This window comes from Phaseolus vulgaris, chromosome 10 (assembly GCF_000499845.2).
Source record: "Phaseolus vulgaris cultivar G19833 chromosome 10, P. vulgaris v2.0, whole genome shotgun sequence".
NCBI lineage: Eukaryota > Viridiplantae > Streptophyta > Magnoliopsida > Fabales > Fabaceae > Phaseolus > Phaseolus vulgaris.
This window is the reverse complement of record NC_023750.2, coordinates 7,748,691-7,892,869: the sequence shown is the minus strand read 5'-3', so window position 1 is coordinate 7,892,869 and position 144,179 is coordinate 7,748,691. Positions and strand designations below refer to the sequence as shown.

At 33.6% G+C, this 144,179-nt stretch overlaps 8 protein-coding genes, 1 long non-coding RNA gene and 1 pseudogene across 11 annotated transcripts; 4 read left to right on the top strand and 6 right to left on the bottom strand.

The window, feature by feature from the left end:
* Positions 1–27,600: 27,600 nt before the first annotated feature.
* LOC137813679 (uncharacterized) lies at positions 27,601–38,568 on the top strand. The gene is made up of 3 exons (XM_068616060.1): positions 27,601–28,537; positions 28,648–30,330; positions 38,432–38,568. The coding sequence occupies exons 1-3, from the start codon at positions 27,601–27,603 to the stop codon at positions 38,566–38,568; spliced, it is 2,757 nt and encodes a 918-aa protein (XP_068472161.1).
* A 6,536-nt stretch (positions 38,569–45,104) lies between these two features.
* Positions 45,105–46,011, top strand: LOC137818668 (ethylene-responsive transcription factor 1-like). The gene has a single exon (XM_068622223.1). It carries the CDS (start codon positions 45,175–45,177, stop codon positions 45,826–45,828), a length of 654 nt encoding a protein of 217 aa, XP_068478324.1. The 5' UTR covers positions 45,105–45,174; the 3' UTR covers positions 45,829–46,011.
* Positions 46,012–55,773: 9,762 nt separating this feature from the next.
* Positions 55,774–56,591, top strand: LOC137813663 (GDSL esterase/lipase At5g33370-like; annotated as a pseudogene).
* Positions 56,592–74,434: 17,843 nt separating this feature from the next.
* On the bottom strand, positions 74,435–75,550 carry LOC137813659 (protein FAR1-RELATED SEQUENCE 2-like). Its single transcript, XM_068616029.1, has 3 exons — positions 74,975–75,550; positions 74,719–74,829; positions 74,435–74,446 (listed from the first exon to the last, which is right to left on the bottom strand). Exons 1-3 carry the CDS (start codon positions 75,548–75,550, stop codon positions 74,435–74,437), a joined length of 699 nt encoding a protein of 232 aa, XP_068472130.1.
* Positions 75,551–75,559: 9 nt separating this feature from the next.
* LOC137813649 (protein FAR1-RELATED SEQUENCE 5-like) lies at positions 75,560–76,357 on the bottom strand. The gene has a single exon (XM_068616016.1). It carries the CDS (start codon positions 76,355–76,357, stop codon positions 75,560–75,562), a length of 798 nt encoding a protein of 265 aa, XP_068472117.1.
* A 222-nt stretch (positions 76,358–76,579) lies between these two features.
* On the bottom strand, positions 76,580–77,161 carry LOC137813642 (protein FAR1-RELATED SEQUENCE 5-like). Its single transcript, XM_068616005.1, has one exon. It carries the CDS (start codon positions 77,159–77,161, stop codon positions 76,580–76,582), a length of 582 nt encoding a protein of 193 aa, XP_068472106.1.
* A 9,429-nt stretch (positions 77,162–86,590) lies between these two features.
* LOC137813636 (uncharacterized) lies at positions 86,591–89,559 on the bottom strand. Its single transcript, XM_068615993.1, has 9 exons — positions 89,378–89,559; positions 88,661–89,253; positions 88,055–88,342; positions 87,528–87,946; positions 87,177–87,376; positions 87,048–87,095; positions 86,951–87,002; positions 86,797–86,862; positions 86,591–86,656 (listed from the first exon to the last, which is right to left on the bottom strand). Exons 1-9 carry the CDS (start codon positions 89,557–89,559, stop codon positions 86,591–86,593), a joined length of 1,914 nt encoding a protein of 637 aa, XP_068472094.1.
* A 35,929-nt stretch (positions 89,560–125,488) lies between these two features.
* LOC137819078 (uncharacterized) lies at positions 125,489–131,585 on the bottom strand. Its single transcript, XR_011082230.1, has 3 exons — positions 131,397–131,585; positions 130,697–131,078; positions 125,489–127,774 (listed from the first exon to the last, which is right to left on the bottom strand). It is a non-coding gene; the product is annotated as an uncharacterized lncRNA (long non-coding RNA).
* On the top strand, positions 129,438–136,249 carry LOC137819077 (nitrate regulatory gene2 protein-like). The gene is made up of 4 exons (XM_068622818.1): positions 129,438–131,038; positions 131,386–131,570; positions 132,769–132,992; positions 135,045–136,249. The coding sequence occupies exons 1-4, from the start codon at positions 129,814–129,816 to the stop codon at positions 135,841–135,843; spliced, it is 2,433 nt and encodes an 810-aa protein (XP_068478919.1). The 5' UTR covers positions 129,438–129,813; the 3' UTR covers positions 135,844–136,249.
* Positions 136,250–139,379: 3,130 nt separating this feature from the next.
* Positions 139,380–143,929, bottom strand: LOC137818469 (serine/threonine-protein kinase D6PK-like). 3 transcript variants are annotated; one of them, XM_068621918.1, is made up of 3 exons: positions 143,670–143,929; positions 141,412–142,865; positions 139,380–140,540 (listed from the first exon to the last, which is right to left on the bottom strand). In XM_068621918.1, the coding sequence occupies exons 2-3, from the start codon at positions 142,815–142,817 to the stop codon at positions 139,652–139,654; spliced, it is 2,295 nt and encodes a 764-aa protein (XP_068478019.1). In that variant the 5' UTR covers positions 142,818–142,865; positions 143,670–143,929; the 3' UTR covers positions 139,380–139,651. The 3 variants fall into 3 exon arrangements, with proteins under 3 accessions (XP_068478019.1, XP_068478020.1, XP_068478022.1); XM_068621919.1 differs by having other exon boundaries at positions 143,774–143,899; XM_068621921.1 differs by having other exon boundaries at positions 143,516–143,677.
* Positions 143,930–144,179: the final 250 nt, after the last annotated feature.

Sequence of the window (144,179 nt, the reverse complement as noted above, 5' to 3'; positions counted from 1 at the left end):
CACATGTGGTGGTGGCAAGGGCTCTATACTCGGCTTCAGAGGAGTTGCGAGAGATAGTTGGCTGCTTCTTTGATTTCCATGATATTAGGGAGTCTCCTAAGTAGATGGAATATCCAATGACAAATTTGTGCTTCTTTGATTTCCATGATATTAGGGAGTCTCCTAAGTAGATGGAATATCCAATGACAAATTTGTGTGTGGTAGGACATGTTGCCCAGTCAGAGTCACTAAAACCACAGAGGTGAAGTGAGCTAGTATGAGAAAAATATAATCCTTCACCAGGGGTGCCCTTGAAGTAATGCAAAAGACATGAGACAGCTTGTTGATGATGAGTTGTGGGTGCAGATATGAATTGCCTTAAATTGTGGGCAGCGAAGGAGATGTCAGTTCACGTGTTGGTTAAGTAGATTAGACCTCCAAGGAGTCTTCTGTATTGGAAAGTTGCATCAGCATCAAGAGGGGAGCCTTGATCGGGAGAGAGATGGGAGGTATGAGTCATAGGAGTGGCCACAGGTGCAGAGTCAAGCATGCCAGTTTCGTGAAGAAGATCAAAAGTATACTTGTGTTGACTTAAATGAAGACCAGAATTGTTGCGAGCAATTTCCAGTCCCAAAAAGTAAGTGAGAGTACCTAATCTTTTTTATCTTGAAGTGATGGTGAATGAATGCAATAATTGTATTGATTTCCTCTGTGTCATCGCCAGTTAAGACCAAATCATCAACATAAACAAGAATAACATGAGTTTATCGTTATTATATTTAAGAAAAAGAGAGTGATCAGCAACAAAAATATAGTAATTATTTGATAAAAGAAAAGTAGAAAGCTTGGTGTACCATTGGCGACCAACTTGACGAAGGCCATACAAAGACCGTTGAAGCTTGCGGACATGCTGGGGAGAAGGAAGAGAGAGGCTAGGTGGGGGGGTCATGTATACCTCTTCATGGAGATCACCATGAAGGAAGACATTATTAACATCAAGTTGTTTTAAAATCCAATTTTTGGTAGTGGCAACAACAAGATAAGGCGGAGGGTAGTGAGTTTAACAACATGTGCAAAAGTGTCTAAGAAATCAAGTCCTTCAAGTTGGGTGAACCCTTTGGCAACAACTCTAGCTTTGTGGCGCTCAACAGTGCCATCAAAATGGTATTTTATTTTATATACCCATTTACAACCAATAGTTTTCTTTCCTGGAGGGAGAGGGGTAAGTTGCCAAGTATTGTTAGCAGCAAGAGCTTGAAGCTCATCTTGCATGGCAAATTGCTAAGAAGCATGTTTGGAAGCTTCGTTATATTTCTGAGGTTCAGGATGAGAATTGATAGAGGAAATAATATTTCTAAAATTGGAAGATAAAGAATTGTAAGACAAGTAATTATGAATAGGATATCTACTACTTACAATGTTGGTTGCAATGTGGAAATCCGCAAGATAGGCAGGTTGTCGATGAGGACGAGCTGGTCTTCTTGGAAATTGGGATGAGGTGCTTCCTCGAGATGCAGGAGAGGAGGCACTATTTCTTGGAGGATCAGAGGATAATGAGACTGGTGGAGGGACAGTATTGGGTGCAAGAGTAGAGGCACATGGCTCGACAGGAGGTGCAGTATCAGAAAAAAAAATCAAAAGGAGAATTATATGCATTAGAAATAGGGAGAGATAAAATGTTAAGGTCCTTAGACAAGTCACTGTCTAATTTATATGGAAAGTGGTTTTCATGAAAGATTACATGTCTTGATATCCCTATGCTATGAAACTTTAAACTTAAGATAATATAATCTTTTGTATTTTACGGGAAGCCAAGAAAAATACCTTTGATAGATCTATTGTCTAATTTTTTCCTATGTGCCCTTTACATCCCGTTCTTTAGGAAAAAGAACAGAAAAAGTGTCATTAGTAATCATATTATTGGATTGGGATGTCCAATTGGTGAATTTGTAGCCAGGAGGGAACCCATGCTTTTTATAACAAGTGTCGACAGTGTGACCAAGACGATTACAAAAAGTGCAGACTTTTCTAGTAGAAGAAAACTTTGAGGTTTTAACATTACTAGAAGGAAAACCCACTTTGCGAAAACAAACTGCCTCAATATGACCGTATTTACCACATAAATTGCATGTAATAGTGTGACTACTATTAAGACTATGAAAACTAGGATTTTCATTAAACATTGCCTGAGAGATTTTGAAACCCAATCAAGATTTTGAAAGAGAACATAAAAGATAACCAAGAACAACAAAGGGGGAAATAAAGATTAGAGAGAAGCGTAGCAGAACTCTTCATTTGAAGAGCTCTGATACCATATTACGAAGTGAACTTTAAGCCTAACTTAACCCCATAAAACCGAATCATAGAGTGAGGTTTGCATCCATTTATATACAATGAAATATTCTCATCTCTAGTCGATATGGAACCTCCAACACACCCACTCACGCCGAAAGTGACAACTCGTGCGTGAGACAACATATTATGGGTGGTCCGATAACGACCCGATAGCGAGTGGCACGATAGGTCCAACAAACACTCGCTAGGATAGGCTCGAAATGGCTCTGATGTGGTGCATCAAATGGAGCGCACGTAATCGAACGAAATCGCAATGGAGAAAGGAAGATTATGATGAACCCTAATTGCAAATGAAAAATAGATAATAACTTAAGCATAAAAGAGAGAAAAGCGGATTAAAAAAAATACAAACGAAATTGTTATTTACTTGTATAAGAGAGAGTAAAATACATGGTGTATATATAAGAAAAAGACTAAGTCCTAACTGAAACAGAAAAGGAAAGTTAGGCCAAACAAACAAAGTCCAATAACTTAAAACAGAAAAACTAAATATGTTAACAACAAAGTTTTTTAATATTTAAAAATATTATATTTTTATTTATATAAGATGTAATTTATCTTCCGATTTTACAATATATGTTTAACATTTTAAAAAATTATTTAAAGTTCTGTTTTTATTTAATTTGTTGTTGTGTTTATATTAATATATTGTTTTGTGTATAATTATTATGTTTATGAGTTATATTTGAATATAATTTTTATAAAATTCTTTTCTATTGTTAATTATGTTAATTTTTTTAGTATTTTTTATTTTTCATTACTATAGAGTTTTTAATATTAAAAAATAATATTTTTTTTTTATTTATATAAGATTTTATTTATTTTCCAATTTTATAATACATGTTTAATATTTTAAGAAGTTACTTGAAATTTTGTTTTTATTTAATTTGTTGAATACATATATTTAATTATAATTTTTAAATTTACTATGTAAAAGTTGTTTATTTATAAAAAAAATAACTCAATTTTATTATTAAATTTTTTAATAGGCAAGTGCAAATTTGTAAAGTAACATTTTACATCTTTAAAAATTTTTCAAAATCTTCTTAGAGTCATAACATTACTCACAAACTCTCATAAACTTTGCTCATAAATCCACTTTAACATACCTCAATTCAAACATCACTTTCTTCACACTTTCCTCTCACATCCTCAAACATCCACTCTCTTAAATACTCACACATTCCCTTCCAATCCAAACACATCTAAATCTCCAAATTTTGATATTTTATTTTAAAGACAAGCATGTACGTACTACAGTAAAATTGTTACTTATTTATTAATTTGCTATCTATAATTTAATATCATGAAGTATAATATATAATATGAAGTAATAAAAGTGTAATTAAAATTATTTCTTATTATTATGAATATATAACAACACGTACGCGTAATTAAGATTACTCTAATTAATACAACCACTTTATCTTTCAGTGCTATTATTCCTCGAAATTTCAAAGAACCAACGCAATGAAATATACTTGAAATCGCGTATTTCTTATAATTCAGTTTCATAAAGTAAATATTAATAATTATCAATTTTAGTGTATTAAATAATTTTTTTAATTAATATAATAATTAATTATTTTTTATTTTTAAAATTATTTTTTATTTAATAATTTTTTATAATTATAAAATAAAATAAATAAATCTCAAACCCAGTGGTATAAATATGCAAGGCATTAACAGGTTAAAGTTATTAAAAATCCAAAAAAAAAAAACATCATCATACATCATCATCATCATCCAAGACAATGACTTGTGTTTTTTCTTCATTGCAATCTCTTCAATACTATCTGCTTGAGCTTGAACATGATTCCACACACTTGGAATCTAGTGGCATGGAGAGTATCAATGATGCGAAGAAACTGTGAAAGAGAACTCTAGGACAGGGCGTGAAGTTCACGCGCCTCCCAGATGGAAGCGATATAGGGGTGTGAGACGACGGCCGTGGGCTAAGTTCCCGGCGGAGATAAGAGATCCATAGAAAAATGGAACTAGGGTTTGGCTTGGAACTTTTTGTAACTGAAGAAGAAGCAGATTTAGCTGCTATCAAAATTCATGGAAGTAAAGCTAGGTTAAATTTTCCTATTCTTATTTTAACATCAAAGCCAATGAAAAAATAGCAATAAACTCATTAGAGTCCAAAGATAAAAGAAAAAGGAAACTCTAGTTGATTTGTTAATTTTTTTTTTAACAAGAAAGAATATATATATAGGAACCACTTCAGGAGTGAATTAATCTTTATAAAAAAAATCAGAACTACCAGACAACACAAAACCTTCCAAACTACTACAAACCATACCATATTCCATCAAACTAACTCTAACACAAACAAGTTAAATCGAGAATAGACAAACCAAAGAATCAAGACACCAATTGAGATAGGAGAAGCAGACCAAAGGAAATTTAGAATATTCAAGACTAAACATTTAACTAAGCCAAAGAGAAAATATGAGTGATACACCACTCCACCTTTAAAAATAATCTTATTCCTATGGCACTAAATCTCACTTACCACCGTGATCTAAATGTTTCCAAAAACTAAGTTGAGTTTCAGGTGCATTACACAAATTGAACTGCAAAAACATGTGAATAAGAGTTAATGGGATCAACCGACAACATCCCTAACCACACATAAGAAAGGTTCCACACTAACGAGGTGATTATGCAACCAAAAAATAAATGATTTAAATTCTCCTCTTGTACCCCATAGAAGCAGCAGAGATTACTTTCGACTGCGACCCCATGTCTAATTAAATTATCCTTAGTGGTAATATTATTTTCCAACACCCTCCAGGCGGTAACGTGAACTGAAGACAAAGCCTTAATCCTCCAAAAGACCTTAACCAACTTGAATGTCCCCTCTCAGAATCTCCTCTTAGAATACCGTAAGTAGATTTAGCTTAAAACACTTGAAACTCGTCGTCTTTCCAAACCCACATATCAACTTTTTCCAAGATAGGGCACGAGTCGTGCACTACCTCGAGAAGCTGATTAACCTGATTCATTAACCGATCGAACTCCTTCTCCAAACCAAATTCAACACCCAAACACAGTTTACCCAAGCCCCGCAAAGCTCCAACAACACATCTTTTTTAACGCTAAGAGAGAAAAACCTTGGAAATATATTCTTTAAAATAATGTTACCCACCCACATGTCCTCCCAAATTTAATAGACTTCTCATTACCAACTTCCCACTTAAAGCAGTCATCGAAGTTCCTACCCCAGTTCTCCAACTTCCAAATCGCCTTCAAATCTCTCCACCAAAGGGAATCATTGTCGTTCCTCTTTTAGCTTTCTCCAACCTAAGTATTTAGACTCTAAAACCTCCTTCCACAAACTTCCCTTGTTAGACCTCAACCGCCAAATCCATTTACCCAACAAGGCCAAATTGAAAATCTTAATATTTACTACACCAAGCCCGTCGCCTTCCCGAGACTCGCAAACTTTTTCCCAAGAAGCCCAAGCGATCTTCCTCCCTTCAGATCCCCACCCCCACAGGAAGTTCCTCTGAAGATTCAAAATCTTTTTCAACACAACTACATGCAACTTAAATATGGATAGATAGAACAACGAGATAGACGCAAGAACTGACTTGATTAGACAAATCCTTCCAGCCATCGAGATACATCTACCTTTCCATCTCCCCAAAAAGCTTCCCTCTTGTGACACCCCCTACCAGCAACCCCAGATATATGAAAGGGGTTTTCATCACATCAAAATTAAGAATAACAGTGAAACCCTGAATTATAAACGAATCAACCCCCACCCCTCCAATACTGCTCTTCAAGAAGTTCACCTTTAATTCTGAAGACAATTCAAAGCAATTCAAAATAGCCTTAATGTTGAACACGCTTTTAGAATTCACATGGCAAAAGAACAGACTATCATTTGCATATTAAAGCATATTAACTTTAACCTTCTTACTCTCGATCTTCATACTCTCTACCTCATCAAGCTCGTCATCTTTTCTAGAGACTCCTGTCAAACCTTCTACCGCTATAAGAGACAAAAAAGGAGAAAGAGGGTAGCCTAGGCTCAAATCCTTCAACGGAGAAAATTTCTTAATCTGACTCCCGTTAACAAGGACAGAGACCGAAACAGATTTCAGACAAAATTTAATCCATAGAATCTACTTATCATATGCTATGAATTTGTGTGCTTTCCTAAGCATGAACAAGAACCGTCTTATAACAACATAAATAAAAATAAAAACTAAAAATTAATAAAATTAGTGTCGGTTACACCAACACTAACTTTATTTATTTTAGTTAGTGTCAGCTTAACCGATGTTAGTCTAACACTGATATAAATAATTTTACTTACTAATAAAATTATAAATATTTAACGTCATTATAGAGTTGGCGAAGTCGAATCTGTTAGCCTTTCAATATTAAGCAGACTTTAGTAACAACGAAAAAATGATGCTAATCCAAAGCTAACACTAATATTTATTTAATAGAGTCAAAAATTAGATTTTTTTATTTTATTTTTAAGTCTTTTTTCAAAAAATATTTTTTGTATTGCGTTAGAATCGGCTTAATTGACACTAATAACATCACAATTTGATCGACACTAATATTTAGAAGCTAATTTAATATTTCTTGTGGTGCCAACTTGTTGCTATTACTCATCAACAACAATCCTTAATATGATTCCACCACGTACATAGCCTTTCCAACAAACCCTAAAGTAAAAAGTCTAACCTCTAACATGAAAATGTTGGAAATAATCCACAAGATATGTGGCAATACCCCTAACAGAGAACCATCTTGTAACAAGATATTGATTTAAAGATATGATCCACAAGTTCCTTAATCACCCTGGATATATCTTGTAGTAATGAATCAACACACCATTATTTCAAACCTAATCTATCTTTAGATGAAAAAATATCCAATCTTTCAATTGAACCTTCTCGAAAAATGTCCCCATCATCACATTTTCCATTTCTAGATTAGATAAAATTTCCTTGTTCCCATATGCAAGAGATTATAACCATCCACATTGCCTTCCTAATATTATTACCTTAGTTATCCAATTCAAATAAGCAAAATTGAAACAAATGTTGTATGGTGATGTTCATAACTGATATTAATAATGTCCATTTATTACACAGATTCCACACTTGATTTGATATTTTACTCAATTGATTCCTTTCCATTTGCCCACGGGACACATAAACTGTTAGTTATTTGTATTTTATGCCTAATAAGGTTATCTTTTGTTGGCCCACAATTCAATCTCATTCTCCAAGCAAAATGTACAACACTTGGGATTGCCTTAATTTTCCAAATGAAGTTCAAAAAGAGTTATGTTCCCCATAAGAATTACATTGCAAAATTCTATAAGTAGAACTGACAGAATAATTTACGAAAACCTCTCCATTGAACACCTGTCATAATTGTATCCATTTGAGGTAATTCGCATAAGAACCACTCTCGTCTCCACACCATATTCCATTCCCATGTATTATTACTCCACAAATCCATATTTGAAACCATGACATTGTTTATTACAAGAATTTCTGTAAATCCTAGGGTATTTTCATGAAATGTAATATCTCCATTCCATCTATCTTTCCAAAACCTACATTTAGTTCCCCTACCTATTTGCCATCCTATACTTTTACCAAATCACCCTTCATGATTCCTAGATCCAATTAACTTCTTGTGGTCTTTGCACCAAGTTGACTCATAATTACTCTATGTTTGCAGATTTAACTTTCTCTAATCCCCATATTTGGATTTTAAAATGTCTCATAATCCATGGTCTTTGGTCACAAATCTCCATTTCCACTTAGCTACTATTGTATAATGAGACAATTGTATTCATAATTAAACATTTGACTCATAATTTCTTTGACTTATATTTTCTATCACTTTAACCCATGTAAATTTCTTTCCTTAACACCCCAACCCCCAAAAGTCGCCTTTGCATTTTTCAAATTTCCTTTAACACTAATTTTTGACCTATGAAGAAAGAAAAAAAGAATTAAGAGAGTTAAATGAAAAATTTAAGTAAACCCACTTTTTTCGAGAAAATGACATTTGTTTGTATTTCCATTGGATAGTATTTTTCTAATTTTCACAACCATATTATCCCACAACCTCAAATTTCTCGAATTTCCCCCAATCGGTATTTGATACAATCCAATTAGACAAGGAGATAACCAAGGACACAACAAACACTTCACAATTAAGTCAGTCATCTCAACATCCAAGACAAGGCCCCACCAAACTTCAAAAGGACCTCAGCTGAAGAAGAACTAGACATAGGTCAAAACATGAAATGTTCTTTCTTATGGTCTTTTTTAAAAGACAAGTTTATGTAATTAAGTTGGGCTCACTTTGGGGGTCCAAATAGAAGAATAAGCTAGAGTAGGGTTCACTTAGCATAAATTGGGGTGTACTTAGCATAAATTGGGTTTGTGACAATCCCACCTTTCATGACAAGTGCACCTAGGTTTAAGGTTTCTTTGACCTACCTTCTAGAAGGTTTCTCACAAATGACACCCCTACCCCTCTATCTTGTTCTCCAAGACACTCTCTCCTATAAATAGAGTGTCTTCCCTCATGTATTTCACACATTGAATTTTGAAAGTAAGGAAACTTTGTCAGAGTGTTTAGTGAGCTGAGTCTCCTATTATTCTCGGGTCTTATCTTGAGTGAACTACACTTCAAGTGACGGCTCTACACCACTCATCTTGGAGTCTCCTCGCTCTCCAAGTGACGTGACACACCTTCATTATCCTAAGCTTCTCTTTCCTTTCATCTTTTTATTTTCCATTCCCTTATGTTCTTGTGTTCATCTTTTTCTATTTGGTTTCCATCTTCTTTCTTTCCCTTATATGCTTTTTAGTTCTGTACCTCTTCATCATCAAAACCATATAATTGTGTTTTGTCTTTGCCGTCTAGAAGTGAACCTTCACACTTACTTAACCACTTGGTTAAGTTCGTGTCCAGTGGGAATCTTCTTTGGGTTTTTCACCATATTTTGCTTAAAATAAAAAACCATAAACAAAGTGCAACCCATAAAAATGTGCAATTCTAAAATTAACTCACATTAGTATCCTACGTATGTGAATGGAAACTCCATCAATGAGAAATTTAATATAGCAACATACATATCCAATTTATTATTTTGAATCCTTATACTCCCCAATTTTCTCTTACAAAAGTTTACTTTTAGTTATAATGCCCCTTGAAAACACCTTAATATGCATTTGATAGTCATAACATTTTGTATTTTATCTTGACATATAAAAAGTGTGTCATCTGCAAATTGCATATGTTTATTTATATTTCCTTTTTAGCCACACTTTGACCCCATCTAGCATTTGTAATCTTGTTGCTTATCTAATTAACCCTGCCAATCCCTCTACTACAACTAAGAAAAGGAACAGTGTTAGTGAGTCGTCTTGTCTAAGTCTTTTAAAAGGGATACATTATTGTGTTGGGCCCCCACTGACCAAAATACATGTTGTTGTTGATATAAGACATCATTTTATCCCTTTGTCACAAAAACCTAGTATCTCCATATTGTAATATAAAAAATCTCATCTTACTAAATCATAAAATTTTTCAAAAATCCACCCTCATAATCAAACAAAATTTCTTCCTACATTTTGCCTCATCTATAACTTCATTTGCAAAAGGACATTCTCTAGTAGATTTCTTCCTGCCAAGAACGCTGATTGGGTTTTATCTACGACTTTGGTGACTACTTTCTTAATCCTATTTGCCAATAGTTTGGAAATTATTGACCCTACCAAGGAAATAGGTCTATATCCCTTCAAATCTTGTGGGTTGTCCATTTTAGGAATAATTGTTATGGATGAAACATTAAAACCGCTAGGCCACTTACCTTGCCAATGAAATTCATGTATTGCTCTCATAATGTTCTGTTTAAGTATGTCCCAATGATTTATAATGAAAGTAAAATTAAACTCATATGGACCTACGCTTTTACTCCCTTCAATCTCTCACAATGTATCATAAATATCTCCTAACTCTTTGCTCTTTGTTTCTTTTTTTTTCTTTTGCTGGTTGGAGAGAACTGAAACCCAAACCATTTCTATCTCTCTCTTCACGTTGCTCTTATTATTATTTTTAGCATGGGCCAAGCCTACTCAAAGCCATTTGTTTTTTTACCGCTAAGGTTAACATCTACCTAACCCACTCAAAATAATAACATTATTTTCTTTTTATTAGCATAAGCCAAGCCCAAAGTTATGTCTTTTTTTTCGCCCAGATTAACATTTGCCTAACCCTCTCAAATATATTTATATGTTTATTTTTCCAACTTTAGCATGCTTGACCCACACAAATATTTTATTTTATTTTTCAAAACAATAGTATCCACTAAACCACTCTAAAACTTTATAATTAAATATTATTCCTATGCTTTTGTCTGTTTGACGAACACTATTGACATCCCAATGTATGGCCGACACTAAATTACACCTTATGGGTCTTACTACCAAACAAAATATTGCTTAGAAAGTAATATGGTTAGCAATAGTGTAGGGAGTATGGAAAGAAAGGAATACGATCATATTTAGGGAAGAGAGAAGTAGAGGAAATATGGTGCCTGACACAATTGAACACTTGGTTTTGGTTGATACATAAACACTTAAGAGTTTCCTTCTATATTCATATTGGTGTTTATGCCTAAGTACAACAGGAAAAAGTTGGAAGAAATGGCAAAGAGGATGAAGGCAACTGCTAATGCGCCCAAGGATTCCTTAAGACTGAAAGCTTCTGTCACCACTCAAGTCCCTACTGATGACGAAGAAACCACTTCGGGACTGGTTTTTACAAGGAAAAGGAAGGCACTCGTCACCCCTACCGAGGACTCTCATTCGAATGGGCGTGCTCCCTCACACCATGTTGCTTCCTCACACCATGCTGCTCCCTCACACCACGCTGCTCCCTTTGAAGGTCAAACTCTTCCTCGGGATGTGGTGGTCATCCAAGAGGGCAAGGCAGAAAGCTCAAGGAGACCAAACTTATGGGACCCAAACCTCGACACTCCCTCCTACATCGAAAAAGTTCTGCTCTATCCAGAGGAAAGGCAAAAACTCGTGACCCACGACGAAGGCCACTTGATTCGTTAGGCCATAAGGAGGTTTGGCTAAGCTCTTGCTACAAGCTGCTTGGTCGCTACCAAGATAAAAGAACGGGCGACAACAAAAAACATGAAAGTCCAAAAGACCTTCAAACTCCGCAAAGAGGTAGAAAAACTGCAAAGCGAGCTCCAACATACCAAGAATTTCTAACAAGAAGCTGAGCAAATCTTGGCCGAGAAGACCAAAGAGGCTGCAAACCAAGCCCTAGAAGTTACGATGGAAAGGGGAAGAATCTTGGATGAGGTCGAAAAACATAAGGGGGGGCTGACTCGCAAAAATGAAGAATTTACTAAGGAAAACTAAGCATGAAAACAAGATGCCGCCTAAGACTTCCTTGTGGGATTTGCGGCGGCCATTGAACAAGCTTCAAGACTCCACCCCAACATTGATTACTCCCAACTCGGCCCGGGTAAAACCGTGGTCGATGGTCAATTAATGGAGGAGTAGTCTTATTTTTCCCTTATTTGTAAAACTTTGAATATTTTGAACAATATCATGCTTTTCATTCATAAGTACTTTACCTATTGCATGTTAGCTGCGTCTTTCTTCACTAATCTCACTATTTAACTTGTTAAACTTCGAGTAGCGTAAGTCAATGCATGCCTTGTTATTTAACTTAGTGAACTATGATCAACCTATGTATAACAACTATTTAACACTTAGTATTTAAACTTAAAGTAATGAAAATAACAAGAACTCAATGCACAAAACTGAGCATGCAAAATCACGGGGTTCTCAAGGAACTAACCTTTTGACGAACTATACCCCCTAGCCATAAAGAGACGATGCCCATTCTTGACGTACATAGGTGTACTTCATATACTTGGGTAGGGGTTATATACCTTGACCTTGCCAGGCATTGCTCCACATACTCTGATAGTTGCACCTTTCTGTGCTCAGTTTTCTCATCCTGCGCTAAGAATGATTCATCTATCTTATTGGAGTATCTAACCCGGGTGCTAACTTACACACCAAGTCAACCCCATTTTAGCACAAGCATAAGCGGACACCTTCGCCGCGCATTACTTAATCATTGCACGGAGCACTTGAACTCGGGTAATCGTCCTCTCAACAAACTAACCTGACTTATCATACACTTACACACCTTAGTTATCAAACGCCTCTTACCGAGACAGGTCGTCTTACTTGACAACAAAAAATCAATTTGCACACAGGGCGCTTCTCATATCATCTTACCAAGGAAGGTCGTCTTACCTGACAACAAATAACCAATTTGCACATAGGGTGCCTTCTTGAATCATCTTATCGAGGAAGGTCGTCTTACCTGACAACAAATAATCAATTTGCACGCAGAGCGCCTTCTCAGATAATCTTACCGAGGAAGGTCGTCTTACCTAACAACATATACCAATTTTCTCGCAGGGTGGCTTCTCGGATCATCTTACCGAGGGAGGTCGTCTTACCTAACAATAGATAACCAATTTGCACATAGGGCGTCTTCTCGAATCATCTTACCGACGGAGGTCGTCTTACCTAACAACAGATAACCAATTTGTAGGCAGGGCGCCTTCTCGGATCATCTTACCAAAGGAGGTCGTCTTACCTCACAAGAGATAACCAATTTGCATGCAAGGCGCCTTCTCGGATCATCTTACTGAGGGAGGTCATCTTACTTGACAATAGATAATCAATTTGCACGTAGGGCGCCTTCTCGGATCATCTTACCGAAGAAGGTCGTCTTACCATGTGCTAAAACAATAAACAAAACTATCTTTCAAAAACAATTTTTCATTGGATGGCCTCGTTAAAAAAATCCTTCAAGGGAAAAAGAGCATCAATTTTATCATCACATTGTTCAAAAAGAACACATTAAACCAAAAAAATTAACTGAAATAAAACTTGAGATTTTCCGCATTCCACGTTCGAGGAATGGCTCCCCCTTCTAGGGTTTCTTGCCTATACGCTCCATTCCTGAGCACCTCGACTACGCAAAATGGAACAGTCCAATTCGGAGATAACTTGTTCTCTGGTTGATAGGGGTGAGCCTTTCGTATCACCAAGTCGGCAACCCTGAACTGTCGAGGCTTTGTCTTGGTCTTTTGCCTCAACTTCCACCTTTTCTTTAAGTTCTCTGAGTTAATGTGAGTGTTCTCCCCTTTCCCGAACCTCTCCATCAGGTCCATGTTGTCTTTCATCGACGACTTCTGCCTCCGTAATCCATTTCAACTCTCCTTCCTAAACAATGAATGTGTAAGTTCTCTTATTTTTTAGGCTACTCTTGTAGCACTTCTGAGCCGTCTTTTGGTAGGACTTGATGATAATAACTCCTCCCTCAAAAGAAGGCAACTTCATTTTCATATGGGCCGTTGAGGCCACTGCACCCAACCTGTTTGGGGAAGGTCGCCCCAAAAGCAAGTTATAAGCTGAAAATGCATTAACAATAATGTATCTTACAGTGATTGTCTGAGTTGAGGTGCCATCAGAAAAGTCGTCCTCAACTCGATGTACCCCCGTACTTCCACCTAGTCTCCCATAAAGCCAAACAATCAACCATCGTACGACCTCAACTAGTTGGGAAATAACTGCAAATTGTTGAATGTTGACTAGAACATCACATCTGTCGAACTCCCCTAGTCAATGAGAACTTTGTGTATCTTCCTTCCCACGGTGACAACAGATATCACCATTGGATCATCCTCATGAGGAACCACGTCCTCCAAGTCAGAGATCGGGCTCTGGGGATGGTCAAGTCTCCTCGCCTCTAGGGACATTACTGCTTGCGCGTATCGCTTACTCTTGTAAGCAGTGCTCCCTCCTCTAGAAAATCCTCCCGAGATGGTGTTCAGCTCTCCATGGATTGGTATCTCATACACTTGGTTCCTAAGTGTAACTTCTCCCTTTGGCTCTTCCTGATATGCCTCAAGGTAATCCTTCAGGAACCCTTCCTTCACCAAGCTCGCCAATTGGTGACCCAGAGCTATGCATCGTTTGATGTTGCGCCCAAACCCCTCGTGGGACTCGCACTAGGTGTCCTTTCGTGGCCCCAGATTCCTGTCAGTCTTCTGAAGAAACTTCAGCTTGTCTGTTTCCCCTTAGATGCCTAACAATTCCTTGTAGGATACTCGAAACTTGGGTTGGAATGTTGACTCATCCCTGGACTTTGAATTGGGCTCGTCTCTCTTGGCTACGTATGGTGCGTACCTCAAGTCTGCTATCTTCTCGGTTGAGGTTTCGTTAACCCTCTGAGGTTGGACTCGATCGCTCTCCTTAGGCTTTGGATGCCTTGAGAATGAGTTGTCGTGCTTTGTGGCGACGACCTCCTCTGCACTAATATGGGCAACAACCCGTCGTTGTATTTCGGAGAATGTCTCTTCCGAGTTCCTGATCAATGAGTCGCTAAATGGTCCTGCCATGATTCCTTGTTCGAAGGCATTGACCATCACGACCTCGCCATGGGTCTAGAGCTTCACTGTAAGCGCCCATAATCAATTTAAGTAGTTTTTCAGAGACTCCTCTTCCCTCTGTCTCATGTTGAAGAGGTCATATAAAATTGGAGGTTTGACCTGGTTCATAGAGAACTGTTCCTTTAACAGGTCAGAAAACTGATCGAAAGAGGTGATATGGCCATCAGGAAGCCCACTAAACCACTGCAGGGTTGTGCCTGTGAATGTACCCATGAACATCTTGCAATGGATAGCATCTGTTCCTCTAAAAATAATCATATGGGAATTGAACTCCATGAGATGATTTTCAGGGATCTTCTACCCCCGTGAAAACGATTTTGGGCGTGATGTAGTGTGGTGGCACAAGCTCATCCATGATCGCCTACGAGAATGGCTTGGGATGAGCTCTCAGGGGCACATTCAAACCTCGCTCCTTTGTGGAGCGTTGATCACGTTGTTGTAGATTCTTGTGCAAGTCCTCGTTGGTCTTGTGCAATTCTTCACTGTTTGCTCATGAAGCATCTATCTTCGCCATCAGTTGATCTTGCATAAGCACTTGCTCAGCTTGAGCTTCTGCAATGAGCTTCTCCTGCTCGGCTTTAACTTCTGCCATTAGCTTCTCCTGCTCGGCTTTAGCTTCTTGCTGGATCCGCTCTTGCTCTCGCCTGTACTGCTCGTTGGCTTCCTGGAGAGCTCTTACGGTGTCCATAAGTTGTTGTAAAGTGGGGACCTCACTTCCTTCAGATCCCACGGGTCCTTGCAGTGTTCCTCATGTCATTGAAAAACTTTGACATAAACGTGAGTGGGATCAGATTTTACCGAACCCCATGGTGGGCGGGAAATGTTCTTGCTGGTTGACTTTCTCGCCAGTTGACTCTAGTGAGAAGCTCCACTTCCTATCTTGTCTCCTCTAGATTCTGTTATGCGTCTTCTTGTTGCACTGGAACATAACTTTGTTGGGACAGAGGGGGCTCTACCTGTTGATCATACTCCGACGATCAGGTCATTGAGAGCTTTACAAAAATAAGATAAGTATTCAGTTTTAGTCTCCGAAACAACGTACCATTACCGGGGGGCTCAAACCCCTTTTATAACTATTCTTGTAACAACTTTCTCTCATGGGAATCTTATCTCTACTGAAAGCATAATAACAGAAAGACCACCTGCCAATGGGGCACCACTTCAGGTGCTATTAGCAGGAAAATATTTTGTTTTACGTGGGCACCCTTACTTACGGTGCTTCTCTTATTTAACAACTTTATCTTTTTCAACCAACAACTGTATGCATGTATTTACGTATCTTAACAAGCACACACTTATCTGTTAGGTTAAAAAACATATTCGCTAATAACCTTATTTTAATTTATAACAAAAATATTATCTTAATTAGTCTCTAACTGGCTTACCAACATAACTGGGTCAAACTCGTGACCCACCCTTTAGGCCCAACAATCGAGCTGACCTACTCACGCTCGTGCACAGAACATCCGAGCACTCTGTTCAGTATAAGTATTTTTTCATCTATGGATACCTGGGAGGAGTTAGATTGTTCTGAAGTTTGGGTGTTTTTTGTACATGACTTTATGTGTAGTCATTGCTAGTTTTTGGTGTGAATATGACAACAGTTGAGGAAGGTATGAAATAAGAACAAAGAGGAATTCATGTAATTTTTAGTGGTGTGACGGTCTAGTTTGTCTCTTCCCTTTTTGTATATAGGTTTGGACATTCCTTAATGTCTAATTTATTTATTTTTGATAAAAAGTATAGCTTCCAGCATTTTAGTGTGAACATTTTGATTGACGCTACTCGAATGCAATGCATTAGGGTCCGTTTCTTTCTCATTATCTCTTTTTTACCAACTCTAATATATTGTTTTCTTGTAGTGTTTCACTTTTAAATATATTTATAGTTGATATAAAATCTTGGCATTTTTAGATTTAATATCTTGAAATTTACATCTTAATTTGATACTTAGCTAAATTTTAAAATTGGAATATTTTATTTAAATTATTTTCTACAAAAAACGTGTGGAGGAAAATTATTCATATTCCACGTCCAAGGCAAAATGTCCACTTTAATGACAAATGCATGTAATTTCAAAAAAGTTGAGTTCATAATTGTGTGCGTGATTGAGCTGTTTTAGATTCCTTTCACTTATTGGGTCAAACCAAAAGTATTCGAGAATTGAGCAAGTTAACCCAACAACTTTTGTTCACCAATGATCAAATCAACCATTTTTACTTTTAGAAATCACAGAAATATTCTATTATCAAACTTAACCTATCTTCTTAAATAAATAAAATGTTAACTATGTTTTAGTGTCGTAAAATTTTCAAAATTTAGTTTTTGTCCTTTCAAAAATTCATTCATTTTTTTCCTAATTTTGAATTCGGTTAATTGATGTACTAGAAGTGATGCATCAAAATTAGGATAGAAAAAAAAATAGACAAAAGAATTAAGAAGAAATAAAGCTAAATTTTTTGAAGAATAAATTTCCATAATTCATAAGTAACTATACTAGAGTAAAACTTACCTATGATGATAACCTCTAGGAGGGTATTGAAGGCTTCTTTTATATATGTTTTGTTCTGTTAGATATATTTGAGAGTACTTTTCTATATAATATATTTTGATAAAAATATAATAAATACATATATTATTAAAATAAATACTAAACTGTTATTAGAAATTAATTACTGATAAAAAAAATTAAACTAAATTTTCTCAATCCTTCTGTAATATTTTTCTAAAGAGGTAATTGAAAATGTTTATTTTTTACTTTTAAATTTCAATACTATTTAATTTTTTATTAGAGAATTGATGAAATATATATGTGATAAATTTTTTTCTTATTTCATACTCTCATATACTACAAGAAAATCAGAAAATAGAAACCAAATTTTAGAAACAAAAAATAATTAATTATTATATGACTAAATTAGATATCATTTTTAGAGACTAAAAAAATTTTAGTTTCTAAATTGGTTTATATTATTGTTAAATGGTTTCTAAATCGATATCTAATTAGGTTTTATATCCATAATCTAATTAGATACTAATTTAGAAACCATTTAACAATAATAGAAACTAATTTAGAAAATAAATTTTTTTTAATCTTTAAAATGGTCTCTAATTTAGTCACTATAACAACAAATTATTTTTATCTCTAAAAATTAATTTCTATTTCATAATTTTCTTGTAATAATTCTTTGACTTTTATTCTTAGCTAACCTATTAAGCAAATCAGCTAGGTTTCTCCTCTTCTTTGACCCTTGTGACTCTGAACCATCCTCTGCCGTAGACAAAGGAGGCAAACAAGCCTCCGGCGGGTTCGGCTTTGGAGCCACTGCCGCCGCTATCACTCTCTCCGGCCGCGCGTTGGATCCAATCAAGTGTGGAAAATTCAACTTTGCTTTGCTACCTCTCATCTTGAAAGCAGCCCTATCATAAGCTAAACCTGCTTCTTCTTCAGTCTCATACGTTCCCAGCCAAACCCTTCCGTTTCTCTTTGGATCCCATATCTCCGCCGCAAACTTCCCCCATGACCGCCGCCTCACGCCTCGGAAGTGCTTCCACTTTGGAGGCGCGTGCACCTCACGCGCTGCCACAGGTGCTTCCACCATGCATGCAAATAGTTGAGTGGCATCATGGGCATGGCTAGGGTTTGCAATAGGATTCTCGTACGAGGAAGAATAAAAGGTTTCTTGGTCGGAAACATTTTCAAGCTCGTATGATTCAACACCTGAACACAAATCATTGGCCATGCTTTTGAAGATAATGTTCAATGAAACTGTTTTTTCTTTCTTTAAGGAATTTGCTTCGGTTTGGGATGCAAATGGTTCTGTGTGCTTGAAGAAGAAGAATTAATGTATTTATACCATTTTGGTTTTTGGTGGTATTTATTATACACTGTTAAATATTTTTTAATTATTTAAAAAAAAATTGTTTTTAGATTAAAAGGTTTCTTTCACCTAAATTTACAAAAAATTATATTAATTCAACATTATTTAATGCTCCATTCATATATAAAGTAAAATTGATTTTATATACAGTTTGAGTAAAGTTATTCAATCATTGATTAATCTATTTTAGACATCGTAGATTATTACTTGAAAATTATGATATATTGTTTTTTAATAGGTTTGAACTAGATATTAAACCCGTTTTTAAAATTAGCTATTATCATTTTATATACTTTAAATTAATTTTTTTAAATTATTCTCTAATTAATATAATTAGTAACTATTTTTTTTAAAATTTAGAGATGATTAATTCAAACTTTAGAAGCATTTTTTTTTTGTAATATTAAATGGGTGCCATTTGAACACTTTATTTTTGTAATTTATAACACATTTAAAATTGAATATCTCATAAGAAATGTGGGGTAAAAAGTTAAAAATAAAGTTAGTAGTTGGCTTTTATCTTTCGGAAGAAATTGGCAAAATCTTTTGACACTTTAATCATTTAAAAATATATTTTTTCTTTTAAAAAATATACATACATTAAAAAAATCATTAAATATTAATTAATTTAAAATAAAAAAATAATTAATTATTATATTAACCGATATTATTTTGTAAAATAAAAATTATTAATATCTAAAATAATTTTTATTAACTATTAATAAAAATTATAAATTATTTTTTAAATTGATATCTAACATCAACTATTAAGTATTAAGGTTGTTAATGACTAATTAAAAAATTATAATTTTAATTCTTAAATATTTTAAATTCTAAATTAATTATTAAAATTGAATTTAAAATATAAAATAGTTAATAGTTAAAACTTGATAACTAATATTAGATATTAATTTAAAAAATATTTTGTAATTTTTTTTAATAACATAAAAAATAATTTAGATATTAATTATTTTTTAATTTAAAATAATATTTAACTTAATCAATATAATGATTAATTTTTTAAAACTTAATTTATATTTAATAATTTTATTTATAATAATATTTTCGATAAGACTAATTTACTTTTAATTACTTATTTTTTGATTCGATTTTAGTTAAAAAAAAGTAATTATTGAATGTTTGTAGTCAATCATACGTGTTCAAAGAATTTAACAATTTTCTTATCCTTTAGAAAATGAAACTGTATGCATTATCAAATTTTACTGTTTATTCTGCAGAATATTTTATATTAAAGATTAAACCATATACTGCCTACACTGCCTCTGGTTTTCAAATTGCTTGATTATTATTGGAGGATGAATGAGTGGTTTCTTTCATGCTTTGTGAATATAATTCAAACTTTGAGCTGGCAATAGCTTTTTTTATTATTTTTCTTCATTTTCATTGACTCAAATAAAATTCCATAAACAGTGAACATATATAATCAACTATTTCGTCCCTAAAATAAAAGCTTTGCTCATTAATGAATAGAAAAATTATCTAAAATAAAAACTAATTTTAACGAGACAAAAACAATTAATTGTTATAATAACTAAATTAGAAATCATTTTAAATATAAAAAAAACTTTTGATTAGTTAATTTCTATTATGGTTAAATGATTTTTAAATTGGTATCTAATTAGCTACCAAGGTTTTTTTACCAAATTTAGAATCTAAGTAATTGGTAGTTAAAACCTTGGTAGCTAATTAAATACCAACTTAGAAAATATTTAACAATAATAAAAAGATAATTTAGTCTTTAAAATAGTCTCTAATTTAGTCACTGTAGCAACTAATTATTTTTTGTCTATAAAATTTGTTTTTATTTATGATTTTCTTGTAGTGATACGTAATAACTTTAAAAATTAAGTTAAGTCAAATTATATTTAAAAATATTTATCTTTTTTAATATTAATATTTGGAATTAAATGTTTCTTTCAACCCTTTTCCTTTATCCTTCACATGAGCCTTTACCCTTGCCCCACCGTTAGTGATACTTGAATTCTTTCATTTATATTTTTATTGAGATAAAAGAACACACCATTGTGCACACTATAAATTCTAGGGAAATCAACACATCATTGTTCACACTATAAATAAGGAAGATTTCACTTTCCAATATGAGGTTATTTATTGAATAATATATTTATCTTTTAAAATTTTCTAAAAATTAATATTCGAAACATTTTAGTTTTAAAATAAATATTAGACTTCCTTTATATTTTTAATAACATAATATTACTTGTTGTTTTTAAATAAGCATATACCCTATAATAAATAACACTTAGTTTTTTTATATATTTCTTTAACTAGGTGACATTCTTTCCTTATTTATATATATATATATATATATATATATATATATATATTGAATAAAATTTAAATAAAAATTATGAAAAATATGAAACAAATGTTTTAAAATATAAAAGTTAAAAAATAGTTTACAGACAAAATAGTTAAATTTTTATTCTTTATAAATAAAGTAAGGGAGGTGAATATATATTGTTTATTAAACATATAAGAAAGGTAAATGTATTTTTAAATTATAAGGAACATAAGTGTCATATTGATAAAAAGATAAAAGAAGTAAGTATTTATGTAATTATAATATATATATATATATATATATTAAAGTTATTTCTTTACTTATCTTGATCTACCTTGAATTAGTGTATTTAACTAAACTAATATATTAGTATTTGAAAGTTCAGGTAAAAGCTTTTTTTCACTTCCTTAGGGATCAACGTTTAATGCATATCACATCACAGGGTTAATATGACCACAAGAATTTTAAGAATGAAGTGTAATTCAAATTGATAGACGAAACTGCAGTACAAATTATCAAAGTATAAAGCTTGGATGTTAATATAGAACAATACATAGTAGCTGCTATTCAAATCCTTGTGTCTTATTATTGTATTTTGCAGATATCTGAGTTTGATACAGATTCTATATCTTTGTTCAAAACTATTGTTAATTATGTTTGGAACCTTCAAGGTTAGGAGGATCGAAGTGTTTTCCTAGATGGTTTATTGAGGGTAGAGGATTGTTGAACAATTAATGTAGTTTCAAATGAAGTAGTTGATGAGTTAATAAATACATTTATGAATGGAATCAGGTTAAAAATAATGGCCTAAATTAAAGTGGATGATAATGTTACCTATTTAATTGAAACCTGAAAGAACTTAGGTTGATCTGACCTATTTTTAAAAATTGTAATTATAATTTTTAATAAATAAAAATTTATATTATTAAAATATATGTGCTAAGTTGATTAATTTAAGATTTATTCACAGAGAATATCATTTCATTGTTATAATAAGTTTTCGTTTGTTCTTAGAATTCTTTATGTTGTTAACATATGAATTTTGGTCTAGTCTCCAAATTTATATATATATATATTAATACTGTTTTTATGTGATGACAAATGATTATTATTATTTGAGGTGACCTAGTTAAAATGTCAAATTGCATAGTGATATCTAACATGAAAGCTTTTATAAAAAAAAGTACGTGTTAAAATTAATATATTAAATAATTAAATATAAAAAAAATTAATTTCATTTTTTTTAACTAATTTTTAAAATACCCTCACTTTCCAAAATTTTAAATTATATTAAAATTCTGTTTTTTAAATTAAGTTAAAATAATCTGTTAACTTGATAAAGTGAGCCTAAAAAACCTATTGCCTAAAAAGAATATATAAGGTCAAAGTATGAAATAATTAGCCTGGAAAACATTTATCTATTATTGGTTTTATTTAAAAATATATTATATAAACATAGATTAAGAAATGTAAACAGATTAGTTTTAGTTTGAACCATAGATCAAATTCAAACCAAGTTGAACAGGAGTTTAACTTTTAGATCACATCAATCGATTTACAATGTCTATTGGAATGCTTAAAGAAGTGAAAGATTTGAAAAGTAACTGTATAGAATTTTAGTTTTTTATTTTACATTTTGAAATTTATCTCATTATTAGAGTTGCATGTCTTATTTTTGGGAACAATTTTGCACGTTTGAAGCGATAACTACGATGAGAACACAAATTAATCGACAGATAACTCATCAAACCCTTTGTTTTTCAACGCTAATCTCACTCGTAATTTCCATGAGATGGCAATAATTTCAACTTTTTTCACTGCATAAAAGTTAAAATGATGTAGAAAAAAGGGTCACCCATGATCTGGAAAACGTGTAGAAAATACTTTCATACTTATCATTTTGGTTTGAGATTTTGACCGAGAATAGAAAGTTGGGATGATTTATGTTTAACGCTTTGTCCACATTTCGAAGTCGTGGTGTGTTTTGTGCAGGATTTTTTTTGGCTTCTATATTCTCCTTGTAGGGTCGGTTTGATGGTTTTGACGCTTGGGTTTGGTTTATTTCTGTTTGTTGGCAAATATCTTCTTTAGTTGTTGGACTTTTGTGTCTTGTTTTGAGAATGTGATTCCTTTGGAGAGTTGATGTAATTGTATTTTGTTGTGCTCTTGTATCTTGATCTGGTATATTAATATGACTAATGTGTTGTGATGTTTGTTGGATCCCCAGTTGGTTGGGTGCTAAGAATCTTGGTTTGGGATTCTATGTATAAGGATTAGAACACCCTTGAAGTGTCTCATTTTATTTTATTTATTTATTGCTGATAAAAAAAAGTTGAACGTAATTTTAGAATAAAAATATAAATTAGGGTTTATAATTCGATTATGAACTATTCTCAGTAACTTTAGAATAGAAATATAGGTTAGGTTTCAACGTAATATTGTAACTTTTATGTTAGAAGAAATAAACTGAAGAGCTAAAGTAACTTCAACAATATTCCATTAATTAAGACTTGGAGGGTTATCCTAGGAAATTTGACTACGAGAACAAGCCTAATTAGATGGGAAGTAAAGTTAGACACTCTATTATGCACTTTAAAGCATAATAGGTAACATCTATATTTGGTAAGAAGGGGCATTTGCTTGGTGAGTAATATTTGTAGTATGTGTGGAGAGGAAGAGAAAACTACGTCTCATCTTTTTTGCACGTGTAGAGTTTCCTAGCTTGTGTGGTCTAAGTGATACGAATGGATGAGATTGACATCGACGGATCATTGAGAGCCAAAAAAACATTTTTTAAATTTTAAGATGAAAGGCGTAAATGAAAGTGTTAACCAGATTTGGAGTAGTGTGTGGATAGCAGATGTAGGTGAACTGTGGAAACATAAGAATTATACGATCTTTAAAATATAGAAATTTTCACAATGGTGCAGCTGAAGGAGTCATGGTAATGAACAAAGTCTAATGGGTAAGGTTTTCATATTTTGATTGGTGTCTTGAGCCACTAGTTTGTATGAGGTATGTCAAAAATTACTAGGTGATTTGTTTTGATGAGTAGAGGGGTTTTAATGGGTGTTTTAATGGTTTATATTTACGTATTGTATCACATGTTAGGTTTAGGTTTGTATGTTAGAGTAAGGAGGTTAGATATGATCTTGTATAACGACTGAGTATCTCTAAAATACCTTTTATTTATTTATTCGTTTTTTTTATAGTAAACAAATTATACGCTTTATGTCTAAAATAGTACAAAATTGTTGAACATCTCTTTTTTACATGTAATGTTACATTTATAATCTAGAACTTGTGTAATGGTTGGATGAGAATCCAATCTATTTTACACCACTCTTCTTTGAATATTTTTTTGTAGTTTTCTTATTTTAAGCTAAACCAGAAACAAAACCAAGTATGCAGATATTGAAAACAAAATCTGCATGGCACAATTGAAAGTTTGGATATACATAAAATATAATATATCTTCTTCTAATTACCAGCAATGATATTTTTTTTTATCAATAAAAATAAATAAATGATAAAAATATTTAAAGGATACCTCATTCCATATATAAAATCATTAAGAACATTCAACTTCTAACATTACAAGCAACACTCATCTAAGCTGCATAATAAAAAATAAATTGTCATTTTGAGGATATTTCACAAAAATGGTCAGTTTTTTTTCATATTTACGTAAATGGGCAAATGTAGAAAAAATTACAGAAATGAATATTTTTTGGTCAAAGTTGCTAATGGTGTAAACAATATCAGTTAAATTTATTAAATTACCCACTTCTTATTTTTTAATTAAAGTTTCTAACGGGATTGACAACTTTAGTTTAAATAAAATTGGACATTGGATTAATAATTTCTCTCAATTAAAGTTGTCAATTCGGTTGACAAGTTCAGTTGATTTTTTTTAAAATAATTGATTTTTTTTTAAAATTAAAAATTTATATAATAATAATTTTTTAAATTAAAACTAAAAAAAAATTAAAACTGAATTTTGTTTTCACAAGAAACAAAGTTACCCAAAATTAAGTTGGATTAAAAATAGGTTGTGTAATAAATGTAAAATATTTAGCATTTTTAAATAATGTTAAAATTAAAAAATACTTTTGTTGTTTTTAAGAAATTGAAATTATGTTCGTGAAGTAGCATTTATAGTTGATATAGTTATAAATAAATAGGGTAGCGTTTAAAAAATATTTATAAAATGATAAATAAGTACAATTTATACATGATTATAAAATAGAGATGTAGGAAAAGTTGTCATCTATCCGAAGCAGTGCCACATGGTGGTCTTCTTCATTGTCTTCGTGGTCGTTGTTGTGGTTGTTGTTCGGATGGAAGGGTAGGAGGGGGTGGAGGTGAAATGTCATCGTCAGTGCCTTCGACTTCATTATCATCATTCTGATTTTCGGACACTTGTGAAGGCATTGTTGGTCGATAATACTTCATGGATAACATTGGATTGTAGGCAGATGGGGGGGAAGGGGGGTCATGGTAGAGAGGATGCAAAGGGATTTGATGGACCAACAAAAAGTTGTTGTTGAGATGGAGATGTTGAGTAGTTGAAAGGTGGTTGATGGAATGACGATTGGAATGACATTTGATGTTGATCCCTATATCCGAACAACTGGGTTGGTTGAACACCTGGCGAACGAAAAGATTGTTATTGAAACGATTGAACTTGAGAATTGGATAGGAGATAGGACTCTATTAAATAGAATTCCTGAAAGTTTAAATTCACCCAACCAATTAACATAAGTTTGAATTGAAACTTCATTGTCAAAAGAATCTCTATGACATTGTCATTATTGTACCCAAAAGGAATCTATGTAGCCATGTGAACATAAAGTTCTCAGCAAAGTGTATGTTTGACATGTGTTTTGAGGAAGAAAAACCTTGCTTGATATTATAATTAAAATAAAATTTTTAACTATATATTTTTATTTTCAAAAATATTAATTGCATTTCTTTTGAAAAAAAAAAAATCAACTGAACTTGACAACCGAATTGACAACTTTAATTGAGAGAAATTGTCAATCCAATGTCCAATTTTATTTAAATTGAAGTTGTCAATCCAGTTAGAAACTTTAATTAAAAAATAAAAAGTGGGTAGATTAATAAATTTAATTAATGTTACCTACATCATTAGCAACTTTGACCAAGAATTACTTAGTGTAATTTTTCTGCATTTGCTCAATTACATAAATATAAAAAAAAAACTACACCATTTTGGTGAAATGCGTTTTTCACGTGATCTACCTAGGGAAGGGAAAGGCTTGTGAGAAGTTTTTCATCTAATGAAGTCCTCTATTTTTAGATGTAGTTATGCCTGAAATAATCTATTTTGTTGGAAACATGTTATCTTATATTTTTTTAACAATAAAAAAATAATTAATAAAACAAATTTTGCTCATATACATTGGTGGTAGTTGTGATGGATGTATATTTTTGTTGGTTCATGGGTAGCAGTCTTAACTTTTAACTGATGATGGCTCTTTATACAAAAGCTTTCGAACATTTCTAAAATATTTTTTATTATTTTATTTTTTATTAATTTAGAAATCCAATATTATTAATAAAATTCTAGAAAGAAGTATTCGATATATAGCGACTTAAATATTTGAAACCAAAATAATTTTACATTTTCCTATTTTTTAAAATACATAATGTTATTGTAAAAGAAAATGTTTTATTCCGTTAAAGTTTAGTATACCTTTTGTCACATTATTGGTCACAAGTATAATTAAATATATTAGTGGCATAATATCACTAGAAATTTTTAAAAAATTATTAAACTAAATGAGTCCAAATTTAGTTTTTTAACATTTTTTTAGACTAAATCTACTTGTACTGGTAGGCACCGGACGAACGCACGTGGCCGACCGGTCTTATACACAATAAATGGAAACGAACGCACGTTCCGACCGGCCGTATACACAATAAATATAAGGGCATTTATGTGACAAGCTAAGGTGGTTAAGATACACCTCCGAAGAATAAGGAATATGCGTTTAGAGAAGATATGTTCCCCGGGTATTCCGGAGCACGACTGACAAGACATATCCATAACCACCCTGAGCCCAAGGGATAGAAAGCCCATTAGGCAATCCTATAAATACTGTGCTCAAGCCAGAGAAAGGTACGTTTTCATTCACTTACGAAACTGCGCTTAGAATCTCATACTTACTTGAGCGTCGGAGTGCCTTCGCAGGTACCCTCCCCCGCCCGACCGAAGTGGATAGCACGAAGGGACGACCGACCAAAGGAGACAGCAAGAAAGGACAATCGACCAGAGGAGAAGAAGATCAACACGTCAGCAATTACACCACGTCAACCGACCGTGCCTGGGCCCCATCTCTTCACTCAGGTACAATTGGCGCCCACCGTGGGGCCGAGGCAAATCTTCAATTTTTGAAGCTATAATGGTTGCGACAAGAAACAACAACGACGCTATGGCAGAACAGATGACTATGATCCAAATCCTCTAAGCTCAGATGGAGGAACTGCGACAAAAGGGGATGGAAGACCATCGTCAACATGAAGAAGATAGACGCCTCCAAGAAGAAGATAGACGCCGCCAAGAAGAAGAAATCGCCTTATTAAGAGAGCAGAATGCACGACTCCAACAACAGGTCGATAATCCCGAACGAGAAGGCCAATCCCATATGGCCGACCGAACCGCCTCTCGCATACCTACACCTGCCAATACCAATCCTGCTTCCAGAGCTGAAACAGTCGAAAGAAAGTCAAATAAAAGGGGTCATCCTTTTACAGACGAAATTATCACCACTCCACTTCCTGACAAATGGAGAGGCCTCGTCATTAAACTCTATGACGGCTCGACCGACCCGGACGAACACTTAAATGTCTACAAGACGCAAATGACTTTGTATACCACAGATAACAATGTGTGGTGTAAAGTATTTCCCACGTCGCTCCAGGGAGAACCTCTTACCTGGTTCACAGAGCTGCCTCCAAACTCCATTAACGATTTTGACATCCTAGCCGCAAAATTCTCCACTCAATATGCCACTAGCCGACCGCATCACATGTCCTCCATGTCTCTCCTAGCGGTACAACAAGAAAAAGGTGAATCTCTTAGAACCTTTCTAGATAGGTTCAACAAAGCATGCATGAACATCCGAGGGCTCAAACAAGAGGTTGCATTGCACCATTTGGTCTCGGCCATCCGACCGAGCCGTTTCACTAAAAGTCTCATCAAGAAACCACCTCAAGACATGGAGGACCTCCGAACTCGAGCAACCAAATTCATGCAAATCGAAGAACACATTGATTATCATCAACGGTTCAAAGCTATCGGCTTCGGAGCCCTTAAAGACCAAACTCAAAGTAAGGAAAGAGAAGTCGAAACCGAACGAACCGTCCGAACCACTCTGAGGTCCGACCGAATAGGGGAGGCCGAATCCCCAGGTTTAACAGTTACACCCCTTTAACTGTGCCGAGGGGACGAGCCCTAGATGAAGCACTACAAACGGACCTAATCCCGACATTGAAGCAGTATCAAACACCACCGAATGCAGATACTGCTAAGCGTTGTCAATACCATCAGAATTTCGGTCACACGACCGAAGGATGTCAAGCTTTGAAGGATAAAATTGAAGAACTCATCCAAGCTGGCCATTTACGGCAGTTCGTCAAGAGGACAAGGAGTTCAAGATCCCCACCACGGAATACTGACCGTCCTTCCCGTGGTGTCGACCGGTCGTACCGTAACGATTACAAACGCCACACTGACCGTAGCCAGACTTCGCGAAAACGCAGCGAAAGCCCCGTTCGGCGTACACGCGCCCGTAGCAAAAGTCCCGACCGAAACGCCCGACCTCGCCAACGAGTCCGCGAAGTCATCAACATAATTGCTGGACCCGTTAACTTGGGCGAACCGAACCACGAAGTTAATTATATAGCTGGAGGCTTTGCCGGTGGCGGGTGCTCAAATTCCGCCCGAAAGAAACATCTCCGAGACATCCAATCCGCTCATGCTACCATAAGGAGGCGTCCACACATACCTCCGATCACCTTCACTGACGACGACTTTACAGCTATAGATCCAGCCCAGGACGACCCTATGGTAATCACTGTCGAAATTGACAAGTTCGCAATTGCCAAGACCTTGGTCGACCAAGGTAGCTCAGTCGACATATTATACTGGGAAATCTTCAAAAAAATGCGCAGTCCAGAATCAGAAATTCAACCCTATAACGAACAAATTGTAGGGTTCTCAGGTGAACGGGTCGACACTAAGGGGTATATAGACTTGTATACAACCTTCGGTGAGGAAGATGGTCTCCACAAAACAATAAACGTACGATATCTGCTGGTTAATGCCCAGACTTCTTACAACATCCTGCTCGGCCGGCCGTCTATCAACAGATTAAAAGCCATTGTCTCCACCCCACACTTAGCCATGAAATTCCCTTCGGCCACTAACGACATTGCAACCATCCATGTCGATCAAAAAACCGCTAGGGAATGCTATGTAGCAAGTTTGAAAAGTGAGCCAACTCGACGACTCTATACAACCAATACGGACGACCGAGTCCCGCAAAAACGAGGACGTTCCCCCACACGGCGTTTCGGACGACACATGTCTCGTCGTCAAATGATAGCCCTTGTTGACCTCGACCCTCGCATGGACGATCCCCGTATGGAAGCAGGAGAAGACTTGCATCCATTCCCGCTTCGCGATGATCGCCACACTACGCACATCGGTACTTCGCTGAAACCGGACGACCGAATAGCCATCGGGACGACACTTGTTAAAAATGCCGATCTTTTCGCCTGGACGGCCGTTGATATGCCTGGCGTAGACCCACAGGTTATCACTCACCGATTATCACTGTATAGAGAAGCTAAGCCAATAGCTCAAAAGAAAAGACATATAGGCGAGGAACGACGTCAAGCCGCACGTGAGGAAGCCGACAAATTGTTACAGGCTGGATTCATTCGGAAGGCCCATTACACCACATGGCTAGCCAACGTGGTTATGGTGAAGAAAGCGAACGGAAAATGGCGTATGTGTGTTGACTACACAGACCTCAATAAAGCTTGCCCAAAAGACTCGTATCCTCTGCCTACCATTGATCGTCTCGTCGACGGTGCAGCCGGGCATCACATCCTCAGCTTCCTTGATGCCTACTCTGGCTATAATCAAATCCAAATGCACCCGGCCGACCGGAAGAAGACGGCCTTCATGACTGATTCCGGCAATTTCTACTATGAAGTGATGCCCTTCGGACTCAAAAATGCCGGAGCCACTTATCAAAGACTAATGGACCACGTATTCCACGACATGATTGGTAGGAATGTTGAAGTCTATGTCGATGACATCGTCGTCAAGTCCGACTCATGCAAACAACATATTGCCGACCTAAAAGAAGTTTTTCAGGCCCTCCGTCAACACCAGATGCGACTCAATCCGGACAAGTGTGCGTTCGGCGTCGAGGGGGGGAAGTTCTTAGGTTTTATGCTAACTCATAGAGGCATAGAAGCTAACCCCGAGAAGTGCAGAGCTATCTCCGAAATGCGAAGTCCCAACTCCATTCAGGAAATTCAGAGACTTATCGGCCGACTCACCGCACTATCCAGATTTGTTCCTAAACTCGCCGAACGAACGAGGCCAATCGTCCGACTACTGAAAAAAGCATCCCGCTTCGAGTGGTCGACCGAATGTGAGGAAATTTTCCTCGATTTGAAAACTTTTTTATCAACCCCGCCGGTAATCCAGAAACCGGACGCACGAGAACCCATCATAGTCTACCTCGCCGTTTCACACGAAGCCGTCAGCTCAGTCTTAGTGCAAGAAATTAATTTTGAAGAACGGCCGGTTTACTTCGTCAGCCGCGCCCTTCATGGCGCCGAAATCCGATACCAGACGATCGAAAAGGTAGCCATGGCCCTCATCATTACCGCCCGACGAATGCGTATGTATTTTCAGAATCATCGGATTATTGTTCGGACAAATTACCCTATTGTAAAGATCCTCACTAAGCCAGATTTAGCCGGACGAATGATCGGTTGGACGATCGAACTATCCGAATTATTACTTTAACGTAATAATAATTATTTATGCCTCGTTCGGCATCAGAATTTATCGGATTTATATATGCCTCGCTCGGCATCAGAATTATTACTTTTAACGTAGTCAGAATTATATATGCCTCGTTCGGCATCCGAATTATTACTTTAACGTAATAATAATCATTTATGCCTCGTTCGGCATCAGAATTTATCGGATTTATATATGCCTCGCTCGGCATCAGAATTATTACTTTTAACGTAGTCAGAATTATATATGCCTCGTTCGGCATCAGAATTATTACTTTTAACGTAGTCAGAATTATATATGCCTCGTTCGGCATCTGAATTATTACCTTAACGTAATCAGAATTATTTATGCCACGTTCGGCATCAGAATTATTTACTCAATCTTATGCCTCGTTCGGCATCTGAATTATTACCTTAACGTAATCAGAATTATTTATGCCACGTTCGGCATCAGAATTATTTACTCAATCTGATGCCTCGTTCGGTATCTGAATTATTACCTCAACGTAATCAGAATTATTTATGCCACGTTCGGCATCAGAATTATTTACTCAATCTGATGCCTCGTTTGGTATCTGAATTATTACCTCAACGTAATCAGAATTATTTATGCCACGTTCGGCATCAGAATTATTTACTCAATCTTATGCCTCGTTCGGCATCTGAATTATTACCTTAACGTAATCAGAATTATTTATGCCACGTTCGGCATCAGAATTATTTACTCAATCTGAGGCCTCGTTCGGCATCTGAATTATTACCTTAACGTAATCAGAATTATTTATGCCACGTTCGGCATCAGAATTATTTACTCAATCTTATGCCTTGTTCGGCATCTGAATTATTACCTTAACGTAATCAGAATTATTATGCCACGTTCGGCATCAGAATTATTTACTCAATCTTATGCCTCGTTCGGCATCTGAATTATTACCTTAACGTAATCAGACTTTTTTATGCCACGTTCGGCATCAGAATTATTCACTTATTTATGCCTCGTTCGGCATCAGAATTATGTTATTACTTTAATGTAATCAGAATTATTTATGCCTCGTTCGGCATCAGAATTATCTTATTACTTTAATGTAATCAGAATTATTTATGCCTCGTCCGGCATCAGAATTATCTTATTACTTTAATGTAATCAGAATTATTTATGCAAGTGTGCATTGCCCACATGTCGGGTCCAGCAATTTTCTATGCCACATTGTTCATTAACTCTTCAAAAGAGGCGTCAGGCTGTGGGCCAGGGGTCTCCCCCTCGGCCTCCTCATTTAAATTATCATCGGGGTTGACCGACACCAGCTTTCCATCAACTATTATTTTCTGTCGTACTGGTCGTCCTCCAGGGGTGCTCCATGCAGGCAGTCCGCTTGTCCGATGCCTAAACCGAAAATATTCTTCGCTAATGCGAACGTCCCGTCATTCCGTTAAATTTAATGTCTGACAACTCGAAAGGCACAACAATTATTACGACTCTTCGGCTTTTATTCACCTCGAGCCTGGGGGGCAAGTGTACTGGTAGGCACCGGACGAACGCACGTGGCCGACCGGCCTTATACACAATAAATGGAAACGAACGCACGTTCCGACCGGCCGTATACACAATAAATATAAGGGCATTTATGTGACAAGCTAAGGTGGTTAAGATACACCTCCGAAGAATAAGGAATATGCGTTTAGAGAAGATATGTTCCCCGGGTATTCCGGAGCACGACTGACAAGACATATCCATAACCACCCTGAGCCCAAGGGATAGAAAGCCCATTAGGCAATCCTATAAATACTGTGCTCAAGCCAGAGAAAGGTACGTTTTCATTCACTTACGAAACTGCGCTTAGAATCTCATACTTACTTGAGCGTCGGAGTGCCTTCGCAGGTACCCTCCCCCGCCCGACCGAAGTGGATAGCACGAAGGGACGACCGACCAAAGGAGACAGCAAGAAAGGACAATCGACCAGAGGAGAAGAAGATCAACACGTCAGCAATTACACCACGTCAACCGACCGTGCCTGGGCCCCATCTCTTCACTCAGGTACACTACTTTTTCATAGATAACTACACAAAACCAAATTGGTTTAAATATTATAAAGACTAAATTACTTCTTTGGTTTATATATTTATTTAATTTTATCACAAGAAATAATTTTAGTGTAAACTAAACACGAAACAAATAAAAAAAAATTGACACTAATATCATTCAAACCTACCTATATCAATTACAACTCCAAACCCGATATCATTCAAATCCCAACGTAAATTGTAATTTCATATCCAAATCCAATATCAATTTCAATTCTAATTTCCATATTCAAACCTAATATGAATTGTAATTTCAAGTTCAAATACAACACTAACAAATCAATTGTGTAGTTTACAATTTCATTTCTAAAGAAAATATTTTAAAGAGTTAGCAACACAAACAATAGTGAGGTAAAATGTATCATAGATATGTCATGAAAAAATTATAAAGTAAGATTGTTTAAGAAAAATATGTCAAATAGGAACAAAGAATGGTTGATAACTCAAAGTAGGACTAAAGAATGTTTGAAAACTAGAGATGAAACAATTACAGGATTAAGAATTTATTTTTGTCCCATTTAACATAATGATTAGAGTTAACAATCAATTGAAAGTACTTGTGAAAAATAATGAAAACAATTAAAATTAATACAACACACCTGGTACATGAAAAGAAATATGAAATAATTAAACTTACATTGTGGGTGAACTTCAAATAAGTGGTTGGTCATCAAAGTGGGTGGACCTAACTTGTACCGGTTGAAGTGTAACCAAGTTTTTGGTACATTAGGCAAATAATTTGAGGAAAAATTTAGGCAACATTTTTATTCATAATGCTTAGGCAACACATTTTAAGTGTTTCCCCATTATTTAGACAACATTTTGTGAAGACAACACTTCTTTACATGTTGTCTATCTTTTAGACATCACCTTCTGGATGAGGTAAAATAATTCAATATTAGGAAACATATTTTAAGTGTTGCCCATTATTTAGACAACATTTTGTAAAATGTTATAAAGACAACACTTGTTTACATGTTGTCTATCTTTTAGACAACAATATTCTAATGTGGCAAAATATTAAATATCAGACAACATTTTATGTATTACGAACATACATCTTAATTTATAAAATTATGTGTTAGACAACATTTTCAAATTGGTTTAAAATGTACTTGTACATTTATACCACATGTATAATATTTTTTAAATTTTGGTTATTAACTTATTCAATTCCTATAATATTTTTAAATCTTGTTATACATTTATATCACATAACATAACTTTAAAATCTAATCCTTTTAACTAAGCAGAATGTATAAAATATTTATATTCAAATGATGAAGTTAAATACTCTAATGTATACTAAAATACAAGTTCCAATCATTGAAATTAATTAGAGTTAGAAATTAACAAAAATAATTTTCTCAATATTTTCTACATTTCTTCAATCAATTATGATTCAAGTTCCTCTCCAATATGATCTTGAGATCCAACTCGAAACAAGTAAAAAAAATATACAAGTTTTTAAAAATATGATCAATTTTGTAAATAAAAATTAGATAAATGTTAGGTACCCAAACTATAACATCGAATGCAAATGACATGTATATACTTGATCCAAATAAGGAACATGATTGTAAGTAGATGAATGTGTACATTGTTTTCTTTCCCTAAAATCCATGACACCATATATTAAGAAGTGGACTTTAAGCCTAACTCAACCCCATAAAACCAGCTCATAGGGTTGAGGTTTGCACCCACTTATATACTATGAAAGGCTCTCATCTCTAGTCGATGTGGGATCTCCAACACACCCCCCCTCACGCCGAGAGTGATAGATAGAAGCTCGTGCGTGGGACTATATATTATGGGTGGTCCTATAGCGGCCCGATAGCGGGACTATATATTATGGGTGGTCCTATAGCGGCCCGATAGCGGGTGGCACGATAGGCCTAACACAAACACTCACTAGGATAGACTCGAAATGGCTCTGATACCATATTACGAAGTGGACTTTAAGCCTAACTCAACCCCATAAAACCGGCTCATAGGGTTGAGGTTTGCACCCACTTATATACAATGAAAGGCTCTAATCTCTAGTCGATGTGGGATCTCCAACACCATATGTTCTATATCCACTAAAAAAAACCTCTTTTAGCGACCACCAAAATCACTTGCGAAAATCATAAAATAGTATGCATGAACCTCTTGATAAGTTTAGATAAAGTATTGTTTAGTTATAGAAAGTTATCAATGTAAATAGTTAACAAGTACAAATAAGTTACATATGATTAGTCCTTTCAAATACTGATTACAACTTAATAGCTTCCTTAAAAATGTAATTTTTAGACAATAATACATTATATATATATATACATTATAATTAGTTATATTACTTACAACATTTGAATTCCACAATATTATAGTACACAAGATAAAATATGATATGAGAATTGTCGTAATGAGTTAAACTTAACAAACTTGTATGCATGAAATTAACGATTGTAGAAGTATCAACAAGTTTTCTAAGCACCAAAAGCAACAACAACCATAGAAAATGGAAGCATTAAGAAAAATGGAGAGTCGACTACTATAAAAACAAGTTTATTAAACATACAAAAAGAAGGAAGAAAATCAACTACGTGAAAATCACATGAGAGCATAACCACTAATCAAGGTTTTCTTTTCCTACATTCCAACCCAAAGTTTCTTTTTTCGCAAACACTTATATGTAACCAGGTTCTATTCTGTTTTTTTTAAATGGTAAAAATTATGAGATAAAATAACAACCGCTGAAACATTTTGCAGAGAAAGTAGCGATGCCACTACCATTGAAGTTTGTTTCTGAATTTGTAGGAAGCTTTTATAAAGGAGGTTGTTTTCCAAAATTTGGATAATTTGATAAAGGTTTAGGGTTTTATTGTTTGTTGATGAAATGAGATGTATGAGCACTCAAATGTAAGGGTCATCTAAAGTTGATTTAAATTTTAACAAATATTTTGTGTAACCTAATTTTTGGGTTTGGACTTGGATAACATTCTTTTTGTAAAAGGATTGAAAAACTCCAAGTATTGCACTTTAATTATTAATTACTTAATACCGATAAAAGAAAGTCTTTGACAAGTCAAAAGTGGGAACCTAAACTCTCTAAATCCTCTATTCTCTTTTCTTTGTGAGGATTTTCCTCTCTTCCTCAAGCTCAAACTCTTTATCTTTCTTGATGGTAACAACAACTTACATTAATAACATAAAAACTAAATAAAATTTATTGTTTTAGTAATTGAAACTTCTTTTACCGAATATTTGATCATTAATTTAGTCACTCATTTAAAATAATGATTACTGATTTAGTTACTCATAGTGAGTACAATTTTCAATCATTATAAAGAAAAAAAGATACTCTATCCACTACAAGAAAAAAACTATACTTACATCGACAATAAAGTGTTAGTCATGTGTGGGCCAAACAGTGGACGAAAAAGTCATGAAAGCAACGTGAATTTTTTGTTTGCTAATTAGAGGGTGCAATTTGTGAGGGCTAAGTCCACGTACAACTAACGCAATATGAGTGGGCCAAGCCAACGTATAACTGACACAATTTGCATGGATCAAGCCGATGCAAAAGTAATGAGGAAAAACTTTGCGTGGGCTAGGCCGACACATATTTGGGGAAAAAAATTGCGGTGGTCACATGACACTCTTCCAGCGAGTGAGAATAAATTTATGAATTAGATAACCTTATATAATTAATTAATTGTACAATTAAAATAAAATGGGTTAAATAAAAATATTAAAAATGGGAATTCCAGAGGGTGAGGTCTTAGCAATGAGGAAGGAGAATCTCGAATGATACAATTTTTTTTTGGGTGTTTTGACAATTCTTAATTATCCATTATTCTTGCTTCTTGGCTTAGAAAGAAGGAAATGTGGACGCAATTGTAGGAAGAAGACGAACACCAAAAGTACTACTACGAGCAACCATAAAAAAGTTCAACCAACCTCCAACCATAAACCAACATAGATCATTCAACAATCCAAACTGGAACTTCAATTTAAATTTACCTTTCAGTAATCCAAAACCAAAGTACGTGTAAACTTTAGAGGGAGCTTTGTCAAAGCTTTTCCAAAGACAATAAAGGGAGGTGAAATTAAAAATAAATAAATAAATTGTTCATTCATTGTTGTGAGATCATGAGAAGAGAAAGATGGAAGTTGCAAGAGAGGAGAACATGTTGCGAAGAGATGAAGCGGCGAATCGGAGGGAGGGATCGACAAAGATATAAGTGTCATAATTCAGTAATATTTCATACAAAAAAATGGACACTTATGGACTTAAATTAATAATACATTTATAATTCAACCTCTAAATTAGGATTATGAGATGAATAAGAACGATTTATTCTCAATTTTGTGTTATTTTTAAGAATTTAAGGAAACATGAAGCATATGAATATATTATGAACAATGATGTCACTTAGCCCAAGGCCAATTAGGTTAAATAAAGGCATAAAGCAGAGATAACAGGGTGACCCAGAGGAGGAACCAAAGGAAAGAAACCCTAAAGGAGACAGTCGTCAAGGAGAAACGCTCTGGATCTTATTTTCTTGTTTTCAATGCTTGTAATGGCCGCCATGAGTGGCTAATTCTTTCTTTTGGGATTCAGAATAATTTGTTCAAACTCTTATGTATTGAGTTGATATTTATTTATAATATTGTGTTCTTGATTGATGATTTTTTTTTGTCAGGGGTGTCCTAACCCTTATACATAAGCCATCCAAACCATGTTACATAAAACAACATTCCCAAAAACAAATATGAACATGATTTGAACCAGAACGTAGCTTGAGATTGCCTTATCATTTCTAGACCTTCTTCAAATTTGCTATAGTTGTAGAATTAATTCTACACCAGTTGCAGAAATGGTTACTGCAGAATTATGCAGCTAAGTGTTGACCAAAGAAAATCTATAGAAGTAAATTGGTATATCATACAGAACATGATATTAACTTGATTTTCTACATTGCCTTTAAGGTAACTTCCCAACCCAGCTTGTCCAATCATCACAGTAAATTTGTGTAGATTTAGAGCCCATTCAATTCCAATCCAAGCTACCCTTATAATGTAACTGGTAGAGCTATGGATTAGTCCAGATGAAACTTCATGAGACGTACCAACTGGAATATCTTACATAACCCTTTAGATCTACTGCAACTGCATTGCTTTCACCCATGACAGAACACTCTTTAACCCTCTGCATGACCCCACTGCTTGTCCACATGCTTGACAATGTTATGAGCATTACTGCATCCACTACTCAACTGTTCTCTAAGTCCCTGATACAAAATCCTTTTGCACAACATAACCCAAATTAAACCTACACAACGTCAGCTCCACCAAACAAAGCTGCGTTACAACCTCAAGACTCCACTTCAACACCTACAATTCATTGCAGAGGCTGCTTCAAAATCCCTTACACTCAGCTCATCTTCTTCATCCTTCTTATTGGTTCTTCATAACATATTTAGAATTAAACCCACAAAACACCACTTAGGCTGCAATACATGCACATGCATATGCCACAAGTTCCATATACCTATGAATCTGGGTTATTGAATTTAGCTCCTCTAATTCATCCTTCTTACTGGTTCTTGTACAATCATTCCCCTTACATGTAAATTTTATTACATTGAATAGGATTCAGGTTCCTAGTCTGTATTTCAAACAGATTCATAACTTAAGTTGTGCCATTTGAAAGATCTCTTCTGTGTCTACCACCACTTGCCTAAATATAATATGATTCCTCCGCTCCCAAATACACCACAAAACCTCCGTCCACATACATTTCGAGACCATATTCTATTTGGATGAAGCATGTGGCAAGACGAAGTTCTCAAAGTGACACCTTAAATCGTTATGTTGAACGAACTCAATCCCAATCCATCTGAAACACATAGCCCACACCCTTTGGGCAATGATACATTCAATAAAGATATGTTGTGATGATTCATCCAAAGCTTGATTGATGATTGGTATTATGATTTTATTCTCAAATCTTGAAACTTAATTCATGATTTTGATCCTTAGATTTGAATGGAAACTACTTATGAGTATCTAACCTAAATGATAATGCTTAACATATATGAATGTTAGAAATAGATTTGAAATGTTAATTGCTTTATAAAATTTGTTCGTAATGATAAGAAGTTTTTATAAATATGCGAGGAATTGATGTTTAGGAGACAATCTTAAAAACTTTGTACGCAAGGAAAATGATTTTTATATATGCATCAATGTCAATAAAGATAGAATGTTTTCTTTTTTACCGACAAATAAAGAATAAATAATGGAGGTATTTCAAGGATACCTCAACCCTTATACAAAAACTCAAACCACACATAGATCCTCAAGAACATCAACAAACACTTAACTAACCTGAATTTTTAATAACAAACCTCACGCAAACTAGTGGTTCGAGACACCAATCAGAATAAGAAAAATAAGCTAGTCTAACCTTTGCAGTTACCCACGGCCAAATCTTCAGCTAAACCACCGTGAAGATTTCACTATGATCTATTATTCCATTCCTAAAAATCTTCTTGTTCCTTTGTTTCCACAATTCTCCAGCGACTGCTATCCATATGCATAACCATATGTTATTAACGACTTCACTTTCCTTGGATAACCTGAACTGGATGAAGTGCTTTTTAGGTTCGTAATGAGCGATCGATGACACCCCCACCCATTCATAGCATTTTGCCCACACAAGCCAATCTACCCTATAGGTACAAAAAATATGAGACATTGTTTCCTCTTCCTCCCAAGACATACTATAGATGCTATTCTCCACTGATATCCCTTTCTTCACCGAATTTGCTTTAGTTGCTATTTTTTCCTCCAACACCCACCATGCAATCAAGTGGGTTGATGGTTGAGCCTTTAACCTCCAAAACCCCTCATACATAGGTCCTCTTTCCCCCTACTCTTCGTCTTTTAGGATATTGTATGTTGATTTGACTGTATACTCTGTGTTTCACTAACCTTCCACACCCACCGATCCTTATTTTTCTCGTTGATACTCTTGCTTCCCATCAGCCTTCCCATCTCTAGCTCTTGGTACTTTTCCCAATCATACAAACTCCTCCTCTATCCTATCTTTCATACCCAATGCAGATTACTATTCCACTCCCATCCTTGCCACAACTTATCGCCCTTGCCAGTACAAATAGAGAAGAGTCTCGGAAACTTATCTTTTAGCGCCTCGCCACCCAACCATTTATCCTCCCACAACATAATTTCTCTCCCATTCCCAACCTCCCAAAAGCAGTTATCCTCAAAGCTTCCTTTCCAACCCTCCAACCTCCTTCAAAGCTCTCCATCATAAGGATTCTGGCCTGTTAATCCTTTGATTCCTCAATCTTCTCCATCCTCTGTACTTCAATTTCAACACCTTTTTCCACAACCCTCTTTCATCACTGCCCAACCGCCATCTCTACTTTCCTAAAAGAGCCACATTGAACTTTCTTAGCTCTAACATTCCTAACCCTCACATCTCATTTGTTTCGCAAAATGTTTTCCACGAAACCCACGCTACCTTCCTTCCTTCTGAGCCCCACCCCCATAAGAAATTCCTCTGTAGTCTCTCCACCTCCTCAACCACCGTAACTGATATTTTGTATAAAGACGAATAAAATAGGAGTAATGAAGATAACACTGATTTAATCAAACATAAGTGGCCTAACATTGAGATAATCTTGCCTTTCCATCTTCCTAGTATTTTCCTCACACTCTCCACCACCCCCTCCCAGAAACTTCTCCTTTTATGGTTTCCCCCAATGGGCATCCCCAAATACTTAAATGGAGTTTTCATCACCTCACAATTCAAGATAGATGCACAACTCTGAATAAAGTACTGATTGCATCCCACCCCTCCTATACGACTCTTCATATAATTAACCGTTAGTCTTGATACCAATTCAAAGCAATTAAGCATGACTTTGATCACGAACGCATTTTGTGGACTCGTTTTGCAAAAGAACAGAGTATCATCCGCATACTGAAGCATATTCACCTTTACTTGCTTATCTCCTACAGTCATAATCTGAAGTAATTCCTTCTCCACCTCTTTCCTTACCACGCCAGCTAAACCCTTTGCCACTATCAAGAAAAGAAAGGGTGCTAAAGAATCCCCTTGTCTCAACCCCTTCCTAGGTTTGAACTCCTGAGTAGCACTACCATTCACCAGGACGGAGATCAAGGATGATTCTAAGCAAGCTTTTACCCATTCAATCCACTTTCCACAAACACCAAGTCTATGTAACATATAATAAATGAAGTCTCAATCAACTGAGTCATATGCCTTCTCATAATCTACCTTGAAGAAGATGCAACTACTTTTTCTACTCTTCACTTCTTCTAAGACTTCATTTGCCACTAAAACACTGTCCAATAACCCCCTACCTGTCAGAAATGCAGACTGTCTGACATCGATGACCTTGTGCAAAACCCTCTTCAACCTCAAGGACAAGATCTTAGCAACAATTTTGTACAAGCAGCCGACCAAAGAGATTGGTATGAAATCGTTTAATAGTTGGGATTATCCGCTTTAGGTATAAGTGAGATAAAAGAAGCATTTGTTCCCCTTGGCCACCTGCCATTCTCCTCAAAATTGTTCACCGCTCTTATAACATCCACTTTGATCTCTTCCCAGTAAAACTTGATGAACCCGAAGTTAAAGTCGTCAGGTCACGGGCTTTTCGAACTATCACAATTCCACACCGCATTCTTTACTTCCTCTTCAGTAATTCTTTCCACCAACATACCATTATCCTCGTTTGAAATTATGTTAAAGAATGCATTATCAAGCTTGACTTGTGGCCTATCACCTATGCTGAACCTGGCCTTGAAGAAGTCCCTTACCTTCCTTTTTACCTTCGTTTGATCTTCGAGCCAACACCCATTTTCTCTCAACTCACTAATTTCGTTTCTTACCCTTCTCCACTTGATTACTAAGTGAAAATACCTAGTGTTCAAATCCCCCTGCTTCAACCATCTTTGACGGGCCTTCTACTGTAAAAGAAGTTCCTGACTATGCTTGGTTCTTCTTTGTTCTGCCAACAAAATCCTTTCCTCCTCCCTCCCTTCCTCATCTAACTCGCTCTCATCGTCCCTGACATCTAGATCTTGAATACGTCGCTGGATATCCTCCCCTGCCTGATTTAAGTTTCTAAAGGTATCTCTGTTCCACACCTTTAGATCTGCTTTCAACTTCTTAAACTTTTCCTTGAGGACATAAATCCCACTACCCTGTACCTCATAGCTTTGCCACTTGCTTCTGAAGAAATCCTTAAACCTCCCATCTTTTTTGCCAAACATTTATACTCCTAAAAGGTTTGGGGGCCCAATCTGTAGAACTAGTATTTAACACAAAAGCACAATGATCGGACACCACTCTTCCAAGAACATTTTGTACACTATATAGCCATCTTTCCAGCCACTCCCTTAAGACTAAAATTCGGTCAATTCTGCACTTTGTTGCTCCATTCGGTCTATACCACGTAAACTTTCGCCCCACCATCGGAATATCTAACAATTCCATCTTTTCTATGAAATTGTTAAACCTTCTCATCTCCGTGCTATAGCTCGTATTGATGTTCACGCTTCTCCTCTCACCTAACCTCCTGATAGAATTGAAGTCACCTACCACGCACCAGGGCGTAGATATTTGCATCCTTCTTGTTTCCTAGACTTCCTCCCAAATAACTTTCTTTTCTCTACACGATCCAACGCTGTAAATATTCGCAATAGTAATCTGAGTTGCCCCCCCGACTCCACTTGAATAATACATAAATTCTCCCCAGCAAAGGCAGTAGTCACTTGTAAGCATCTTCTCCTCCACATCATAATCACCCTACCTGCATTATTTACAACACCCATCTTGACCGAATCAATTTCATTAGAACCCCACATCTTAAAGATAATTTCTTTCCCTATCTCCTTTCATTTGGTCTCTTGTAAGCACACCACTTCTGCTTGTTCTTTCTTAATAAGCTCATCCATATATTTGTTTTTAGCATATCCCCCTATTCCCCTAATATTCATGCTAATTATCTTCATCATCAGAAATTATGTTCTCCACCCTACTAGTAGTCACCTTTCTAATAGGTCCCTTGTCGCTCATCTCCATTTCCTAAAGATGTCCTATAACCGCATCCTCCTCTCCTGTAAATGAAAACGCTATTTCCTTTCCCATCCTCCATATTCGTATGGCTTTGACATGCTCATTTTTCAACCAGTATATCCTGTTACAATTTCTGACCTCATTATCAATGGGACGATCATTGAGATTATGTGTTCCTAACCTTATCTTCTGGCACAATTTTTTTTTTCTTTGAAGCTTCTCCCTCCGTTTCTGCCATCTCCGCAACGCACTCCGCACCTGCTTCTCTCCCAAAAAATCCCTGTCTCGGCTTACAAAAGTTGCCGCTACCAATAAAGATGGAATGTTATACCTTTTTATTCATTGAAAATACAAACGAGTGAGAAGGATTAACCTCATTCACAATTTTCTCAATTGAATTATTTTACTCTTTTATTTTGTTTTCATTTAATTTTCATGCAAACTTGTGTCAATATCTTTCAAATCAAATTATTGTACATATTCTTATACTTAATGAAAAATACTATTAAGATTTTAATAATTATTCCTTGTGGGCTCAACATCCGTCTTTTGAGAAAAAATTATTACTTTGGACTTGGTATCGAGGGTGGTGACGATGAAGAGAGGAAGCGATGGAGGGAGGGAGTTGCGCAGAGAGAAAAAGTTATGTTGTTGAATTTGGGGTTTTTTTATTTTATTTTGGGGGAAACTGGGCGTGAGAGGATGAATCTGACATTTATTAATTATTTTGCATTGACTCAAACCGATGTAAAACGACACTAAAATCTGACACAGAACTTGCGTTAGTCAAGCCGACGCATGCCTAGCGGTGTCCATAGTGTCGACTAGGTAACATTTCTCTACTTTTATTTAATTTATTAACTAAAATTACATGATAAATATAATTTATTAACAAAAATTAGTCGATGCAATTTTTTTTTTCTCTTCCACTTTCTCTTAACGTGTGATACATGTCGGACCAATCCACACAACTTTTCTTTTGCGTCCGTCTATCATGAGTTTAACCAATGCAATTCATGTCCTTCTCTTAACCAAAGAAACTCTTAGGTAACTATTTTTTTTTATCAGCAATTTTAGGTTTTTTTGTAGTGATCCTAATAGTAAATCTTGCCTCAAATGAAGATTAACTAGTTCTTAGTGTTTTTTTTTTTAACTACTCGACTCATGCCCATGGAGGGTAGTTAACAGTTTTGAGGGCTTATAAAATATCTTAAGGTGCATTCATATGTTTTCTAATTTTTTTTAATACAAATTAGAGATGCTTATAAAAAAGTTTAGAAAGCAAAAGAGAATTTCTTTCAGAAAAATAAGCAAAAGTCGAACTACGATATAGTGTCTCAACAGAACAAGTTGAATAGCAGACACGTACACCTTTAGAGACATTAATTCTTTACTTTAAAAACTAGCAAAATGATTTGACGTTCGTCACTTCCAAGTCTCAAATCTGACCAATCTTATAAGGGAAATGTGAAAACAGAATAAAAATTAAAAGTGGGGACAAACACCAACTAATCACCAACTTTTCTGTGTTTTGAAATTGAAAAAAAGTGAATATTTTAGCACGTGGGGAAAACCCTATTCCACATGCGAAATTAAGAACCTTCAAGGAACCACTCGTGAACATTAATTAATTCCACAATTTGAATATTAATCACACTTAGTGCTTTTCTCAATCGTCACTATCCAACCTTTTCATATATAAAGCAAACACAAAAACCTATACTCAACACTCACAGAGCACAAAGCACAAACCTCAAACAACAACCTACGAAACTATCGAAACGTCAAACTTGTATGAACGATGAACCCTCATGCTTCAAACACCAACGAGAATGTCCTTGATCTCTCTGAGCTACCTGCAACGACGCTGTTCAGCCGTAGCTCCAGCTTCCGGAGCATTTTCTTCGCGGAGAACTGGGCGGAGCTACCGCTGAAGGAGAACGACGCCGACGACATGGTTATCTTCGGCGCTTTGCGTGAGGCCGCAGCCACCACCGGATGGTTCCCGGCAAATGGCAATGGGGTGAGCAATGCAGCAGTTAAAATTGAAAACGAGGGTCAAAGCAGTGACACTAATGCCGCGAGTGGAATTCAGCCGCCTCCGGTGAAAGGGTTGAGCTACCGCGGCGTGCGGAGGAGGCCATGGGGGAAGTACGCGGCGGAGATAAGAGATGCTAAGAGGAATGGTGGGAGAGTGTGGCTTGGAACCTATGAAAGTGCTGAGGACGCAGCTTTGGCTTATGATCGAGCTGCATTTAAAATGCATGGCTCCAAAGCAAAGCTCAATTTTCCTCATTTGATTGGTTCGGATGATGCAGAACTAATTAGGGTTACATCAAAGAAACGTTCATTGGAGGTTTTATCATCTAATTTATCGTCGTCGTTGGTGACTGCAAAACGGAGTAAAGATAATTCTTTCGTTGATTCGGAGATGAATGACTTAGATATGTGGTAGTTTTCCATAAACATTAGATCAAAATAATATTAGGGTTTGAGTAAGTGTGATGACAACTTATGATAGTTTGAGCTTTTATCTAAAGATGGAACTCGAATTACATGTATGTTTAGAGAAGGTTATATGCAAATGCTCTTACAAATTATGGTTTGATAGAGAAAAATTTATTTGTTGGTAAGATAATAATTTTTTGAATAATATTTCTTTGCCACTTGTGTGTACTCGGTGTTCCCCAATTGTGTGTAGTCGGTGGTCGTCAACGTGATCGCCGGTCGATGAAACGGCGATCTCTAGGTGAGCGTAGTCGGAGATCGTCGAAGGTATGCAAAGGTCAACTTGATCGCCGGTTGTTGAAGCGGTGCTCTCCTTTGGTCAATATGATCGCTGATCGGTGAAATGTGTAGTCGGTGGTCGTCCAAGTTATACAAGGGCAACATGATAGCCGGTTGATGAAACGGCGATCTCCAAGCGTGCATAGTCGGTGGTCGGCGAAGCTAGGCAAGGGGTCAACATGATCGCCGGTTGATGAAGCGGCGATCTCCATGCGAGTGTAGTCGATGGTCGACGAAGCTATGCAAGGGGTCAACATGATCGCTGGTCCAGGATCAGGCGTTCTCCTTACGTGCGAAGTCGGTGGTCGCCTAGTTATGCAAAGGTCAACGTGATCGCCGGTCCAGGAAGCGGTGCTCTCCTTACGTGCGAAGTCGGTGGTTGCCTACGTTTTCCAACGCGCATGGGTAACTCGTCGCGTGGCGAGGTGAATGGAGGTGAATGTAGGTGGCCTCGGTTCTGGGTGTCTTGGTATAGTTGAATGTTGCTTTGAGGCTGTTGGTTATTTTTTTTATTTTTTTTATTTCTTTTTGGTATAGTTTTCTTACTTTAAGGTTGTTATGCTCTAACCATAAATGAGGGTTTCTTTTGTGATTTGTGGATGATATAGGAAGTCCACCTCTGGTTTCTGTATATGGGTTGGGATACCCCTGAAGTATCCCTTTTATTTTATTTATTCATTGATGATAAAAAAAAAATTTCTTTCACACTTTTTTTTTTCTTTTACTTCTACTTTATAACCCTTTTTAATAACAAAATATTACATTTAACTAATAAAAAATATTATTATTTGTTGTCAAGTGAAAGTGTGAAAAAAAAGTCAATTTCATTGTTCGTAAGAAAATGTTTTTTTACACTGATTTGAAAAAAAGAACCCTACCAGTTGATATTTATTTTATGAAAAATATAGTTGTCAAAGTTGATGTGACATAGAATAATTTAGTAAATGTTATATAAATCTTGAAAAATGGATGGTTGTTAAATGAGAGTGTGTTGGCATAGACTTGTCAACTTATTACTATCTTCTTCTTTTTTTATCTCAATTAGGTCTTTGATTTTAAAGATTATTTTATAAACTTTGATTTTTTTAATTGATCAAAAGCCTAATTCTTAGTCTGAGATTTTAGTAAAGTTATAGATTATTATTATGTGCTATGAAGATATCACTAAAATTGTTTTCTTCAAATTCAAGGTGTAAGTTACAATCATTGTCTTCCTTTTTTATGGTTTTTTGTGAGATATAAACAATATAAAAGTTATTGATGGAGATAATTAATATTGAATCACAATTGATAAGCGCGTATTTTGATTTCGTTATTCATATCAGTCCACAATTTGCTGACGTTGGTTCATGAGTTGAAGAAAGTCAGAAGAAAATATTAAAGTAATTAATAGGATTAGGTGATTCACAATCATAAATTAAATATTTATTTGGGTTTGTCCTGATAATTACTCTTTGTCAGATGGTCTAATGAGGGTTGCTTACTCTTCTTCATGAAATTAATCAAAACCACGTGTTAAAAGAAATCATTATTATACTCAACAAGCGAAGCGAAGAGGTTTTGATTTTTCTATAATAGGAAAATAGGCATTGCAAGTACTAAACACCATTATGTTTTATTAATAAAAAAAATATAAACCGGTGTTCTAATACTTATACATAATAAAATAGAAACTAACAATTTTATCAGGAAAGAATAAATAAATAAAATGAGACTCTTCGAGAATGTTACAACCCTTAAACAAACATCCCAAATCAATCTTCTTGATACCCAACCAACTAGGGATCCAACAGACACTACAAAACTCCAACATTAAACATACCTCTCCACGACGTTGGACCTCCACACGTAAGTTTGAAGTCTTTTTTAATTAAATACTTGCAGGTATGTGTTGATTACTTAGTAGTTTAGGATTTGGGGAAACTTCTTTTAGTGGATATTTGAAGAGAATAGTCATAGATTTGGAGTTGCCAAAAATTACGTCGAAAAAACTTCAAATGACCATAACTTTTGAGAGAGAAGTCAGATGAAAACGCGCAAAAAATGAAAGTTGCTCGAAACGAGGTAACGAATCCATTGTTTACTCTTTTTTTTTTAAGTATTATTTAGGTATTTTAAGGTTTTAGTTCTCATACTTTCATTTGTAAAAAAATTCTGAAATTTTGTATGATGTTTCCTAGTATAAATTAGAGATTTATCAAACCATTATCATTATATTACATTCACAAATTTATTACTCATACATTACATTACATAATGTTATGTGTTATAACATTTTAATCTTATTATTTCAATGCTTATTCTGGATATAACATGTTGAGTCGGATGGGAAGTGCAAATGCAAAGAAGCTCACTTGGATGCACCTTAAGGTAACGATGTATTACACTTTAGGATATATGAATTATTACAATGACATAGAACTTTTTCATATATTTGTAAAACATTTTGTAGAATGTTATATGTACTAATGTATTGTATGTAGACTTTCATATTGTATTATTGTTATGGAAATTAGGTATTTTATGCAGGATAGAGTATATATATATATATATAATAATAAATATTCTTTTAAAAAAATACGCTTATAACGACGGTTCTAGTTTGAAACTGTCTTTAAAAGCCTATTTTTAGGGTTATAACGACGATTCCAATTTAGAACAGCCGTTATAAATGCATTTTTTTCATTTATTTTGATAGAACAACAACAGTTTTTTCATATGTCGTTAATGTGATTTTATAACGACGATTCCAGAACTGTCGTTATAAAAACCTGATTTATACAATTACTAAGAAAACAAAACCATTAAGACTTATCATAACCTACCAATTAGAAACCAACTCCATTTAACATGTAGTAACTTAAGGCACCCAAGAAAACAAGCAAGCATCTCAGTCCCATCCAACTAAAACTAAAACTAAAGGCCTAAAGAATTAAAGACTCTTTATAAAATACATACAAGTCAGAGAATCAAGACACCAATCAGAAAAAGAAAAATAAATAGAAGTCACTTTAGTAGTTATCCAAGACCAAACATTTAGTTGAATCAAACCATCTCTCTCTTATAGAGTATGAGAAAGAGATTTATGTTTAAGTCAGAACCATGCATTGTATACAGGTTACAAAAGGCCTAAAAAATCTATTGTGCAGGAGAATATTTGTGAGAGTACAAGTGTTTTTTTATCAACAAAGAATAAATAAAATAGAATGAGACACTTTAGGGATGCCCCAACCCTTATACAAAAAATGGCCAAAATCAAATTACTTAACGACTAACCAAAATTGAAAGTACAAGTGTGGAGAGACTAGAGAAAAAAATATACTTAGAAAGTGAATAAAAACCTAAGTCGTTGCTTAAAAAAACTACTTGAAAAAGTTGTTTGGAGAATGATAATTGTAATCCATTGTGATTAATAGAACTCAAAGATTTTCCAAAATTAGAACATTAGTTTATGTGATTTAAATGAATAAATATAAAAATATTTGGTTAATTTTTTCTTTTCTTCAATCTTCAATTTAAAAATGTTTTTAAAACAATTGTTTTATCATAAAACAAACAAGAAAAGGTTTTTAAGAACATTCAACATCCTTTCTTATGTAAATTATGAAACATAGATTGATTTCATTATAGAGATGTATACAATTCTCTAGAGGTTGTTAAAACATAATTTTCCATAATTTTAACCTTGTTTTCTTGTCAAACTAGTTTTGCTTTTGAAAAGAAAAGGTAACTGCTGGCAGCCACGCCAAATGGAATCTTATCATTGCAAGTGAATTTTTTTATTTAAAGTTTTTAAATATATGTAGCATTTGGTAAGATCTAGAGGATTAAAATAATCAACTGATTTTAGGTATTATATAAACTATAAAATAAGAAGCTGATCTTCCGAATGGTTAATGCGTTTTATTAAAAAGACAATATCAAGCCTTATAATATTATTCTTTGCTCACAAAGCAACATAGATGTTGAAACTTTTATAAGGAAATAAAGTATTTATTTCTTTATATGAATCATGATGCATGAAACATATGTTCAATAACATTATAAAATTATTCCTTGCATGCGTGCAAGAATGTTAAATTAACATGCATGGAAGACTAGTCAACGGCAAGAAATTGTAAAATAAACATTCATTTCGTCACAAGACTTAGGGAAATCATAAGGAGGCAATGTTTGACCATTAGTATTTTAATAAACATAATCTGCATAAGAATTTTTTTTTCTTATTTTTTTTTTAAGATTTTTTTTTTGCCTAAATTTACAGTGATTACAAGAAAACCATAAAACAGAAATCAATTTTAAAAACCAAAATTAATTAATTGAAATAGTGACTAAATTAGAGACAATTTTAGAAATTAAAAAATAATTTGGTTTCTAAATTAGTTTCTATTATTGTTAAATAGTTTCTAAATTGGTATCTAATTAACTACCAAGATTTTAACTACCAATTATTTAGATTCTAACTTTGGTAGCAAAAACTTTTGTAACTAATTAGTTACTAATTTAAAAACCATTTGACAATAATATAAACTAATTTGAAAAAAAAATTAATTTCTAAAATGATCTCTAATTTAGTCACTATAACAATTAATTATTTTTTGTCTTAAAAATTAATTTTTATTTTATTATTTTTTAGGAGGTATTATGCTTTTGAATTTGTTTTTATTAAATTTTAATTTTATACGTAGTCAACCAAATACTTGGGTTCTTCATAATTCTTTTAGACGAGAGAGAAAAAGTTTTATACCTTTTCCACAGTTTTGCGGCGTGAAAAATAACAAATTCAGTTATTTAATATAAAAAACATTATACATGATGACTTAGGTTGGATCTTCATTTCTGAATTGTATATTAAAAACATATTTCATTTTATTAGTGAATACAACCTTTAGTTACGTAGAAGAGCAGGATGAGAGCATTTCTCAATATCTCAATTTACTACGAAAAAAATATTGAATTAACTTTTAAATATTAATTTCGAAAAAATTGTAACACTATTAAAATTGATTTAACCGATTTTAAAACCATGTAAATAGTTAATTTAAAAAATAAGTTAAAAGATGTAAAATTATTTTAAATGATTTAATTATTGATAAAGTTGACTTAGTCAACTCTAAGTTGATACTAACTATTTTAAATATTTTTAATAAATAAATATTTTATCAGATTAATGTTGGTTAAGTTGATACTAATAGAGTCGGTCTAGTCAATTTTAAAATGATAGTAACTATTTTAATTTTTTTAATAAATAAAAATATTTATGTTAGTATCATACTAGTGTTAACTACACTAAGGCAGAACAATGCACTACTACTAAGGAGAGTGCAAAATTCTTATGCCTACAAGAGACAAAAACTAATATCTTGTCAGATTTCATATGCTTTTCATTATGGGGAGTTAGTAATGTCGGATGGATACATAATACATCTGCAAATGGTGTTGAAAATATATTGTCTATGTGGCACAAAGAAGCGTTCTACTACGATAATCATGTATATAGAAATTTTTGGCCAGCACCTCAAGTCAAGAATCAGATGTACAGTGATCAACGTTTACGTTTCATGCAACTTGAATGACAAAGTTGTTTTATGAGAGGATTTGACGAAACTTATAAGCGCACATCAAAATTGTGTATGGTGCTTATGTGAGGATTTCAATCTTGTTATAGAAGTGTAAATGAAAGGAAAGGTGTTAGAGATAGGGGCAACCAAAAGAATGAAATAAGCGGCTTTAATAGCTTTATTGAAAGGAACTTTCTGATGGACTTACCTATTGTTGGCAAGAAGTACACTTGGTTTAAAGCAAATGGTTCAGTTAAGAGAAAACTCGATAGAGTGCTTGTATCGAATGAGTGGTTTAAAAAATGGCCAATGTGTAAGCAATATGTTCAACTGAGAGTAGTTTCAGACCACTGCACTATAGTGTTAAAATCTATGGTTAAAGATTAGTGCCCAAAACCCTTCAGGACCATTGACGCTTGGCTTTGGAGCCCAGGTTCAAGGAGGTGGTGAAGAACAAATGGAATTCCTACTCTGTACAGGGAAACAGTATATCCAAACTTAAGGATAAGTTCAAACTTCTTAAGACTGACCTTAAAGAATGGAATCATGATGTGTTTGGGTGCTTGGACATAAAAAAGAAGTGGATTCTGAAAGATATTGAGGCTTTAGATATTCAAGATGATAACAACAATCTCGAGGAAGATGATAAGCTAAAACGAATGGAGCTTATAAGCCAGCTAAGGGTGACTGATAAAAAGCTTGACTCCCTTTTAAAGCAAAAAGCTAGAGTTAATTGGTTTAAGCATGGCGATTCCAATTCCAAATATTATCACTCTGTAATTAGATGTAGAAGACTTCGTAATGAGTTCAAGGGACTTGAGGTAGGAAATCAATGGAGTGAGGATCCTGAAGTGGTACGAAGGGAGGCCAAAAAGTTGTTTGAAGAGAGATTTGTAGCTACACAAGATTTTGGGGTTAATTTCGAAATTGTGGATTCAAGACTCTTTCGATGGAGGACAACTCTAGGTTGGTCACCAAAATTACAGAGGAAGAAGTAAAGGAAGTGGTTTAGCAATGTGAAGGATTTAAAAGCCCAAGCCCAAATGGGTTTAATTTTAATTTCATCAAGAATTTTTGGGAGACTCTTAAAAATGATATTGTGGAGGCTATACATCACTTTGAAGAAACGGGTTGCATTCCGAAGGGCTGTAATGCTTCTTTTATAGCCCTAATTCCTAAAGTGAGTGATCCCATAAAGCTTGACCAATATAGACCTATCTCTCTAGTAGGTGCTATTTATAAAATTATAACCAAGGTTTTATCTGGTCGTATCAAGAATGTTATCCCTGCAGTTATTAATGAAGGTCAATCGACATTCTTGAAAGATAGAGGGATGTTAGATAGCGTCCTTGTGGCCAAGAGGTTGTTGAGGGGCCAAGGAGAGGTGGGAGGAGTGGATTGTGCTTGAAGGTAGACTATGAAAAGGCGTACGACTCGGTAAGATGAGATTTCTTGTTGGATATGCTGCATATATTGGATTTTCACAGTAAATAGATTGGTTGGGTAAGAGGCTGCTTGGAGTCGGCGTCAGTGTCAGTGTTGGTTAATAAACGAAGGAATTCAGACCATCGAGAGGGTTGAGGCAGGGAGATCCCTTAGCATTGTTTCTCTTTCTTATTGTAGTAGAAGGATTACCTGGTCTAGTAAGACAAGAAACCAAGGCTAGCATGCTTAAAGGTGTAAAGGTGGGGATGAAGGAGGTTGAATCTTATGTATTACAGTTTGTTGACGACACAATCTTCATATGTGAGGATTCCTATACTAATTTCATCACAATTAAAGTTATTCTTAGGTGTTACGAGCTTACATATGGGCTGAAAATCAACTTCCATAAGTTAAAGTTGTGAGGCATAAATGTTGAAAGGAATTCCCTTGAAGTCTATGCAAAATCTTTAAACTACTTTATTATGAGTATACCCTTCAAATACTTAGGGTTAGAAGTAGGAGGAAACCCAAGGAACAAGATTTTTTGGGAACCAGTTTTGAGAAAATAAGTGCTAAACTTAGTGCTTGGAAGGGGAGATTCTTGTAATTGGAGGGAATAATTTGCTTAATTAAATCCATATTTACAACCTTACCCCTTTTCTATTTGTCCTTCCTTAAAGCTCTGACATTGGTGTGCCAAAGAATCATCAGTACCAAAGGAGTTTCTTGTGGGACTGGGTAAGAGAGAACAAATCTATAACTTGGGTAAGCTGGGAGAATGTATGCAAACCCTTGGAGGAAGATGGGTGGGGGATTAAAGATATCAGGAAGTTGGATTAAGCTCTTCTGGCCAAATGGAAATGGCAGTTGGTGAGTGATGAACAAAGGAGGTGGAAAGATATACTAATCTCAAAATATGGTTTGGTTCTAGGTTGAAACCAGCCATAATTGAAATCCCAATCTTGGTGGTGGAGAGATTTATCTAAAATGTGGCGAGGGGGGAGGCGAGGGATGGTTCCAAGAAACATTAGGTTGGAAAGTTGGATGTGGGGACAAAGCTAGATTCTGAGAGGATGCTTGGATCGGTAGGATTAAACTCATTAATCTCTTCCCTAGGCTATACTCCTTTTCTATGGATCAAGGGCTAATAGTGGGTGAGGTAAGAGGATGGGAAGAAACAGTCTGGCATTAGCGGCATAGGTGCAGGCGGGTCAGGTTTGAATGAGAATATGTACAAGAAGAAGAAATGCTAAGGTATATTTCTAAGGGTGATCTGAAGAGGGAGGTAAAGGACCTTCAAGTATGGGGAGGGAATGATACAGGGAAGTTCTCTGTAAAATCTACTTGTAGGTGTTTGGCTAATCACGTCACTGGCTCGCCTAATGACATTTTCAAACAGCTTTGGCAGGCTAAAGCATTGCCAAATGTTTTGACTATCGATTGGAAGATCTTGTTGGATGGAATGCCAACACGAACTAGCTTAATCAGGAGAGGAGTGTTACTTAGTTCAATCTCTTGTGTGCATTGCTCAGAGTCGAAAGAATACTCACAACACTTGTTCATAGAGTGTACTATCGCATAACGTGTGTGGTATCTCTGCTTTAGATGGATAAACATCTTGTATGTCCAATATAAGGATGTCAAGAGTAACTTTGAGAGCTTTCATCTAGTACATATGAATAAAAGTCAGGATTTGGTTTGGAAATGCATGTGGGAGACTATTGTGAGGGGTATTTGGGATCAAAGAAATACTATCATCTTTAAAATAGGAGTACCAGATGCGGAAGAAATATTTCATACGACACAACTCAAATCATGGTTATGTATGAAACACAAGTTGCGGTCTTTCAATTAAGCATTCTTTGATTGACACTTGAACCCTGGCCAATGCCTTAAAAGTTATCAGTAATTGGAAGGGGAAGTCTAGATGGATGATTACACGCTTTTTGACAAGGGTGGTTAGGTAGGAGTATAAAGTAGTTGGATGCAATTGATGTGGAGAAGGAGGGCCTGGTATTTAGGAGGGTCTTGTTGATGGTGTCCATGGTACACAACAAGCCAACTGATATGTGGAGGTTCAAAGATTTTATAAAATGAAGTTGTCTTGTATAGGTTGTAGTGGAGGGGTGGCGCTGTCATATTGCTCTGAACTAAGTAGTGTAAGGCACGCGGTCTGCATATTTATGTATTCAGAAAGAGTCATAATTATGCAGGGACTTAAGTTGAAGGTGTTGGACCTTGTTTCAGGGTCTGCATAGTTATACAATTTAATTTGAGCCTTTTATATAGGGATCCTTATGTTGTTATCCACAAAGGGTTGTAGGAAACATGACAAAGGGGCTTTGCTAGGCATTGTAGGAACTTGGTTTGGAGATGTTGTATAAAAACACTGAACTTGTTAGGATGCTACACAAAGGAGGATTGTGGTCTTTGTCAGAAGATCTAAAGGATGTTGGATGGTTAGATGAAGAAGAAAGGGTAGATATATAGCAGAGAATATGCTCTGAGGTCTTGGATGTTGTTATGTTCTGCATAATTATGAAGTAAAGATTGCAATGATGCAACAGATAACAACACACATGCATAATTTTGGAGTGTTAGAATCTTCTTTGTATAGTAGGTAGAGCATGCTACTAGTAAAGTTGTTTATTGCTCGTGCTAATGGCCCTCATTACGGAATTGACTACCCAACTCATAGACCAATTGGGTGCTTCTCTAAGGGATTCAATATTCCTGACTTTATTAGTCAAAAACTTGGTGCTGAGTCTACAATGTCATACTCGAGCCCAAACTTAACAAGAGAGAATCTATTAGTTGGTGCAAATTTTGCTTAATCATACAGGAGATCACTTTATGAACATAATTAAAATGCATAAACAATTGGAGAGTTTAAAAGAGTACCAACAAGGAATGAGTGCTCTAATTGGTATCTGGAAAACCATGATGAATCAAACTTTAATTCTCATCATTGTAGGTGGGAATGACTTTGTAAACAATTACCTACTTATGAATTCTTCTGCAAGGTCTCGTCAATATCCACTCCCAGACTATGTCAACTTTCTCATTTCTCGCTACAGAAGGCACTTACAAAAGCTGTATGATTTAGGAGGTAGACGAGTTCTTGTGACAGGGACAAGACCAATAGTTTGTGCACCTGCAAAATTGGTTATGCGTTGCAAAAATGGAGAATGTTCTCCTGAGCTACAACGTGTTGCAGCATTGTACAACCCTCAGTTGGAACAACGATAGTTGAGCTCAACAACAAAATGGCACTGTCATTTTCACTGCTGCAAATACAACACTGATGCGCAATGACTTCATCACCAATCCCAAAGATTATGGGACCCTTACGTTGTTATCCACAAGGAGTTGCAAGCAACGTGAAAAAGGGGCTTTGTTAGGAATTGTAGGAACTTGGTTTGGAGATGCTAAATGGAAATGCTGAACATGTTGGGATGCTACACAAAGTTGGATTGTGGTCTCTATCATAAGGTTTTAAGGATGTTGGATGGTTGGATGAAGAAGAAAGGGTAGTTGTACAACAGGGGATATGTTTTGAGGTCTTAGAAGAAGGTGTGAGATGTTCTTATGCTCTGCATAATTATGCAGAGCAGATTGCAATGATGGAGCAGATGACAACACGAATGCATAATTTTGGAGTGTTCGAATCTTCTCTGTATAGTAGGCTAAGCATGCTACTAGTCAAGTTGTTTTAGTTACAAACCTAAGCTTTTTCATCTGTTTTTTGTTTGTTAATTAGATAATAGAGTAGCTTTTGGTACTTGTATAAGGGTTGGGACACCCCTAAAGTGTCCCCTATAATTTATTTAATCTTTGTTGATAAAAAAAATTCATCTATATATGGAGTCAAATATATGTTTTTGAGTCATCCATCCATGTTAGTAAGTATTAATTGTTGCATCTACATCTTCATGGTCTTAGACTTTTTAATGGATTGAGACTTAACAAATACATATACTTCTGACTTCTCTTATACTCTATACTCAATTTATCAATAATCCTAAAGGAATGAATTTATTGGTTAAATGTAATTATTAAAATATTAATATTTATAATCAAAATAAAAATATGACTTGTATTTCCCATAATTGTATGACTAGTTAAACATGGATTCCCCCGATTTCCAAGCAAATGGTAAGAACTCATCAACTCCTTTTTCATAGTCTTGATTAATGTGACGTACATTCATCCAAATTTTATCTATAACTATATACACTATAAACTTCATTGTCATTAATCGTGCAATGTAATTTTCACTTTTGTAATTGAAGGTGGAGTCCTACCATTCATAAAAATAATTTTCATAATTCTTTAACATGTATAAATTAATTCTATTATCTTAAACTTGACAAACTTTGACAACATTTTGCATTGGTCTCCAAAATACACAAAATAAAAGCGGTGGACTACAATGCACCACTTCAAGCATGCACCCAAAGAACAACACAAAATACTTTAAACCAAAGTTCCATCAAATGTAAGTTTAGACTTAAAATACGCATAATAATAAATTCTAAAAAAAATCCAAATTTTACAAACTAATAGTGGCTAGCAACAATGCTTACAAGGTACAAAAAATTGCAAATGGAGATGACATACAACGAGTCACAAAGAAAAAGAAATAGTGGTGACAAAGCATGAGAATGAAGGAATATAATGATGGCATGAAATTAAAATGGACAACCAACATAAAAAAGTTTATCAAAATTAGAATATTAAAATTTTAGGTTAAACAACATAATTCAAACTTCATACATTGCCCTAAATAGTGAAAAAGTAATACAAAGGAGAATCTAGGGTTTACATTAAACTCTAATGCAAATAAGAATTTATAAATTTTGGAGATATATGGACTTCAGAGAGTCATTCTTAATAGAAGTGAATATAATCATCTAAGGATTAAAATATGAAATAAAATAGAAATATCTATTATGTTAGTAATGAGTAAGCACTTGAAACTACATTCCAACAATCAAAGAAATAATGTTGTGCATAACTGTTATTTGGAGTTTATGTAATCAAAAAAATAATGTTGTATTTAGAAATAGGAAAACCAATATAAAAAATATGTTTACAAGTGATAGTATGGGCATGGATGTTAAGCATAAAACTATGAAAGCTAGATTCTTTTCCTCTTATTGGTACATATGCCCAATACTGTGCATAAAATCTATGAAGTAATACGATAAAAGAGGATATAACTATATAATAATATTTAGGATATATGTCAAAAGCAGAATTTGATATAGAGAAATCATCTTCATTTCAAACTTCGAAAGAGTGTACTCTTACGAGTGCTTACTTGTAGATTGCAATGTGTAAAAGATACACATAATGAATGGTATAACATATGGATGGTGTAACATTTATTTGTATATATAATTTGGATAGAGAAATAACAATGACAAATACCAATTGGAGGGTAGTAATCTAGTGTAATAGATTAGGCAAATGAGATGTAGGTAGGAGTGGAAGTATAAATGGATTTAGACATGATTAATTTAGATAATTCAAAGAGATAACAAGAAAAAGGAAATAATGGAGACATGCATTTTATGGTGGGTAATAGGAATATGTATGTAATTAGTATACTGGTTTAGGTTAACTTCAGTCACGAGATTATTATTCTCATATGAGATTAAATAGGTTGTGATGTAGGTTCGAGTCTAGAGCATTAACAAGAGAAATAAGGATGTATGAGGAATAAGGATGGAGGAGTAAATGAAAATGTGAATTATGTGTGTTGTGTATTGTGTATTGTGCGTCATACAAGTAAAAAGGACAAGCTAACCAAATCAAAAGAACAATCACTACTGTAAAAATAGCATTTAATGACAATTAAAAATGACATATGAAGACGGTTTTGGAATCGTTGTTAATCCAAGTGTTGTTAGAAATAGGCCTTTTCGACGACGGACATCACCATCGTTGATAAAATCATTTTAACGTATTAAAAAACGTCATTATAAATAATTAACAATGAGTAGTGTCAAATTTGTCGTTGAAATAAATAGAAAAACACTTTTAACGACGATTGGTAGCATAATTAACAGTATATGACGATGATGGTTACAACTATTGTTAAAATGTGACACAAGAGAGACTTTTAACGACAATTGTTATCTGGAAACGTCGTTAAAACTCTTGATTCTTTTTTACAATGGACATTGTCTGGTCATCGTTAGTTTGAAGCTTATATCGACATTTTTGTTTAATATTCATTATTTTTATGGGTTTTCTAAAATTTACGACTATTTATTGTTATTCTCACATCATCTTACATATGTACAAAAATTCGAAATAATGTTACTATATATTGTAACTAAATTTAAATATCAAAAACTCAATTAAACATCATAGTTTAAACAATATATAAAAATATGGAGAGAAGAACTTAAAAGTTATATAAATAAAGCTAGAGACTAGATATGAGGTTGTTAATAGTGAAAAAGAAAACGTTGCTTCAAAGAATTAGGTGATAAGATGAAGTAGTGGTTGAGTATAAAAAATTAATAGAGTATAGTATGTAAATATCCATTTATAATATATTAATTTATTGGTGAATTTTTTTATATAGTTTTTTTATATAGATTGATCTAAATACCTCATATATAATTGATTTATTTTTTGTCAAAAAAAATCAAATCATAAAGGTACTAGTTTTTTATGTGGATTTCACTCATATTTTTTCAACTAATTTATTTATTTTATCCATTTTAGAATTTCACATCCATTATTCCAACACTCTTTCAGAACTTAAAACTTATATAATTAAACAAGTACTTACTTCCTTCGTTTATTTTTTGGTACATTATTTCTTTCATTTTAAGCATGGTCAAAATCATTACTATAAAATTATTACATGCATTCGTGCAAAATTTAAATTAATCTTTAGTCACATGCACGTAAGACTAGTCAATGACAAAACTTTGTAAATAAACATTCTTTTTTTTCATTAGACCATACTTGACTTTTTTTGGATCTTTGAAAAATAATTAGACCATGTTTGACTTATACTGTTTTAACAAACACGATTTTCATAAGAAAATATTTTTTAATATAGTTTATTACATTACATAATTATGGACAAGATAAATAACAGAAATTATATTATGCTTTATTATATATGCTTTAAATATTTTATTGAATTCCTAGTTTTACTAAGATATACCATATTTTATTTTTATTTGTGTGGTTTAATAACATTATTTTTATTCAAAACAAAACAAAAAAGTTCATGTAAGATAACTGTTTGTATGATAATATTATATATATATATATATATATATATATTCTATGCATTATTTTTTAAGCAGTGATATATGAACAACTGACAGGTGGGCTGCGCTTGTATACAACCTGCTTAGGTGGCAAATTTGATGACATGGCAAAGATAATTTTGTCCTTTTGTTAAAAAAAAATCAGCGTTTTTTCGAAAGCTTCTTTTCGTCATTTATCGAGCGGTGTTGGGTTTTGGGAGATTCTTGCGCCTTCAAATCGGTGGGAGATTGAGCCTTCAATCTGGGTTCACATTTGGTGTGCGTGCGATTTGGGGGATTCTTTGGAGGTTAGTTTTCGTTTAGGTTTAGGATTTTATTGAATTATAGTAGCTATGTAGATTCTTATTTGAGTTTTGATTTTATGGGTTATTTAGGGTTCCGTTTTGGGTTTTGATTTTAGGGTATTGTTTTGGGTTTTGATTTTAGGGTTTTGTTTTGGGTTATCCTATTCGATGCATGTAAAGTATGGTAAAAATAGTAATGTGAATGGCAATAGTGATGGTGGTAAAAACGAGGGACATGTGGTTTTCATGTTTAAGTTTGAGAATGACGAGGTGGGATGTGGGAGTGCGAATGGGAAGGAGGTGGATGTTGTGTGGTCTAGTGGGGAGTGGAAGAATGGAAAGAGTTAGTCGTCTTCTTTGTTGTCAGTTTCTTCTTGTGTTGGTCTTTTAGAGGGAGTTCCTCTGTCATGGAATGGTCAAGCATGGAGGAGAATGAATTGGTGGTTCCTTTTGGTGGTCCCTTCAACTGGGTGGGGCCTTCTCTCATTGGCGATGACCGCCCTTGCGATCCCTGACTCGCGAGGAGTGATCGCGCCTCCCTCTTCTTCTTCAACTTGGGCTACCTGGGAGCCCCCCACCGCAGCATCCTCCATCCTCTGAGCGCCATGTATCTCCCTGACCACTGATCGCTCTTCGCGCACGCCTGGTGGTGGTTTCATGGTGACGTGGCACACACTTCTCTTTTGCTTCAAGCTGTTCTCATAACAGCGTCTTGCCTCAGCCTGATCCGACTTGATGGTTATCACGGTCCCCTCCATCGACGGCAGCTTCAACTTCATGTGCCTCGTCGATGGTATTGCGCCCAACCTATTGAGTGTTGGTCTCCCCAACAAGACTTTGTACGCAGAAGGGGCGTTCACCACCAGGTACTTTATCTTTTCAGTGCGGGCTGTCGTTCCGTCAGTGAACGTTTTCCTCAGCTCGATGTATCCCCGCACCTCTACCTGATCTCCTGCAAAACCGTAGAGACACCCGGTATACGGTCTTAGCTGATCAGGGGACAACTGTAACTTGTTGAATGTTGGCCAGAACATGACGTCTGTCGAGCTTCCTTGATCTACGAGTACTCTATGCACTCGTCTTCCCGCTGTGATGAGAGAAATGACCACAGGGTCGTTGTCGTGCGGGACAACGTCCCGTAGATCAGCTTTCCTGAAGATAATGTCCACTTCAGGGTAGTGACTCTCATTTACCACATCTACCGCCATCACCGATCGAGCGTATCTCCTTCTCTGTGAAGCTGTGCATCCCCCACCAGAGAAGCCTCCTGCGATCGTCTGCACTTCCCCATGCACAGGGACTTCATGCTGCTGTTCTCCAGTTTGGGATCCTGACGCACGATCACCCTGCGGCTCACGCAGGTAATCTGCTAGAAAACCAGACTTCACCAACTCTGCCAGTTGGTGTCCCAGTGCCAAACAGGAGTGAAGTGTATGGCCAAAGGCCTGGTGAAACTCGCACCATTCATTCTTCTTCCTTCCAAGTACCTTATCTGTCTTCTCTGGTACTCGTAGTCTTGCTGCTACAGCAGGAAGGGCGATGAGATCCGCCAATCCTACCATGAAGTTGTATCTCGGCGGTGCGTTATTCTCCCTTGCACGACCCCTGCTCTGATCTTTGCCCGGTGCATAGGGACGAGGTTTTTCCCGCACCTTCTTCCCTTCTTTGGCCTCATGCACCCTTGCTTGCTGTGGCTTTCCTTGCCCTCCACGCGGTCTTGGTGGTGCAGCACTTCCCCTCTTCTCAGAAACCTCTGTTTCTGCCACTATGTGCGCCACCGCCCGTCGTCGGATCTCTGCAAAGGTGCTGGGATGGCTCCTGATGAGGGACTCGCTGAAGGGGCCAGGCAGTACTCCCTTCTTAAACGCGTGCACCAGCATATCTTCATCTTTGCTGGGCAATCTAACCACTTGTGCCCCAAAACGGTTGAGGTAGTCCTTCAGCGACTCACCTTGGTATTGACGCACGTCGAATAAGTCGTATAACACCACTGCCGGTGCTTTGTTGATGATATATTGCTCAGTGAAGAGCTTTGAAAACTGAGAGAAAGACATGATATGTCCTTCTGGTAAACTCACGAACCACTCCATGGCGATTCCGCTCAACGTGCTCATGAACATCTTGCAGTACACAGCGTCTGAGCCCCCAGACAACATCATCTGGGTGTGGAACGCCGTCAGATGCGCCTCCGGGTCTTCTACCCCCTTGAACGATGCCTTCACCCCCACCAGGTTGGGAGGCACCATGGTTCCCATGATCTCAGGGGAGAATGGCATGGGGAATGCTCTTGGAGGTGAGGGCTGCCTAGACACCCTTTCGTCAACAATGCGTTCCCTCTGCGCCTGCAGCGTCCTTCTCAACTCTTCGTTGACGCGATTCAGCTCGTCGTTCCTGCTTTGCGACGCAGCCAACTCCATCTGCATCCTTTCTTGTTCAACTTTCGACGCTGCGGCGTTATCCTGCAGCGTGCGCACCATTTCCAGGACCTGCGCCATTGTCACAGCTCCTTCGTCAGCAGATGGCGCAGGTGATGGTTGTCTGTTCCTAGGCATCTTTCTCTATCAAAGAGACTGATAAAACTCTGGTGAGCTTCAAAAACTGTGGTGTATATGGGACAACAATTCACTTGGGCCCCACGGTGGGCGCCAAATGATCCTGCCGGCAACTCGAACGTGGAGGAATCGCTCTGTAGCACACTCTGTCCCATCTACGCGACTGCGTTTTCTACAGAATCACCCTCAGAACCTTCTCTTGGATCTCCAAACGTGACCTGCAAAACACACAGACGGCGCCTCTAGCGGTCGTTTGCACTCCGACGATCAAGTTAGTCCACAGAACCACCAAATGAGAAAACTAGCAGTGTGTGTGAAAAACTCTTGCTTTCTGTTTTTTTCGTATCCCCCTTCTCTCCCTGATTCCTTCTTTTTATCTCTCTCTCTCTGTTTTCTGGGCATAACAGAATTCTGTTATGCTTTTCTGGCATGTGTCAGAACCCTGTTATGCTTTTCGGAGACAGTGTACCTGCAGAATCAGAGAGTGTGGGTGTCTGTGCGTGTCCGCGTGTCTCTGCGCTGGGCTGCGCCTGTCTGTACCCTTAATGGTACGGAGTGCACTTTTGTCTGGACCGCACCCCTCTCAGATGGTGACACGTGGAGGCCTGCAACTCACATCTAACCACACACGTGTCACTTACTGGAAGGGCTCTAGCACTTCTCTTTGTGTGCCTAAGTTACGCCCTTGCAGAGTAACTTAGGATATTTCTCTCATCTGGGTAAGTCGCATACTCTTAGGAGAACGTCGGGTGATGTGATTCCAATAGCCACATAGAACAAGATTCTTGACTTTTTAGGAATCACCTTGAGCTGGAAAATATAGAGGCACTTTTCTTAGAGTTGGATCATTGTTCTAAGACAAGAACTCACCAATAACTAGTACCAAATCCCAAACTCATTTGGATGAACCAAATATTGTCAAATTGAATCAACAAAGAGATTAAAACTGGAATTGACCGAACAGAATTGAACAAATGATCAAATGAACCGAACCAAAACAGAAATGAAAAACAGAAACAGAACATAGTGCTGGAAAAAATAGAAAAACCGAAACTGAAAAACTCAAGAACACAAAGCAACATGAACAATTGAAGAAGAAGAAAGGAAGGAGAAGAGAATGCTCATGAAGATGGAAGGAGGATGGATGATCTCGCCACTAGAAGTGTGGAATGCTCCTAGATGAGAGTGATGCCGCCACTTGAGGACTCCATTGATCCATCAAGATAAGACTAGAGAAGAAGGCTCCAAAAGCTCTCCAAAGGTCACTCAAAATTTGAGTAGAGTTTTCTTAGATTAATTCCAATCTGAAAAATACAAAGGGAGCACCTCTATTTATAGCCTAAGGTGCTGAAATATAAGCTACACAAATTCAAAAAACTCCCTCCCAAAAAGCTTCTAGAATTTGCGCCTAAAACAAAGCATGAGGAAGGTGTGACCTCTTCCTTCACTTTGGCACCTCCTTTTCTACTCCTACACCTATCTACTAACACCCCCCCTAAGACTTCTAACTAAAGACTAAAAGATGCTTTAACAATAGAGGTTTCTAATGTTTCCCTCTAAGCACCTTTCTAAACAATATTTATTTAATACTTGGCCTTGCCCTTCATGGGATGGACTTTGGGCTTTTGTGGGCTTTGGCCTTCTTGGGCTTGGGCTTGGGCTTTATCTTTTGCAAAGATTAACAAGTAAAACTTTAAATATGAAGGCGAATGATCTTGTTCTTCATTATAAAAAGCCACCTTTAGTTGATTCTCATCATACTCCCCGAGTTGGAGAGAATTCGCCCACGAATTCTGAATCCCTGCATATAACAAAGTCAGTTTACTTTTACAATCAAAAGTGTAAGAATAAGGAATACATGACTTAGCAGATGGAACCAAAGGGATTGCAGAAAAGGAGGTCCTACAATTCGACCAAGTTGGAAAAATGTGTTTGGGAATGATGATATTTTTGGGAAAAAGACCTCTTAAATGGTGAAACCCATTAGGAGGTATGAAAAAATCATCCCTAACATATTTTAACTAATGTGGTGTTGAAATAGGAACCTTGGGTAATGAAAAAGATAAAGAAGAAGAAGACCTTGGAGGGTCCATTTGAGGTATAGCACGAGTCAACATGATGGATTTAGAGGAGAAAATGGTGTGACTCGGTGTAGTACTTACTTCTTTTTCTTTCTCATTTTCTCTTTTAGTTTTCATTTTTATTTGGTCCTCATGAACCTCTTTGGGAGAGAGGGGTTTTAATATAACTTTGCGCCCTAGGAAGGAAAAAGACATTGTATTGGATAGGCCATCATGTAAAACATGTCTATCATATTGCCAAGGCCTTCCTAAAAGAAGATGAGAAGCTTCCATGGGCACAACATCACATAAAACCTCATCTTTATACTTTCCTATTTCAAAGTTAATGAGGACTTGTTTATTCACCATGATTTCACCTACTTCACTAAGCCATTGTAATTTGTAGGGCTTGGTATGAGAGATAGTGGGTAAGGCTAACTTCTCCACAACTCTTGTACTAGCCACATTAGTGCAACTTCCCCCATCAATAATCAAGGAACATAACTTGTTGTTGATAAGACATCGGGTGTGAAAAATATTTTCTCTTTGAGTATCATTCAAAGATTTTGGAATTGTGCCCAACATACGTCTTACCATCAATAAGTCACCTTCACAAGGACTTTCACTCTCATTTTCACTTGATGGTCTAGAAGGTGAAGAATGCCTAGGTGAATTGGAATCATGCTCACTAACTACAATGCCTGCATGCATGTACATACTTCGTTTAGAAGGGCAATTAGCAGCAATGTGACCATATCCCAAACATTTAAAACACTTTTGACTAGACGATTTAATTGGGGATTTAGGCCTAGAAGTAGATGGCGTAGGATCCTTGGGTTTGAAAGAAGAATCTTTGGAAGGATGTTTAGAAAAAGAATTTTTGTTTCTCCAAGACTTGGAGTAGTATCCATCATTGGAAGCATTTTTGAAAGAGTTTTTCTTAGCAAGTTGGGCTTCCACCTTCATTGCAAGATGAACTAAAGAGCCCAATGATGAATACTCTTGTAACTCAACAATGTCTTGAATATCCTTCCTAAGACCACTCACAAACCTAGCAATCATAGCTTCCTCACTTTCCTCTAATTCAATTTTAAGCACAAGCGTTTCTAGCTCTTTATAATATTCATCCACATTTAGCGTGCCTTGTGGAAACCGTTGGAGTCTCAACATGAGGTCTTTCCTAAAATGTGGGGGCACAAATCTAGCGCGCATTTGATCCTTTAAAGAGTTCCAAGAGTCCACGGGAGGACCCTTGTGATAGATAATGTCCTTTACAATTCCATGCCACCATTTCATGGCATAATCACTAAACTCTAGGGTGGCTAGCTTAAGCTTATGCTCATCTTGGATCTCATGGATCTCAAATATTTGTTCACACTTAGCCTCCCAATCTAAATATACATTAGGATCACTTGAGCCATTGAAACAAGGAAGCTTGACCGAAGGTAGCCTAGCCTTTGCATCTTGGTAGTAGCCATTGCCATAGTGAGGTCTCTCCCCTTGGTTGTGATGTCTATGTCCAAGGAATTGGGGTGGAGTTCTCCTTCTCCTATGGTCCTCTTCACGGCCTATGTCATTGGAAGAACCTCTTGTTGAAGGTCTATGTGAATGATGCCCATCATGGATAGAAGGAGATGGTCTAGCTTGTTGGACCTCCATCTTTTGCATTTTCTCTTCCAAGCGTCTAATAGTTCTTTGTGCTTCATGTAATTCACCAAGGATTGAAGCTTTGGAAGGAGAATTCTGCTTGTATGATGCATCACTTGAAAATCCAGCCATTTGTAATTAAAAACAGCAAACACATAAAAACAGCAAACAAGTTAAAAATTAGCAAAAACAGTGAGCTTTTGGCAATGAAACTGCCGAAGTGAACTAAGGCTGAAAAAGATATCACTCTCAAAGAAATAATGTTCTTGCACCAATCTGATCTTGAGGCCTTGGAATCCTCAAATGAAATATGTCAAAGCAAGCACACCAATCTTAAGAGCAAACCACCACAAAACCAAAGAAACAATAAAGACAAACAAGAAAAGGTATAAGCAAGGAAAGGTAATTGCAAAAGGAATACTATATGTAAGACAAACTCAAAGATTAAAGAATGAAAGACAATCAAGAAAATAAAGAACTCAATGAGAAAAGTAGGCACACAAAAGAATACCTAAGGAAAAGCACTAGAGTAGATGAAGAAAACAAAAAATTTAGCTACTGGAAAATTATTATTATTTTTTTTAAAATGCAAACTGTGCTTGATATTCACTGATTTAACTGGAACGTTGTAGAGCGAACTGGATTATGAAATTTATACCACAGAAACTTCAAGATGTTAACTCAAAAATGGCACTGGAATCAATTAAAAACAGTAAGCCAATTGAGAGAAATAAATTTTTTAAAATCACTGCCAGATTACCGTATTTTTTTCGGCAGGAATGTACACTTTTTTATTTTATTTATCATTTTTTTTGTACTTCATATTTTTGAATGATTCTTTTTTCTATTCTTTTCGAACACTTTGAATATCTCAAATCCAGAATTTCAGAATTTTAAAGTACGTAAATCAATTGCAATAAGGAAAAACAGTAAGCATTTTTTTCAGAAACAGAGGAATCCTAATAGGAATAAAAAAACAGGATGATGAACTAGCAAAGACATAATAGAAAATGATGTATTGGAACTTGTATAGGTCTAGAATACAAGTATGAACTCAATTCTTAAAAAAAAAATGCACAAAGGATCAACATCAATTCAGAAAATTATATGACACCAAAGCAAGAAACAATCAAAACAATAAAAGTACTACTAGAAGTAATGACATATATGGAATAACATGACTAAGACAAAACTTGACATGATTACAAAATTAAAAGACACATCACAAATTTTAACAACAAGTGAAAGGAAGCTTAAGGTAAACTCTAGGAAGGATAATGCCATTCCAAAAGAGCAACCATACTCATAAGAATTATGAGTGCCATAAACCTTTTCACAAGCACTTGGTGTAAAAGAAAAACAGCAAGAAAACTCAATTAAAATTCTAAAACAGAAACTTAAATTGCAAGAAATTAAAAAGAGCTCTTGAAATAAAGTGCACACAACTCAACAATTAAACAAGAAGAACCTAAGACTCATGATACCACATGATGTGATTCCAATAGCCACATAGAACAAGATTCTTGACATTTTTAGGAATCACCTTGAGCTGGAAAATATAGAGGCACTTTTCTTAGAGTTAGATCATTGTTCTAAGACAAGAACTCACCAATAACTAGTACCAAATCCCAAACTCATTTGGATTAACCAAATATTGTCAAATTGAATCAACAAAGAGATTAAAACTGGAATTGACCGAACAGAATTGAACAAATGATCAAATGAACCGAACCAAAACAGAAATTAAAAACAGAAAGAGAACATAGTGCTGGAAAAAATAGAAAAACCGAAACTGAAAAACTCAAGAACACAAAGCAACATGAACAATTGAAGAAGAAGAAAGGAAGGAGAAGAGAATGCTCATGAAGATGGAAGGAGGATGGATGATCTCGCCACTAGAAGTGTGGAATGCTTCTAGATGAGAGTGATGCCGCCACTTGAGGACTCCATTGATCCATCAAGATAAGACTAGATGATGTGATTCCAATAGCCACATATAACAAGATTCTTGACATTTTTAGGAATCACCTTGAGCTGGAAAATATAGAGGCACTTTTCTTAGAGTTGGATCATGGTTCTAAGACAAGAACTCACCAATTACTAGTACCAAATCCCAAACTCATTTGGATGAACCAAATATTGTCAAATTGAATCAACAAAGGAATTAAAATTGAAAAGACCGAACATAAATAAACCAATACTCAATTGAACCGAACAGAATTAAGAAACAAAACAGAATATAGGTGCTGGAAAATGGAAGAACCGAAACTAAAACAACTCAAAACACAAGGCAACATGAACAATTGAAGAAGAAGAAAGGAAGGAGAAGAGAATGCTCATGAAGATGGAAGGAGGATGGATGATCTCGCCACTAGAAGTGTGGAATGCTCCTAGATGAGAGTGATGCCGCCACTTGAGGACTCCATGGATCCATCAAGATAAGACTAGGGAAGAAGGCTCCAAAAGCTCTCCAAAGGTCACTCAAAATTTGAGTATAGTTTTCTTAGATTAATTCCAATCTGAATTTTACAAAGAGAGCACCTCTATATATAGCCTAAGGTGCTGAAAATGCAAGCTAAAACAATTCAAATTTCCCTCCCAAAGCTAGCTAAAACCGGCGCCTATTTCAAGCCATGAGGAAGGTGTGACTCCTTCCTTCACTTTGGCACCTCCTATTCTACTTCTACACCTATCTACTAACACACCCCCTAAAGCTCCTAACTAAAGCCTAAAAGATGCTATAACAAAAGAGGTTTCTAAAGTTTCCCTCTAAGCACCTTCAACTAAAGAAACTACAAAAAGAGAAAATAAATGTCCTCTAGCTCCCAAAGCTTTGAACATGCTTCTTGTAATCCTTTGAGGTGGACTTTGACCTCCATGGGCGTCCTCTATTTGTGCCTCCACCTCTTCTTGAGCTTGATGAGTGGCCTTCATGTTCTCTTGAGCTTGATCTCCATCACTAGAGAAGAAGGCTCCAAAAGCTCTCCAAAGGTCACTCAAAATTTGAGTAGAGTTTTCTTAGATTAATTCCAATCTGAAAAATACAAAGAGAGCACCTCTATTTATAGCCTAAGGTGCTGAAATATAAGCTACACAAATTCAAAAAACTCCCTCCCAAAAAGCTTCTAGAATTTGCGCCTAAAACAAAGCATGAGGAAGGTGTGACCTCTTCCTTCACTTTGGCACCTCCTTTTCTACTCCTACACCTATCTACTAACACCCCCCCCCCCCCCCTCCCTAAGACTCCTAACTAAAGACTAAAAGATGCTTTAACAATAGAGGTTTCTAATGTTTCCCTCTAAGCACCTTTCTAAACAATATTTATTTAATACTTGGCCTTGCCCTTCATGGGATGGACTTTGGGCTTTTGTGGGCTTTGGCCTTCTTGGGCTTGGGCTTGGGCTTTATCTTTTGCAAAGATTAACAAGTAAAACTTTAAATATGAAGGCGAATGATCTTGTTCTTCATTATAAAAAGCCACCTTTAGTTGATTCTCATCATCGGGTGTGGCTGGTCTAGGCACACTCACCAGACGTTGCTCTCTGCGTATACAGCTTACCCTTCACGATGTCACGCACGTAATGGGTTGAGGGGATCACGAATCACTGACTGGTTTACTAGTTCCCTCAGGCCACCCTCGTGCATGATTCCCTGAGGTGTGCTCATGCGAGATCCATGCGTAACGCTCTCGCTGGGAACCTCAGTCCCAATTTAACTGCGTGTAACACGAGACCCCGATGACAATACACCCGATGACTGATCAGTGTTTATTTGCTTCTCGCGTTCTGCCTTCAGGCGTTAGTCTGAGAACTGATATGTTGGTGGCCACTTGGCTACTGACCACCGATCACCATTCTGGATGATCTGTCCCCCGACCTCTCTGCCGCCTGATCTGTCGGTGGTCACTTGGTTACTGACCACCGATCACCGCTCTTGGCGATCGTCTCCCTGACCTCTCTGCCACCTGGTCCACGTGTCACCCTACGAGTGGTCCACGTGGTTCTCTGCTGCTGACGTCATCGACTACCGATGACCGATCGGATCAAATGCAAAGTCAATTATTACTATTTTATTCTCTGAACAATATATAGATATAGGAACCTTTAAAAAAATGTTTGTCCCATGATCCCATCCAAATTGTCTTATGCTTAACTTTTTATATCAGAATACCATTAAGATTAAGGCCTTTACAATTTGTAATGGTAAAATTTAACATGCATTAGGCACATGCAAGTGCATGGATTTCCTAAATATCATCCAAAACTGAAGGCTTGTTATATTACCTTGAACTCGTCAAATTCGATAACACCATTTCCATCAACATGTACTTCATTCCATACATCTTGTAATTGTTGAAAACATAGTCCATAAGGCACACCAATCAACTTAAAAAAGGTCGAAGAAAAAAGAAGAACGGAATTGGATATTATGAGAGTGTATAGAAGAACATAAATGTTGTTTAAATTGATCTCGAGCTTTTGAGTTTTTGGAAATCTATGATATTTGAACTACTATATAAATCTCTGCATTAGTAGAAAAGTTTGAGATCTTATACACATGAAAAAAAGAGATAAGCTCTTTAGTGAAGAGTTTGATCCTCAAGTTTTGAAAGGTATGCTGGTGGAGATCAACTCTTTATTTGAAAGCATTTTTTTGTTATATAAAGCTCTTTACTATATAAAGCATTTTTTTTTGTTATAGGAATCTGTTTGAAAATGTTATCATCATGATTGTTGAAATCACTTTATGAACTAAGCCAAATATACTATTCTGCTGACTTGGGGATTAAAAGGTTGTATTTTGTAAGATTACTATACTATGAAAAAAAAAGATGAATATGATTAGATTAAGATCTGTTTCTTCATTTTCTTTTGGTTATTCATGTTCAATAGGGAACTCATTTGTTAATATTTTGAGTCCATAAAACCTAAAAGTGACTAGTAAATGACATGAAAGAAAATGTTAGGAAATATACCAGCTAGACAAACTGAGATGACATGAACAAAATGTACTAGTGTTATCAAAGTTTCAATTCCTACAGAACAAGAAATACATTGCCCAAAACTGGATTGCAGCTTTACATTGTATAATGATGGTACATAAAGTCAACTTACTAAGATAAAGGCATTCCAAATAATAATCTCAGCTTCAGCTTCATTTGTTATCTAAAACACTAAGAATTAGTAGTGATTGAAAATCCATAAAAGTAGGCGCACCCAATACACAAAACATTGGGAAGAAAAAATGTAGGTATATCAAGACTCCAAAAAAAATTAATGATTCGTGTTGTTAGAATATGAAAATAAGAATAAATATATCAACACTTCCTTTTGTTTTTAGCTGAGGCACATTGAATGTATGTTGTGTATGCTTGATCTTATTTAATATATGTGTTTTAGTGTACAAGTATAATATAATGTTTGGAGGGTGTAATGTAATACTAAAATAGATCATTGGAAGTGGTTCAATACTTTAATGTGATGAAATTTTTTGTAGAATTACCAGTTTCGTATTGTTTGCAACATGACTTCAAGTTCAAGACAAAGTGATGGTGAAGAAAAGGACTTCAATGTAAGATTGGTTATATTGTAAGGTTGTTAATAGTTTTGTTATTTTTGAAATGCATTAAACATTAATTATAGTGTGCTTTGAATTTCTAGGTTAGAGTGAGACACACAGTGCAAACGGAGTACATTGTTAAAGTGAACCGTAGGTTGACTTCTTTTCAACGAGAAAGGATACAACAAACTCCTTTTAAGTGGATTGCTGAAGTAGAAGACATAATGCAAATATCAACTACCGTTCTAAGATAACTCTTAAGTAAATGGAATGGGAGTAAGCAAAGTTTTATGTTTAGGGAAAAATTAGTTCCTTTATCACTTATGGATATATGTGTGGGACTAGGATAGCGTGTTGGGGGGGAAGTTGTAAATTTAGAGGATGATACAGAAGGGTTGGTGAATCTGTTGTTTGACGGAGAGGACATTAATGTACGTAATATTATGAAGAAAATGATTGATGAAAAATTTAGGCTGAAACAAAATGTTGATGATTTTTGTAGGTTATACATTTTGCTTTCATTTATTGTTTTTTATTTTCCTAGGAGTTATAAGAATTTTTGTAGCTTTCCTTTTAGACTTTTATACAATTTAGATGCACTCCACATGTACAATTGGGGGGATGCAGTTCATGAATCAGTTGTTTTCAGTATAACTCGAGCTTCCAAAGTATATTACCAACAAAAGAATCCGTGTGAGATATACTCAGTTGGTTGTGTTGATGTATTACAGGTATGTTCAAAATTCAAAACAATGGGCGATATAATGTAATGTTCATAATTTTAAAACGAAGGTTTTTATTCACTAATGTTTTTGTGCAACAACTGTGGGCAGTTGAACATGTTGGGCTTGACAAAGTAAGAAATAATTCTCGTTTTCCTCGATTTTTGCAATGGTCGTGCGTAAACCTTCGATCAAGAAAGATACATGATGTTTTTTTATTAGCTGAGGTAGATTATATTGTTAACTTTGTGGTTGATAGTTTTGCCTTAATTTGTTTATCATAATAAATAATTTTGTATTTCAGATTTCATGGGAATGGCCCTTGACTAAAGAAGAACGAAGGCTGGATATTGTTATTGAAGCCGTACGTGTTAGTTCACATGAAAAACATGAATGTACTGGCCCTTCTTTTAGTGAATGGGAAACAATTCTTCAACAACATGAAGTTTCCCAATAGCAAATTATGGCCAATGACAAGAGGTTATGTGATCTGCAGAAGGAAATTAGAATTCTACAAGAACAAGTGCACAAAGTAAATAATTGGTCAGTAGTAATTCCTTGTGCTGAAGACCAACCTAGTGCTCGTGTTGAAGACAAAGTCAGTGCTGCTGAAGACATACCCCTTAATGGAATGAAGATATATACAATAATGTGTTCATTGCAGGGACTGTACTTAAACCAGTAAGTGAATATATAGTGAACTGATGATAGTTACCATTACTTAATTAACTTATTTAAGTCAGTTACTTTGAGCTTTTATTTTTTGTCCTGTTGCAGTGTTGTTGTTGACATCAAAAACCTGATATTGACTGGGCTGACTTGCATTCATTAAGTCCCAGGTCAAGAGTTAATGACATGGTACATTTCTTTCTATAACCTTTGATTTGTACTGAATTATAGTTTGTAAATTGAAATACTTACAATGTATTTTTAGGTTATGTTATTTGCAACTGGTTTCTTCATGCTTGATGAATATCATAGAACTGGAGGGATTGACCGCTTTTGCTTTAATTCTTTCTTTGCAGTAAGTCAACTGTGTGTACGTACACAATAAGACACCACAATTGCAAACTAAATAAAAATGCATGACGGATTGGTCACAATGTCAAATCCTTTGTTAATATCATTTCAAAAGTTCGAACTTGTAACGTTGTGATGTCACTTTAAACTATGGCCTGCAAGGAAATCAACATGCTTAAAGGTGTAAGTTAAGTGTAAAATAATTGTACTGGGTTCAACATAACACAAGAACAATTTTTAATGTACAAACCTATTCAATTCTGCTGCACTTGAATGCTGTCAATTATTTACACTATTATCTAATGATGTCAAAAGCGAAAGGAATCCTATTGAAGCTCCGATTGGAACCTACAATTGCAAACAATTTAATGAAGGAAGCGAAAACATTAAACAAACTTTCACACTTATAACAACAACAATAACTTACAAAAAGCCCTTCACTTGCATGTGTTATCCCAATGCATGTGTTCACATTCACTTCACTTTCAACACACACCCGAGAAGGAACATCTACAAAATTTCTTTGTTCATGCCTCTCCTATAAGAGAAACGAATAAATTTAATTCCAAAATAGTTGGCCTATAATATGTTTCACATATGTGATATTCCATTGCATTCAAAAATGTGATACATCAACTCGAAATTTAGATTGGAATGTGGACAAAGTTTGGCATTGCACTAACCGAATTACGCATAATGGCAACTTGGTGTGTACTAGATGAAGTTTTTACTCGAGGACCTCTCTCAGTCCATGACTTCTTTCGTGTAGATCGTGGACGTCCCTTTCTTTTAACAGCAATAGGGCTACGAACTTCCTTGTTCATGTTCAAAGTGATATGATTAGGTGATATCGGTGATGGAGGAATGCCAGACAACACTGGTTGGGTCACAATTGTAGAAGTTTGTTGATTATCCATGTGTTTGGCCAGAAAATCATCAAGAAGCTTATGTAATTGTTCTGTTCCACTTGTTGAGGCACTTGCAAGTTCAACTATATCATAAAATTTCTTGCACAACCCGTCATATCTATGACTTTGTGAATAATTATCTTTCATCCCTGATGAAGCTCTTATGTAGGTGTGTTTTCGACGAAGATTTTTACTCCATCTGCTCAACACATATTTCATTGGTACTTGTGCCACTTTTTCCTGTGCAAGAACAACCAAGCAGTGTCGACACAAAATTCCCCTAAACTCAAATAACAAGCATATGCAGGAAATATCAAGGTTCTCCCGGTTAAAAGACACTTCAAAGTTCATGTGTTTAGTTCATTCATTACAAAAGGGCTCTTCAACAACATCGAATCGACAACTTTGTCCCTCAGCAAGCACATTATGAGCAACACAATTCATTTTCAATCTAAATTCTACTTGCACTTCATTGAATTTGGCATATGTGTACTCCATTTGGAATTGTCTTTCGATGCTAGACTGGGACGTGCAAGGAATAACGGTATTCAACGAAGCAAAGTCTGCTTGACATTCTAATTGTGCTTTTTTTTGTAGTGCATTGTCATATTGATGTACAAATTGTTGGAGTGTGGTCATTGAATTGATATAGCCATCAAAAAAGGCGTTCATGCTCTCGCTCCTTTGTGTTGTTGACATCCCTGTCCAAAAGAAATTCTTAAGAAAACATGGCACCCAGTGTTGTCGTTCTTCGAATAGGGTAGTCAACCAAACATTGTTACTCAAATCATATGCAGTAATGAAATTTTCCCAGGACGAAAAAAATTCATCAACATTAGTGGACTCATACACTACGGTCTTCATTACATGTTTGATTTGTTTATATTGACCATAGCCTTGTAGCTTCTCAGGTATTTTCTTCATGATGTGCCATAAGCACCATCTGTGACTTGCATTAGGAAACACAAATTCAATTGCATTCTGCATTGCCCTACATTGGTCAGTCACAATGCCTTTAGGTGGCCTATTTGACATACATCGCAACCAAGTTTGAAAGAGCCAAACAAAAACATTTGTGTCTTCTGAAGATAGTAGTCCACAACCCAACAAAATAGATTGGTCGTGATGATTAACACCCACAAATGGTGCAAATGGCATGTCATATTTATTAGTCAATTATGTAGTATCAAAACATAGAACATCCCCAAAGCTTTCCCACGATGACCGACTTCGTGCATCGGCCCAAAAAATGTGACGGATGCGGTTATCAATGTCAAAGAAAAAGTGATGATTAAGCTCCCTCATACGAGAGAAATGAGTTAACAGTGCTTTCCCATCTCCTTCCTTTGCCAAAGCCCTCCTTTGTTTCCCGACATAGTTTCACACATCTCGTTTAACAAATTCTAGATTATCATAACCACCAGCTGCTGAAACAAACGACTGGAAACTCTTATTAATTTGTACCCCAGCATCGTCATTCATATCAAGCACCTTCTTTGTGTGTAAATTGATTCTTCTATTACCCCTAAACAACCGTGACTTTGTTGGACTAAGGTCATGTGAATGTTCTTCGTGCACAGACATAATATACCACTTTCCATTTTTTATCCCAACAGTTATTCGAGCTGGACATTCAATTCTTTGAGTTGGTTGGGTATTAACATCCTTCAGAATAGGCGAGACATATTTTCCGGCTCTTGCACACACCAACATGAAGTACCTTAGCTCTTTGTCCGGTCCTTTCTTAGAACTTCGTGTTCTGATGCCAAAACCCTTTGAAATGGCATATTGTTGATAAACTTTTTTAACACTATCAGCACTATCAAAACACATGCCCACTATAGGAACCAAATCATCATCATTATTAATTCCTTTGCAATTAACTGTGTTGGAAGTCTCACATTCTTCAAACAAGGATATCTCATCAAGGCAAATATTCTCCACTTCGTTAATGTTCTGCATTGTTAAAAACATTATTGGATGCAAGTATTAATATAGTACATTGTAAAATAAATTAAAGAATAATTTTCCACCTTGTATGTTATTCAAAGGATTCTCCATTTTGTTCAAAAGTCTACAATCTTTAAAACATTATTCTATGTAAGTATTAATATACTACATTCTTTACTAAATAAAACAACATTATCCCACATTGTATGATATTCAAAGTAAAATAAAACAAGGATGAGCTATTACTGAGATATCAAAACTGTAATAAATGGAAAAAAAATGACAAACCATGACTTTGGGTGGAGGTATTGAATGTGTAGGTGAAGAAGTATCCAAATCCATTGAATGCAACGTTTGAAAATGACGTTCACATTGAATGCAAAGGTTGAAAAGCACCTTCTTGTAGGTGTGTATTGAAAGAAAGTGTTAATGTAGTAAATGGAAGCATTCCACCACCGTCCTTGTTGTGGATATGTTATAAAGGAAGCACCTTCAACGAATTAATGGAGTCAAAGCAACGTAGTTATTGTACAGTAGTGATTTCAAAGAAACCCTTTTCCTTACTTCTCTTTGCCTTTTCAATCAATCAAATCATAGTAGTTCAAATGCATTAATGTGAGTTAATGCCAACACCTACCAACCTCGTCACACGTGCCTTTCAAAAAATAAGTACAAAAGTGCACATAACTAATGGTAATACCTTCACTAGAAAAGATTATTCGGCTACAAATAAAATAATAAAAATTTAATAGTAATTATACTTGAAAAGAAATCATACATTATTAATAAAATAATAATAATTTAATTCAATTTAATAAACACTTCACGAAAAACTTCACTGATAATGAAAGAATAATAAAATAATAATGTAATATGAATTCAAAAGTACTTTACGTAAAAATTTCATTTTCCATATTAATAAAATAATAATAATTTAATATAAACTTATGACAATATATACTAATGACCATGTGCCAAGTTCATAGATTTTAAGCAATTCCTAATTTTCTATCTTCTAACATCAACTTCATACAACATTCATTCTTCGAGAAAAAAATTTCTAATGGAAGAATGGGAGGATCTTGATACTGATACAACTGATATTGCATCATTTATACGACAATGCAATTCCAACACAAATGTAATACCTGGACCTGCAGGTAATGTGCAAGTTGTTATTCTAAACCGCAACTCTGAAGGCCCTGTGAACACACAAGAATTTATAAATCACATAGGTGACGAAAGTCATCTGTGTGATTTTACCTCCAATCCATGGAGGTGGGCAGAACAATTTCTTCAATTTCATGGTAATGTTCATCTTCTTTGCAAATTTTGTGTTACACTTATAACCAAACTTATATTTTGACGTGATTACCTTGAAGGAGTAATTGATGGACATGATTGTGGCCAAATCTCATACTTGAGTGACATCAAACAATGAACTGTATTGCCATTGTTGACTTGTGTCATCAAATCTTGCCACCAGAACATAATAGGAGGCATGTCTATAAGTTTAAAGGTATGTTATGTACTATTGTTCTTCATGTAAAACTGATGCATTTCAAACTAAAATTGTGTTCAAAACATATGCATTACAGGATCCAAAAGGGATAGCAAGCGCAGGTGTTCACCAAAAAGTGTTAATTGATGGCAGAATTTGGAGCTAACATCGTTGTAGGATCAGTATTAGTCTTGAAAAAAGTACGTCATCTGAATCATATGTTGTTTAACACAATTTTATTTTATTTGAATTTATTATCATTTCTGCTTTTAGGTAAAGATATTTTCTTCGAATCCAAGAGTCTTCTATCTTCAAATAACAGTCAATAACATTGTTAAGGTATTTCACTTAAATGACATAAATTTACAATTTCTTACATTGTTGCAGTAACATATTGACAATAATTAGGTTTTCAAATTTGACATATGTCCACCAACTGAAGAACTAATTCGTGCTTCCAAGCCAGTCATACGCGTTCCACCCATTCTAGGTACATGTAGACCATCATAAGTTTACATAAGTGCAATTATGTATATAATGTCACAATTGTTATTTATATTTTCTTTGCCCTGTGTATTATCAGATGCAAAGTATTTAAGATTTTTGAATGAGGAAGAAAATCGCGAAAACAAAAGCTAAAGAGGTTGTTTATGACCATGCCTGCTTTCCATTGTATGACATGAAAATGCATTAGTAACTTTTAAAGTCATTGTATGAACATGATGCTTATTAATTATGTGAGTTAAAGTTTGAATTTCCACGTTTGCTATTTTATTAACTCCTACGACAACTTCCCTTAAACACTATCATAGATAAACATTTATCATAGGTTAACCATCCACCCACCTCCAACATGTCCATCAATTCATCCTGGTTCTCCAAAATACCCAATTAAAAAATTCCACAATTCGTGCATGGGGCAGAAAGTTATATTGGGATCACCACATACTGTGAGCACTATGACAGTTAAAAAGTAAAGCCTGGACCAATTTAAGTGAAATTCAGAAACAGTAAGTGTTGTGTGCAAAAATTATTACTCAAATCATCACTTATTGGTGCCCTCATCCCCACTTATTATGGATGAAAACCCAATGACCACCACATCACCAGTGACCAACTGGGAATGCAAAAATAACCTTGGGACCATCCACCCACCTCCAACATGTCCAACAATTCATCCTGGTTTTCCAAAATATACCCACTTAAAAAATTCCACAATTCGTGCATGGGGCAGAAAGTTATACTGTGATCACCACTTATGTACACAGGGATCACCACATACTGTGACCACTGTGACAGTTAAAAAAGTAAAGCCAGGACCAAATTAAGTGAAATTCAGAAACAGTAGGTGTTGTGTGCATAAACTATTACTCATATCACCACTTATTGGTGCCCTCATCCCCATTTATTATGGATGAAAACCCAATGACCACCACATCACCCGTGACCAACTGGGAATGCAAAAATAACCTTGGGACCATCCACCCATCTCCAACATATCCAACAACTCATCCTAGTTTTCCAAAATATACCAAGTTAAAAAATTCCACAATTCATGCATGGGGCAAAAACTTATACTGTGATCACCACTTATGTACACAGGGATCACCACATACTGCGAGCACTGTGACAGTTAAAAAAGTAAAGTCTGGACCAATTTATGTGAAATTCAGAAACAGTAGGTGTTGCGTGCAGAAACTATACTCATATCACCACTTATTGGTGCTCTCATCCCCACTTATTATGGATGAAAACCCAATGACCACCACATCACCCGTGATCAACTGGGAATGCAAAAATAACCTTGGGACCATCCACCCACCTTCAACATGTCCAACAATTCATCCTGGTTTTCCTAAATATACCCACTTAAAAAATTTTATAATTCGTGCATGGGGCGGAAAATTATACTGTGATCACCACTTATGTACACTTGGATCACCACATACGGTGAGCACTGCGATAGTTAAAAATGATGCATACAATTCCTTTGTCATAGCCAATAAAACAACATAAACATAAGACATGTAAATAAATATACAATTTTACTTTAACATCAAAATAAATATTAATAGACAATCAATCTGTAATGAGTAATATAGTAATGTTGCTAAATATTGTACTTGTTCAAATTATGAATATCATTTAAAACATAAAATATTTAATGGGTAATAGTACAATGTCCCGAAAGCATACTAAAATTAACAATAACACAATTAGTCATATACAACTACGAATGTTTCCTTCTTTTCCTAGAATACGTCATCCAAGGTGTTTTCAAAATAGGAGCCTTGACCCGAATTCTGGGTTCACGTTTCATGCGTGATATCATGTTACTTTCTTCATTTGGCACCTTTTCTTCATCTTTTTTATTTCCCCCATCTTGTTCATGTTGTCTTGCATCAATATCATTCAAGTCATTCATTTCCTTATATGTATAATCCACTGATAGCGGTTCAAGTACAGGTGAAGGACAATCTTCTAGAACAGACTTCTGCATTTCACTTATGCATAGCTTTAACTGCTTCACAACATTCTCAACATTGGTAATCAAATAATCATGTTCCTTAGCTCGATTAACCATTTCTGCGGTTTCTTTAAGCATTTTACCAACATCATATTTTGTTGGTTTGAGGATGTTATATGCCCGTCGACCTTCTTCAAAGGCTTCTTTTACAATTACATTCTCAAACTCTTTCTTGGACACAGGCAAATGAACAATAACTTTATTATGTAAATAACAGTGAAAACATAAATCAATGCATTACTACGTCATCAACAACAATACTTTCCTACATATTTAAATTAAAATGATGCCTTACCAAATTCTTTTCCAACGCATATGCAATTTCATGGTCCCCCAATGTAAAGTCCATCCAATTCAAAATTCTAGGAAATTTTATTCTTCTGGGATGCACTTTTGTCTTGTATGAGAACAAATGCTCCAATGCCCATATATATATACCATGAATATTAAAAATTTCAATCATGCTCAATAAAATATGAAATAAATTACGCATATGAACTAAATTATATAAACATAAACATTTCAAAGTACTTGTAATAAGTATACACATCCAACAATGTGGATATGTGATGGACTTGATTCGATTGTAATAGACATCGAAGTTGAACACAAACTATTTACTAATTACTCATAAACTAGTAAACCCCAATTAAAATTTTTGAGTTGCCCTAAATCATCCAAAACGCTAAACAACCCAGAATGAACAATACCCATTCTATTTGGTAGTAAAAACTCTGAAAGCCCTAACAATATGTACAATCTACAGAAGTCCTCAATGCAACCATCATTGTCAAACTTCATAATTTCATCAAAAATCATCTTGGCATTGACATTATTACTTTCCAATAAAGTCTTGGTATGACTTTCGTCTGCTGCTTTGTGCAAGTCTATTTTTTCTCCCACAACTCTCAACCCCAAACTTAAACAAACATCTACCAAGGACAATGGGAAAACTTCACACCTTATGAGGAAACTTTGTCTTCTCTCCACCCACCTAGAACACAACTCCCTAAGTAGGGTTCGACTCATTTTTACCTTGTCACCCAACAACATTACCCATGCAAATCGGGTTGATTGAATTAAACTCTTTTGTTCATCAGTTAACCTTTTATTCACTACACCCAAAAAAGTTGTCCTACAATAATGTCGAAACACCTACATATGAAATGGAAAAAAAAAATCATGAAAAACAAAAATCAGTGTGCGTTGTGCACAAATTATGATTTCGTTGAATCATACCTTGTGCTCCATAACCAAATCATCAACTTCACCTGCATCTCCCTCCATTATATCCTGGAAAAAAAAACATGTATTTATCCACCTAAAGAAACATTCATGTTTTATATATATAACTTCTGCCTATGTGTTGTCTGCCCTCACTATTTATCCACCTAAAGAAACAAGCTTTATTTCTTCTCTGTTTGTTTTATTTTTACCATACTTTACATGCATCGAATAGGATATGCTATTTTACTTTCCCTTCGTATAAATTAAGGAACCTAATCATATGGAGAGTTCCACAATTTCCTAGGTACAATTTTCTTTTTTTTCAATTAATTTATCTTGTACTAATATGATGATAATAATGATAATGTTGTACAAAAAACATGAAAGCAGTTTACTTCAGCAATCAACACTATTTCTAGGATCTCATGAACTTCCAAGCAACAGATAACATCCACAAAAACAACAAGAATTCCATAAATCTGATCACTGTTGTTTCTGTTTATAGGTGCAGAAAATACTATGCACGGATATAAAAAAACAGGCAAAATATAGAGTTGCACTAAATGTTTGATTTTATGTGCTGCTAGTTTATTACAGATTAAAGATGAGTTCAGAAATTATGGATAGTAAAAAGAATAACCAAAGCCAAACTTGGAAATTATAGGTAAATATATATATATATATATATATATATATATAGAGAGAGAGAGAGAGAGAAAGAGAGAGAGAGAGTTATAGTTATTCGAAGCTCAGATAATTTATCTGTTTCCTACTATTCTTTGTATGTATGTGTTTTATTTTTTTGTTTCCATGTCCTAGTTTCAAGTGAGATAGCACAAATAAACACGTTCTGTTTCTTGTAGTTTTATTCAGAACCAATCATGGACGAGGAAATATGAAGGCTCAAAGTAAACAATTTCAAACCCTAAGTGCGATATACAACAACAAAACTACAAGGAAATAATGTGCTTTGAGTTTAACCCCCTAGAGCTATATAACATATACAAAATGCACATATATAAAGTACAACATTTGTTTGAGTATTCAGAGATAAACACAATGGGTTATAAGTAATGAATAGAGGTTGTTAAAACAAAAATGTTTTCATCAAAGGAAGACTACAAAAATGTTTTCAACTTTCCCCTGCATTATGTACACTATGCACACATAATAAATTAAAAAGGCACATATAAAGTTTTCAAAACCAAGGCACCCACTCGTAGGCTCGACACAGCATCAGAAGATTACAAGAAACACTTCCAAATATTACAGTAGACAAACCAGTTCACACTTCAACCCATATGGTTGGTGATGAAGTCCAAAACTACTCAACTCATTGATTGGTTGTGTTAGCTGTAAAGCCCAACAATTAAAGAAATTCATACCAGGTGCTACTCTTAAAAGTAGTTATACAAAGTACACAACATGAATTCATAAATTCAAGAAAAAAAAGATAATAGAGAAAGTCATACCAGACGCTCTTAATGGAAGTTATAGAAACTACACAAGCTGAATTCATAAATTGAAGAATGAAAAGCCAAAGACAAACTCATACCAGGATCAATACTATGCAACACCTGACAATTCAACCCTCAGAATAAGAATAGCAAAACCAAGAGTCATGAAATTGTACTCACAAACAACTAGACTAAGAACAAAAGGAAAAAATGCAGAATTTCCAATGATATTACATTAAACGTTATTCATAGATCAAATTAATTCACAATAAACTACCAGAATGCACACATTCATTTCATCATGTTTCCCGTAATTGAAATTTGCAAACACCCATTTAACACATGATATAGCAATTTATTGCACAATTTGTATCTAACATGAAACTTAAACCATTAAACACCTTAAGAATCTTCACAAAAAGAGCATGGGAGACAGAGAAAGAGAATAGACAGGAAATCAGTACTTTTTCAACTCAATTTCAGCTAGGAAACTCACTAAACCAATTGATAAGTTAGCAATGATTTAACTAACTACCGAACTTTCAGTTTTCACCAAATCAATACCATTTAGTTCTACCTCCTATAACCTCCTTAAAACTAATGTCTAAGCCTCATAACTTCTAGCAGAGCATGCCACTTGTAATTATATTTCACCTCCTTGCTGGTTATTGATAATATTCAGTGGGCAATTACATAACAATAGGTAGAGTAAATAACAAAAACCCAAGTTCATGGTGTCGGTTTATCTTATTTTCAGGAATTATCCAACTACCAAATGTAAATTCAACAGTCTCCTTAATCATCCTCTTCCTTTTCAATTCCAAATGCCCTTCAATTACAAAGCTGGTGTCATTGTTCAGATAAAATTCACTAAATGAAGAATTAACAACAATGTTCAGTGTCAAAATGTGAACACGATACCAAGGATTTTCTTCATACGCCTTCTTCATTAAGCTACTTTTTTCCAAATTAAACCATGAAGGAATCAAGTGTTTCATTTCCATTAAAGACTATTTCCAGTCAAACCCTGCTGATGAGGCAAAATTCAGCAGCAAACCCTATCTTATCTAAGTTCAATAGTAGCACATACATTCTCCTAAAATAAATAAAAAAAATGTAACAAAATCAACTTTCAATTCTTAAGGTTTAAAAGATGAAGTTCTATCATCCCAGTTCCACAAAATTCAAAAAACATAAGCCTAACACCACCGATGAAACACGGAACAATCGGTCACTCTTGGTCAACCCATGTAAACAAGTACTAAACATTAACTATTGTTGCCAACGAAAAGTAAAAGTGAAAAGAACAATGATTGTGAAATTGGGGAACGGAATGATTGTGAAATTGGGGAACGCAATAAAATCCTAAACCCTAAACGAAAACTAACCTCCAAAGAAGCCCCCAAATCGCACGCACACCAAACGCCAACCCAGATTGAAGGCGCAATCTCCCACTGAATTGAAGGCGCAAGAATCTCCCAAAACCCAGCACCGCTCGATAAATGAGGAAAAGAAGCTTTCAGAAAAATGAATATACCCAGCAGCACCGCTCGATAAATTAGGAAGGAAAAAAACCTTTCGAAAGAACACATATACCTATTTTTATTTTGAGTACTAATATATTGAAAGCGCAAACTATGAAATTGAAGGCGCAACCTATGAAATTGAAGGCGCAAGCTGGTTTACGCTGAAACCCTAAACGAAAGAACCAAAATTTCATTGAAATAAAAAATCCCATTTTGTTTAACCTTATTTTTATTTATTTAAGGAAAAGACACATTTACCCTCTGCCATGTCATCAAATCTGCCACGTACTTCAGTTGTATACAAGCGGAAGATGTCAAACAATCATTTTCCTATTTTTATATGTTGTAATCATGAGAAGAGATAAATATTAAAAATGACGTATATTTATTTCTTAATATTAAAAAAATCAAATGTATATTCTTTTATCGGTGTTAAGTCTATTATATATATATAATATATAAAAGTAGAAATAATTTTGGATAATAACAATTATCAACATAAACTTCAAGAATATATACATGTTCTATTATTGAATGTAATCGTTATCTTAGTTGTTTATGTCTTTCGTATAGATGATAATTCTTGTATAAAGTTTGAAATATCTCTTAAATACTTTTTTAATTTAAATTTATTTTTCTATAAAAAATCATTTATTAATGATACTTCGACACTCTTTTGAAAAAGAAAATATTTTTCTTTTGAAAAATCACTCGTATGTACCACTTTAAAAAGTTCCAATTTTATCATCACGTCTAACACTCAAACCATTAATTTCTTCCCAACTCCATAATTAGTTTTTTTTTCTCTCTTCTTACTTCAATGTCCATTAATAATTTAATACCATTTTTTAAATCTAATTTTTTCTAACCTTACATAAACACTTACACCAAAAATCTTATGTTCTTTTATCAAACAAACAAAGGAAAAAAAATACAAGAAATGAGAGTCCTTTCTATATTCATCTCTTTTTTTTTTATCAGCAAAGAATAAATAAAATAAAATGAGACACTCCAGGGGTGTTCCAACCCTTATACAAAACACCCAAAACATGTTTCCTAGCACTCTACCAACTAAGGACCCAACAAAACATTACACTAGAAACCAAAATACTAAACCAACTCAAGATATAGAAACCCAACATATATTGTTACAACAACCCACCAAAGAGATCACACCCTCAATATAAGACGTACATCCAACAACTAAACAAGATCTTTGCCAGCAGGCAGAAGTGCCCTAACCAAGTGCCAAACTCGAAAAAACCGATCCTACAAGAAGGAAATGTAAACAAAAAATAGTCCACCAAAGAGATCACACCCTTAGTACATGACACAATATCCAACACCTAAACAATAACTTTGCAGTAGACTGAAGTACGCCAAATAACCAATTTCCAACATCAACAAACCGATCCTACGAGGAGAATACATAAATCAGATATATCTTGCAAAAAGCACACAACAACTTCCCAAAACTGGACATATCAATAACCAAAACACCACATATCAATCTCCCAAAGTTCAAACACCATAAAGATTCCACCACCAGACCGAGAAGCATACATCAAAAACACATCCTTTACCGCAATCCAGGAACAAAATCATCAACCCGACCCTGCCAAATAAAAAAGACCAAAAAAACCTGCACGACACACTATACCTTCCAAACCTCAATCCAACCTTGTTAGGTGGGAGGACCCGATGAAACCTGCACAAAACAAAGCCACTACTTCCAGGTCTGGGCAAAATCATTAATTAAAAAACCCAAAAAAAACAGTCTTTCAAATACCTCATACAACAATGAGGTTCCAAACACCAGTCTGAGTAGGAAAAAGTAGTCAATTTTTCTTTTACTATGACCCAAGACCAAGTCTTCCTTTGTACCACAGTAAAAACCTCCACTAGATCTACTCGCCCATTCTCAAACACAACCATATTCCTGTGATTCCAAATTTCACTTACAATACCTACCCAAATGCCCCCCAGCACCTGATAATAGCGTGTTTCAAGCCTATAGGTTTAAACATCCTAAAATGCATTAGTGCATCACAATGTAGAACCGAAGAATACCCCAGCCACTTGAGACACATACCCTAAATTCTCCAATAGATCCTACATTAAAAAAAAAAAAATGTCGTACCGACTCTTCTTCCACACCACACAGGGGGCACCGATCACTCATCAAAGGTAAACCACATCTCAAAAGATTGTCCTTAGTGGGAATGACATTACATAGCACCCTCCAAGCCGTAAATTGTGTCGAAGGTAAAGACTTTAGAGTCCAGAATTCCGTGAATAGTTCCTCATCCACTACAGACTCCTCCCCCAAGAGAATATTATAGGCTGCCTTCACAGAGAAGTTTATAGAAACAACATCCCTCCATAGCCATTTATCGGGCTTAAATCCACCCTCTCTTGTTAACCTCTTGTTATCCAACACGTGCATCAAAAGATCAACCAGACTGGATTCCCACACAAAAAGATTCCTTCTCCACCTCAGCTTCCACGACCAATTATTATTATTCCAAACCCCAACTTCTGAGAGAGTGCGACCAGTATCTAAAAAAATCGAAAAAAGCCTAGGTAATTTATGCAATAAAGGAACGTTGTCCAACCATTTATCCTCCCAAAGCCTGATTTCTTTCCCGTCCTCTACTTCCCACTGACCTCTTTCTTCAAAATCATTACCCCACTCCTCTAAATTCCACACCTTTCTAAGGTCCCTCCACCAGATTGAGTCCTTACAACTTTGGCCATGAGATCTTAATCCCCTCCACCCACCATACTTAGAATCTAGAATATCCTTCCAAAAAATTCTCTCTTCAGACTTAAGTCTCCAAATCCATTTCCCCAGAAGAGCCAAGTTAAACTTACCTATGTCAATGACCCCTAATCCGCCTTTATCTTTCGATTGACAAATCTTATCCCACGCCACCCAAGCAATTTTCCTGTTCTCTGAACCTCAATCCCACAAAAAGTTCTTTTGTATCCTTTTCACTTCCCTCACCACAGTTGTCGGCATACAAAATAGGGAAACATAGAAGAGCGGTAAAGACGTAAGCACCGATTTGATAAGATATACTCTGCCTGCCAAAGAGAGGGATTTCCCTTTCCACGCGCTCAACCTACTCCGTAACTTAATGAGAATTCCTTCCCAAAAGACACATCTCTTATGATTCCCGCCTACCATCACCCCCAAGTAACTGAAAGTTGCCTTCATAATATCGCAATTAAGAAAAGCGGCGAAAATCATCGTCTGATTAATATTCACACCCACTACACCAACCTTACTCTTGGAATAATTAACCTTAAGACCAGAGGCAAGTTCAAAGCACTTCGGAATAGCCTTTAAAGTCAGAACACCTTGGATTGAGGCTTTACAGAAAAATAGGGTGTCGTCTGCATATTGCAGCATACTCACCTTTACTCGCTTTTTCCCGACCTCAATACTTTCTACTAACATTTTTTCTTCCGCCTGTCTAACTACCCCTGCAAGTCCTTCAGCCGCAATTAGGAAAAGGAAAGATGCTAAATGATCCCCTTGTCTTAGGCCCTTCAAAGGTTCAAACTCAGTTGTTGGACTTCCATTTACCAAAACAGGTATTGAGGAAATTTCTAAGGAGTTTTTTATCCATTCAATCCACTTACCACAAAAACCCAATCTTCCTAGCATGTAGTAAATAAACTCCCAACTTACTGAATCATATGCCTTTTCATAATCCACCTTAAACACCACGCATTCTTTCTTTTTCCTCTTTACCTCCTCAAGGGTCTCATTAGCCACTAACACACTATCCAACAAACCCCTTCCTTCAGAGAAAGCAAACTGCCTAGGATCAATGACTTTGTTTTGCACCCTTTTCAACCTTGAAGAGAGGATTTTAGAAATAATTTTATACACACAGCCCACCAAAGAAATCGGTCTAAAATCATTCAGTTCTTGTGGATTTCCAACCTTTGAGACAAGGGTAATAAAGGAAGCATTAGTACCTTTCGGCCAACTTCCACCCCTCTGCAAAACTTTGTACCGCTCTCACAACATCTCCTTTTAAAATGTCCCAACAAAATTTTATAAAGCCAAAATTAAATCCATCTGGTCCAGGACTTTTGGAGTTGTCACAATTCCAAACTACCTTCTTAACTTCATCTTCAGATATAATTCCAACCAACATTTCATTATCTTCCCAAGATATGCTCTTAAACTGAACATTATCCAATCTAACCAGTTGACTTCCCCCCCCCCCCCCGAATCTGCCCTAAAAAATTCCTTCATGTTTATCAAGAGTGATCAAAGGCATTGAAGAATCCAAATCCAAGTGTTTGATGCAAGGCTGAAGTTGTTGTTGTCTTTAGGATAGGATCTGGGTAGTTTATTTGTGTAATCCACTTTTTATTGAATCTAAAGCTAAAGTGTTTTTAAAATCTTTTAAGATTAAAGTGTTTTTCAAAACTAAGTGAAAAACAACCTGTTGTTTTGTCGAAACAACTGATTGTTTTACTCTTAGGTGTTTCTGAATATGTTGAAAACTGTTTTGGTTCGTTGACTTGCTGACAAACCAAAACAATCGATTGTTTCATGATTTCAATCGATTGTTTGTTTGAAAAACCTAACAGAATTTTGTTTGTTAGTTGAGTGTGCTTTAAATGATTTTCAACTAAATAAAATGCTTTGACCAATCTTTGAAAGCTATAAATAGTTTGTTTATGTTTTATAACAAACAAGAAAAACATATTTGAGTTTTTCATTTGTGAGAGATTGCTTTCAAGTTTTTGAACATTCACTTTTCAGCTTTGGTTTTCTCAAGAGAGAGTGGAATAGGATTACATTTGTATTGATTTCAGATTGTTCTGTAAACAAGTGTAATTCGTTCTGAATACTTTGTAATTTCTGGTGTTGTAGCCAAGGAGTGTTGTGTGCTCTTGAGATTGTCAAGATCAACATTCTTGGTGTGTGATGTGCCAAAGGAAGTGTGTTTCTTGAAGGTTTCAAGGTCACTCTTTTGGTAGTTTTGTGTGTAATATGTATTGATTGCTTTGTGGATTGCCTAGTGGCTTTTGGGGACTGGATGTAGCTCTTGGTTTAAGAGTGAACCAGTATAAACTGTTTGTGTATCTCTTTCTTCCCTTAAAATCATTTAAATTCAGTTGTTATTGCTTTGCTGGTATAAACAACTGATTGTTTCGAAGAAACAACCGATTGTGTTTCTGGTGCTTTGCTGTTTTGTGTTTTATATCTTGGCTAACTGAAGTTTTGATTGAGTTTCATACAAAGGATTTTGTTTTAGCTTAAAAAGTTTTTGAAAACCCCCTTTAAACAATTGACCCCCCCCCCCCTCTCGTTTAAAGCCATATTTTCTAACCATTGACATTAAGAGAGGTACTTGAAAAATACTCAAGTTTGATCCTAAAATCTTTTTCAATGGCTGAAAAACTACCTTTTGGAGAGGGTGCTTCAATTAACAGACCACCTCTGTTCTGTGGCTTGAATTATCAATTCTGGAAAGTTAGAATGAAAATCTTTGTTGAATCTCTTGATAAAGGAATTTGGGATGCAATTGAAAATGAACCTTTTATTCCTAAATTTGAAAATGATGGATCTTCTATTGAAAAACCTTGGTCCCAATGGACTGATGCTGAAAATAAAAAGGCCAAGTTTGATTGTATTGCCAAGAATATCATAACATCTTTGAATTCGGATGAATTTTTCAGGATATCACCATGTTCATCGGCCAAGAGATGTGGGACACATTGGAAGTCACCCATGAAGGAACAAATGATGTGAAGAGAGCAAGGAAACATACTCTGATACAAGAGTATGAGATGTTTTAAATGCTTAAAGGAGAATCTATTGTTGAAGTGCAAAAGAGGTTCACTCACATCATCAACCATCTAATGAGCCTTGGGAAAACCTTTGATAACGAAGAACTAAACATCAAGATTCTCAAATGCCTAGATAGATCATGGCAACCTAAGGTAACAACAATTTCTGAATCAAAAGATTTGACATCCTTGACAACGGCTTCATTGTTTGGTAAGCTTAGAGAACATGAGTTAGAAATGAATAGACTCAATGTTCAAGAAAGTGAAGACAAGCATGTGAGAAGCATTGCCTTGAAAGCTGCCAAGCACAAAAGCAAACAAGATTCAAGTGATGAAAGTGAAGAAGAAAACCTTAGCCTACTATCCAAATTGAAGAGAAATCACAACAAAGAAGCCAACAAAGAAAGGTATGGCAACAAGAAAACTAGTGATTTCAATTCTATCAATTATACTTGTTTTGGTTGTGGTGAACAATGGCATATAAAAGCTGATTGCCCAAATAAAGAAAGCAATGAAAAGAAATCAAGCTACAAGGAGAAGAAGGGAAAATCAAGAACAGCATATATTGCTTGGGATGAAAATCAAGTCTCCTCATCAAGTGAAGATGAAAAAGCAAACATATGTTTAATTGCAGAAGGAGATGATGAGTCAAGCAGCTCAAGCAGTGTAAGTTCATGTGCTTCCCCGAGTGCTGAAAATTATAGTAAATTGCTTCAAAATTTTCAAGAAACTCATGAAGAAGCTAACTGATTGGTTCTCTCAAACAACCAATTGAAAGGGCTGAACAACTGGCTTGAAAAGAGGGTTAAGACACTTGAAGAAGAGCTGGAAAAATCAAAAATTGATTTTGAAAAACATTGCAAAAACTCTTCTCATGTGTGTGACTCTTTTGTTTGTGAAAATCTTGAAAAGAAAGTTCATTATCTTGTTAGAATTGTGGATAAGCTTTCAAAGGGTAAATCCAACTTTGAGAATGTCTTGGCATCTCAAAATTGTGTTTTTGGAAGAGTTGGATTAGGTTTATATCCACAGAACAAGCAAGATAAGTTTTCAAAGAATTTTTCAAAACTGCCAGTAAAACAACCGATTGTTAAGTCGAAACAACCAGTTGTTACATGCTTTTATTGCATGAAAAGAGCCCATTCAGTCAGATTCTGTAAAATAAGGAAATATTCTGTTCCCAGAGGTTTCATGTGTTGGGTCTATTAATGTCTAAGTTCAAGAGGGGAGGGGTGAATTGAACATATAAAATTTTCGCAAACACAAACTGTTTTCAGTATATCAGAGGTAAAAGAACAGATTGATTTTAGAATGAACAGATTGATTCTTCAGAATATACTAACATAAACAGAACTGCACCAGATTGGGATTAAGATCAAATAGTGAAAGATAGCTAAATCATATTGGTTCACTTTTAATAGTTTTGAAGAACACACATTATACCAAAAGAACAATCAAATTTATTCAACACAAAGCTTTAAAGGCAATGAATCTTTAACTTGAATTTTATGAAGAAAACTGTTAGTTCTTAATTCAATTACAAACTTATATTCAAAAGCTTTGTTTATGATTAGAGAACTTTTCCAGATTAAGAAGAACAGTTTTTATTAAGCCCAGAATTAACAGATTTGATTTTAAATGAACAGATTTCGTTCTTGACAGAATTAAGCAAAAACCAGAAACAAGTGCAGGGATGAGAAGAAAAGTACAAGCAAGCTTTTATACTGGTTCACTCATAAAGAGCTACATCCAGTTTCACCTTACCCCAAGGTGGAATCCACTAAAACCAGTTTCAATCACTTACAAACACAACAGTTCTTGAACACTACAAGAACAATACAACCAATGCTGAAAAACCCTATTTCAGCACACCTTGCACTCCAATAAACCCTATCAAGGAGTGACTAACACTTACACCTTTACAAACAAGAATAAAGGAAAGATAACACCTGAAAAGAAGATGCAAGAACTCAAAAACAGTAGTTCAATTTGCTGCAATAAACCCTATTTCAGCACACCTTGCACTCCAATAAACCCTATCAAGGAGTGACTAACACTTACACCTTTACAAACAAGAATAAAGGAAAGATAACACCTGAAAAGAAGATGCAAGAACTCAAAAACAGTAGTTCAATTTGCTGCAGAACTGCACCAGCACCTTCACCAAGATCAAAGTTTTCCTAGAAAAAACACACTTGAAGATCCCTTTGGAAAACCTTTCAAAAACTCTTTTCCATCCTTCTTCTCACATAGAAAGTGTTTAATCTCTGTCAAAAACGTGATTGCTCAACACCCTTTCATGTGAGGGAAGCTTTTCTTTATATAGAAAACAGTTTCTAACTACTTTTCAAAAAATAGTTGAAAAGCTATTATGAAAACAACAGATTCAGTTTAAAACTAAACAGATTTATTTTAGGAAAACTGCCAACTCAGCTAACTGAAATAACTGACTGAGTTGTACCTTTGGTGCCCTAACCAACTTTCGAAAATCCTTTCAACAAACCAAAAATAAACCTATTCTTTTACAGAGAAACAAATTTATTTTTGTGCAGTATCCTGTTTTTTTGAGAAAACTTTAGAAAGCTTTTTGAAAAACCTTTAACCACTTCAAGTGCTTGATCTAACCTTGACTAGGAATCTAGGGCATGTCATGTAGCAAAAGGCAACCTTACACATACACAAGCCTAAATACAAGATCCTCTAAACCCATTACAAACTTCAAAGCAAACTAGTTATTTTCTACATCAAACACATACTAAAACTAGGTAGAGAAGAAGCTTCATCCTTCTTCAACATCATGAAATGGATTCCCAAAGGTTGTGAGGTTTTAAATGACAAAAATAAATCAAATGGACCCACATTTGTAGGGGACCAAATCTTGTTGCTTGAATTCATTTTGATGTAGGGATACTGAAGAAACATGAAGCTCTAAGTCATTTGATCAGGTTCTTGGAAGAAAAGGATTGAGACTGGAACTGAATTAAGGGTGTGTACCAGTCCAAGATTTTTCAAAAAGCCAAAAGAAGCATTCTTGATCAAAAACAAATGACTCATTGAAGGGATTTCATAAAAAGATAAGACCTTCCTTATCTTTGCTTTTTAATTACTGATTCATGATTAATTTCTTTTTCAAATGAGCAATTACATCTATTTTGAACCTTTCTCAGTCTATGCTTGAAAATCACATGTTGTTAAACTGTTGCAGAAAAACAACTGATTGTTTCCTTGAAACAACCGATTGTTTCTTCTCTGACAACACTGTAAAGAATTGAATTAATTTCTCTATACATTCTGTCTATTGCAGATCTCAATAATGAAAGGATCTTGAGTCAATAAAGCAGTCTTGAAAGCCTAATTTGGTTCTGGAGGAAGTTACAAGATGTCATAAAGGAATATATTCCATATCTTGGAAATTCAATAGCCTTTATGTCTAGTCAAAGGTCACATGTGTTGACCATGTGTTTTTTTGCTCTTTTCTGATGTTCTTTGTGCAGTGCTTGGACCAGTTTCTTGTCTTGAAGACTGAAACCCACAATCACCAAAGGATCAAAGAAGGTCTCTAATTTGCTATAAAATCTGTTGCAACTGTTTTCCTTCACAAAAACAACCAATTGGGTCATCTCTTGCAACATCTCTTTCTCTCCTTGTGTGTGTGCCTTTGTCTCATTCTGTTGTCATGGATTCAACTCCACCTACATCCAAGAGGATCAAAACGAGGGTTGTAAGGTCAGGAGGAAGGCTTGAAGGCTGGTTTTTAGGAGATAATGAATTAATTGAGAGGTATCGCTTTGAGACAAGTACAAAAGTGATCAACAATCCAAAAGTTGTCTCCTTTGATTGGTTGAAAAGCCAAAAGCTAGACAATGTGAGAAGGATTCTCAAGGATCATCTACTGAAGAGATTCTTGGAGATAAAGGGAAACATTTATCCAGATTTAGTTTGGGTGTTCTACACAAATTCAAAGTTTGAAGGAAACAATCTTGTTTCACATGTTAAAGTTGTAGACATGGAGATTACCCATGATGTATGGGCTGCTGTAACTGGGTTAAAATATGTTGGTCTTAGAATCAATAAAGGAAACATTGGTGTTGTGGAAGATTTCAACAACATTCAATACTACAAAATTTGTTTGAAGAATCCACAAGCTCAAGTAAGAACTTGTTCAGTTGGAGGATTGAAGTTAAATGAAAGGGTGTTTGCTCTCATTGTCACTTGGATTCTAACTCCAGGGGGGAGCAACCATTCTGTTTTGACAGAAGAAGATCTTGTCTATATCTACTGCATCATGAAGAAAGTCAAGATCAATTGAATTTATATCATCAAAGAGCATATGCAAAAGTCCATGAGGTTAAGTGACTACCATTATCCCTATGCTGTTTTAATTTCTAAATGTCTTCTCTATTTTGAAGTGAATCTTGAAGATGAAACCTTTGAGTTAGTAAAATCAACACAAGAATTGAATAATGGTTCACTAAGCAAAATGGGTTTCACCAAGATAAATGGAAGATGGGTAAGCAAAGATGGTGATCATGGTGGTTCCTCAAGTGCTGCAGCTACTGATTTTGATGAAGAAGATCAAGCTCCTGATATGGATATTCACAATGAAGAACAACCTGCAACTAACTTGGATGCTAGAACGAGTGTTGGACATCAAGGGGATGGGATTCCCTCAATGTCTTCTTTTGAAAGATACATGGTGGATAGACTTGATGGCTTTACTGAAAATCAAAGAAATCTCAATGATCTTTGTGTGAAAAATTTCCAGAACATTGACAACAGATTCCAGAGCATGGACACTCGCTTTCAGACCCTGGATGAACAGATTGAAGTTGTTCAGAACCAGATCTTTGAGCTGCAATATGTCAAGGATGACTGAAGAAAAACTACCGATTGAATGCTCGAAACAACCGATTGTTTTTGCTTTGTAGAAGTTTTATTGTTCTTTCTTTTTATATTCTGTTTTATCTGGAACAATTTATGTTTTATCTCTTCCCAAAGTCTATTTGTGAATACAAATAGGGGGAGATTTTGTGTTGTGTTGTCTAAAATTCTGCAAACTCTATTTGTTTAAGTGATTGTTAATTCTGTTGTTGTTGCTCATGTTTTATGGTTTGCCTTTTGGGCTGGTTTTTCTCTGCTGTATTGGTTATGCAAAAAACAAGCTAAATGTGTTATTCTAACCTGCTGCCATAGATGTTGTATATTGCTTAAACTTTGTTTTGCAGGAACTGCTTCAGATTCAAACAAGTCCAACACAAGCAACCAGGGATTTGTCTTCATCAAATAGGGGGAGATTATTGATCAAGAGTGATCAAAGGCTTTGAAAATTTCAAATCCAAGTGTTTGATGCAAGGCTGAAGTTGTTGTTGTATTTAGGATAGGATATGGGTAGTTTATTTGTGTAATCCACTCTTTGTTGAATCTAAAGCTAAAGTGTTTTTAAAATCTTTTAAGATTAAAGTGTTTTTCAAAACTAAGTGAAAAACAACCTGTTGTTTTGTTAAAACAACCAATTGTTTTACTCTTAGGTGTTTTTGAAAAGGTTGAAAACTTTTTTGGTTGGTTGACTTGCTGACAAACCAAAACAATCGATTGTTTCGTGATTTCAATCGATTGCTTGTTTGAAAAACCTAACAGAATTTTGTTTTGTTAGTTGAGTGTTCTTTAAATGATTTTCAACTAAATACGCTCCTGTATTAAATGATTTCACCCATATTTGAAAGCTATAAATAGTTTGTTTATGTTTTATAACAAACAAGAAAAACATATTTGAGTTTTTCAGTTGTGAGAGATTGCTTTCAAGTTTTTGAACATTCACTTTTCAGCTTTGGTTTTCTAAAGAGAGAGTGGAATATGATTACATCTGTATTGATTTCAGATTGTTCTGTAAACAAGTGTAATTTGTTCTTAATACTTTGTAATTTCTGGTGTTGTAGCCAAGGAGTGTTCTGTGCTCTTGAGGTTGTCAAGATCAACATTCTTGGTATGTGTTGTGCCGAAGGAAGTGTGTTTTTTGAAGGGTTCAAGGTCACTTCTTTGGTGGTTTTGTGTGTAATCTGTATTGATTGCTTAGTTTAAGGAACCACGCTCTAATTAAATTAAGGGTGATGACACCTCACTCCACTTTACACCCACAACAAAATATTAATATTTGTAATAAAAAAAATAATGAAAATATAAGCAAAATAAAAAATGTTAAATAATTTTTAAAATTAAAAAAATTAGAAATAATTAAAATATTAATATTTATTGTAATGTAGGGTGGAGTATGGGTGTCAAAAAACATTAAATGTTTTTTTAAATTAATACCATAATTGAATTGAATATTATGGTAGTGTTTTTTATAAAAGTTTTCATGTTAGATATTATTATGCTACTTGACATCTCAACTAGGCTGACACCTCAAATAATAACAATCATTTATAATCACATGAAAAAAAGTATTATTAAAAAAATATTATTAAAAACAAATAGATAAATATTTTTTATATATAAAGTGAACACAAACAAACATATATAATGGCTCTTTGGTAGATAACACGGTGGCTGAGTTATAGAATGAACAAGGTAAGAACAGATGTCTTACGATGAATTTTTAAACTCAATAAAGTTTATTTGATACTTTAACTCTGTTAAAAATATTATATTATAATAAAATAATCAAAGTTTTGGTATTGACCACAATTCTAATTAAATGAAATACACATATAAATTAATAATATAGTTTAAAGTAAAATGTAATTAAAAATAATTTAAAAGTTACCATTATAATAACACCACACGTCGTAGCTGAGTTATAGAATGAATGGAGGAACAAATGTCTTACCATGAATATGAATATTTAAACTCAATAAAAATTTTGTTTTCAATAATTTTTTGTAATCGTTGTTATTATATCATTATTAAAGTCGAAAAACTCTTCAATTGTTATCATACCCGATGAACATTTTTAATTGATAAAAAAAAATAATTGTAGTCATTCATTTTAGAAGAAAAGTAAACCTTCTTCATACTCATATGCATCACACTGACATGTATTGATAAAATATTTAATTTAATAAATATATTTTTTGGTAGTATGGTTTCAACAATTTTAAGAACACAAATTTAATATTTTTTAAAAACTCAAACTTAAGTTTCAAGATCATTCTAATAAAACTGGTTACATACATATCAAAATTCATCTTATACTAGTACAGACTTATAAGGATATGCCATTTTCCCCTGAGATAAAAAAAAAACAGTAAAATTGTCCACTGCACCACATATATGCAGCAGGTCTATCAACTTTGTAAGAAAAATCTATGTATTTTGATCTCAACTGATAAATGGTTTTAACAACATTCATAACAAGTACTTTGTTTGTTTGATGCATGCAGGATTTGCAGCAGTAGCAGCACTGTTTTGGGTATGTGAACCTGAAACCAGTCCTGCAATTCATGGTAGCAATGAGTTTAGTATATTTCAAACAAACACCCTTTTGCATTTTCTCAATAATATAATGAATAAAGGTTCTTTTTTTGTTACCTATTTTTGGGATTTTTGAGGATGCTTCTTTAGACTTATGTTTTCTACCCTGAAAATGATCACTCAATCCTTTCTCACTTGTGGTAAAAATCTTACACAGGCTGCAACTCCACTCCTGTTTTGCTTTCTTCTCCAAACTAGATGACCCATGTTTATTGCCATCAATTATAGCAGGTGTCAAAAGTGTCACTGCTTTTCGTTTTCCACATAAATTACCAGCTTCTGGTTTAGCCTGCAATGGAAGAGATAAAAACCAATCTTTTAAGAGATTTTTTTTTATAAAGCTTTCAGGTTTAGGATGACGATGTAATTTTATGCTAACACCTAATAACAATCATCTGCTATCATACGAAAATTGATATCTCAACTATACTATCTAATAACAATCATCTGCTATCACACACGAAAAGAGAAAATCATTTTATCAGATTCAAAACATTAGTATGAAAAATGAAGGTAAACACTGACCAGTATAATAACATTATCCTTCTCGTTATTCTGCCTATGATGTTTTCTGAAACTATCATGATTATTGTCATTAAATTGAGTCATCGTTGGAGTAAAAGGCATTGAAATTGGTTCTCCAAAGCTGATTCTAGGTAGTCTTTGCATGGGAATTTTCCCTATTCCTTCAGCCATTTCCCTCCTCACTTCTTCCTCCAACTCTTTTCGTCTTGCTAATATCATCTCACTGATGATTATTTCTCTCCTAATCTCTTCCTTCACCAGTTCTCTGAGTATTTTCTGTTCTTTCTGCAATTCTTGTTGGAATGTTTCCCTGGAACTGGTTCCCACAAATGCTGGTACAAAACTAGGCACAGCAACATTGCTAGGAAAACCTCTTGCTCCAAACTCAAACCCTAGAAAGCAAATAATAAATAAGACGAATTCACTAGACATAATGAAGTTCCTTTTTTTTTATGGGAAAAAAAATGTTAACAATAGAAAAATCAAAGTTACCAGAGATGATAGGGGGAAGAGCTTGTGGTAATGTTGCTGGTACCATTTGATTTTGACCATCTCTATATTTGAATTCCATGGTAGAAATTAGACCTTGAAACAAAGGAGAGAAAAGATGAAGAGAAAGAAAAATGGAGAATATGAGATGAAAGCCAATGTAATTAATTAAATGATGTGATTGTATTTATAATCTCAAATGATGTGTGTCTGGAGATTTCAGTGACTTTGATATTTTATATGATTTTTTTCATCAATATATTGAGAATTTATCTAATCTAATTTCAACACTTGAAAAATAAAAAAGAAAAAATGTTTCAATTATAATGAGATACAACATATATAACATGCTATGATTTACATATCCTTTTGAACTACTGAAATATTTACATGGAATTTCATCCATTGTTTTTGTCAAAAATCACCAGAATGTAGTTTGATTCCTGAAAAGGAATATTAAATATGAATAAAATTTAATAAGTTAAAGATTTCAAATACTTATAGTTTCAACTTCTAAGCATTGAATATTTATTCTTAAAATCAGCAAGAAATTAAATATTTATTAATTACATACATCTATTACCATTAATAAATTAAGAAAGTAGATAACTCCTTAGCATAAGTAACTGTCATGAAATTAATATACTAGCTTTTTTTCTCTATGAGTTACATAAAATAGATATTTATTTTTAAAACGCTTCACTATTTTTTTTATTTTATTTTTGGGAACACTGAATTAGGTCATACTATATAGATGTTGCCTCAACATAGGTAACAACTAAAAAAATATTAAATATCAACTAATATAATATAGAGACAAAAAATAATTAATCATTATATTAACAAAGTTAGATATTATTTTATAAAGTAAAAAGTTATTGGTATCTAAACTAGTTTCTATTATTAAAAATATAAATTAAAACAGTTTCTAAATTGTTATCTTACTATAGTTATCAAGGTTTTAGTTAACTACTTTATATTCTAAATTAGTTTGTAATTAAATTAGTGACTAGTTAGTAGGTGACACCTTAGTAGCTAATGTTAAATGCCGATTTATAAACTATTTTAGAAATTTTTATCAAAAATAAAAACTACTTTAGATACCAATAATTTTTTAGTTGATAAAATAGTATCTAATTTACTCAATATAATAAATAATTAGTTTTTGTCTTTAAATTAGTTGATATTTAATGATTTCTTGTAGTATACAATTTTATAAGGATTGTTTAAGGACTACAAGACCACGTTTATAAAATCGTTGATTATTTATACCATATATTTTAACCGTTGTCAATGTGAGCTAAACCATAAAACAATGGTCTAAAACTGAACACATGCATAAAAATATGACCTGAAAACGACAATGTTTTTACAATTATGAATTATAAATCACTATAAACCACACTTTTGGTGTCTAAGCCATAGTTTTGTGGCAATGACCTTTTAAAAAAATTAAACCACGAGTGTGACCTAAAATAATAAAAGTATAATATTTAATAGTGGATATTTTAAAACATATTTAATTAAAATTTTCTTTAATATAAACAATAGTTATTTAAAGTCACAATTATTCAAATACAATTGTACTAAACATAAATATAACACTTAAAAAATCGTTGTCAAAAAATGATAATAGTTAAAGAAGTGTGCCTGATATTGGATAAAACACTACAAAAAAAAATTAATTTTAACAAAGGTTTTTTTAGAAGAGGTTATAAAAACCTTCATTAGTACATGGGGTTTTTTTAAACCCCTGATAAGTTCCTATAGTTTTACCAAAAGTAATAATTTTCCTTTTCTTTGTTTTTTACTTTCCCCTATTGTTGGTGGCACAGTACTTTTCATGTTTTATTTTTTCACAGACTACAACTTCCTCACCTTTCTCAGATTTCTACACATTCTTCATTCGAAAGTTCGGCTCTCTCATGTTTAAACATTTCTCAATCCCTGGAAAATCATCTCACGTTCCTTCAGCTCTCTCACATTCTTCCCTCCGTTCATCCTTTCGTTCTTCCCTCTGAAGCTTCATTTCTCACTATGTTTTTGCCCTAGAAAATCATCATCAACTTCTCTATTCTTCCCTTTGAATTGAAGGTTCATTTCTCACTTTACTTTTGTTATATTAGGTATTTATTTTCGCTTTTTCCCTATTTGATTTTTCAAATTTGGTTTTCATCTTCTCCATTTCTCATTTCCAAAGCTATGGTGCATTTTACACAATGTTTGTGCCTCAGGTTTTTCTCAAGGATCGAATACAACTCTTGGAACATTGTCTTTGATTAGTCTCATGTACGATCTTTTCTCATTGTAATGATTTTTAGTTTTTTGGTTTGATAACGTGTTCTTCGAGCTTTGTTTTTCTTACAAATGTTCTTGATATTTTTTTAAAATGTATGCATTTTGTTTTTAAGGGTACAAATGTGGACTAGACTATAGGGAGATTGTTTTTAGTAAGTTGGCACACTGTTATTATTATTAAGAATAAAGAACAATTCATTGAAGTTTGCTCTAATGGTACTATACCTTGAAATAGTAGTTGGTAGAGAAATAAGATTATCCCAAAAGAGACTAATTGTATGAGAGAATTAGCACATGTTTGACTTAATTGGGGATCACTAAGTGCATTACACAACGAAAATGATTATGGAACAACTGAAAGCATATTCGTTTTGTAGTTTGGTGAGTTCTATTATGGTAATATACATTTATATAGGGGAACCATCCATGGATTCCAAACTTGACCCATGTGTTTTGTTCCGAGTGTTTCAAATCTGGACTTGTCATAGAAACGTTTCAATGTGGCTTTATGGGCTGGTAGATGACTTTTACACCACCCAAATGATAGTGGACCTGCAGGTGACGCTACTGTGAAGTGTTCTTGGAAAGGTTTTTGGTGTGTAGAAGTGAAAGGGGTCTAGATAGATGTTGATGAACCTTGTGTGAAAGGATCTTGTGTTGCTGTATAGTTCTGCATAATTATGCAGAAAACATGCCCTGGTTTTTCACTGAACTCTGTTTTTTTTTTTTTTTTTGTCTCTGTTGCACCCTGTTTTAGTCTGCAGTTTTTGGCCTTAGAAAAAGTTGTTTATGTTTTGGTTAGGGTCACTGTAGAGACTGTGTGGTTTTAATTAGTTGGAGTGTTTGTATCATTATCAACCAAGGTTTTTTTTTAGTATTTCATTTTAATTTATTATCCTACAACTTTGAATTTATGTAATTATTATCCTTGTTATGCATGTGAAGCAATATTACCTTTGCAGATGTGTTTATTATCCTTGTGATGCATAAATTTATGTGTTTATCTTATTGTTTGTTGACCACCTGAAGATGAAGAAAATACCAACCAATAAGAATAGTTCATTTGCAGCTTATCCTCCATCTCATTCAAGTAATATGTTCAATTTAAAATTTTGAGTTTTAATTTTCATTAATATGTAATGTTACATCTTCAAGAGTTTTATTGATTGTTAGGAATCTTGAAGATGAAATTTGCAAACTCAAGTAAGTCTAAGTCAGAAATTCAAGTGAGTAGTAATCCTTCAAGGCCTAGTACTCACCCTTATAAACCTGGATAGATGTCTGAACTTTCATACAATTTATTTGTCGTCTATAAATTGCATTCTTCAATGTATTGATTCATTTGTAATTCACTAGTAATTTTGTGATTGATGCAGGACTTGAAACAAGTAATCCTAAAGGTATTCCATCTCCATTTCCCCATCCACCTCCATCTGCACCTCAAGAAGGTACTAAACATGCTCACCCTACACCTCCAACAGCACCCGTGTGAGCAATAAAACATATGTTCATGTCAAATTTATGTTTCAATCTCTTTTACAACGTGTCATATAATTTTTCTTCATTTTAATAGGAAAAAGAGTGTGGCCACAAGGTTAGTAGAGGAGATATACGGATAGTTATACATAAGCATGCTAATGGAGCATTTGTGAGTGATGAAGCAAAGGAAATTGGTGTAAGTTTAATTCTAATAAAGTCTATAATTTTCAATCACACTTAATGTAAGTTTATTTTATTTCTTCTTGTGCTCTTTGTAGGAAACAATTCAAGCATATAAATTAACCTCATCATCATTCATATCTAAAGAAATATCAACAACTGATTCCTTAGCTTATGTTTTTGGAAGCCAGAAACATTGTGGACGTGTTAGGGGTTTAGGTTTGGATCCTTACCCTTCTAAAGTGTTTGGCTGCAATGCTCATTCGTATAGTGGGACATCTTCCAATACAGACTTACAAAATCAGGTTCATTATTTATTACTTTTTGATCATATTTTCTAATTTGGGATGTGAAGTTCAGCAGTGACAATGTGGCAACATGTTATATATGAGTGAAAGTAGGTTTACTGTTACCTTATTAAAAGATGGGGAACCTTGATTGAAATATCATATTAGAGACTTGTATTTGAGGCATATTAGAGACTTTTACGGTTTTTGGAGTTGGCCATAGTGAGTAGCAATTAGGGAAAACTAAAAGTTTTAAATGTTGATAAACAGTTTGTCCAAAACATAGTGTATAATATATTTTCAAAAAAACTTAATAAACCTAAGACCTAAATACACTTGACCTAAGCTAATTAAGGAGTTTCACTCATTTTCTAAGCTTCCTTGATTCGTGTGAAAGTGAAAAATGTTTGCTGTTAAAAATCCCTGATGGCCCAGTGAAAAATCCGTGATATAAGTAAACTAGATACAATCATGCATATTATTGGTAAGTTCTGTTTTTTTTTAGAAAGTGGTGATTTAGTATAAAATAAAGAATGTGTGATTAAAGGATATTACCCTTTGTTAATCAATTATTTACTTTTCTTGTTCTCAATTGTATATTATTATATTTTAATTTTTAGCATGGTATTGACTTATTTGATTTGGCAATAGTATTATGATAGCAAGTGATTAATTTCATTCATTTTTTTTTAAACTACGTTTTTATGTTGACATCACAAGTCAATGAAATGAAGACAATGATAACTTTTTTTGTGTAAAACTATTCAGGATAGTTGCCTCATGATTTTGCTATGTTTCATGCATCACCGGTAATCTTTATTAAATTAATATATATTTTATATTATAATTGGAATGTTACTTATTATAACTATTTTTATATATTAGGCATCCGATCAAGGAAGTGTTCCTAATGATGAAACAGATTATCAACATCAAGAATCATAACCGAAAAATATTATTTAGTTGGAACTGTTTTATTATTCACTTTCTTAGATTTCATAGGTTTTAGTTATTTGTAGGCATTGTTTTGTTTGTATGGTACACAAAGAAGGTTAACAAGGAGCTGCTACTTTATATTGTTAGTGTTGGTTTGTCTTTTCCCTTTTTTTTAAACAATGGAAAAACTTTGCTTTTTCTCCCGAAACTTTTGTATGATTTCCCCAAGTTAATTTGAAGTTAGTTGGGGATTTTAGCCACTAAATTGGGTTGCTCACACAAGCTTTGGTCATTGATCTTTTTGAAAACCTATTTATTTCATTCACATTGTTTCTGTTGGACTAAATTTTGCATATAGATTACACCGTGTAAGATTGAAATGACCCATTGTTTAGATAATTTTGCTTTTTATCTTGAGATGTCATTTTTTGTTATGTGAATCGTAGAGAGGAGAGGAAAGAGGATTTAGCTGGTTTGAGATCAATACTTATGCTTTAGACTAGTCATTATAAATATTAAATTGATTAGAAAGCTGGGAAAATTTTGGACTCGTAGGTAGTATTTAGTGCTCAAATGAGAAGCATGGGGTATACAGACTTACAAAGAAAAATCATTTGATGAAGTGGTGAATGACTCTAGCTGAACATTATGACCATGATTTGTTTGCTTCTCAATCATGTTGTTCCAAGTGATTTGTAGTTAGGGTTTTAAGGTATTCGACATGTTTTGTTGTTCAGTGTTCTTTTATTTGGTTTATTATGCAAACTTTTAACCCAAATTTTAGACATGAGTTTCTCTCAGCATATGTTGATCCATTTCATATACTTTTGGTTCTCGAATTAATCAAATCTTGGTGTACAGGGATCGCCTGTGTGCTTCTTAATATGACTTGTACGAAAAATTAAGTTTGATGGTACTCTTTCTAGCTTCTTACATAGTTAAATAAATTGCATACATAAAATAGTATTGTCTCTTGTTAGGTAAAATCAAAATTTGAAACTGTTAATCTTTTGAAATCTGAAACTGTTAATCAAAATTAGATAGTACATTTAAATTAGCCCATTAAATAATCTCTTCATTTTAGTAAATATTATCTAAATAATAAGATAGGTATTACAGCTAAGTGTACAATGATATTATCTAAGTGTACATAACAGGTTTATCTAACAACATGGCTTGTAGAGGAAAACCATTGGGTTATTTTGATTTACCATATCTACTATTTGTCACCTACTTTTTTTATATATACACCTCCTAAAAGTAATGGGGGTTTTCAAACCTCCAGGAATAGCGGGGGTTTTCAAACTGCCAAGAATAGCGAGGGTTTTCAAACTGTCGGGAATAATGGGGGTTTTCAAACCGCTAGGATTAGCGAGGTTTTCAAACCGCCAAAACTAGCGGGGGTTTTCAAACCGTCGAGAATAATGGAGGTTTTAAACCGCCAGGAATAGCGGGAGTTTTCAAACCGCCGATACGCTAGTAATCAGTTAGCGACGCTAGATCTTCCAATGAAAAAGCAAACCGCGAATAACGCACTTAACGATGGTTAAAACCGTCGGTAATGCCAAATATAACCCCATTAAAAATAATTTTTTTTGTAATGAAAGAAGGAAGTTGACAATATTCATAGAAGACATTACTTTAATGTTCATATATATAAAGTGATAAATATTCTAAATACTGATAGTCCCAATCTTTTAAGTATTGAATATTTATTTTTAAATAAAAAATAAATATTTATTAATTACATATTTTTATTATTTATAACAACATTTTCTTTTTTATATACATATTTTATATTTTTATTCTATTTTTAGTTATGTTTAAAAATTAAAATAAAATAATTATTAAAATATTAAATAAACGCTTTAACAGTATAACACATCATAATTACTTATATATTTATGTAACCACCGATTAATTTTTATATAACTATTACTATTATTATTAATATTATAGAGGATATATAACTTCGTATATTTAAATTTTTGTTATATTAAAATAAATATAATTTTTAGAATTTAATTATTTTTATAGTTTTATGTTTTATGAGTAATTAATTAAAAATATAATCTAAATATATATATATATATATGTATAATTTTATAAAAATTATATAACTATTACTTTTTTTATAAAAACTATCGTGTTAGGCATCATTATGCAACTTGACATCTGAGTTAGGTTTACATCTCAAGTAACAACAATCATTTGTCATCACATAAAAAAAGGTATTATTACACTACAAGAAATTCATCAAATAGAAACCAATTTTTTAGAGACCAAAATAATTAGTTACAATAGTAACTAAATTATAGACCATTTTAAAAACTAAAAAAAAAAATTGGTTTCTAAATTAGTGTCTAAATAGCTATCTAATTAGCTATCAAGGTTTTAACTACCAATTATTTAGTTTCTAAATTTGGTAGCAAATATTTTGGTTGTTAATTAGATATCAAATTATAAACCATTTAACAATAATAGAAACTAATTTAGAAACCAAAAAATTATTTAGTCCCTAAAATGGTCTCTAATTTAGTCACTATAACAACTAATTATTTTTTGTCTCTAAAATTGGTTTCTATTTCATGATTTTCTTGTAGTGTTAAAAAAATATGGGAGGACTAGACCAAAACCCATATGTTAACAAAAACACATAGGTAAACTATACCAATTCATAAAGAATTCAAAGAACAAACTATATGAAAACCTATTATACCAATGAAATGATTTTCTATGAATTAATTTTAAATTAGCCAACTTATCAGCAACCATAGCAGTCTAAACTTCAAGAAATGCAGAGAAAGCTCTAGTAAACTCCCCCATACTCCCACGAAAAATACCTCCACAAGTAGCAAGACAAGGATATCCCCTAGTAACCCCATCAGTGTTAACTTTAACCCAGTCTGGTGAAGGGAATTCCCATCTAACAAGAAGAGGACGAAAAACTTTACCAGTACGAGTATTAATACCAAAAAACCTAATCACGTTGAAATCCAACATATGATTCTTCATTGAAGCTTTAGACGAATTTCCCACTAGACAAGTTAAATCTTTAATTACAAAAATAGTCCTAGAAACATCAATCTTATCCTGAAATCTAGCATAATTCCTCATACGTCATATCATCCAAATAGAAAAAACTATCACATTAAACTTAATTAATTTAATCAAAGGACTACCATCACTCTTAATAAAAGAAAGAAGATCATCCTTATTAGAGAAATGAGAAGTAAGAAAAATATGCCGAACCCAACTCCAAATATGCAAAGCATTAGAACATTCAAAAAATAAATGTTGAATAGATTCCTCGTGCTTTTCACAACTCGTACACATAGAACATATATGCAAACCTTTATTCTGAATATGTTGATCTATAGGAAGTCGCCCATGAAAAACTTTCCAGAGTACTAGAGTTTTTTAAGGCGAAATATATGAAGACCAAATGAATTTAACCCAACCACAAGGAACTCTTGGTTCCAAGAAAAAAGTCCTAGTTTATTTAAGAGTGAAACGACCAGACTCATCAAAAATCCAATTAGGAATATTTCGTTCCTCCCTAACCATGATATGATTAAAAAAAGGCATTGTTGTAAAAACAAGGGAATATTTCAATCACAACCAGTCCAAAACTGAGAGACTATATCTGGAATGCTAACACCATCAAATAACCCTGTAATATTGGCTAAAAAAGTAGTAGAACACCATCTATCATTCCAAAAATTAATAAAAGTATTTGTACCAACAGTCCAAGAAATATAATCTAGTATAGTAGAATAAAATTGCTTAATTCCAAGTTAAAGAGATAAGGATCTATAAATCATTCTAAACTCGTTATTTGATTTAAGAACCCTGACTTTCAGAAGAAAAAGACCAAGGTCTGTTGTTGTAAGCAAAGTTCCAAGGCAAGCTTAAGAAGATACACATTATTTTCATGATGAAGGTTAATAATCTTCAAACCTTCATTCTCAAAAGGTGAACAAATCGTAGCCCAATTAATGGTAGTTATGCCTTTTTTTCAGAATATTACCAGTTCAAATAAAATTTTGACACCACTACTCAACTTGCTTAAAAAGTGAAACAAGTCATTTATATATATATATATATATATATTAAAGTTATTAGCTAAAAATCCAGTAATCACCGTATTAACCAACTAAATCCGAATCATCATGCTAAGAGATTTATTATCCGCCCTACAGAAAACAAATATGTCACCAACATATAAAATATGAGAGAGAGTGAGATAACCTTGTAGACTAACCATACAAAGAATCTTCTTACCATTCAGAAGCTTAGAGATACCTCTACTAAGAACTTCCTCTGCAAGATAGAAAAGTAAAGAAGACAAAGGATCACCTTGTCTGGCACCTCTACTACAAGGAAACAAACCCACCAAACTATCATTTATTTTTATAGAAAGCATAGTTGAACTGAGAAACATATAACTATTACTTTTATAAACAAAAATATTTAATTATTTAAAATAAAAATAAATTATTTTATTATTTATTTTATTAAATAAAAAAAATTATTTATTAAAAGACAAAATTATTCAATAATAAGATTATATAAAAAAAAGTATTAAATTGTGTAAATGATTATATATGAATTAATAAAAATAGATAAATCCTTGTTTTCGTGAAATTAATATGCCTTAAAAAAAGAAAACTCCTTACCAGTAACCGTTGTCATCAAATTAATATGCCAGTTTTTTTTTCTCGTGAGTTACATAAAATAAATGTTTACATTTATTTAATTAAAATTATAATCAATAAAATAATTAAGTACATTAACTATATTATAATTAAAGTTACAACTCATAGATAATATTATATTTGTTGTAAGTGATTTAATGAAATTTACATAAATCAAATAATAATTCAATTGCCATACTGTTCACTAATGATAGCATTACTTTAATACCTTTCTTTCTTTCTTCAAAAGAATAAATTAAATTATTAAGTAAGAGAGATTTTATTTCTTTAATTTATGGTGTTTTTAAATAAGATTATACAATAAAATGTGATTATTTTGATGAATTGGTTATTACTAAAAAAACAAGTTAGTGGAAAGATATTTTGATTCTAGTAATAGTTTTAAATCATATAAATTAAATTAGAACTATTGAACCAGTTTCAATCGAACAGAGGTCTACGTGTTTTTCAAAAGTTTTAGTTTCCTTCAATTAAATTCCACAATTTCTCTAAATAAATATTATTGACAATGTTTCCTTTTTCTTCCTAATATTAAAGCCATTACAACAAAATTAATAAATATAAATTAATTTAAAAATAAAAAGTAATTATTGGTTAAGTTAAATATTTTTTTATAAATTAAAAAAATTATTAATATCTAAAATAATTTTTATTATTAGTAAGAATGTATAAAATAATTTTAAATTGATATCTAAATTCGTTTTTAAGATTTTAATTATTAATTATTTTATATTTTAAATAAATTTGTAATTAAATTAATAATTAATTTAAAATTTAAATTAATTAGTAATTAAAATTTTGATAGTTAATATTAAATAACAATTTAGAAATCATCTTATGAATTTTTATTAATAATAAAAAATATTTTAAATATTCATAATTTTTTAATTTAAAAGATAATATATAATTTAATTAATCTAATAACTATTTTTTATTTTTTAAATTAATTAATATTTAGTAAAAGAATTACATTTTCATTTTATTTAGCTGAAAGTTGACAATTTGCTATGATCAATAATGGTGTTTGAGAATTAGGAGATTCTAATTGTAGCGTGTATGATATACACAACTCATTCTAATTAATGATACTTTTATGTTGCTTAAACTTTTATTCCTTATAAAAGGTGAAGTATAATTCTATATTTTTTTTTTACGTGTTTTTGGATTAGACAGGGGATTTGTGCAGGTATGAGAGAGTGAATATGTAGAAATTTAATGTATGAGTGTTTGGATTAAGGGAGAGATTTCTAAAGGTTTGAGAAAGTGAATGTGTGGGAAATTAAGAGGATGTGTGAGTGTTTGGTGTAAAGACCAAGAAAAATAGTCTTAGAGTATAAATGGTACAATTAAAATGGTACCTAAATATTTTATTATTAAAGTGAAAAAGTTATATAAATAGAAATTTAGTTATTCAGGTTTCATTTTAAAAGAACCATCATCTCTCTAACAACTCTTTTTCCTTTCCTCTACCTTCTCTCTAAAATTTCGACCTCCTCACTCATCAGATCAACGATCAGAGTTTCCCATTGGACTCCTGGCAGTGAACTCTACAAGATTGACCGATCAAAATCTTAGATAGAGTAAGTTCTTTCTTGGCTCCTTTTCCTTTGAGTTAGTTTTGACCTGGTTAGGTTGCCTTTTAGATTAAGTTTGCATGTGAGGTTTTTATCTTCAGAATTACTCTCTGTTAGCTCAGGGTCTTAGTGATATAGTTGGATTTGTGATCAGGACTTTGTGGTGCAGGTTAGGGTATCCTTAAGCTTTTGGTGGGTTTGGAGCTCTTAGTGAGCATCTGCTAAAGTTCAGGTAAGGGAAGCTAGTTTAAAATTATCAATAGAACCCTAGGTTAGAAGATATGAATGTGAGTGTGACGTGGTCACCAATTCCAAATTTTGTTGCAAGATTTCTTGTTTTGAGTAGATTGTAGTTTGATTGAAATTGAAAGTGTTGTGATTGAGAATTGGTTGTTTGATTTAAATGGTTTTGGAATTAGAAATCATATATATGTATAGATGGACATAATAGCTCAATGATTCAATGAGAGTGATTGTACCATGCTGAACAGGAATTGTCAATGTAATGTGTAGATTTATAATTTATGAATTGAATGAGATATTGATTTATAATCTAATAAGTATATTAAGTTATGCAGAATTTTTCTGCAGATTTCGCTCAAGCTAGCAAGTTCTAGCTCAAGCTAACGAATTCTAGCTCAAGCTAAAATTCAGGGTGCTCTCTGGAGGATTTTAGCCCAAGCTAGCGAATTTTAGCTCAAGCTAAAATTTTGGGTGCTCTCTGGTGGATTTTAGTTCAAGCTAGCGAATTCTAGCTCAAGCTAAAATTCTGGTTGCTATCTGGCGAATTTCTAACTCAAGCTAGAGTTTTAAAAAAAAATAATAAATAAATAAATGAAAATAAAAATATTAAACTAATTTTTATTTTCTTTTAAAAGATTGATTTATTATTTCTATATAGTTTTTTTTATAAAGTAAGTAAACTTTTATGTCATTGAAAATCTCTTTAATTAGACATTTATATTATTAGTCAATGAATTGTTGTGTATTTTGGATATTCTAAACATTGGTATGATTTGATTGTTTGATGTTGGATATTATGAGGTTCAAAATATGAATTTTAATCAAGACATAGTATTTTCAAGAAAGAAAATACCGTGTTAAGATTGTTTAGGATGTCCATTGATTAAGGATTTGTCTAGAAGGATATATCCTGACTCTACTGAGATAATGAAATCATATAGATGAAGTTATTCAGGTGGTGAGAGTCCAAGGAAGTTCATATGAATGGGTAAGTTGTTTGAAAGATAACTAACTTGACCTGTTAATATGAGTTAACCCTGTCATACTAGGAGAGAGATGATATTGAGATTAATTATGTGCATAGCTGTGTGGATTTCATAGTGATGTAGTATGACAGGTTCAGATCTCTGAGTCTAAGTCAACGCACGAGTCTTTCGGAAGTATGAATCAAGTGTCTATGTGTTATGAGTCAGTAGAGGTCTGACATGAGAAAGATGAATATTAAAATTGTTGATAGACACTTGATGGTCATGTGGAATGCATGAGAAAGGATGGATTTATGTGGATGTATAAAGTTATATTATGTTATAAGTTTTAAAAATATCTAGCTTACCCTTTGTTTTGTTTTGTGGTTGTTTTTCTTTGATCTATGATGATCGTGTATTTTACACGGGAACAAATGATATTACAAGTGATAAAGTTTCTCGGTGAGAAGATGGATGAGGAAAATGTTTATTTTCTTTTGAAATTTTGTTTTTAATTTTATGTAAATGTTTCAAGTCTTATAAAGAGTGGATTTATGATTATAGTTTATTGAAGTTTGTGAGTGAGACAATGATTGAAAACAAATTTTTAGAATTTTTTAAAAATTATAAATTGTAAGTTTACAAATTTATCCTTATTATTAAAAATTATTTAAATAATAAATTATGATATATTTTTATGTATTGATTAAATTTTTGTAAATTATTTTCAGTATTATTAAATAATTATTTTCGGAAAAAATATGAATTACGTAACATGGTTGAAAGTTTAAAAATTGTAAGAAAAATAATATTATCAAACCATAAAGAAATTGTCGTTATATTTAATTAAAAATATATTTCTTTATTTATTAGTTTTGTTTATTGTAATTAAAACATTATTTTTAATAATATGTATTAACTAACAATAGAAAATTACAGGTTGTGTATATTTGTTAGAACATCACAAAATTATGTTATTTCTTTTATGATTTTTTTTTCATCTACTTTCATTTTTTTCTATTTCTTTCTTTTTAACAAAATGAACAAAAGATAAATATTTTTCTTAACAAATCAACGCTTGGTAGGTAAAAAAGAAAAAAAAATATATATATATATATATATTATTTTAATAAAAGAAAGCATATAATAAAAATAGAGATTGCTTGATTAAAATAATTTAGTTTAAAAGAGAGAAAAGAGGAAAAATAATTTTTTAATAAAGAGGATTCATATAAAATAAACATATCTTTAATTCAATTTTTTTTTTCTACCAATTTCTTTACATCGGCTAGCATAACACATTTGTAGGCTTAAAACGAATCTTGAAGAGTGGGATTTTTTTAAAATATAATAATAGTTTTTTTGACAAAATAATAATACGTTTTTTTTTAAATAATAAATTTTAAGATATTATTTATTTACAATAAAGTTTAATGGTATTCGGCCATTACATTACATGAAAAAATATTAAAAAAATAATACATTTTAATTAAACTAATTATATTTATATTAAAATTTATTTTTTGAGATTTAAGTTAACAAAATCATTTCTAAAATAATTATAATTGACTTTCTTCCATGTTTATTTTTTAATCAATATTAAGTCAATCCCTCCAATCCAAATTAAAATATTTACCAACTACTTGTTCTCAACTCTTCTTACATTTCATCATCACACTTTTGTGTTCTTTTGTTCATAATTCTTCTGAGATTTAATCAACACATCTTTGTGTTCTTTCTTCTTTTCTTTTTTATATGTAGTTTCAACTTTGAAAGCTGCAAAAAATGGAGGTTATGGCTCTTTCATGATACTTTGAGTAAAAAAAAAGTATTGGAATTTGTAGTTTCTTTCAACATAACCTAAATCAACCAAACATTTACCCACTGTGAAAAAGTTTGAACATGGCCATCATAGAAAAGTTTGTATAGAAAGAATCCTTTCAATTTCTTCTTATGTGCTATATTGGATAAATAATATTTATGCATCATTTTAAAAAATTAAATATTAAATATTAAAAATTAAAAATTCAACATCAATTATAATAATAATATTTTATAATAAATACAAACCTCGTCTTATATGACATTTTTATAAAACTAAATTAAATTTAAAGTTTATTTTGTAATATTAAAAAAAATAAAATAAAAACAGCTTTAAAAGGTAACATAAAAAAAAAGTGATGGGTTATTCATGACATACTTTGTGGAGAAAGTTGGAGCAATAAATATGATGACACAAGTGAATGAAAGGAAGAACTTGAGGAAAAATTTATGATTGTTGATTTTAATAATCCTAATAAAAATCTTGGTTCCTGTTTGGCTTTTTAGAAGTAATCAATTTCATCATTTTCTATTCATTGTTGTTCCCCATACAACACAACTCAACTTTCACAAACCTAAAAGAGTTAATAGCTTTTGAGAACTTCTTGGGAGCTTCAATGCAACTCCTAAAATTATTAATGTTTAGGACATTAATTAAACAATTAAAAGAAAAAAAAATTAGTGGAATTAAATGAGAACGTATTAAAAAATATATATAAAAATTTACTTTTAATATCATATAATTTTATTAATTGTGGTTTTACATAAACTACTAAAGTCTCATTCTTTAGAAAGATATTTAGAAAATAAAATAATTAATTTAAAGATATATTCATAATTATACAATAAAAAGTTATTAAATAGAGATCAATTTAAAAAAAATTAAAAAATAAATAAATAAATATTGCTATTAATAAAAATTTATAAATTAACTTTTAAATTATAATACCTAACATTAGTTTAGCTACCAATTACTTTAATGATAAAAATTATTTTAATGAATATAGTAATTAATTTTTTTTAAACTAGTTTCTCTTTAAAAAAAATTGTATTAAATAAAATGAAAATGATTAAAATTTATTTGTATTTAAGTTTATCAAAACTTTTTTCTTGCTTATAACTGAGTTGGGAAAGAGTATTTCAATTTTGTATTAATGGATATTTTGATTTAGTTTATATCGGGAAATATAAAGTTCACTTCTCCAAGAGCTTTCAATAATAAATAATCTTTTTTTTAAAATTAAAAGCTTAAGCCAACATGTGCTTAAATGATTAATTCTAGTTATTGATTAAGTAAAGCGAAAATGAGAGTTATGAATCATTGTTTTCTATGATTTGAAGTTTGAATATATGAGTTAAAGGTTACATATCATATAAAAGTAAGTTTAAAGATACATAAGACTCACAAATTTATTATTTTACAATTTTAAGTTTTATATGATTGATTATTTTAAGATTTAACACTGTTAACAATGTTTTTGCTTCAAGTTTAAAATCCAAACAAAATGTTAGTTTGCACATATTAAGGCAAAGGATGTAACCATGTTAGAATAACTCACGCCATTTGATATATAAATTATGGTAAAATAAATTTGGAACTTATTTAATAGATTACTTCTAAATATAGTAGCCCCTTAGGTAAGAATAGCTTTAAAAACAATTAATATGAGACAACTTCCATAAATTTATATATATATATATATATAATAAATAATATCATATAGGAATTTAATAAGTTGTAAGATATTTTCCTATGCATGCATCTTTCTTTCATCATAAAACATAAGTATTTTTTACTCTGCAAATTCAAAATGATCACACATGTATCTTCCATTCCAACATCTTAAAACATTATTTTATTTTAAAGTATTTAATTGTGTAAGTCTCTCCATCAAATAGAGTTATTTTTTTATCTTTTTTATCTTTTTTATTTTTTACATTTTTTAGTTTTCTCCGATCACTACATAGATTTAGGATTATATATCACATTACATAAATTTAGTATTATTTATCACAAGAGTAAAGTACTCAAACGATCTCTATATATTTCGAGACTTTATTCGCGTTAAATTCTTTTATCGAACTCCTATTAAGAAACAAAAATTGTGTTTGATATTGTGGGTAGTATGGAGATTGATGTTAAAAGGGTATAGGTAAATATTGTTGGGTGCGAAAAGATTATATGATTTTAGGGTAATCGATCACCTCTACTTACAATATTCTAAGGAAGTTTCATGTTCGAGAAAGTTCGTCTTTGTTCGATTTGTTTAGGAAGATCAAATATTTACCTTATGCTCTCTTTACAACTTGGAGGGTGCTTGGTAATTTGATTGCTTCTAAGGCAAATCTGGTTAGGAGAGTGATTACAGTTGATTGTATTTCATGTTGTTTGTGTCAGGAAGAAGAAGAGACTACAAGGCACTTGTTCTTTGAATGCATATTAGCTTGGTTAGTTTGGAATCAATGTAATACTTGGCTTGGGGTGACGTGGGTAGATCATAGTAATTCTGGTTCACATTTCTTACATTTTAATTTGTGTGATGTTCCAGGCTATGTAAACGTCACTTGGGAAGTGTTTGGTTTGCAATCATTGGAGAGATTTGGAGGCATAGGAATAAACACATTTTTAAAGGCGGTGTGATTGATCATTTTGAGATCTTTTCTTTGGCTCAATTAAAGGTTTGGTCTTGAATTACTTCTAATTTTGCTTATGCTTATTTTTCTTTTTTTGATTGGTGTCGTGATCTGCTGTCTTGTTTACTTATGATCAAAAGTCTGTTATAGTTTTTAGTTTGTGTAGGTAGGTTTGTTGGTATTGTTTTTTAGGTGCCTTCGTTGGTTGTGAGTTGGTAGATTTTAGCAAGGTTATTTGGTCTTTCTTTTCAGTGGAGTAGTTGGTATGTATATGGGTTGGATTACTCCTTAAGTGATTCTTATTTATTTATTTGTTCTTTTTGCTAATAAAAAAAAAATCTTAAATCTAATATCCTATTTCTCCAAAGCTTAGTAGTCTCTTTACCATGTACATTGAGAAATGTTAATCCAAAAAAGAATACGTCTTCTCAAAATCAACTTTAAATATTAGGTGTCCTTTCTCTCCCACCTAACATCCTCAATTACCTCATTTACTATTTACTATTAACATATTATGTACTAAGCTTCTCCTTTCCAAGAAGATTGTCAATCACCTTTGGTAACACTTTCTTCAATCTTTTAAAAAGAGTTTTAGATATCCCTTTAGACACATATCCAATTAAAGGGATAGGTTTGATACCACTTGATCCTCTTTGTATTTTCTATTTTTGGGACAAAAGTAATAAATGACTGGTTTCATCCCTTTTAGAAATTTCTTCCCCATTAAAAATCTTCCACAAATTTCATAAAGTCAATTTAACCACAACCATAATTTTTTTTATGAATTAAAAATCATACTCATATAGGTCAAGACATTTTGATTCACATTCCTATATTGCTTGTTGCAGCTTTGATTATCAATTTTGGAGATCAAAAAATTATTATTCATTTCCTCTATTGTAGGAAATCATACCCTTTTTTACATAGGTCTCTTCCATTGATTTCCCGTGAACCTAATATTAAAAAGTTTTCATAGAAAATCTTTCGTCAGCCAAGCGGACTATAAGGTTACAATGCAAGTATTTAAACTTTTTATATTTAGTTTAAATACAAAAATTATATACTCAATATGACTAAATTTGTTCAGAGCTAGAGATGTTAAAGTCATCTTCATTTTCTTTATCTTCATTTGTATCTTCATTCATTTGAACTTAAAATGATGATACATTGTTGATGTCCACTTTTTCAAGATTAGCCTTTAAATATTACATCTGCAAACTTGTTCAACTTTAATCATATCATTGACATGTGACATTTTATTCACTTGGTACGTCACTTTGACTTTTACATCTTTATAATCTATGCAACACTAGGTTTCATCTTGATTGCAACATACCACTCACATTTGTGTGATGATGGATATGGTACTTAATACACCTATCATACATTATGTGCAATGATAAATAGGTCAAATATCACATATCTTTCATCCATTCAAATTTTTACAATACCATATTTAGAATTCACTCTTACAACTTTTCTTTGTGAAGCAAATTAATCACAATAAAATAATATAACTTTTTTTTTATCAAAGGTTGAAGAATTTTAGTTCACCTTATTCATGTGTTTAACCCTTTCACATAAATCCAACTATTTATCATTTTCTTGTCTCACTCCATGCAAGAGTGTGAAATTTGTACTTATTTAGAAAGAATCATAAAACTATAAAAAAAAAGAAAAGAAAAGCAATCAACATATTATTTCGGTCCACTATAATTTGTTAAAAATCATTCCATCCAGAACGACAATAACTATTGTTGTCTTTTAAACCTATCCTCAAAATATTTTCTTGTCGCTCCCTTCACTATCACCAGATCTTATTGCCAACTTTTCCATAAATACTTGTTTGGATCATAGTGTAGATGGTTGAAGACAAAAAAAATTGCTAAGAAAGATTGAAAAATGAAAAAATAAAATATTAAAAAACAAGAAAAATGATATAATCTTTATATCTTAAATTTCTCTCTCAAAAGTGAAGAGATTTGCGAAGAAAGATTGTTTGTAATGGATTATGCCGTAAACATAAATTAAAAATAAGTTTTAAAATTCTTTCAATGTTTTATAGCGGGTTTTTTACCATGATGGAGTTTTTTTTTTTTTTTTTACCAAAATGGGATCGGTTTAAAAAAATTACAAATTTAGGCAAGTCGTGCCAATTCGACACGACTTCATATGCACAAATCGTTCCAATTTGACATGACTCTGTCATGTCATACTGAAGTCGTGCCAACTTGGCACGACTTCTGCCACGTCATATTGAAGTCGTGTCAACTTGGCACGACTTCTACCACGTCATATTTTTTAAAAAATTTATTGTTTATATATTGGGTAGTAAGTTATGTAATGTTAAAAATTAATTTGATACATAACTTTCTAAGAGTGTTAGTTTTAAGGAACAAAAAATTGGATAATCGTGTATGGATCATGTCCGGCGCCATTAAATATCAAAATATCAAAAATATTGCATACATGAGACATTAAATATCAAAATATACTTTTGGCTAGTGGGAAACCATGTCCGAGAGCAATGTCCTCAGGAGTTAATGGCTCAAAGTTTGAATAAGTTGATTATCCAAACATGATCCATACACGATTATCCAATTTTTTGTTCCTTAAAACTAACCCTCTTAAAAAATTATGTATCAAATTAATTTTTAACATTACATAACTTACTACCCAATATATAAACAATAAAATTATATATATATATATATATATATATATATATATATGACGTGGCAGAAGTCGTGTCAAGTTGGCACGATTTCAGTATGACATGGCAGAAGTCGTGCCAAGTTGGCACAACTTCAGTATGACAGGGCAGAAGTCATGCCAAGTTGACACGACTTCAGTATGACATGACAAAAGTCGTGTCTAATTGGGACGATTTGTGCATATGAAGTCGTGCCGAATTGACACGACTTGCCTAAATTTGTAATTTTTTTAAACGAACCCCATTTTGGTAAAAAGTAAAAAAAAATAACCCCATCATGGTCAAAATCCCGTTTTATAGCACCAACACATTTTATATATAATCAATTACTATATTAATTGTTTATATATATATATATATATATATATATAATGTGTTTATATGTTTTACTAATTATGAATTTATACACTACAAGAAAATCATTAAATAACAATCAAATTTATAGACAAAAATAATTAGTCATTGTATTTACTAAGTTAAATACTATTTTAGAAACTAAAAAGTTATTCATATCTAAAATAGTTTCTATTATTAATAAAAATTTATAAAGTAATTTCTAAATTGATATCTAAATTAAATACCAAAATTTTAGTTAATAATATTTTAGATTCTAAACAAGTCTTTAAAAGCCTAATAAAAACTAAAATATAAATAAGTAGTAGATAAAACCTTGGTAGTTACTGTAGATACTAATTTAGAAACAACTTTATAAATTTTATTAATAATTAAAATTAATTTAGATATCAATAATTTCTTAGTTTATAGAAAGGTGTTTAATTTAATCAATATAGTAATTAATTATTTTGGTTTCCATAATTAGTTTTTATTTAATGATTTTCTTGTTGTGATATTTTTATATCCTAATAAATATATAATAAAAATAACATAATTTAAATTTTGATATTTAGTTAATATATTTTAATGTTTAATATTAAGTATCATTTTTATTAAGGTTTTATGGTTTTTTTAAAATTTACTTTAACTCTAATTTATATTTTTTTAAATTATTTCTTATATTAAATTATTTTATATTTATTTTATGTTATCATCTTAATTAAAGTATTTATTATTTCTTGTACACTTTCTCAAAATGCAAAGAATCTCATTTTCATTCTTTCAAATTCATTTTTCAATTCAAACAAAGTAAGCTTTTTCTTCAGTTAATGTAAATTATAAGAATTATAAAAGAAATTGCTAATATTATTTCACTCTTATGTCATATTGAAGTTCAGTGGTGAACCTAAAACTATAGCCTTATTTTCTCCTAATATATGTTTCAGTTTTCTTCTTCTATTTGTTGAAGTCTTTGTTGTTTTCATCTCACTGCATGTGAATATATATATATATATATATATATATATATATATATATATATAGGTATGTGTAGCCATGAATTTGGTGAGATTATTCAGAATACTGTGTATGTGTGCCTGGGCAAGTAGGGTTAGGGGCTCTATGTCTAGGGCAACTACAACTGTTGTTGCATCTAGGATTTCATTTTTTATATTTTTTTATGGTCCTTTTTTTGGGTAATGTGCTTAGATAACCCTATTTTATCTCCTATATAAATAATAATTATTTGGGATACAATTTTAAAAAAACTTTAAATAATAATATTTTAAATAAATGTATCTAATAATCCAGTAGAGTCTATTGTTGAAAAAAGTTTGTATTATATAAGATATTGTAAATTTTATGGGTTTTATTCTTTAGAGTTAGGATGGGGTGGCTCGACTTGATTATATCATAATTAAAAGGAAAAAATTTATATTTATATTTTATTTTATTTTTTATTATAAAATTTGTGTATTATTGATTTTTTTATAGAGCAGTTGCATATTCATATTATAGTGTCATAAATACTAAATAATTTTTTTATAAAAAAAATACTATAACAAAAAACATAATATTAGATAATAATTATATAATTGAAATTTATTATTATATTATTTATTAATTTTTTTATTGAGAAAGAAATTACGTCAAAATTTTAAGTGAATTTCATGAATATTGTTTTTACAAGATCAGGTTTCTTCTAAAGTGACTCATTTTGTCTCATTTTCCTAATCTTTTTATAAGTGTTTAATTTCAGTAATATTTTATATTAAAATATAGACACTTGTGCGTATTAATTGTTAAAATAAATATAAAATAACTCTCAATTTATGAATTTATATCTTTTTACATGTTTTATGATTTTTATTTGAATAAGAACATTTTATTCCCAAATTTGGTGTTAGTTTCATGTTTTTATGGAAGAATTGAGATAATTGAACTAAAGAAGAATAATACAAGCTAGAAGGACAAAGTTGGAAGGCCCCGGAACATACAAATGCACAAAAATCCCAAATGAGCATCTCGCTCAAGCGAGCCCATTCTTGCTTAAGCGAGAATGCTCCAAAAGCATTGGACAAAATCGACGTTTTGCTCGCTCAAGCGAGATAACTTCAGAGACATTGGGTTTTTTATGTTTTATTCAAACGAGCCCATCAACGCCACACAAGAAGTCAATTAACCCTAGCAAATTAGGTTAAATAGGGTGTTGGAGGCTCAACCCTAGTGTGTCAGATTGGGAGAAAAACATCATTGAGTGACTTGTAACCCAATTGGGAGAATAGGAAAGTGTGGGAAACATAAGAGGAAGCAACCGTCAAGGAGAAACATCTTAGATCTTCTTTTCATGTCATCACTGCTTGTAATTGTCATCATGTGTGACTAGTTATACCCTTTGGGATTGAGAGTAATCTCTTCAAACTCTAATGTATTGAGGAGATATTTAAATATAATATTTTGTTCTTGATTGATTATTGGTATTACTATAAAGACGAATAAGGAGATCTGAGGGCTTAAGGAAATCCTTTCGGACATGACCCTCTCGAACTACCAGTTCGAGAAGAAGATTGAGAAGCTGGTGAAGGACTTGGAGATTGTCGAAGACAATGTATTGGACCAACATGAGCTCGACTTCAAGAAGGCCCTTCAACAAGCAACTTTCTTCTACAATATTCCTTTGGAAGAGGGAAAGTTTGATATCAACAAGAACTTCTATCAAGGTCAACTTATGCTCATTGAAGAAATTCTAAGTGCCCAAGAGGTCGTGTCGGCTTCTCTAGGAACTCTCAGGCCCGATAAGATAGATGTTGACTCTTAGGTCTTCTTAGTTTCTTTTTGACCGGGCACACGTGTTTAATCTTTTTATAAATGTGTGCCCTATTTTGTGTAGTTTGGCTACCTGTCGGCCTTTAATGGAATTTGCTTAACTTTCATGAAACTACTTCGTTTACACTTTACTTACTTTTACAAGATACGGTCTCTCCCTTAGCTAAGAAGTTCTTTAAAGTTCTCTTGACAGGTATTCATTATTCTTAACGTGCTCTCAGTAGGTATTCACTTAGGTGAATTCTTCCTTCGCCGAGGGGTTTCTTTGAAGTGCTCTCGGTACGGATTCACTTAGGTGAATTCTTCCTTCGTCAAGAGGTTTCTTTAACGTGCTCTCGGCAGGGATTCACTTGTGTAGCTAACAAGTCTACTTTCATTAATATGATGCCTTGTTAAAACCTACTTCGGCAAAACCTTTTTTAGGGAAAAAGACCGATAGTAGGAAAGAGTACATCTACAATATATATCAACTAAAATACATTTTCAAGTGGCTTGCATTCTAGGTTCTCGACACAACTCGGTCATCCAACTGTTGCAAGCGATATGCTCCATTGTGTAGGCTTTCCTTAACTTTAAATGGTCCTTCCAATTTACCCTCTGTCGAAGTCTTGCGAGCTTTTTCTCTGATCCTCCATATGAGTTCACCTTCTTAGAATGACCTTGGTTTGGTTTTTGAGTTGTATCACCTAGATGCCCTCTATTTACATGCTTCTTCTTGTATCTTTGCCTTATCGCGTAGCTTCTTGGAGTAAATCCAACTTGGTCTTCAGGCATTTGTCGTTTAGCTTAAGGTTTCCAAGTTCATGCTGGATTGTCGGCTCTCCGACCTAACAAGTAGCATTGCATTTGTTTCGTAGGTGAGGTTGTATGGAGTTTTCCCTGTACCCAAGTGTGGGGTGCACCTACAGGCCTGGAGGACCTCAAGGAGCTCTTTTGTCCACCTTCCCTTTGCGCTACCTAACCTCTTTTTCAACTGGGTCAACATGACCTTGTGTTGCGAACACGGCTTGCCCATTAGTCTGTAGGTGTTTCACTAAACTCGTTTTGTGCCGAATGTCAAGACTGTCATAGAACTTGACAAGCTTTCGATCTGTAAATTGTCTTCCATTGTCGATAATAATAGTGTGTGGAATGTTGAATCGACATACTATATCCTTCCAAACAAAGTTTTGAGCTTATCGAGCAGTGATTTTTGCGAGAGGTTCAACCTCAATCCACTTAGTGAAATAATCCATTGCTACCAGCAAGAATCTTCTTTGCCCTGTTGTTGGTGGAAAAGGGACGATTATATTCATCCCCCATAAGACAAACGACCACGAAAATTGATATTTTACAAGTCGTGAGAGTGGAGGTGTATGAGAGGACCATGCTCTTGGCAATTTTGGCATTGTTTAACAAAGTTAGTATAGTCGGCTCTCAAGGTGGGCCAATAATAACATGCTCTTAGTACCCTCACCTCCATTATTCGCGCTCTCAAATTATAGGTTACATACACCATGATGTAGCTCCTCCAAGATGTATTCGGCCTCGACTTTGAATACACATTTAATTTAAGTAAAAAAAAAAACTCTTTTATATAATTCATTTTCCACCAATACTCTTTTAGATAAACAGAATTTTGCTTGATTACTCTTAAGATTATTTTTATTTTCAAAAAGTTAAGAGTAAATGGATTTATTAGGGGAAAATATATATTTTCAATTCTTTTGTCATTTTCATTCAACGAAACAGTCTATTTTTTTCTCTTTTTATGTTTTTCAAGACTTCCAATCCAAACATATTGTGGTTGCTATGAAAGACGGCTATATCTTACCAAATACTTCTTTATTGCAATAGTGAGATACAACATATCAAGTTCAAATTTTAATAATTTATAAATAAATAAATGACTATAAATATTTTTAAAACATATCAAGATCAAAGGATAGTTAGGTGGACGTACTTCATATTTTCTTTCATCTCAATTAATCTCCTTTGTAATGTAAAGTGTATGTACTCATTGATCTTTATATATTTCAAAAATATTCATGATGGATCAAAGTGCCATGATTTTAATGGAATGAGTACATACTCTTGAAACTCTGAAAACTTTTTCAAGGGTGAGATATATATATTGAAAGTGCCCTACAAAATGAAGGTTGCAGAAATATTTTGATCTAAACGACCCTACCCTTCTCTGGAGAATCAGATACTCCAAATGGCCAATGATATTTGTGGGGTTTGGTTTCAATTGGAAAGTCCAAATATAGGGTTGAAAGTCCAAAGTTTAACTTTCTTTTCTTTTCTTTTAGTTAAATATTGTGGAACTTACAATATGAAGAAGAAAGTGTGCATATTACGAAGGACAGGATTTTAGGAAAGTATGATTTTGAAGTTATATAATGTGTAAAAGTGAATTTCAATTTTAATTATCTTAGTTATTATCAATTGAGTTTATTAATTTATTTATTTATTAAGTAATTAAAAATTTTGTATTGTTCATTTGAGTTCTTGTTATTTAATTATTATTTTTACTGATGTAGCTGTTATCTTAGTAATGTATGTTATACTATCACACATTATTTTTAAAATGTAAGATTTTGTGGTTAATATAAAATGATAAATGACTTTTATTACTCTTATTGAAGGCATGTTAGATAACAAGATCTTCATTCTTCCGTCATCACCTACAACGACTAAGGGATCTTTGTTGTCATCACCATTTTTACCATTGATATAGGTAACAATGACACTATTTTGTTTTCCAACACATTTTGAATTAAAATAATAAAAGTTGCTTTTCATTTTACATTAATCACAATATCCTTTTATATTAGTCACAAAACCTCATATTCTTAACATGTAAAAACAACTAAGCAAGATGATGAGACAAGATAATAATAATGTTATCTAATTAACGAAAAAATTAAACGACATATAATATTTTGAAAAATATAAAAATTTTACAACCAACAAAATTTAATAAAAAAATAATTCAAAATAACGAAATTTAGGAGATATTTGAAATTTAATTAAACTAAAAAATAATAAATAAAAAACCATTTTGACTTCTAGTTTTTTTAATAACAGAAGTTTAACAACTAAATAATGATAAAATATTATGTTCAATTATTAAATAAAAATTAATAAAAGGTGTACTACCGATTGATCGGATGACCGGATGGCAAATGATTTCCCGACATACTTAAATTCAAACAATATCCTAAAACATCATTTAGTCAATAATAAGTCAGTTTATCTGCAAAACATGATTAAGGCGTAATTAGACCCCTTTTGAGCCCTACGCGGGGTTCATGACTCCAAGGATCCAATCAAAACATACAAATAGCATAGACAACCAAATGACATTGGTAGCTTTTCAACTCTCATACTAACTCGAGCATCAAAGTATCTTTGCAGGTTCCCCCATCATTCAGTAATAGGGTTCAGTAATAGGGATTGAAATACTAAAAGATTGTTGAACCTTTAAGCCAAGAAGAGTAGATAAAGAAGTCATCCTATGAGAAAACGACTTTACGAACAAAAGTATTTATATGATGGTGATATAATTTCATAAGGTTCTCATTGTATTATTGTCCAATAAATAAATCACGTATTTCTGAAAAATATTCATAAGTTTATTATTTACAAGTTTTTTTATTTTAAATTGTATTTTAACGTTTTATATAAAAAATATTCATGACACGTTAATGGCAAAAAATTTGCTATATCTCTGAAAAATCCAACATAAACATCGTATAGGTCTAAATAGTATTTCATCCTTCCTCTTTCATTTTTAAGCTTTCTTCAAAAGGTTATTTATTGTGGGATATCCTCATTCATGTAGCTTATAGCACTTCACTTTTCTGTCACTTTTCTGTCTTTTGATTAACTTTCAAAAGGTTCACATTTTATCTTTTGATGATTCAGAAGATTCAAAAGGTAACAAACACATGGAGGGAAAGTTGAAAATTTCAAATATCACAATGAAGGGGTCAATAAGAAGTGAAAAAAAAAATACGATGCGATTGGTGCTAGGATTGTACATATATACTTAATTTTCCTTTGCATTTAAAGCATGGAATTGGATATCTTTTTAATGCTAAATCATGGGTACGCAAAAACAAGTTTATTTCTAAACAAACTCAAATCAAATCAAACTGTATTATAAAATAATTCAGTTGGAGTTAACTAATAAAATAATTTACTTAAACTTAATTACATTAAAAGAACGATTTGGTTCAAACTAAACTCTTTCTAGAGAAATTTATTTTAATCTTTTTTTGTCCAATTCAATTTTGGTTGCCACACGAGCAGATATGGTTGGAGAGTTTTTAAAAAGCTGAACCACTTTAAAAACAACAGTCTACTTGAATTATTATTTTTTTCAAACAACTCACTTTTTTTATTCAGTGTGGTTTGGTTCAGCTATTAAAAGGTTTGGTTTGGTTTTTTTCTAACCACCCTAATCAAAATCACCTACTAGTGAAAATTATATGAATCAATCTATCTTTCACTGCATTTTGGGTTGTGATTATATCTGTGTGAATGATTTTCATCTTTCATTTATGTCAAACTTTCCACTTGCTTGTTACACTTTTTTTTTTATCTTTCTCTTTAACATGCTCTCTTTATGTCAAAGGCCACACTGATTTTTTTACATATCATATAAAAATATAGTTTATATAAAGTAATTTAGATTGAACTACTGTTATTAAGTATTTCTAATTCAATAATTGAAAGCTATTTTATTAATTTTTAGTTTTGAACAAGTAATTTACAAGAGGTATATAATTCATAAATTCTAAAGTAGTTATATTTTTGTCAATCATAACTACTCTCTCAAGTATAATAAGGGAAATAAAACAAATTAAACTATAAAGTCATTATTTCTAAATTTGATGACATGCACTCATTACTTATTATAAATTTAAGACGAGTTGGAATTAAAATTAGTTGAAAGTTTACTTTAAGTAAAAGTAAATGATACATAAGTAAATTGAAACTTACCAGTGATATGAGTCACCTTTCTCTTGAAAGTGATATCATATGAGTCACCTTTGTTGTCCGCATTGTTATTTCAATCAACGACTTTGCCTGCATTATTTAACCATTTCAGGATGTAATGTAGAATCAAAAAAGTTCCAACGAATCCTACTGAATCCAAACAGTTAATCATAAGTGGGGTGTGGGGGCTTAGCAGATTGGAAAAATACGCCATGCATTTTAATTTTGTTATATCCTGGATCTGACCCAAACAGAAAAAATAATTAGAAAGGTGTTTTTTCATATATGTGATGGCTAGAAAGACAATGATCATGACAGTAATATACATCTTATCTTTGTGTACGTTGGAAGGGTTTTAGTCAAACTACATCCTAAAGAATTGTTATTCTAAAGGATAAAGTTGGATATTGCTTTTTGACATAGTAGTCTTTTTTAGTTTTTCCAATGAGAATTGAGATTAAAGTAACTTAATAAGCTTTACTCCTTTAGTTAAATTATGAAACTTATCTCTTAATTACTTAAATTTGTTAGCTTTCTAAAAATATATTGTAGAAATCAAGCCTAATATAAAAAAGGGTGAGAGAGAATTATAATCGTATAACTTCTTAAAAAATGCAGTGAATGATAAAAAAAGTCACAATTTATATCACTTTTAGGAGTTTGTATCTTTTACTATTCTTAGTCAATTGGTAATTATTATTCATTGTACGTATAGCATTTAATGAATTTTTTCTTCTTTAAAAAGTAATGCTAGATGTCACTTTGTCCTCTTGAGGTGTAAAGTGGACCATGGTAGCAAGTGATCACTAATCTTTTGTCTTGTAATTTAGCTGTTCCTTTATTTTCCACGATACTTGAATTCATCATTCCATTTGGAAAGTCGGTTAATCCGATTATGGAAGACTTTAGATAGAATATGGTTTAATAAACTATTTTATCATATTGGAGATAAAATTACTAAATGAAAGATACAATAAAGCTACACCTTTCAATCTATTGAAGTGGAGAAAAAGTTTTTTTGTTAAAATAAAAAAAAGAGTAAACACATTCTTTCCTATCTTAATTCCAAAGTTGCATAGTCTCGTCCAATAATCCTTATACGAGTCAAACCCATAGCAAAAACAAAAGCACCCTTATTCAGTATTTTTTTTTTAATTCCATATTTTTAAATGTATATGTCAATAGAGATAATAAGAGAAAAGGAAAGAAACTTTATTCTAATAGATAATCTAACGTGATAAAAAAATTAAAAATATTATAATTTACAAGAGTTAGATATGTTAAACAGAAATGAATATAATTGTTATAAAAATGCAATATAGACCCTCAAACTCTATTTAGATTTTCACATTTTTCTCCTTTTTTATAACAATGTATTTTCATAGCAAAAAGTCATAACTAATAATCCTATGAAAATTTGAGATCACCCAAATAAGTTTTATTTCTCTCAATCAAGTTTTCTTCATTCATATGCCCAGAAATTAAATTCTTATAACATATCTAAGTAACTCAATTATCTGACAAGAATGAAGAAATCGATTTCTTAATAAATTACACTATCTCAAATCTTGTTCACTAAAAAAAACTCAATTTATACCTTAAATAAATAAAGAATATGTAAGTATAATAAATAATGTGACTTAATAAGAATAAAAATAAAATATCAGTTATGTACATTATAGGAATATTTGGAACAAGAAACCCTAAAAATATAAGTAAATGGTGAATGATCGCAGGAACGAAAACATGATTAAACGAGCCATCCCCTCTTAACTTTACCAGGACCAAAACCCCACATAAACAACAGAAAACAGTGTTTAATGAAAAGGTTTAGATGCAAACAAACAAAACAAACACAGCTATCACACACCCAGATAATAAAAAAAGCAAGACAAACTAGAAAAACAAGAAAAAGAGGAATGGACATCACCACCACACCAAAACTCTTACACCACTCACTACTTCTTCTTCCACTCCAAAACCCCTTCACACTTCGCCACCCTTAAACCCAGCACCACCACCGTTGTTTTCTCAAATAAAGAAAACAACACATTATATATTTTATATAAATTAATTTCTATATGTACTCGTAGCATTACGAGTATAGTATACGGTATACGCGCCAAAAAATGGGTTGCACGGCATCGAAACTGGACAACGAGGAAACCGTGATGCGCTGCAAGGAGCGGCATCGTTTAATGAAAGATGCTGTCTACGCGCGCCACCACCTCGCGGCAGCGCACTCCGACTACTGCCACTGCCTCCGCCTCACCGGCTCCGCACTCTATAACTTCGCCGCCGCCGAACCCCTCGCAGTCGCCGACGACACCCCTGCCGTACTCCTTCATAAAACCACTACAAATTCCCAACCGTCACCACATCCTCCTCCCTCCGCCGCCGCCGCCTCATCAAGCCCTAAACTCCATCGCACAGCGACCTCCGGCGTCACGCGCCGCCGTCAACCGCCGTCGAGACTCCCTCGCGTTCTCTCCGAATCGAGCATGTGTTCCTCGCCGCGAAGCGAGTATTCGAACTTCTTCCCAACCACTCGACAACAAGCTCAACCCACACCTACTTCACAACTGCTACACCCTCCTCTTCCCGCCGTCACGTGCCACCGCAAACCGCCACCGAGGCTCCCTCACATACTCTCCGAATCGAGCCTCTTCTCCTCGCCGCGAAGCGAATACTCGAATTTCTTCGCTACCGCGCACCAAGCTCAATCCACGCCTACTTCGCAAACCTCTTCCGTTTGGAATTGGGAGAACTTACACCCTCCTCCTTCTCCTCCAGGCTCCGATTACTTCCTCCAACGCCAAAACCACAAACCGCAAACGCCGAATTCCGAAACGTCGGAATCGGAATCTGAATCTGAATCCATGTACAACCCGTTCCGTTCGAACTCTCAACGCAATCGCAAAATTGATAACAGTACAAACGTGGATTCACATTCACAACAACAAAACACAGAACCAGAGATTTCCGAATCGGAAACGGAAGAAAAATACTCACATCAACCGGTTCAGACGGAGCGCGAGGAGGTTCAGTGCAGCGAGTGGGAGGACCGTTGCAGTTCCTCGAGTTCGTCGGAGCAGGAGGAAGGAGGTGCCAGAGTCACCTCACACTCTAAGGCCGAGTATGCAGCCGAAGGTTATGCTCCGGCCACGAAGAAGGATAAGAAGCTCGAAGATGACATGGCGGAGGCGAAGGTGGCGGTGAGACATAAGGATTTGAAGGAGATTGTGGAAGCGGTTAGGGAGAATTTCGAGAAAGCTGCAGCGGCCGGAGATCAGTTATCGGAGATGCTCGAGGTTAGCAGAGAGCACCTTGATCGGAGTTTCAAGCAATTGAGGAGTAAGGCTTTCGTGTTCTTCTACTCTTGCGTCTCGCTTCTCTGAAAGTGCGCCAAATTTTTAAATTAATTCATTTTAGTCTCATTATTTAACAAACTCATAAAATATATTTAATTTAATTATTCATTTTATTCTGTAAATATAAAAAAAGTCTTTTTTTTCATTTCTAAATATTTCATGTTAATTCTTATGTATGTTATTTTTTAATTCTTGAACATAGATATTAAAAGCAAATTTTCTAGTTATAAATATGTTAACGTTACTCCTTTTCTAATGCTATAAAAAACTATCAAATTAATTTTGTATATAATTATTTTCCCTCATAATTCTATAAAACATTGAATGCAGAAACACTTTACCATTCAAATAGTATACTGAGCAAGCTGAGCTCGAGTTGGACCTCTAAACCGCCGTTGGTGGTGAAGTACCGGCTCGACGCCGGTTCGTTGGACGGACCGGGCGGTTCAAAGAGTCTGTGTTCCACTTTGGAACGCCTTTTGGCTTGGGAGAAGAAGCTATATCAGGAAGTGAAGGTAATTTTCTGATTTGTTTAGGGGTATTTTTGTCTCCTAATTTCATTTCTTATAGAAAGCATAATTGTAATAGTTTTTAGTTAAAATATTTTCAAATGATTTAAAACTAATATAAAAATCTAATAAAATTTTGGTAGATTGAAAGTGGGACCCATGGTACTTTTAGTCATTATTATACTTGATGGATTCGGACGAGGCACTGATGTGTATTTGACTGATTGTGCATTGTTTACTGTGTCTGTATTAAATGTCTAAAGTACCCCTATGTCTAAAAAATTAAACTTTTAAGATATAACAAAATAGGTTTTAAGGAAAATGTTACTTTATGATAGAATTGGACATTGAAAAAGCATTACTTCAACTGTCTGATTTATGTAATGTAATTTTAAAATTGCTTTCAAACAAAATTTTCATTTTTTAACTATAATTTGATGTTAACATATCATCATAGCACTCGATTAGACTATGAATTCGAGTTTTTTTTTTTTACATTAGAAAAAGGAAGGAAAAATAGTTGTAAATCACTTGTAGAATAGATTGTTTACAAAATTTTAGAAAGAAAATGCTATTTTAACATTTCAACATATCAACACTTATTCTTTTTGGAAAAACTTGTTTTTAACATAAAATCACAAAGAGAAAAATAAATAATTTTAAATTTTAAAATATAATATATAATATATAATATATTACAAGATCCATTGAAAGTAAAATAAAAACTCAAACATTAGAGAAAAAAACACAAAAAAATATTCTTAATTAAAAACTCAAACATTAGAGAAAAACACACAAAAAAATGTTCTTAAATGATAAGTGGGTGGCACAGGAATGGCATCAAAAATAATGTGTTAGGAATTCAAAATGACAATATGCCTAAATTTTGTCCCACATGTGATTCAAAGTTCACATTCAGTTGTGATGAATTAATATTTTTGGTTGTCCATTATCCTGATAGGATGTGAAAGAAGGGCAAAGACTTTCTGTTAAACAATTATACATAGAATTTGCCTGTCCAAAAATGGACAGAAAAAGTAATGCATAGACTGTAGATTTTGGATGTTTGGAATTTTTCATCTATACAACCAAAGTGAAATCAGGTGGTTGGTAATGTTGCATTTACTTCTGTCCAAAATCATGCAGTTTTTGGAAGCTGTGTGTTGATGCATGCTACTATACTTTTCTTATTTTGCATGTTTAGGCAAGAGAATGTGTGAAGATTGAGCATGAAAAGAAATTGTCAGTGCTGCAGAGTCTAGAATGCAAGGGTGGTGATGAAGCAAAGCTAGATAAGACCAAGGCTTCCATAACAAGGTTGCAGTCATTGATTGTTGTCACATCTCAGGCTGTGTCCACCACCTCAGCTGCCATTAATGGCCTTAGGGACGATGATCTTGTTCCTCAGCTTCTTGACCTCTGTCGTGAGTATGTCTTCTTCTCATTATGCAATTATTTTACTGTTTTTATATGCTCATGCATTAGAGGACAATTAAACACTCCCTCCCTGTCCAAATCCTATAATAATTACACTTTCCATATAGACCATTAATAGTTCAATTTTTTAAATTACGATTTGGATAAAAAATATTTTTTATGTGCATTACTAAACACTTTTTAAATTTTTTAATTCTTTCAAAGATACTTACTAAACACTTTTTTGTTTCATTTTATTACCATATTACATATCCTATAAATTTTTTTCCTCTTTAGGTGTAGATTATTATTTTGGGTAAATATTCATAAAACATTTTCTAATAAAAGATGTATTCAGAGAGTGTATCACTATTTGTCTTATCTATTATGTCTCACATTGTGAAACAAACCATTCATTTGAGCCTTCATGATCAAAGGCACATCAAATTATGTTGTGTCTTGCATTGCATATAGGATTCTCACTCAAGTTTTTGTGTATAAGAATAATATGAACTGCTGAAAGGGAGGAATTCTGAGCCATAACAACCCATTTCAAAGAACTTCTGTTGAGAACCTACTGAATCCTATTTCTTGTTCTATGTTTTTCAAATAGTATTCTTCACAGGGTATTCAAATTATTAACTCACAGTGAGGAGTTAGATACACAGCACAAGTAATCAAAATATAAAACATGCTAGTGTGGTGGTTGAAGCATTATAGCTTACTGCTCTAGTACGTCACTTGCTTCATCAGGTCTGCATAAGTGCAGTGCCTCTTGTTTGTACCAGACCTTCCAACAACTACTGCCTACAAACTGTAACACAATCTTGGCCCACTATTTTTTACCTGCCCAAATCTTGTGCCTTTTTAACATTCTAGGCTCATATATTGGTAAATAGAATTTACTGATGGGTCAGATATGTTAAAATAACTATTGTATTGTGGTAAAGCCCCTTTTTTTTTATTGACAAATAATGAACTAAATTAAATGAAGTATTTGAGAAATGTTAAAAACCAAAGAGTCAAATCCAAAAACAGATCACTACATAGCAATACAAAGAGTACACTATAAAAATGATATGCTCCTTATATATAGTTTGGCTAGTACAACAATCTACCTCATTCTCACAAACATAACAGACAAGTAAAAGCTCCCTGCTATGCTTTTATGTATTGTGCAATCACAAAACCACACTCTAAGTTTAACATTGCACAACATAACCATGCAGCAGCTAACCACTTACCAAACAGACCCCTGACACTATTAGAGTTTTCTATGAACAAATGCTCCACAAGCACTTATTATTGTTAAGTGTTAATAAACTATTTGACACGTTTCAAGGGAGAAATTATTAGGTAATTCTTGACCACCATTATACATGGTTCTCATCAATCTTGATGTGACTGTGACACATAATTAAATATCATATTTGCCTTCTGTTACTATTTCCAAATCATTAGTTAGGGCCAATTTTGCAAATATATATGAAATTGGAGGATTCAAGGAAGCATGGTAGCATAATTCTTGGCAAAGAATAGTGGTTGTAATCAGTAAAAGTTTGATAACCTAGTTGTTCATAGGTTCTTGTTTGTGACTTGGCATTTTCATACATATATCCTGGTTAATTATCTCTACACATGTTTAATGCAAAGAAAACATATTAATATGTTTATTTAAAAATGTTGTCTTCTTTCTTTTAAAAGAAGGTAAACTGTCATTCCAGTTTTATAGGCTTTTATGTTACTCTTTAAAACTAAGAAAATGTTAAATAACTACTTACATATATGTTAATATTATCACTTTAATCACATTTTTTAATAGTAGACCAGTGTGATTATTGGATTTACATTTTCAGGACTTTCTTTTAATTTCCTTCAATGCAGGAACTAATGTGATATAAATTCAGAAACTAAAAGTGATTGAGTACTCCATAAAAAAATAATTAACAGCTGAGAACTCGGCTAAAATGCTGTAAATCATAATTTTGGACTGCATCAGAGATGAGTTGTCCCTGCTCACAGACTGTTCTCTCATATGTTTGTGAAATTATATACTAAATGCAGAATCATGTATATGTGGAAGTCAATGCATCAGTACCATGAAATCCAAAGCAACATTGTGCAGCAAGTCCGTGGCCTTGTGAATCAATCATCCAAAGGTCACTCAACATCTGAATCACATAAGCAGGCAACAAGGGATCTTGAATCAGCTGTGTCAGCTTGGCACTCCAGTTTCTGCCGCCTCATAAAGTTTCAACGTGACTTCATCCTTTCTCTGCATGGCTGGCTCAAGTTGAACCTTATTCCAGTCAACAAAGACAACATCAAAAGCACCAGCAACAATAACAGTGAATCATCTCATGTGTTTTCTTTCTGTGATGAATGGAAACTTGCCCTTGACCGTGTTCCAGACACAGTTGCTTCAGAAGCAATCAAGAGCTTCATCAACGTTGTCCATGTGATATCTGTGAAGCAATCTGAGGAGCTGAAGATTAAGAAAAGAACTGAGAGCGCCTCCAAGGAACTTGAGAAGAAATCTTCATCTCTGAGAAGCATAGAAAGGAAGTTTTACAACTCATACTCTATGGTAGGCATTACCCCTCCTGAGTCAGGTCCTGGTAATGGACAAGGCTTGGATGCAAGAGACCCTCTTGCTGAGAAGAAACTGGAACTAGAATCTTACCAAAGGCGTGTTGAAGATGAAATTGTGAGACATTCAAAAGCTGTTGAGGTGACTAGAGCTATGACACTCAACAATCTTCAGACTGGCTTGCCTGGAGTGTTCCAGGCAATGTCAAGTTTTTCTTCATTGTTCACTGAGGCTCTTGAGTCAGTATGTAGCCATTCACATGCCATGAAGTAGGTCATTGATGCCCTTTTTCTTCCTACACTCCAACAATGTCGATCAACACCTTCTTTCATTACGAAAAGGCTAATACAGAATTCAAAACCTTCATTCCAGATTACCTACTATGGAATTTTCAACAATATCAATCAACACCTTCTTTACAGTTAATCCAGCATGTTAAATCTTCATTTTGTACTACCTAATCCGAAATTTAAAAGGGTTATATAGACTGAGATTGTTGGAGTGCAGAAAGAAATACTCTTCATTGAAGTTTAGCTCAAGGGCTGGCCTTTTTTGGTGCAGGCTCCTACTTTATTTTGATATGTAAATATGAAGAATTTTGTGATTCTATCTTTCATTTTATCATTGTTGATGGAAAAGGGGGACTAAAGTAAGTAAATGGGATAGTTTTAAACTTTTATTACTGATTTGGAAAAAAAATTACAAAATTGAGTTAAGTTGTGTCGCTTCAACACCATTTTAAGTGAGAACTCGTAGAGATGAGGATCAAATTTATCGATAAAAAGAAAGTTGTGGACATGATACACGATTTTCTAAAATTATTTTGTTGAAATCGTATATCATCTCTATATCTTTGTTTAATTATGTTAATTAATTGAACTTGTGTAACATGGATTATACAACTTCAAAGCAAAATAATACAACACATGATACACGATTCTAACAATAATTTTCTATAATTTTAGAAAATTGTGTATAATATCCACAACTTTCTCTTTGTCAAACAAATTTATTTCTCATTTTCACGAATTTTCACTTAAATTTGTGTTGATACCGTCCAACTTAACCCAATTTTATAAAAAAAAAAATGTCCAAAGCAGTAATAAAAGTTTAAAATTACCCCCATTTACTTACTTCAGCTTTTTTTTCTAATAGACAGATGTCCTGAATTACTGTATCAAAGGATGGCAATTTCAGTATATGAACACTGCATTGCATTTTCTTTAGCTTTTAAGCAAATCAAATGAGTTCATATGATTCATATAGTTGACCTATTTTATGGTTTTATTATGGAAAATGTTTTTCACATGCTCTTATTAGAAGAAGAAAAAATTGTGATTTTTTTTATAAGTTAAATTAATTTATATACAAATTAAAAAATAAAGAATTAGAGACGTTAAATGAGAGAGTTTTTAAAAATTAATTTATGTATAAATTAATTTTGATTTTAAAAATAATTCTTAAATACTTGTGAAAGAAATTTGTTCAAAAATGGCTATTTTGATGTATCCAACTTTTTGTTCTTCAAGTTGTTCTAGTATTAAGATAGTACTTTTGTACTGCTATGTTATATAAATTTTTACGTCATCAACTATTTCATGCAGATTTTTTTATTTCGTATATTGTAAAAGTATATAATACGGTATTAAATAAACTTATATTAATATATGATTTATAACACACAAAAATCAATCCAACCATAAATTTAAAGATAAAAAATCTAATTAAAAAGTTATTAAACAGTATAAGACACTTGAGAAAAACATACTCAATCGGAAATTTTATTCTCTTTTGGAAGTTGATGTATTATGGCAATTATTGCAAGGTTACTTTTTTTTTCACCCTCATAATTTTTTTCTTCCTTCTCATAATCAATGTGTTTCTATTATAAAACTTCATAATCAATTAAAAATTACATAATTCAAAATTTAAAATATGATTTTATGTTATATACAATCTAAACTATATTATAGATTACAAAAGCTATAAATATTTCGGATTGTGTAAATATGGCATCTGAAATAAGTTTCAAATGATCTAATTCGAAATATTACTTTAAAAGAATTATTTCAAATTACCTAATATAAACTACTATTGAAACAATAATTACAAACTTTAAGAAATAACAAACTTAAAATATATTAGGAAATGCATTATAGTTATGCCATGGGTGGGAGAAGAAAGTAGGAAAGTGGAGGAAGAAAACGTTCTCTTAAAATAAATTACTCTTTCCTCATGTTTTTCTTTTATTGTTCTACTCTCCTGAAATAATATCAAAATCCATCACATCTTTGAAATATTGTGTGTTTTGAAGTTTTGAGTTTCATCACTTGTTATTGAAAGATGTTTTTAATAGAGTTTTTAATCCCTAAAATTTAGAATAAACTTATTTTTGGTATCTCAAATTTTAAAAGAATTCACTTGTATTGTAGTTCCTTATATTTCTGAAAATATGATTTTAATACACACTAAATTTAAAGAACTAAAATGTTATTTTCAAAATTTATTTTTAATTCTTCAAAGTTAATATTAGGGGACTAAAATAAAAATTTTTAATTTAAGAGGATAAAAAAAATTATTTGAAGATCAAAACCAATTACAGAAAATACAAACATAAATAAAATAAAGTTATCTCATCTTGTTAGTGAGGATCTGAAGGATAAAAGACAGAGAATACTCCCATTGTAAAATAAGGAAAATAAACTTAAACAAATATCATATAGTTTTCCAACCATTCATGTTTGTTTCATCATCATACAAAATTACAATTTTTTTCTATTTTAAAAATGAAAAGTTATCTGTTTTTTTCCTGTTTTTTCTCCTTCTCCATTCAAACATACCTTGACTCCAGTCTAGGTTTGTTATGGTATTGTCATTGTCATCAACAAGTCCTGTTGCAGCTTTCAGAAACATCTATGTTTTCATTAAAGGACCATAGAGAGAAATAATGGGGCATGAGCAAATTGTGACAAGGCTATAAAAAGAATACATTATATTGACAAGTCCCCTTTCATCCCCAAGCAAAGAATCTATCACACATGCAGCACAAATGTTGTAGAGGGGGACCAAAAACAAACCATGAAAAGTAGTGATTATATCATTGTAATGGAAAGCCTGTTATGTCTAATGTGGTCCTCATTTTGCTTTTTGTGAATTCTTGAACAATCTTCATTTCAACAATTCTTCATTCCATGATTTCATACTTTTATCTTGCATTTGTTGAGTTCTACACATATGAAAATTAGAAGACTACAATGGAAATATATGTATTCACTCTGTGAAAAACAATGCATTAGATTGAAGGTTGTTTTTCACAATACAACAGTAATTGTGAGGGGGGAATTTTGCAGGATAACATTTTTAGTTTAAAATCCTCTTGACCCCATTTAACTCACCAGATTTCACCAGATTTCAGTAGATATTTGGAATTATATCATTTGCATGATTCTCTCGGCAAAGCAAACTCCAACTAGAGAACTACCTCATCGTTCTCATTTATAAACAAAATAATTAATTTCATTAACAAAAGCAATTAAGTGCAATAAATTTTACTAATCTTTTGATATGCTTCCTTAAATGCTGTTTTCATAAACAAAAAGTACATGTTATGATGGTGTAACCAAGAATTAGACGTAATTCATGTCAAGGTATTGTACGAAAAGTATCATTAAATTAAATAAAAGTAGTTAAAGACTAATATGTTATTCTTAATCATTGTTCTAAGAGCATTCTATGTTAACTGACAAAATGAAGGAACAGCACACAACAATGTCATCAGCTGCACCTGAATCCTGATAACATCACAAATCTTACCCAAAAATGTAAAAAGGATTATAATTTTCCTGAGAAGTATTAAAATTCTGTATAAAAACACTACATTATGGATTATCCATAAGAATTGAGGGATCAGACAAGGAGAACTGGAGAAGAACCTAATCTAAACTTAAGGTATCATATTTCCAACTGAAATGGACTTTCACTACAAGGCAGGTAAGCTGAAATAACATGGTAATGCTGGGCAGCACCCATGAAAATGACTAAGAATGGAGAATACAATAAAAAGCAGATTGAGGAATCTGAACTAAAAGAACTCGAAGTCCAGATATTTACCCCCAGACTTCATGTTGTCAGTAGTACCAACTATCCTCTTACTAGTACTGCCAGTGCCAACCCCAACAGTATTTTCAGCTGGTCCAACCTTCCCTGGTAGTTCATTTTCGACTGGTCTCGGCACTTCTGGCGGCGTGCTACACCTAATCAATGCCCAGTTCACTCCTTCAAAGAAGGGATGCTGCTTGATCTCGGTTGCACCCCTTTTAACCCCTAGACGATGCTGTGGCTCCTTCACTAGCAAGCCACGGATCAGATCCCTGCTGGCATAACTGGTTGCAGGTGATTCGGGAAACCTGAGCTGCTGACCTACTACATTGAAAAGTGTAGCACGGTTGCCTGACCCTTTGAAAGGGGTTTTACCATATAATAGCTCATGCAAGAAAATTCCAAAAGTCCACCAATCAACTGCACTTCCATGACCTTCTCCTTTGATAATTTCAGGGGCAAGGTACTCATGAGTGCCAACAAAGGACATAGATCGAGCTGCAGTAGGCTCAGCAACAAGCTCTGGAAGGGTGCTGGATGGCAACCCAGGATCAGCTCTTGGTTTCCTTAGCTTCTTGTTTTTCTGAGGAAATAACCGAGGAATGAAACATGCAGGTTGAATGCACACTGATGATGGCTCAATACATGCAGGTTGAACACAAAATGCACCACCAGCCCTTTTGGAAGGGTCGCCGTCATATGATGATCTAATAAGAGTAGGTGACACAGCACATCTGAGGGAGAGATCAAAATCTGATAGCATTATGTGACCATCATCTCGGACCAACACATTTTCGGGTTTAAGGTCTCTATACACCACTCCAAGCATGTGAAGATATTCAAGAGCAAGTAGGACCTCCGCAGCATAAAAGCTATATGTAGAGAAAATGAAAACGTAAATCCTTATGGCGATTGTGTGCCCAAAAAGCATTTATTCAACTGCAAAGGCATGCTATGAAGAACAAGATGACCACTTGTGTGCACGATAAACAACAAAATGTAAGGCAGATCGCCTCAATATTATGTCTAGTTTTAAAGCAAGAAGACCTATTGTTCTGCATAAAAAAGCTAACAATACTAGATGGACACATGAGCATATTTCATGCAAACTAGATGCACTTAACCTAATCAGATCTTTATTGCATCATTGATTATGAATTATGAGGCATGAACACTTAACATGGTTGAATGAAATGAAGCAACCGATTCAAAACTTCACAAAGATGTAAATAAGACAACCATAGATAGAAGACCTATAACAAGCAGCAATTCTTTCTTCATATCTTGCAGAGAGGCTACTGTTCAAGGGAGGGATACTAGCAGTAGATATCCAAGTACTTCGTTTAGTGAAGGAATCACAGGAAACACATGACCAATGCAGTTGCATAAGCCAAATTATTCTTCTATCTCAACAAAGGCAAGACAAGAAAGAAACAGCAAATAAAAAAAATGTTCTCTAATTCATAAAAATCGAGAAAAAAAAAGTGCAAGCATTAGTTTCAGAGTGTCCTTTTAGCATATCATGAATTAAGAAACAATAAATCAAAAGGAAGTAAAAAAGAAAATTAGTTACAAATCCTTGATTCCCCCTTTCTTTTGAAGAAATTATTTTTCTCAAACTCTCCAAATGCAAAAGGATTAAGGAACAGGAAAACATTATCAAAGAAAATTATCATGATCAAAAGTAATTAACAACAAAGAACTCAGGTAAAGAAAAGCAACTAAGTAAAACATAAAGCATACCGAGCAGCATATTCTGAGAAATGTTTCCCAGGTTGCCTCTGCCTTAAAGTGTGCAGATCACCGCCTGGACAATATTCCATTACCAAACACGAGAATCTGTCAGTCTCAAAATGTGTATACAAAGTTGGTAGAAATGGATGGTCCAGCAACTGCAATATTTCCCTCTCTGTCTGTGCTCTAGTCAGCTTCTTTCTGCTTGCTAGGGATGCCTTATCCATAACTTTCATAGCAAAATAACACCGAGTTCCACTCAGTTCTGAAAGATATACACTTCCAATGTCACCACATCCTAGACGTTTGAGTAATCTAAAATGACTCATGCCCAGAATTCCATCCCGTAATCTGATGGCAAGAATGGCCTTCCACCTAGGATCATTTCCTTTGTGTGGCTTATTGGCACTACCAGTTATGTTGCTCCAGTTGCTGTCATCACTGAGGCCACTGCTATCACTTGCCCGGCTAGCACTAGTTTTTGCACTCTCCAGTGAATCCCCCCTTACACTCCCTTTAGTACTATCACAGTTTCTATCTAAACTAAGCATGCCATCACTAGTCATTGCATCACTCCGATATGTACTAGCACAACTATTAACAATGCTCATCGCAGTGACAACACCAGTACTATCAATACTACTAAGTGGACTGACATTTCCACTAGGAGGCAAAGAAGCATCCCAAACACATTCTTTTTCCTCAGCATCTGGAGGTAGGAGAGAGTTCTCAGTATTCGGTGATGCCCGAGGACCCAGAAATGCCAAGTTCCCTATGCCATTTAGTTCTTCAACTAGACTTTGTTCAGGGGAAAGAACGGCTGGACTCGGTTTCTTTGCAGGAACACGAATTGAGAGATCTTCCAAAAAAGGGCCCTTTGAGGGCATGTTCTTGATTAAGCAACCAGCCTCTGATTTGTTTTGACCTATCGGTACATAAACCGTTCTCATAAGATCTGTATCAACAGGCTCTGGGGGATGACTAGCACCAGCAAATAAACTTGGACCACCATCCTCAATTGAATAGCTGCTTTCCTTCATTGTCTCAACATCAGGCACAAACTCCACATCTTCCGGCGAAGAGCCCTTTCCTTTCCATGTCATGGTGGGCTCAAAGGTGAGGGACTCCCCAGAGGATCGAGCATCAAATCCCATATCTTCTTGTACCAAATATATCCGAGCATTGGTTAACTGGGCCACTTCTCTAAGTGAGGCCAGATGTGAAATAGGGACATGCACATCCCTTGTTTTGGACAATTGATTCACTTCTCTAAGTGAAATCCCAGCAGCACCAGAAACCTCCTGGCGATTAAGTCTCTGACCCGACTCTCTTGCTGCAGATGTGTGTGCTTTTGATACCTCAACAAGGATAGGCAAGTTCCGAGGAAGTAACTTCGGCTCAGCAACCCTCTCCATGTCCCAATATCACATAATACCACACAAAGACTTAAACCTAGCAAGTCCCTGCAAAGAAAACCATAAGTTCATTCAACAGTAGCTTCATTACTTCAACTTGAGAGTTCCATTCTCAAATTAAATAAACAACTATTTACCAACCAACAACATGGTGAACATAACCAAGACAAGTCTTAAACCAGCCATCAAAACAACACAGAGCCAAACAATAAACGAATCAAGCAATCCTAATTTACATATTACAGTGAGTGAGCACAGCTACAAGCACACCCAACAAATAAATGCTACATATAGAAAACCAGAGACAATGGTAATTGCTTGAAGCGTCACAATCAACAAGCAAAAGGGACACATAGTAGAAATCATAAATTGGTAGTGGAGCAGTGGAATGTCATTGAGCTTGATGGTGCTTGAATACAGAAAATTATTCATTAAAAAGCACCAAGATTTCAAACCCTTAACAGGAAAAAACCACTCCCAACTTGAAATCAATAATGAGAGACTAGCAGATCAGGAAACTGCATAGTTACTTGAAGCATCAAAACACTAACTGCATAAGCAATCAAAACCCACTTTTAAAAAAAAAATAGAAAAAATTGGTATCTGTTCAGAGACATGAATCCACAAAATCAAATCTCTTAACACATTGAAAATAATAAGAATAAGAGCAAGAATAAGAATAAGAAAGAACACCACACATTTTCTTCTATTTCTTTGACAAATGACAGTATCCACATAATAAACCCAATAGTTACAAGTCATTCTTTTTTAGACAAAGAGGGATCTATGTTTCATAAAACAAAAGGGAAAAGAAGAAGAAACAAAACCAAACAAAAGGGACAAAATACAAACCCAGCATTGAAATGAAGGAGAAAACTGTAGAATATTATAATGGAGTTTGTTTTCCTTTGTTCCCACTACTTCATAGCCAATAACAACAACCACAACAAACACACCTTCTTCCTATTTCCTTCAACCACAAATCTAACACCAACTCTCTCTCTCTCTCTCTAAAACTGAAAAATGGTGAGAGTGAAGGAAGAAATAATTCTCTCTCACACACTATAAAGTGTTGCTGTAGCTGTTGGTGGTGATAGTTATGAACTGTGGGTACAAGCTTTTGCTTTACTTTTTTTAATATTATTATTTTATTTTTGGTTAAATTATTTTTTAATTCTTTATATAACTATTATTTTATAAAAAGATATAATAACAATAGCATAAAAGAAGAAAGTTTTTGACCAAATACTTATGATGTCACTTATTTTACATAACTATAAAGAAATAAGAATTTAATCAAACTCTACTGTTAGTGTTACAAATTTGACAGTGTTACTCAATTATAAATCAGTAAAAAAATTA

Bases quoted from the DNA above. Each gene is read 5' to 3' on its own strand.
- LOC137813679 (XM_068616060.1), top strand. From the start codon at position 27,601: ATGGAGGAACTGCGACAAAAGGGGATGGAAGACCATCGTCAACATGAA. The intron at 28,538-28,647 runs GTTTAACAGTTA...CACCGAATGCAG, and splicing joins AGGGGAGGCCGAATCCCCAG to ATACTGCTAAGCGTTGTCAA. The intron at 30,331-38,431 runs GCAATTTCTACT...CACCCATGACAG, and splicing joins GGCCTTCATGACTGATTCCG to AACACTCTTTAACCCTCTGC.
- LOC137818668 (XM_068622223.1), top strand. From the start codon at position 45,175: ATGAACCCTCATGCTTCAAACACCAACGAGAATGTCCTTGATCTCTCT.
- LOC137813659 (XM_068616029.1), bottom strand. From the start codon at position 75,550: ATGAACTTTGAAGTGTCTTTTAACCGGGAGAACCTTGATATTTCCTGC. The intron at 74,830-74,974 runs GTTAGTGCAATG...TTTCTCTTATAG, and splicing joins TTGCCATTATGCGTAATTCG to GAGAGGCATGAACAAAGAAA.
- LOC137813649 (XM_068616016.1), bottom strand. From the start codon at position 76,357: ATGCCATTTGCACCATTTGTGGGTGTTAATCATCACGACCAATCTATT.
- LOC137813642 (XM_068616005.1), bottom strand. From the start codon at position 77,161: ATGCAGAACATTAACGAAGTGGAGAATATTTGCCTTGATGAGATATCC.
- LOC137813636 (XM_068615993.1), bottom strand. From the start codon at position 89,559: ATGTTGGTTGGAATTATATCTGAAGATGAAGTTAAGAAGGTAGTTTGG. The intron at 87,096-87,176 runs GTATTTGAAAGA...TGTTTTGTGCAG, and splicing joins GAACCTCATTGTTGTATGAG to GTTTCATCGGGTCCTCCCAC. The intron at 86,657-86,796 runs GTTTGTTGATGT...TCCTTCTTGTAG, and splicing joins GTATTCTCCTCGTAGGATCG to GATCGGTTTTTTCGAGTTTG.
- LOC137819077 (XM_068622818.1), top strand. From the start codon at position 129,814: ATGGGTTGCACGGCATCGAAACTGGACAACGAGGAAACCGTGATGCGC. The intron at 131,039-131,385 runs GTAAGGCTTTCG...CATTGAATGCAG, and splicing joins GAGTTTCAAGCAATTGAGGA to AAACACTTTACCATTCAAAT. The intron at 131,571-132,768 runs GTAATTTTCTGA...TTGCATGTTTAG, and splicing joins AGCTATATCAGGAAGTGAAG to GCAAGAGAATGTGTGAAGAT.
- LOC137818469 (XM_068621918.1), bottom strand. From the start codon at position 142,817: ATGGAGAGGGTTGCTGAGCCGAAGTTACTTCCTCGGAACTTGCCTATC. The intron at 140,541-141,411 runs GTATGCTTTATG...CTCTACATATAG, and splicing joins TTCTCAGAATATGCTGCTCG to CTTTTATGCTGCGGAGGTCC.